The sequence below is a fragment of the Idiotropiscis lumnitzeri genome, chromosome 2 (genome assembly GCF_059441095.1).
Source record: "Idiotropiscis lumnitzeri isolate Australia: NSW breed Sydney's pygmy pipehorse chromosome 2, RoL_Ilum_1.0, whole genome shotgun sequence".
In the NCBI taxonomy this organism is placed as follows: domain Eukaryota; kingdom Metazoa; phylum Chordata; class Actinopteri; order Syngnathiformes; family Syngnathidae; genus Idiotropiscis; species Idiotropiscis lumnitzeri.
The window spans coordinates 11,592,440-11,736,618 of record NC_142392.1 but is presented as its reverse complement, the minus strand read 5'-3'; the positions used below and the strand labels follow the sequence as shown (position 1 = coordinate 11,736,618).

The window sequence follows — 144,179 nt, the reverse complement described above, 5'->3', positions numbered from 1 at the left end:
CGCTTAGCTTCCAGAAACGTCTGTGACTATGTCAGGAATTAAATCGGGCATCAGCCGCAACGTGCTTCCTTTTTAAATGCTCGTTTATCACTGTTGTGCGGCTAACGGGAGGCTTACATCGTAGGACGTAATTTTGTGAAATGTCCCCATGGTCCGGTCCAAGTTGGGGTCGCACGCATTGCTCCGTGTGCGGCAGGCACAAGTCAAGGTAGCACGGTAGAAACAATATAAGACAAAGTCACCGCCTGAGGTTTGACTTGACCAAACCAAATGTGTGCTTGTCTTTTTGTGTCCTCCAGACGTCAGTGAAAACAATCTCTGTTCTGTGAAAGAGGAGCCAGACTTGACTCACATCAAAAAGGAGGAGGAGGAGATCAACAAGTCACCAGTGAACATTGTCCCTATAAAGACTGAAGATGAAAACAAGGATGAGAGTCAGGACAACCGAGGGGCGGAGCCTCCAAGCAGCAGCTCAAGTCATCACGTGACAACAGAAGGTGATGAAGACCACTGGGGGCCATCACAAGCACAAAATGAGGACACATTATCAGGCGCTCGTGACGATGATGATGACAATGAGCAAACTAAAGGTGAAAGGGCATGTCACACTGACTCATTATCTTCAAAGTTGTCTTTAAAACTGCACAAAAAAACACACAGTGGAGAAAAAACATTTTCCTGCTCAGTTTGTGGCAAGAGTTTCTCTCAAAAGTCGCATTTAACAAACCACACAAGAACACACAGTGGAGAAAAACATTTTTCCTGCTTGGTTTGTGGAAGATACTTCTCTAGAAAGTCTAATTTACAAATTCACACAAAAACACACTGTGGTGAAAAACCTTTTTCATGCTCAGTTTGTGGCAAAAGGTTCTCTGATATGTCAAGTTTGACAAGCCACACAAGAAAGCACACTGGAGAAAACCCTTTTTCTTGCTCAGTTTGAGGTAAAAGCTTCTCTCAAAACTCAACGTTAACAAGGCACGCAAGAACACACAGTGGAGAAAAACCTTTTTTCCTGCTCGGTTTGCGGTAAATCTTTCTCTGTAAAGTCAAATTTACGAATCCACACAAGAACGCACAGTGGCGACAAGACATTCAGTTGCAGCGTTTGTGCTAAAAAATTCGATCTGAAGCTTAAAAAAAGGAGAAAAAAAAACTGAAGGAACCGACTCTTTGCGGTAAGATGTGATTTGGAATAAAATATGATAAATTGAAATTTGCAAAGCTTTTTTATTGACACTAAGCCAATGTGATCATTGCCAGAAGAACCTTTGTGTCTGAGTGATGATGATTTTTTTTGTTTTTATATCAAACATGTCATGTCTTTATCCACACCGCTTATCCGGTACAGGGTCGCAGGAGGGTGCGGGAGCCTATCTCAGCTGACTCCGGGCGAAAGGCGCACTACACCCTGAACTGGTCACCAGGCAGTCACAGGGCAGACATAGACAGTGAGAACTGAGTGGGAACTGAACCCACGCTGCCTGCACACAGATCGGGCAAGTGTACCACTACACCATCAGTGGCTTTATCTCAAACATTATAAATAAAATTAATTGCCTTTGCCTGGATCAACATTTGTTAAGATTATGCTTTTCAGTTGTCTTTTTAATCATACCTAATGGAAAAGGTGTGAGAAGAAACGGTGCTTATGAAATCGGTGCCTTCCACAATCATCAATAATATCACTTGTTCCACTTGCTCAACTGGCCATTATGCTGTGAAAAGGTGAAAAACTGAACTAGAAGTTGAACTTTAAATAGAACAAAAAAGATAAATGCAAGTAGTCTAAGTTTCTCTCAAAGATTTTGGAATGTCAAAAAGGCCACGATTCAGACTGATGTCCAGATTTTCTTTTTTTATTTCTCTTCCTTTGATGGCTTTAGGAAATCACGTGACACAGTGAAAACTACAAATACATACACGCCGAATGAGTCCTTGAGGCCAATGCAAACAATGTACATTAATAAACAAAGTAAAAATGAAGAAAGGCACAAATATCGTGTGCGCCTCCTGAACACAGTGTATTTATCGCTCTGCTGTTGCACGGTCCGTTCCTGCTTTCGTTAATCTTCCCGCTTCTTTTTTTTCGTCACCACGGAGGAGTGGATCTGCATTACGCAGTTCGTTGCTGCGCGTCTGAATTGCAAAAGTGAATCACCGTAATTTAATGAATACTGAAACGAATAATTAAATATTTAAGTACCTAAAAAAATACAGAAATATTTTTTAACACTCTAACATTTACATAATAAAACAGCGACATATTTCAATTAAAAAATCACAACCACATACTGAGTTAATTAAATTCATAATAAACATAACATTTAATAAATATTGAACGAATTTTGAAAGATAAAAAATAATGAATGAAATTTTAAGTATTAATTAATGCAATAAATAAATAAAATAATTGCACACATATTTAAATGAACAAATATGTTGACAAATATTCAAGATTTAAATAAAATAATTAAAAAATATTGAAATAATTTTTATGTATTAAAACATTTTTATAAATATTGCAGTATTACATAAGCAAGCTTAAATAATTCCATGAAAATCGAATCAAATACTGATAGAGGTAAAGAATAGTAAAAGAAAAAAATACTTAAATGGTGACGTGCAAATAAATGAAAAACAACACAAATCCCTAATGAAAAATACAATTTATCAACATTTGACAAACAACAATGTGAAATGTTGATCTGAGAGATTTCTTTCTTGCATATTCATATTCTTAAAGAACCTTAATTATTTTTTTCTTTTACTTTTTTAGTTACTTAAGAGCTCAATCCACGTGAAATATCCCTTTGGGAGATAAAAAAAATATCTCATGCAAAAAATAAAGAGCGACTAATTGTTTTTGAGGACAATCAAGGCACCATAGCACTGGCGAAAAAGCCTGTAAAAAGGCAAAGATGCAAATATGTTGACATTAAGAAACACTTTATCACGTCAGCTCCGGCACCCTCCCGCGACCCAGTACAGGAAAAGCGGTGTGGATAATGACATGGCATGACATTTGGAATACTGTCCAACCGACAACATGGTGGCAGATGTTTCAACAAAACCAGAAACAAAAGTTAAGTTTAATTAATCTGTCAAGTTCATGTTTGGGAACTAAAATGTTTGTTCATTTGCATCCGGTTTAAATCTTAAGTTCTTCCGATGTTTAGAAGAAGATAACAATGATTTGCATCGCAAATGGTGACATCTGTCGGTGAGTTGATGACAGTGCCCCACACGGCCAGCAGCCAATCATATCACAGCGGGGTGTGTCCTGTTCTTCCGCTTTCGTGCCGAACAGACTGTCGTTTTCAAGCAGGGGATCCATTCAGCGCTACTTTAAAAAACGACGCGATCTTTCATTCGTCTCCTCTAACAAATAGAAGCACAGAGATCAAGTGCGGATTTGTTGAGATTGTCAGGGGAGGGATTTCACTGGTCACCACACCATAGAGTCATGGTTTCAAATCAAATATCTCTGAACAGCTTACAAGCAAACAATGAAACAAAGAAATAAAATTATCACAAAACATGTATCTCTCATGCCATTCATATCCTCATAAGAAATAAAAACAACACAAGAACAGTACTGATGCATTCTGGGAGCCTCAGCCAATCAGATGGCTGGCTAGAGAAATGTGAGTCGTGTGCTTTGGGTAGTGTGTTTTTATTTATATTTTTGCAGTCTGTAGTCTAAACCTGTGATGTATCTTGCTTGCAATAACATGAATGATAAGACAGACTACAACATCGTGTACAGCTGCCCTTTTGTCCCGCTTTCTCCTGCAGCATCAGCCAAAGAACGTATTCACATAATGTTTATGTCACAGTCAATTTGAAGCATAGATGTCTCAGACTTTGGCCAGCAGTGTGTGCTAAAATGCCCTCTGAAACACCTCAAGGGGAACAAGCCCGATGGTCGAGCGAGTTGCTCAGTCCATATAATAGGCGAGTCGCATTACAAGGCGCGTCATATGTTTTGGGGAAGATTTAAGACTTTAAAGTGCGCCTGATGGTCGCGAAAATACGATAACCACGATGAAACTATCTCTAAATGCAAAAAGAAATACTTGTAAACATATTTCGCTTGAAGGATTCCTATTCTATCAATCACATTATGTTGCGATGACCCCCATCAATATGTTGGGGTCCCATAACAGGTGTTCCATCAGACGCACACAATAGCCTGTGTGTGCTAACTTCAGCTTGCTTCCAGAAACATCTGTGACTATGTCAGGAGTGAAATCGGCATCAGCCGCAACGTGCTTCCTTTTCAGATGCTCGTTTATCACAGCTGTGCTGGTAGAAAAGGGAGGTTTACATCGTAGGACGTAATTTTGTGAAATACCCCCATGGTCCGGTCCAAATCGGGGTCGCACGCATTGCTCCATATGCGGTAGGCACAAGTCAAGGTCGCACGGTAGAAACAATATAAGACAAAGTCGCCGCATGAGCTTTGACTTGACCAAACAAAATGTGTGTTTGTCTTTGTGTCCTTCAGACGTCAGTGAAAACGATCTCCGTTCTGTGAAAGAGGAGCCATACTTGACTCACATCAAAAAGGAGAAGGAGGAGGAGGAGATCAACAAGTCACCAGTGAATGTTGTCCCTATAAAGACTGAAGATAAAAACATGGGTGAGGGTGAGGACAAGAGAGGGGCGGAGCCTCCAAGCAGCAGTTCAAGTCATCATGTGACAACAGAAGGTGATGAAGACCACTGGGGGCCATCACAAGCACATAATGAGGACACATTATCGGACGCTCATGACGATGATGATGATGATGATGATGATGATGATGGGCAAGCCGAGGGTGAAAGGGCATGTCACACTGACTCATTAACTTCAAAGTTGTCTTTAAAACCGCACACAAGAACACACAGTGGAGAAAAACCTTTTTTCTGCTCAGTTTGTGGGAAAAGCTTCTCTGGAAAGTTTAATTTAATAAAACACACAACAACACATAGTGGAGAAAAACCCTTTTCCTGCTCAGTTTGTGGCAAAGAATTCTCTCAAAAGGTACATTTAACAAGTCACACAAGAACACACAGTGGAGAAAAACCTTTTTTCTGCTCAGTTTGTGGAAAGAGTTTCTCTCGTAAGTCGCATTTGACAAGCCACACAAGAACACACAGTGGTGAAAAACCTTTTTCCTGCTCAGTTTGCGGCAAAAGCTTCTCTCAAAATGCAACGTTAACAAAACACACAAGAACGCACACTGGAGAAAAACCCTTTTCGTGCTCAGTTTGGAGGAAAAGTTTCTCTCAAAAGTCACGATTAACAGAACACACAAGAATACACGCTGCAAAAAAACCCTTTTCCTGCTCAGTTTGTGGAAAGAGTTTATTTCGTAAGTCGCATTTAACAAGCCACATAAGAACACACAGTGAAGAAAAACCTTTTTTCTGCTCAGTTTGTAGGAAAGGTTTCTCTCAAAAGTCACGATTAACAGAACATACAAGAATACACTCTGCAGAAAAACCCTTTTCCTGCTCAGTTTGTGGAAAGAGTTTCTATCGTAAGTCGCATATAACAAGCCACACAAGAACACACAGTGGTGAAAAACCCTTTTCCTGCTCAGTTTGTGGCAAAAGCTTCTCTCAAAATGCAACGTTAACAAAACACACAAGAACGCACACTGGAGAAAAACCCTTTTCGTGCTCAGTTTGTGGTAAAAGCTTCTCCCAAAATTCTCATTTAACAAGGCACGCAAGAACACACAGCGGAGAAAACCCTTTTTTCTGCTCAGTTTGGAGGAAAAGTTTCTCTCAAAAGTCACGATTAACAGAACACACAAGAATACACGCTGCAAAAAACCCTTTTCCTGCTCAGTTTGTGGAAAGAGTTTCGCATTTAACGAGCCACACAACAACACACACTGGAGACAAGCCATTCAGTTGCAGCGTTTGTGATAAAAAATTATTTTCTAAAAAGGGTGCTGAGAGACACAATTGTGCTGGTGAGAATTGCAGCGATCCTTGAAGCTTAAAAAAAGACAACAAAAAACTGAAGGAACTGACTCTTTGTGGTAAGATGTAAATGTGATTTTGAATAAAATATTATAAATTTAATTTTGCAAAGCTCTTTTATTGACACTAAGCCAATGTGATCAGCGCCAGAAGAACCAACGTGTCTGAGTGATAATTATTTTTTTTTGTTTTCATATCAAACATTATCAATGAAATTAATTACCTTTGCCTAGAACAGGGGTCTCAATCTCGCGGCATGATAGTTTGCGGCCCCCGCCTTATTATGAAAGTTTAATGTTCGTGCGGCCCGCGAATTTGATATGACTGGCACGTTACAGTGTTTTGTGCGGAGCTGAACGAACCTACCAATCACGGTGGAATATATGGCTCTCGAGGGTGGGACATCGGCCGGGCTTGACGTAAGCAGAGAGTTACAGCAGCGAGTTCATTCGTGTGCTGGGATGAGACTGTGACTGGTGATGTTGAAGATGTGCGGACGGATTATAGCAGGTTATGGATGTAGAAATGGACTATAAAGTGAAACTGTATCACTCAAACAGATAGTTGTCAGGATATGATTATACGTCTATGCGGGGTCTAATGATCCGCTCGCGACGTAGTTAATTCTCTGTGGGTTAATGCTGCACTTTCATCAATGGGATCCTCATCAAAAGGATATGCCATGTTCGTAATAGTAGTGAAAAGTGATAAACAATATTTTTTTTTATTCAAGACGACGGAACTACGGCAAAATTGGCCGGCTGTTTGATTGAATAAGGAAATGATTTCTCGTCTGTGCCTGTGAAAGCTGGCGGAGACGGATTCGGTGTCAATCATGAAACTTGGTCCCGACCAGTTTAGTGAGTCCCAGGGGCAGTTATCTGTTATTAAGATAGTTATCGTTTTCTCTCTCTGTAAAAGTAGTCAAAATAAATAACAACAACGGTCCGTAAGCAGTCGCCTTTTTGCGCTCGCCATCCCGGTCCTTACCATAGAAACACCATGGCCTTCATGGGGAGCGTATCTATGTTCCCCGCTTTGTATGGGACCGGGGAATATAGGACCCTTTTTCTAAATATAAGTCCGATGTTCCCTGCTTTTCCCCAAAAGGGTCCTATGTTCCCCGCTTTCCGCCAAAAGCCTTGAAATTGTGTTGTATTTCATAATTAATCCTTACCTCCCGGCTAATCCTCATCTCCTCCTCCCACCCTCCCCCTCTGTCTCGCCACGAAATAATCAAAAAGCCAGTGCGTGCAGTTATGCACGGATACATGACATGACATGACAATCCTGCAGCCGTGATCCCGTTCCATGCGCACTTTGCAGGTCTGTTTTAGTGGCCAGTCTTTTATTATTCTATTAGGTTTTATAATTATAAATAGTTTAAAGACGATCAGACATTTATGTCTAAAAGCCGGTCTAAGGAACACGCATGTCCCCAGACATTTGACTCATTATTATTATTATTTATTACTGATTAATGTTCTTATTAATTCCTTATTTATTTTTAAATCTTATTTTGTGTTAAAAAATAAAAATAAAGACATTTGAGAAGATTAGATTTTTTTAAATTTTTTTTCTTGCGGATAACCTGATGCGGCCCAGCCTCAGCCAGAGTCTGCTCTAGTGGCCCCCAGGTAAATTTAGTTTGAGACCCCTGGTTTAGACCTTTCCATAATATCTGGCACCACAGTGGTGATACTTGAAGTTAATGTCAGTTAAGTGGAGCGGGTGCGCTGTTTTTATGAAAAAAATACTCACTTAATGCAAGGGTAGGTTCTTTGTAGAGGGGATTACAGAGTTACATTTGGGACAAATTTTACTTAACAGAAACTGTCCTCACTTGAAGCCGAGGCCAGACCTGCTGCATGATGGTCACCGGCTGAATGGGGACACCTCAGGTGAGATTGGCCGTGCCATGCATCAGATATTTCTGGCCCGTTGGGGTCGATGTTGCTGTATCTTTCAGGTGGGGAAGGGGGAGACAGGCCTGGTCTATGTGGCCAGGGCGAGGCGTGAATGGAGTGAGACTTCCGGCAGTGACCCATCCAATAATGTCGTCACTACACAGCTGTTCTAGTGGGCCGTCCTCAAGGGCGTGTCCCTTGCGGTTGCAGACATCATGCGAACAGTCCATCAATGAAAAACTGCTAATCAGTCTAAGTAGAATGCATTTGTTACACAATTTTACACAACATCAGAAAAGGAAAATATGGGATTGGATTAAGGAGCGCTACTAAAAATTGTTGTACTTGCAGGTTTAGGAGGCCAAGAGAGATAAAAAAGGGGGAGCAGCTAAGGCAGCAGCCGATGCATGCGGCTCCCATTGCACCTGCTCCTTCCAATTTTGCGGCTCCTAGGCAAGGTTCGGGTGACGCGGCGCCACAGCAGACTGGCTGTCCATAGCAAGGCGGTCAACGAGGTCGGGACTGCGGTAACAGAGATAGGGTGGTTATAGACGGGGGTTGTGAGTGGGGTGTGCTCTTGCTGCGGGGTCACTGGGTGATGAGCTGTCCATACCGAGCCACTTTCTGGAATGTGCCATCCTCGGGTCCGGTGCCATGCCTGTCGCACAGAGCTCCACCAGCACAGGGGGCGCCACCGTTGCCCACTCCCAACGCACTCTTGACACCAACCCGCTGGTACCGCATTTCATGACAGGGGGCCGCGGAGCTTCAGCGTTCGAGGACTGGCAGGTCCCTGCATTCCGGGGACGGTGGATGAACAAGTTTTCGATGGTGCTTGATACTGAGGCGAGATATTCCACGCGCTGTGAGCTCCTTCCACACCTCCCAGTGAGCAACAACTCTATCCTCCTTGAGGACTCTCGAGATTGACTGAGTCACTGCCATTGACTGAACAAACACTGGAATTCGAGTGGCATTTCCGGATGGGACTGAACTTGACTGTGCATATCCTTCGTAGGGAGCATATGTGGTGCTCTCCTCCATTCCAGTGGCTGAACTGAAATATCTGAGGGCAGATCGGAAACCTGGTTCTCTTATCTCCCGCATTGGGTATACCCTGTTCCTGCTCTGGTCTGAGTGGTGTAGCAACCTCCACCCATTCAATTCACCAATTGACACATTACATTGTACATGTGATCACACACATGATTTGGTTTATTAAAAATGCATTCATCCAAATTTAGTCATGAGTACATCTTGCATTAGAATTATATATTTATGTCTACCGGCGTTGCCTCGCATGCGTGCCTTGTCCCTGAATACTCCGCGTCACTATCAGGATATCATACTTCAGCACCCACTACAAATTCTTTGGTTTTGGGAACATCACTAAATTTCAAAATTTCCAGAGAAGGGTCACTCGGAAGAGGTAGTTCTGTGTTTGTGTCTCTGTTAGAGGAGTTGTGGTCCCAGGGCCCGACTGATTTGGGGCTCGGCTCCGCGATTGTTTTGACTGTCTCTACACCCTTCCCCAGTTGACAGAATCAGTGTGGGCATGGCCTCAAGGTGGAGGGAGGCATTCGGGAGACAATAGGAGGTGAAGACTGCAGTGGTCTTTGGAGCTGTCTATGTCTTGGAGAGCACCTATTCTTCCCCTAAAAAAAAGGTTTAATTTGGTATCTGCGTTATTATAGTTTTAGGATTTTTTATTTTTTATTTTATTTTTATATTTCATTTGGGTTGCTTTAAAGATTTGACAAAAAACGGTCAAAATTGGATCGTTGGCTCGGGGCTTAATTGGTAATCTCTAAACACAGTTAGATATTTGAACTCAGTGAACTAAATTTTATTTGATTCAGGAATGATTCTCCCATGTTGCGAAGCCAAATTCTAATATTGTGCTATATTAGCTGGATATCATTAGGACATTATTGTGAACCAACACTGCTGGATTGTGGTGATTATCAGCAAAACTAAATTTATACGTTAGAGAATTGTTTCTGGGGGCAATGCCTGTGAGGATGAAACGGTCTAGATTATATTCGAAGAAAGCTTTTACAACAGTCTGGGAATTGAAATAGATATAATATTTGGTGGGTTTACGTTATATTATTCAAGTGACTGATACAAGCTTCTCAAATAAATTGAAAAAGTTGATCGAATACAATTAATTATGGTATTATTGCGATTATTTAGTGAAGAAATTTAATCGCGGGACGGCACTAGTTTATTTGTTACTTTTTGTTGTCTAATATAACTTTGATTGGGATCGACCCCACTAGGGGGTGGGGTCGACAGGGGGTCATTTTATATTTTTCATAGTATATTTTCTGCTGCATGCATTTTTTGGAAGGATTGTATAACGATTGCTGGCATTTTAAACACTTACGGGACAGAAGGTCAATTATTTAATTTAGCAGGACGCTTTTAGTATATTTGCTTCTACTCTATCAGACTGTTTTTCAGACAGACGGAGTGGAGACAAAAATTGTGATGTTACAATACCACTGCAACCAGACGGTCATGTACGAGGAACGGGAGGACAGCTCGGATAGGTTGACAGACGCACAGGGGATATTGTTTTATAAAATTTGTGACCAAGACCCCAAGGTTGGTATATGTGCGAAATTATTCAATCTCACAATTGATTTGGAGAATTCAAGGGTTTGATAATGAGGTGGCCAAGCAAAATTTTACGTGTTTGAAATTGAATGGAACAGGACAGACAATTGGACAAATACCGTGGGATTGGTGTGAAACGAATGTGTCTCTTCCAGCAGGACCCCCGCTTTCCCGTGCAGACGTCTGGTTGTGGTGTGGTGGGAAATTTCTATACGACAGGCAGCCGACCAATGCCTCTGGCAGGTGTGCCCTGGTGACTTTAATTATGCCGGTGAGTGCAACACCTGTAGATTTGGACCAGTTAAAGTGGGATCAATTCAATCAAGTCGTCCCGATGTCCGGTGTGGATAGACAAAAAAGAGGCCTGAGAGATTGGTTACGATAAGCGTGCCAAGAGGGGTCCCGGAAAAATACAAATTAGCAGACCAAATTGCATCAGGGTTTGAAAGCATTTGACCCCAAACAAAAATGTGGATTGCATAAATTATATTCATTACAACGCTCAGAGATTGAGTAATTTTACTACAGAAGCTTTAGAGGCGGCACATGAACAATTGTCAAAAACTTCATTAATGACGTTTCAAAATAGGATTGCTTTAGATATGTTATTGGCTGAAAAACAAGGAGTGTGCGGGACATTTCGGGATCAATGTTGTAGTTTCACACCAAACAACACGGCACCGGATGGGCGTCTCACCAAGGCATTGGAAGGTTTGCAAACTTTGAACAAAAAGATGAAAGAACATTCAGGTGTAGATTCGGAAATGAGGTCAGGATGGTTGAATGTCTTTGGTAAATGGAAAGGTCTGATTAGCTCTATATTAATCTCAGTGGCAGTATTTACAGCTATTATGGTGCTTTGCGGATGTTGTTGTATACATTGTATCTGTCAGGCTGCGGGGTCGTCGCGGTAGCGGGCAGGACCCAAAGAGGCAGGGAAGCCAAGGCAAGGTAACTTGGAGGGAGTTTATTAAATGAACAGGCAGGCGAACGAGGAAACTGGACAAACCAGAACGAGGCGGGGTGCGAAAATAACGAAGGATGAACAGAAAGTGACTAGACTGAAACAGTGACGGGGAGCAAGGACAGTGACCAGTTCCAAATGAGCATGAACATGAACGAGGACGTGATGAATGAGCAATCGGAGCAACGCGAATAGAGGGTGTAGCTGGAGCAATGCACCGACGCTGAGCTGTCGGCACGGGGTGGTTAAATAGTCCATTGATTCGGGGAGCAGATGGGAGTCAGGTGTGCGCGGCTAACGGGGAACAGGTCCGTGGCTGGTGGGGACGGAGTGCTGGGGGGAAACGCCCCTACTCAGCTGACAAAATAAACAGAATGAAGACATGGCAGGGAGGTGAAGAAAAACAATAACAAAAAACACTGACATGACCAACACGGGTCATGACAGTACCCCCCCTCAAGGGACGGATTCCAGACGTCCCAAACAAGGCAAAAAAAGAAAAAGCGAAAACAAAGTCCAAGACGAGGGTGGGCGGAAGGGGTCGGGAGGCGGGACCACAACCCCTGTTCGAGGCCGGTCTGGGGGATGTCCGGGAGGCCAGACCAGCGAGTCTTTTCGTGGCCCTTCAGGCGGCCGTGCGGGTGGCCAGATCAATACGTCCCACTGTGGCCATTGAGGGGGACGTCCGGGAGGACCTGAACGCCACATGGAGTCCGCTGACGAGGCTGAGACGAGAAGCGGCGGCGGGACGCCGGATGCAGCAGAGGCAGGATCTCGGGGCGGCGGTGGGCTGGCGGGTGCAGCCGAGACAGGAACCCGGAGTGGCGGCGGTCCGTCGGGCTGATCGTGGAACGCCCCCAAGAAAGGAACTTGGAGCGGCGGCTGATCGTCGAGCGCCGCCGAGACAGGGGTGGTTAAATAGTCTATTGATTAGGGGAGCAGATGGGAGTCAGGTGTGCGCGGCTAATGGGGAACAGGTGCGTGGCTGGTGGGTACGGAGTGCTGGGGGGAAACGCCCCTACTCAGCTGACAAAATAAACAGAATGAAGACATGGCAGGGAGGTGAAGGAAAAACAATGACAAAAAACACTGACATGACCAACGCGGGTCATGACAGTATCAGATCTCCTACAGTTATAAGCCTTGAACGCACCTTGGGCCCGCTGCCACTGGGTGGCAAGTACATGATGATCCCCGTGTCGGGCCCACAGCCAGTTCCTCTGGCAGCCAGCAGGTCCATGGGGTTCAGCGGAGTCAGTGGTAATGGCCTCAGTTGTCTGAGGCCATGAGAGGGAATACAATTTTTATATATCATTCTACATTTTTATTTTTTACTGTTTTGATTATTTTTCTATTCTTATTTTTGTGGGGGTGACGGCCTCAGTTCGCTGAGGCCATGTGAGGGATTAAAGGATTTTATACAATTGACTACAAGTTTATTCAGTTTAGTGCAATAAAGATATGTACTGATTGTGCTTTAATTCAATGTACAATAAAAGGTCAGGGCAGGCTGTGTGAAGTGCATAGGTGGCAGATGTTTTGTGCAGGACGAGCCGCACGTCGGAGAACTGGGTGAGCTGACGCGGAAAAGTTCCAGACATCAAGGACATCCAGGTGCTGTTGTGTGAGATGGTCAGACGGTCGACCGTGAGAGTGGAATAACAGATCGAGTGGCTCATGGGCAGTTGAGCGCATGAACAACTGCCTTGGCGCGCGCACATGGGAAGAGCTGACCCGCCATCATGCGGGGTGAAGATATCCAATAAGAGAAAGCTCAAGTTAGTTGCAGATGACACATAGCAAATAGGAGACTAGTCTTTGATGTCTTTGCTTTGTTTTGTTGAAATGTATAAATGATCCTGGGCAACTCGGGCGGGGCGTCGTCCTCTGTTAGGTACAGGGACGCGCAGAGCTGTAATGGTAGGAACCGAGACCCAGGCTTTGTATTAGATCTCCTGTTAGAAATAAATCCGCTCCCGTGTGAAGTTGCCGGCTTCCTGGTCATTTCTTTCTCTCAAAAACGAGTGCGCATAATTGTTGTATGAATGAAGGTCGTGTTTGGTTAACCATTAATGGAGTCAGATAATTAATTCGAACCATTTAAATATTTCATGATAAACGCAGAAAAAATATATTTTTGTTTGAAGATTCCACAGTTCCTGTCAAATAAATTTTCATCTTCCTGTGTGCATCAGTATCTTCCCAGCACTTCTCCCACTGAGATCACTCTGCAGACTGACCCAAAAGACAATTTATTTTCCAGACTATCTCATTGATCTTCCCTTACTGCTGAAAATTCCACAACAATCTGGGGTCAGACGTGGGATAGCTGAAGATCCGCCGGTGAAATTCAGGGACGCTCGCGTGTGGCCACCCGGGTCCAATTCAGACAGCAGCAGCAACGAACTGCGTGATGCGAATCATCTCCTCAGTGGTGACAAATGAACGCTGACTCCAGTCGCCATCAAGTTGCCAACTCCTGACATACCAAAACCTTTGAGAGAAACTGAGCCGATTTGCGTTTCTTTCTGGTTCCTTTTATAGTTCAACTTCTAGTTCAGTTTTTCACCTTTTCACGCAGCGTAATGAAGGCCAGTTGAGCAAGTGGAACAAGTGATTTTATTGATTGTGGAAGGCACCGATTTCATAAGCACCGTTTCTTCTCACACCTTTTCCATTATATAGGATTAAAAAGACAGCTGAAAAGTATAATATTAACAAATGTTGTTCCAGGCAAAGGCAATTAATTTCATTTACATGTTCGATGTAAACACACACACAAACAAACTCATCATCACTCAGACTTAATGGTTCTTCTGGCAGTGATCACATTGGCTTAATGTCAATAAAAAAGCTTTGCAAAATTCAAAACATCATATTTTATTCAAAATCACATTTACATCTTACCACAAAGAGACAGTTCCTTCAGTTTTTTGTCTTTTTTGTTAGCTTCAAGGATCGCTGCTAATCTCGCCATCACAATCGTGTGTCTCAGCATGCTGTTTAGTGGCAGATTTTTTTAGCACAAACGCTGCAACTGAATGGCTTTTCTCCAGTGTGTGTTCTTGGGTGGCTTCTTAAATACGACTTTTGAGAGAAGCTTTTGCCACAAACTGAACAGGAAAAAGATTTTTCTCCACTGTGTGTTCTTGTGTGGCTTGTTAAATGTGACTTTCGGGAGAAGCTTTTACCACAGACTGAGCAAGAAAAAGGTTTTTCTGCAGTGTGTGTTCTTGTATGTTCTTTTAATCGTGACTTTAGAGAAAAGCTTTTCCCACAAACTGAGCAAGAAAAAGGGTTTTCTCCAGTGTGTGTTCTTGTGTGTTCTGTTAAATTTCCCTTTTCAGAGAACCATTTTCCACAAACCGAGCAAGAAAACGTTTTTTCTCCACTGTGTGTTCTTGTGTGTGGTTTTAAGGACAGCTTTGAAGTTAATGAGTCAGTGTGACATGCCCTTTCACCTTTGGCTTGCCCATCATCATCATCATCATCATCATCGTCATGAGCGTCTGATAATGTGTCCTCATTATGTGCTTGTGATGGCCCCCGGTGGTCTTCGTCACCTTCTGTTGTCACGTGACGACTTGAACTGCTGCTTGTAGGCTCCGCCCATCTGTTGTCCTCACTCTCATCCTTGTTTTCATCTTCAGTCTTTATAGGGACAACGTTCACTGGTGACTTGTTGATCTCCTCCTCCTCCTCCTCCTTTTTGATGTGAGTCAAGTCTGGCTCCTCTTTCACAGAACGGAGATCGTTTTCACTGACGTCTGCAGGACACAAAAAGACAAACAATAAGACCAATACGTACTTGATTTTTTAAAAAAATAATTAATATTCTGTGTTTTATTCACTAAAATTTATCAACCGCCATTGAGGTTTCGTTGCAGTGTGCACATTTTTCAGAGTGAGGCAGAATTCCTTCCGTAAGGAATTGCTCGAACAAGATATAAAAAAACTGAAAATGTAAAATGTTAAATAATCAGTTCAAATTTTATTTAAAAAAAAAGGAAAAAAATGGAGTTCACCCCCCACTATTGGTTATTCTTTGGTTTTTATTTTCTGCACTGATTTCATTTGGCATAAACAAATGTTCGGCAAACCGACAAGTAAAAGGTGAAGGATTGTATTACGAATACTGGCATTATTTTAAACACATGCGGGACAGAATGTCGTTTATTAAAGTTAGCAGGTTCATATTTACTAAATATTTTAAACATGGATGAAACAAGAAGCATTTATCAAATGAAACTAGAAGCACGGGTCACAAGAATGACTGGGATTGTAGTCCTGATGTTTACTGATTTCTTATATTTTTCTCATATGCTAAATTTATAGTACTTAGTTGAAATGTGTGAACTTTATTGAAATTCTCAGTAGTGAGAACAAATTTGCACACATAGCATTTCCTTGAGCTGCCCTCACACTGACAGCACTTCATGGACAAAGACGACAAAGCACATTCTCCACTTTGGCTGTAGAGATGCAAACATACCAAATTGGGCACTGCAGGACTCACACAGACGCTATCGCAAAAAACACATTCCGAAAGACAGAACAATTGGAGATCAGAGCACATGCACATAAGCATACACACACAAACATATACATACACCTGCTCATACACGCGAACATATACACACATACACTTGCACATACACACGCACACACGCACACCAACAAGATTACAGAGGAATGCCAGCGAGGAGAGAGACGGAGAGACTGCCCGCCGGAGAAGGCCAGACTTGGCGTGGCAGTCTTGGCGACCAGACGGGAATCAACTATCCACACGATGACTAACCTGGGGAGGACCTTCCCTTGGACGTGGACCCGTGTCGTGGGAGGGAGTGAGCACGACCGATTCAACCTCCATGACCCTTGACATAAAAAACTCCTATAACGACTGAAGCTGGGCTGAAAGATGGGGCGCATTTTTCGACTGTGCTCGCCCGAGTGCAGTTTTCTCGTGAGATTAAGAAAAAGCCGCCCAGATGTCTTTGAAGTATTTCCTTAACTCCAGAAATTGAAGAAACTAAATATCGGAACTCTAATCAGTTGTTGAGTCTTTATTTGACCCTTTTCTTCTTGAGTACAAAAAACGAACACGCATTGGAGTAAGTTTGGCGTTCAAAGGTTGATTTACGAACTACTTCTCATTTCCACTGTGACACAACTCCAACAAAGGCAACATTTAAAAATGAAATGACAATAACAGTGAACGCATTTCCCCAAACAACTTAATGTTGTGATGCATATGTTTAACGACAGAAAGTCGTTCTTGACAAAGCAAATGAGAGTAAAGGATTTTATAAGCTTGACTACAAGTGACATGTATTCAGTTTAATGCAATAAAGATATATACTGATTGGGCTTTAAATCAATGCATGAGAAAAGGTCAGGCCAGGCTGTGTGAAATGCATGGGTGGCAGATATTTTGTGCAGGATGAGCCGCACGTCGGAGAACTGAGTGTGCAGATGCGAAGGGTCCCGGACTTCGATCAAGGCCACCCGTCTGTTGTTGTGTGAGATGGTCACACGGTCGACCGTGAGAGCAGAATAACAGATCCAGTGGTTCATCGGCAGTGGAGCGCACAAACAACTGCCATGGCGCGCACCGTGGGAAGAGCCGACACGTCACCTTGCGGGCAGAAGACGTCCACTAAGAGAAAGCTAAAGTTAACTGCAGATGACACATAGCCAATAGGGGAAGAGTAGGAAGTCTTGGCTTTGTTTGCTGTAATGTATAAATGATCCTGGGCAACTTAGGGGGGGTTGTCTTTTTTTCCTGTTGGTTGCTGTAACCGGGCCTCTCAGACTTTGTATTAGATCTCCTGTTAAGAATAAATCCACTCCCGTGTGAAGTTGCCGGCATCCTGGTCATCTTTCTCTCAAAACGAGCGCGCATAATTGTTGGAAGAATGGAGGTTGTGTTTGGTTAACCATTAATGGAGTCAGATAATTAATTCGAACTATTTTGGTAAACTTTTGGTACATTTAAAGTTAAAAACTCCAACAATTTATGGTGACCCCGACGTGATCGGAGGGAGAGGACTACAAAAGAAATCCACAGACTTCGAATAAGAGAACCACAGGGTCTGGGACCCAGGGTCAGGGACCCGTATCCACACCAAGTGACGACTTGTTGAACGGAAAGGAAATTCCGATTTAGACCTGTTTTCCTCTGGTGGTACCACATCTAAAAGGTAAGCAGAATGCCTGTTACTACATGTCTGAATTCTGCACAATTGGGGAAAAATAAATGTAACAGAGGAAAACGGGGATAATTGGGAAATTAAATATTAAAAGTGTGGATTGTGACACGGTGTAAAATCTGGGATTTACGTGTCACGGTGATACGGTGTAAAATCTGGGATTTACGTATCACGGTAATAAGGTGTAAAATCTGGGATTTACTTATTACTAAATTTGTGGTTCTGATACGGTGTAAAATCTGGGATTTACGTATCGCGAAGTCGTAATAAGGTGTAAAATCTGGGATTTACTTATTACAAGAATAGTCTGAGACTATATGTGGTATTGATACGGTGTAAAATCTGGGATTTACGTATCGCAAAGTCGTAATAAGGTGTAAAATCTGGGATTTACTTATTACAAAAATAGTCTGAGACTATATGTGGTATTGATACGGTGTAAAATCTGGGATTTACGTATCGCAATTTGTGTGCAAGTGTAAGCAGTGTGATTGGTGTGATATAATTTGGACTGTTTTGTTTGATATTTGGCTGGGACGCACGGGAGTGGATTGTTCAGGAGGAGTGGAGATAAGTGTGATATGGGGCGGCTCGGTTGCGATGAACCGTATGAAAGTGATGGTGTGAGGCAAGAAATTGATGGACATTATGTGAAGTTGGAGACGCAATTAAAGAGTGGAATTGAGGAGAAAAAAGATAAACAAACAAAAAGAAAGAGCAAAAGAGAGGTATCGGAAGGTGTTGTTGAAATTACAAATGGATGACCACATGGGATATGATTAAGTTGGCTAAGCAGGTGCAAAAGAAAGAGAGGAAAATGTTGAATGACATCAAACAATTGAAAAGGGGCAAAAGATAAAGCTAAATGGATTCGGAAAGGTAAAATGGAAAAAGAATTGGCAATGGTGGAGGAGGACAGACTTAGTGTGCATCAATTGGCGACAGTGGCGACAGCATTGGCAAACATAAAATTGGAAGAAAAGGTTGAGAAGGTTGTGAAAGTGGATAAGAAGGAGAGGCACGTGAGAAAAAGGAGATGTTGAATGTTGTGGAGGGTTGTGCAAGTGACAAGATTGGTAAAGGGTGATATTGAACTGGTCGTTGAACCTTTGGCGTATATTTGTAGTCAATCATGTATGTCAGGGGTTTCCAGGCAAAAAGAAAATGGCAAAAGTTATTCCAGTTTTGTTATATTATTGATTGAGCTCACTTTGCTTGTTGGTGCTCGGCTCGGCTGGTTAGCACGTGGCTGCGGCCATCCAGAGTGGAGTTGTTTTAGGAATACTGTTCGGAATATTACAGTTTGAAAACTGACAAGTTTAAAACTACTTATTTTGAGACTATTGTCATTGATATGGGCCTACTATTATTTTACTAGTTTTCTAAATCTGGTCACGTAAAATGTTCCTGTTCTATTGGCAGATAATATTATTTATTTTACTTTTGATTTTTCCGAGTTAATATTTTTTCCCTTATGAATTCCAGACAAATAGGAGGGGAAAACACTGAGGCCCTGAGTGGCCCGCGGCCCCTATGTTTGTTTCCATACAACCCATCCCTTCACAGCCCAGTTTGTCTCTTTTCATGACACTCAGATCCTCACTGTGTGTGTGGGGGGGTGTGTGTGTCTGTGTTCCCTTTGGCTGATAAACATAGCTGGTTGTTTGGTCTACGATAGTTTTGTTTACTTTCTTTGCTGCCTACTCTCTGTAGGTTATTGTTAATTTGATTCAACTTGCGATGTGGCATGAAGAAATATTTTTAAGGATCCATTGGCATAAATAAAGAGGAATTTGTGTTCCCCATAAGAAAATATGAGCCTTGATAGGAGATTGGTTTACCAAATATAAAGTTGGATTAAAAAGTTCTGTAGATGATTTATTAACTGATGTGAATTAAATGTGACAAAGGTGGAAGACAGATGTTTTATGACTGTACGACGCGAACTCTGACATGACAACTTTTAAGGGACATGACAGCATTTCCATAAATGCCAGACTGCTAACATCCACATCTATGAGGTGTTTGACGTCACAGGTGCAGGATCGTCAGCCACGTCCAGGAGAAACAACATCACGGGGACTGAATGGTAAAATCAAGAGAACCACAGTTGTAAACTTCGGCATACGCTGGCTGAATTGAGGCAAAATTAAGGATCTGCCAGCACAAATCTTAGTGTAATCAAGGCGGACGCGCCAAGGGAGGGGTCTCGGTGTGGAATTGGAAAGTGGAAATTATCTTTTTGGGTAAGGAATTAGATACCTAGAGGGGAATGAAAGTGTGAAAGAAAAAGTGTTTGTATGTCTATGTGGTTTGAGTGAATGTTTAAGGGACGGGCGGCCTCAGGAAAGAAACCTGATTAAGTGCACCGACAAGCCCTTACAGCACGTAGGGTGCAATGGGCGGACAGGCCTGATCAACCTGAATCCCTATTGCACTCCCGAGTATTGATTTCCAAATTATTATTGGTGACAGATTGGAGTAATTAAATTCAAGCATCAAGTGAATGGTTAATTGACGTTATTACACAAAATGTATGCAAAACTGAAAGTTTCAGAATGGAGGTAATTTGGCCCTTCTCACTGGCAATTGCTACTCCTCCAGCTCTCTCCACAGGTTTGAAGTGACATGTGACCTGTGTGTCCAGAAGGCCGGAGAACGCTTCAAATAGCGCCTCATCACGCCCAGGTTCTCCTCAACAAAGAGGGAGAATAAGATAGTTGTTGATTTAGCCTGCTTTTGTGCCCAGCAGGTTTTATGATTCACATCGGGTGCACGACTAGATAACACACACCCAGTCCAGGATAGGGCAAAATTTTGTTGGATTGTTTAGACGTTTCCATGTAATATGGCACCACAGCAGTGAAACTTGAAGTTAATGTCAGTTAAGTGGGGCAGTTGCGCTGTTTTCATGAAAAATTACTCACTTAATGCAAGTGTAGGTCCTCCGTAGGGGGATGCGAGAGTTACATTCGGGACAAAATTTACTTGTCAGGAACTGTCCTCACTTGAGGCCGAGGCCAGACTTACAGACCAGCATGATGGTCATCGGCTGAATGGGGACACCTCAGGTGAGATTGGCCGTGCCGTGCATCAGAGTATTTCTGGCCCCGTTGGGGCCGATGGTGCTGTGTCTTTCAGATGGGGAGGGGAGGAGACAGGCCTGGTCTATGTGGCCAGGACGAGACGTGAATGGAGTGAGCCTTCCGGAAGTGACCCGTCCAATAATGTCGTCATTACACAGCTGTTCCAGTGGGCCGTCCTCATGGGCGTGCCCCTTCCGGGTGCAGACATCATGCGAAACAGTCCATCAATGAAAAAATGCTAAATCGGTCTAAGTAGAGCACATTTTGTACATAATTTTGCACAACATCAGAAAAGGAAAATATGGGAGTGGATTAAGGAGCGTTACTAAAAATTGTTGTACTTGCAGGTTAAGGAGGCCAAGAGAGATAAAAAAAACAAAAAAAGGGGGAGCAGCAAAGGCAGCAGCCAATGGCTCCCATTGGACCTGCTCCTTCCACTTCTGCTGCTCGTAGGCAAGGTTCGGGTGACGCGGCGCCACAGCAGACCGGCTGTCCATAGCAGGGCGGTCAACGAGGTCGGGATTGCGGTAACAGAGGTAGGGGTGGTTATAGACAGGGGTTGTGAGTGGGGTGTGCTCGTGCTGCGGGGTGTGGGGTCACTGGGTGATGGGCTGTCCATGCTGAGCCACTTTCTGGAATGTGCCATCCTCTGGTCCGGTGCCATATCTGTCGCAAGGAGCGCTCCACCAGCGCAGGGGGCGCCACCGTTACCCACTCCCAACGCACTATTGACACCAACCCGCTGGTACCCCATTCCATGACAGGGGGCCACGGAGCTTCAGCGTTCGAGGACTGGCAGGTCCCTGCATTCCGGGGACGGTGGATGGACAAGTTTTCGATGGTGCTGGATATTAGGGCGAGCTATGAGCTCCTTCCGCATCTCCCAGTGAGCCTTGTGGACTCTCGAGATTGCCTGAGTCACTGCCCTAGACTGAACGAACACTGGAATTCGAGTGGCATTTCTGGATGGGACTGAACTTGACTGTGCACATCCTTCGGAGGGAGCATATGTCGTGCTCTCTTCCTTCCCAGTGGCTGAACTAAACTGAAACATCTGAGGGCAGCTCTGAAACCTGGTTCTTCATCCTCCCGCGGTGGGTATGCCCTGTTCCTGCTCTGGTCTGAGTGGTGTAGCAACCTCCACCCATTCAATTCACCAATTGACATTACATTGTACATGTGGTCACACATGGTTTGGTTTATCAAAATGCATTCATCTAAATTTAGGCAGGAGTAGATCTTCCATTAGGATTATATATTTGTTATGTCTACCGGCGTTGCCTCGTACGCCTGCCTTGTCCCTGAGCAGCGGAAATGGTATGAATTGTTTACTTTCACCGAGCCACAAATCACATTGAATATCGATGCACATCATCATACAAAAGATCTAGGCCCCATAGTTGTTGAATACTCCGCGTCACTATCAGAATATCATATTTTAACACCCACTACAAATTCTTCGGTTTTGGCAACATCCAAAATTTCACAAGACGGGTCACTCGGAAGAGGTAATTCGGTGTGTGTATTGTTTTTACTGTCTCTACACCCTCCCCAGTTGACAGAAGCAGTGTGGGCACGGCCTGGAGGTGGATTGAAGCATTCGGGAGACAATGGGAGGTGAAGACTGCAGCGGTCTTGGAGCTGTCTATGTCTGGGAGAGCACCTATTCTTCCCGTTAAAAGAAAAAAAAAGGTTTAATTTGGTATCTGCGTTATTACAGTTTAAATGGTTACTATTTCATTTGGGTTGCTTTAAATATTTGTCAGGAAACAGTCAAGGTTGGAGCGTTGGCTCGAGGCTTAATTTGTGATCTCTAGACACAGTTAGATATTTGAACTCAGTGAACTAAATTTTATTTAATTCAGGAATGATTTGCCCATGTTGCGAAGCCAGATTCTAGTGTTGTGCCATATTAGCTGGATATCATTAGGACATTAGTGCGAACCAACACTGCTTGTGGTGATTATCAGCAAAACTAAATTTATACGTTGGAGAATTGTTTCTGGGGCCAATGCCTGTGAGGATGACACGGTCTAGATTATATTCGAAGAAAGCTATTGCAACAGTCTGGGAATTGAAATAGATATAATATTTGGTGGGTTTACGTTAATTAAAATATATTATTCAAGTGACTGATACAAGCTTCACAAACAAATTGAAAAAGGTGATTGAATACAATTAATTAGGGTATTATTGCGATTATTTAGCATGCATTTTTTGAAGGATTGTATAACGATTGCTGGCATTATTGTAAACACTTACGGGACAGAAGGTCAAATATTTAATTTAGCAGGTTCATATTTACTAAATATGTTAAACAGTAATTAAACAGAAAGCATTTATCAAATGAAAGTACGGTGCAGTTAGATACAAAAGGTTGTAAGTGGTTCTATTACACACAACTTCAACCCGCACCGGAGTTCTTTCCCCGATATGGTGAGCCTGAAGGTTGACCGCCCGGATGGGCAGGTCAAGAGAGGGGGAGATACTGACCAATTGAAACACATACAAATCAAACATAAAAATGGACACGGCTGTCCTTTTTTTTTTATTGTTTCTGAATGAGAGGCTTGCTTTCTACGCTTTTAGTATGTTTGCTTCTAATCTATGAGACTGTTTTTTAGACAGACGGAGGGGAGACAAAAATTGTGATGTTACAGTACCACTGCAACCAGACGGTCATGTACGAGGAACGGGAGGACAGCTCGGATAGGTTGACAGACGCACAGGTGATATTGTTTTATAAAATTTGTGACCAAGACCCCGAGGTTGGTATATATGCGAAATTATTCAATCACACAATTGATTTAGAGAATTTAAGTGATTGATAATAAGGTGGCCAAGCAAAATTTTACGTGTTTGAAGTTGAATGGAGCAGGACACACAATTGGACAAATACCGTGGGATTGGTGTGAAACGAATGTGTCTCTTCCAGCAGGACCCCCGCTTTCCCGTGCAGACGTCTGGTTGTGTTATGGTGGAAAATTTCTATACGACAGGCTGCCGACCAATGCCTCTGGCAGGTGTGCCCTGGTGACTTTAATTATGCCGGTGAGTGTGACACCTGTAGATTTGGACCAGTTAAATTGGGATCAATTAGAGGCGGTACATAAACAATTGTCAAAAACCTTATTAATAATGTTTCAAAATAGGATTGCTTTAGATAGGTTATTGGCGGAAAAACAAGGAGTGTGCGGGATATTTCGGGATCAATGTTGTAGTTTCATCCCAAACAACACGGCACCGGATGGGCGTCTCACCAAGGCATTGGAAGGTTTGCAAACTTTGAACAAAAAGATGAAAGAACATTCAGGTGTAGATTCGGAAATGAGGTCAGGATGGTTGAATGTCTTTGGTAAATGGAAAGGTCTGATTAGCTCTATATTAATCGTAGTGGCAGTATTTACAGCTATTATGGTGCTTTGCGGATGTTGTTGTATACCTTGTATCAGATCTCTTACAGTTAAAACCCTCGAGCGCACCTTGGGCCCGGTGCCACCGAGTGGCAAGTACATGATCCCCCTGTCGGACCCAAACCCTCTGGCAAACAGAAGGTCCATGGGGTCCAGCGGAGTAAGTGGTAATGGCCTCAGTTGTCTGAGGCCATGAGAGGGATTAAAATTTTATATATCATTCCACATCTTTTATTTTTTACTGTTATTATTTTTCTCTTATTATTTTGGCGGGGGTGATGGCCTCAGTTCGCTGAGGCCATGAGAGGGATTAAAGGATTTTATAAGCTTGACTACAAGTGACATGTATTCAGTTTAATGCAATAAAGATATATACTGATTGGGCTTTAAATCAATGCATGAGAAAAGGTCAGGCCAGGCTGTGTGAAATGCATGGGTGGCAGATATTTTGTGCAGGATGAGCCGCACGTCGGAGAACTGAGTGTGCAGATGCGAAGGGTCCCGGACTTCGATCAAGGCCACCCGTCTGTTGTTGTGTGAGATGGTCACACGGTCGACCGTGAGAGCAGAATAACAGATCCAGTGGTTCATCGGCAGTGGAGCGCACAAACAACTGCCATGGCGCGCACCGTGGGAAGAGCCGACACGTCACCTTGCGGGCAGAAGACGTCCACTAAGAGAAAGCTAAAGTTAACTGCAGATGACACATAGCCAATAGGGGAAGAGTAGGAAGTCTTGGCTTTGTTTGCTGTAATGTATAAATGATCCTGGGCAACTTAGGGGGGGTTGTCTTTTTTTCCTGTTGGTTGCTGTAACCGGGCCTCTCAGACTTTGTATTAGATCTCCTGTTAAGAATAAATCCACTCCCGTGTGAAGTTGCCGGCATCCTGGTCATCTTTCTCTCAAAACGAGCGCGCATAATTGTTGGAAGAATGGAGGTTGTGTTTGGTTAACCATTAATGGAGTCAGATAATTAATTCGAACTATTTTGGTAAACTTTTGGTACATTTAAAGTTAAAAACTCCAACAAGAGTAAAACGTGTATAAACCTGCTTTAAGTGGCACAACACGAGGCTGCTTGCTAACTTCGCCCAGCAGTTGAAGATGTTGCTCGTTCTCTTCTTTTATTCCACAAAGTTCCTCTTTGTACTTGGGTGTCGTTCTTTCACACATATTCAAACGCCAATCCCAAAAAATCCGCACTTGATCTCTGCTTGGCGATGAGTCATGTGCCTCTTTTCGTTAGCGGCTAGCTAGCTAACAAGCTAAGCTAACTACGCCGAAAAGCATCAACGCGTGAAGATGAGGTTATCGGGACACAAAGACTTAATGAATTATGTCGTAGTCCTTTAGAGTAGCACTGGAAATCCTGCGAGAAAATTACAGTCAGTTCCACACTAAATCAGAAGAATTTAGCGGTGGTTGTTTTTATTTCGGTGTGGACGGATCGGTGGATGTGGTCGAGGCCCTTCGGAAGCTGCGCGCTTGCTAATGACGTCATGCTTTAAGCACTTATTTTTTAAATATATTTCTTTACCTCTGCGTTTGTTTTTTACCCCTGGCTGTTCTATTTTAATATATATTTTATATATTTTAATTCGGTTGATAAAAAAAAACAACTAAATTAACGCCACATTGGCGAGTCATCTCTCGCGTCACTTCCGCCTCTGTCCCGAGAAGCCGCTGCTGCTCCAGCAGTGGGACGTTCAAGTTTCTCCGACCGAACTTGCAACAATGCTGTGGTTCAATCGGGCTGCAAGATTGTATGAATATAATGTCTGCATATATTAGCAGTGCTTCTCAATTATTTCACGCCCGCCCCTACCAAGAAGAAAAAAAGATTCGCGCCCCCCACCACCATTTTTTTCTGTCTTTGTATATTGATGTTAGATTGTCAATAAAATATCCCTTAACTAAGCTAAATTGATAAGAAATACAATTTTGAGAACGATTATCGTAAGCATCTCGAAACTCAGTACTCTGTTGTCCAAATATTGATGAGATGATAAATATTTACTAATATTTGTTTATGTGAAAAAAACTTTATTAACATTAACAAACCAAACACAGTTATTAATACGTACAAAATATAGAAAAGACAAAAAGAAGAGCCAGGGCGATTTTAAACAAAACATCTATATAAATTACAAAGCAACAGCTTTAGTATGTATACGCGACATTTTTATTTTTTTTTAATTTATGGTTACTATGTGGCAGTCGGAATGAACACACACAAATATCAAGCTGCACAATATGTATCAGCAGCCATGTCTGATGTGTCAAATTGGCTAGAACGTTCTCACTTACATCTTAATGTATCAAAGACTGTCTGTATGTTCTTTTCAATTCGGAGGTGTGCTGATACAAATCCTCACGTATATGTGCAAGGAACGAAAATTGAGGTTGTACAAGAGTTTAAATATCTAGGAATCATGTTGGACTCGCAGTTACAGATTAGGCAACAAATAGAAAGATTAATGAATCACATGAAACTTAATCTCTCTAACTTTAGATATATTAGGAATAATTTAACTCTCGATTCATCCAAACTATTTTTAAATGCCATCATAATGTCACATATGACTTATTGTCTAACTAGTTGGGCAATGGCATGTAAAACCACACTTAAGCCTGTTGAAATTGCATACAAACAGTCCTTGAAAATCTTGGATAAAAACCCGAACACATACCACCACTGTCAATTTCTGAAGAAATATGAACTCCTGAGCTGGGAAAACATACAAAAATATTCTGATTGTATTCTTGTGTATAAAATTCTCAATGGTTTGGCTCCACCTCCACTAAATACATATGTGCAGAGTCTAGAGGTGACTGTACAGTTCCATTCAGAAAAAGTACCTTTGGCCAGTCACTGTTCTCATACAGAGCATCTCACACCTGGAACACAATACCAAATGCCGTACGAGACTTACCCACTCTCACTTCCTTTGGTAAACACCTAAAAACCTGGCTTCTAGAGAATCAAGTCTGTAATCATATTTCTTCTCAGTTTACATACAGTTACATACATACATACATCTAATCTCGTTGCACACTCGAGTACAATGACAATAAAGGGATTTCTATTCTATTCTATTACCATTGAGTAGGAAACCCTCTGTTTGTAATTTATGTTTGTGAATATGTGTACTGGCCTCACAGAACCTTTCTGCTAACCAGTTAGTTAAACACCTCCACACAATCAGTCACTGACGCCAGGAGGTTTAGACCTTCTCTTTATATGGCAGGTGTGAAACTGAAACAAACACATCACAGCAATAAATAAAATGGCGGCACAGTCAGCAATGCAAATAGTTCACATCCTAATTTGCGATTTACAAACTCTACGAATTAACATCAATCAATGGTTAAATATTTGGAAAACACTTACAGGGAATGCCGTTTTATGGACTTAAGCATCAGACACAACCTAACTGCTACTTGGCTTCGTGTATAACAGACTTTGTGTGAGCAGGGAGCGCTTGTTCTCGCGCTGACTTTTGACACTCTCTTAAAGGGACAGTGCACCACCAAACTGGGACTGAAAGGGGGATGGCATGCAACAGTCTCTTCACTATAAACAATTGAAAAAATAATAACGGCCAAAACACTCCCCGTCTGGTATCTTAAGGATACCACATAACTTAAGTACCACCCGAACATAGCAAGACCATCTCTGAAATTGGTCGAAAATAGTTTCTAACAGTCTCTTGGGAAGCAACTTCAACTTCAGCCTTCCGGATGATCCCATCTTCACTGGGAACAGTCTTTATTATTACGCCCATTGGCCACTCATGTCTTCTTGTTTGTTTATCCTTGAGAAGAATAACATCTTCTTCCTTAATGTTGGTTGTTTTGTGATGCCATTTCTGCCTAGACTGGAGGCAGCTCAAAAGAGATAATAGAATTCCGCTTTCTTAATTATTCATGACGTCATAACCACGCCTACAGAATCCCGCTTTGCTCAAACTAGTCCCCGCCTACAGAATCCCGCTTCTGTCAAAAACTTCCGTATTCCTCGGCCCCTCAATGAATAAATACCCAATTTCCCCACCTGCGTGAAGTTGGCCCCCCATTTGTTGCAAAAATAGGGGGAAATAGTTTGTTTCGTTTGTGCTGCGTTTGTGCCCGTTTGTGCTGTTAAAATTTTCGTTTGTGCTGCTTCGGTTCGAAAGATATTACACTTTGTTTTATTTCGAGTGTGACGTCACCCAGCCCCCCATTTTCATCCAAATAAGTCGGTAATGGTGTCATTCGTTTGTGCTACGTTTGTGCCCGTTTGTGCTGTTAAAATTTTCGTTTGTGCTGCTCCGGTTCGAAAGGTATTACACGTTTTAATTTCGAGTGGTGACGTCACCCAGCCCCCCATTTTCATCCGATTGACTCGGGAATGGTGCCATTCGTTTGTGCTACGTTTGTGCTGTTAAAATTTTCGTTTGTGCTGCTCCGGTTCGAAAGATATTACACGTTTTAATTTCGGGTGTGACGTCACCCAGCCCCCCATTTTCATCCGATTGACTCGGGAATGGTGTCATTCGTTTGTGCTACGTTTGTGCCCGTTTGTGCTGTTAAAATTTTCGTCTGTGCTGCTCCGGTTCGAAAGATATTACACGTTTTAATTTCGGGTGTGACGTCACCCAGCCCCCCATTTTCATCCGATTGACTCGGGAATGGTGTCATTCGTTTGTGCTACGTTTGTGCCCGTTTGTGCTGTTAAAATTTTCGTTTGTGCTGCTCCGGTTCGAAAGATATTACACTTTGTTTTATTTCGAGCGTGACGTCACCCAGCCCCCCATTTTCATCCGATTGACTCGGGAATGGTGTCATTCGTTTGTGCTACGTTTGTGCCCGTTTGTGCTGTTAAAATTTTCGTCTGTGCTGCTCCGGTTCGAAAGATATTACACGTTTTAATTTCGGGTGTGACGTCACCCAGCCCCCCATTTTCATCCGATTGACTCGGGAATGGTGCCATTCGTTTGTGCTACGTTTGTGCCCGTTTGTGCTGTTAAAATTTTCGTCTGTGCTGCTCCGGTTCGAAAGATATTACGCGTTTTAATTTCGGGTGTGACGTCACCCAGCCCCCCATTTGCATCCAAATGAGTCGGGAATGGTGCCGTTCGTTTGTGCTGCGTTTGTGCTGTTAAAAGTTTCGTTTGTGCTGCTTCCGTTCCAGAGATATTACACTTTTTTATTTCGAGTGGTGACGTCACGACCACGAGCGCAGGTGCTGTGGCGTCAGTCTACCTTCGTTTTGGATGCCGTCGAATTAGGTTGGTATCGTGCTACTGCGATCAGTGACGCATATAAATCACTCGTATTTGTTATTAATTCCAGGTTATATACGGTCTGGAGAAAGTACCCTTCAAAGCTGAGACAACTCGAGCTGTTTGCTGATGAAGAGTGGCCCATTATACCTGTTGAGAAGCGCAGAAGTCCATTAAAGTTACCATAATGTGTCCAGTGATTGTCTCAAAACGTTTTGCATCAAATAGTTTGAAAATAAGGACGGGTATCGTCATCTTTGTCGACGTCTGTTTCATGAGTTGGATTTCTTAATGCCTTGTTGATCTCCTGAAATAAACCTGAAATTTTACCAATCGTTTTTGCTGTAAAAACGTCCGCTTTTTGGTTGAAATAGTCTATTTCGTTTGTGCTGTTTTGTGTCGTAAGAACTTGTATTCGTGCGGCTACTTTTTCAATTAGAAATTATTTTTAAGTCATCGAGAATTTATCCAGCCGCTCCTCCAAACAGGCATAACTGTCGACCTTGCACGTTAAGGTTGCTGAAATACTGCATCACTGCAGAGAGAGATTCAGGTTTATGTCACACATGAGAACATTTGTGTATTATTTAAACTTGCAGAAAAGGATGGTTTTCGGCATTGCTACTCAAGTCCAGCCTACTGGGGCACGTGCGCAAAATACAACAGCAATACAACAACATTCACTTGACTGGTATTCGTCTACTCTTTTTGGTCCGTTTTCAAACCAACCAGCTAACTTTTTTCAAGGTTTATTTCATTGTAAGTATAACTTGTACAAACTGATTTAACTATAGAATAAAATGCATCAGATAGTCAAATAACAGTGCAAAACGATTGAAAATGTTTAACTCTTGCTAGCTAGTTAGCTGTTATTCCCATTTGACACTCGTAATTTGGCAAATACACTGATGAGGGTAAAAACTAAAAAAAAAAGCTAAGTATGTTTTAATGATACATTTATATGCATTGTTCTGTGCACTGATATCAGCATTAAAACTGGGAAAAAAGCTAAATACGTTTTGATGATAGATTATAATTATATATATATATATATATATATATATATATATATATATATATATATATATATATATATATATATATATATATATATATATACATATATAGTTTTGGTCGAGACCAGTTCCATTTATATTTGAGAGGATAATATGACTCCCAGGGAAAAAAATTTCAAGCAATAAATCCAGGTTATATTTGTGTCCTTATACTAGATGCCTAAACAACCAGCAGTCGACAAGGACTCAATTTGTGCAGTTCTCTGCTCATCAAAAGAGGCCATAATACAAAATGGCAACATAGCCACACCAAATCAATCTGTGTGGACGGATTTGAGTGAAGAGCTGGGAAAAAAGGTGACTGCAAAGGCTCTGTACACCTTTGTTAAATCGAACAGACACAACGTCTGGGCAGCTTTGGGCTTCAGTCAACTTGAAACAGAAGCTGAAACGAGTGACACTGGCTCTGAATTAGATCCCCTTTTTCCTAAACGATCAGTTCAGCTTCAAATGCCTTTTGATACATGGAAGGAATTTATTCCAGAAAAGGCTACATACAAAGACAAGTATTGCCAAACCCAAAAGAGAAGCTATACAATTTTGAAGCCTGGCACCTGGAGCCACATTATAAATGAGGAAATCTGGAAAGCCGTAAAAATTCCTTGTACATTTGTTTTTAAAAGAGCCAAGGTCTATCCATTAGCCACAAATAATTATATTGAAATTAGAGGAGACTGCAAGGAATGTCATGGCCATCTTGACATCAATTGCGACAGAGAGCCTGAACTCAACAGTCCAATGATGCTCAACTGTTACATCAAGAACATTGATGACTCCCAGCACACTGGCAGCTCAAAGCGATTCCTGTCTGGGCAGTTGCGTGTGAAGATAGCCAAGGAACTTGTTGAGGGCAGGATGGAACCACATGTATGGCGGGCATCGCAGGCAACAACACTAATGGACTTCGGAGATCCTGAGCCAAGCCACCTCCCACATTTGGCCACCCTGCGCAAGGCAAAACAAGAGAGAAATGACTTGGCATTAGGAGATAAAAATCCAATTTTGTCGTTGCAGCTGTTAAAGTACAGTACACCTCACAGTGGGAGCATCAAAGACATTGGACTTGACAAATTCTTCTGTCATTACTGGAGTCAAACACAAATGCATGTGTACAAGACATTGTCAAAAAAAACCTCATCCAACTGTATGCTTTGATGCTACTGGCTCAGTAGTTAAGAAACTGGTGAGACCGAATGGCTCGTCCGGCCACATCTTCCTTTATCAGGGTGTTCTGATGGGAAATAACAGCTGTAGTGTCCCAGTGGTGCAGATGTTATCAGAGAAGCATGATGTTGGCGTTATCACAGGGTGGCTAAAAGAATGGATCCATGCAAGTGCACCGGTCCCAAAAGAAGCTGTAAGTGATTTCTCTCTCTCTGATCAAAGCTTTTACCCCACATCCCGATTTGAAGAGCTACATTAATGAGTGCTTTAATGTCTTGCTTGGGAATCAGCATGCAAACCTGCCGCCATGCTTTGTCAGGGTAGATGTTGCACATTGCATCAAAATGATCTGCCAATGGGACTGCCTGAAAAATAAAAGACATCGTGTTAAAGAGTTTTATGTGAGATCATTAGCACAACTACTCAAGTCACAATGTGTGGAACATTCAACAGAACTTCTACGTGCCATCACTATTGTGGCACTGAGTGAGTCCGAAGGTAATGACAGTTCTGCAACCCCTCTCCCATCAGAAAAGTGGAAGAAATACCTAAAAACACAAATTGCACAAGAAGACTGTATCAGCATGCCAGACACAGAGGTTCAGGCACAGGAACCCGTCGAGGCGCATCAACAGATCCACACTAATGCTCGACCGTGGGTGACTGAATTATGCGAGGAGAGCAGGTCACTTGCCATGGCTGAGGGAGACAGAGATAACATCCACTTCCTCCCTGAGATTATTCCCCACATCATCAGACTGGGAAGTTACTTACCACTCTGGACAGGAGTAATGAATGGTCCCTCTCTTCCGAAGCACCACCATCACTGCAAGTTCGGCAGCTGTTGAAGCAGAGTTTAAAAACATAAAAAATGGGCTTTTCAAGCATGAAAGCCTTCCCATTCGTGTCGACCGGTTTGTTGCTCGTCATCTTGCCTTCATTGACGGAAACATGCGGATTTCTGCTGCAAAACAAAAAAGAGAAAAGGCTGATGTAGGTGATGCTACGACTGTCTTACGACCTGACGATGTCTCTACTACCCAGAGCGGGGGAAAAAAATTTAAAAAAGGATGCTGACCTTGGTGATGAATCTGATGCTGCTGCAAACAATCTTCAAATTACCGAAGTTGAGAACTGGAGAGGCTTAGAAGTTCCACCCAAAAAAGGAAGATGAGTTCATATCTCTCTCCTTGTCCTGAGTGGCTGCATGTGGATTCATCCGTGGAACGTAAATAAGTCAAGGTGCAATTGTTGAAAAATGGAAACCAACAACAGCCTGTTAAACTTTCCAAATTGAAAGTCGCTGTGCTCAACATTTGTGCATTTGATGCCGTGTTTGAGTGTCTTTCTTGCTCTTATTGTGACAGCTTTTCATTTGAAAAGGCTGTAAGCAGCAAGACCTGTGACAATCCATTCCTCCACTTGGTAAAAACCATCGCAACACGAGGTGTGACACAACACGTGTATTCCAAGAGGGCAGAACTCCTGAAAGAAATATTCAAGCCTGTCCACCTAACCTCTGGTGCTCTCCAAATAGATGCACAATGCCACATCTCGACAGTGATTGAGAGAGCTATGAGGAATCTTCCAAGTGTATACTTGAAAAAACAATGTTCCTCACCGTACTGCAGCCTAAGCACTCAAGTAATAAGGGAAGTTCCGCTTGTGTGTACCAACATTGCTGTCCTGCAGACTTGTGGCATGACTCATCTTCAGACTGCTGCTGAAGAAGGACTGAGCCTTCCTGACTCTACTTGCCTCCGACCAATCCAAAATGCATCTCAGTGTCCATCTACATTTAAAAAGCAAGACAACAGTACAGGAAAGGCTCTGTGTTCGGCAAATGTTTCCCACAGCTACAGTCTGGGAGAATGTTTGTGGATTGACACCGACCTCGGTACGAGTTGGACAGAAGTTGCCCTGCTTGAAATTCCCTCCAGTCTGGTGCTGCAAGAGAATATGTTTACTTTGAGAGCAGTCATAGGATTTCAAAGAGGCTTGACCCAGGATTCTCTTGGACATTATGTGGCATACTGCAGGAGGGCTGCTTTTGCCTGGGAGATGTACAATGACCTGGAAAGTGGAGTGAAAGCAGCATCAGAAAGGACAAAGATCTTCCCACATGCTTTGTTCTTCACAAAGCAGTGATTGCTTAATTGTTGCAATGTAAATAGTTTGGTGTTTTGTTTGTTGCTGTTTGTTTTTACATATAAAGCTTTCTCTGCAGGCTCTCATCAATTACACATGTACTGTTTTTATATTAATTCAGTTGTTCTCAAATGAGGGAATGCTACATCGAGGGGTGTGTTTATGTTGTTTTTATTTCAAAATAGATCAACGGATATGTTTCGGCCTCACGTCTGCTATAATTTAAGAAATAATCACATAGCTTTAATGACTACTGATGAAATAAACACGTGAGCAGCAGAACAACATATTAAAAGAAATAAGATCGAATTTAAAGTAATGGACAGCAGTGAAAACAGGAAGATTTTAAGATTATTGCATGCTAGCAAAAAAAAGCTACAACAGTGAGTGTGACATGTTTACCTGAAGTTCGTCCGGCAACAGTTGCTTTCCAGGATCATGAAGAATGTAAAATGCGCAGAAACATACAAAACATCGATTCATTAACAACAAATACGAGTGATTGAAGTGATTAACTGAACGCGGTAGCACGATACCTAGCTCCTTGTTCGACAGCATCCAAAACAAATTAGACTGACGCCGGAGCGTTAGTGTTTGTGACGTCACCGCGTGAATTACAACGTAGAATATCTATCGAACCGAAGCAGCACAAACAAAACTTTTAACAGCACAAACGAGCACAAACGCAGCACAAACGAATGGCACCATTCCCGACTCATTTGGATGAAAGTGGGGGGCTGGGTGACGTCACCACTCGAAATAAAAAAGTGTCATATCTCTGGAACCAAAGCAGCACAAACGAGCACAGATGCACTATTAACTATTTCACCCTATTTTTGCAAGAAATGGAGCGCCAACTTCACGCTGATGGACTCGGCGCGCGCCGTTGACCAGCACGGTGTGATAAACTGGATCGTGCTAGTCTAAAGAGTTATATCAATGGAATTAGGCCTTAACTCATTGAGAAACTGGGTTTCTCGGGAAACTGTGTTTCCCCTGCGGATAGCACGGTAGTGTAAATTAAGGGTTCTGCGGTCCCTCTAAAACCGAATCGTGTTATTCAAGGAGTTATATAAATGCTATTAGGTCGTAACTCGTTTAGAAACATGTTTTCTCGGTGCGTAAAACTGTCTCGTGTCCGAGATCTTACATAGTGGAAACAAAGGATGGACAAAGAGTGAGGGGGAACTGGAGGAGTCTTCTGAAGGTTCCCGAGGACTAGTGATGGGTCCAGCGACACTGAGGCGACGATGCGTGCGCCGAGCTTCCAGGGAAAACCCGTGTCGGTGAGCGTACTGCTTTAAGAAAGTCACGTGACCACTACCGGAACCGTGTCGACACAGCGGTCGCACACCAAACTGTGTTTATAAGGAAGCGCATCTGTCAACAGGATGCACGCTCAAAACAAGCATAGAGTTATTGGCGCGTTACTCTGCGTTAAATATCCGCAAAATGGAAGACATCACTGGTAAACTCAAGTTTTCTGCCTTGTGCGCACTCAGAGGTGCAGCGCTATATGTCAGCAGGACACGTTGCTCGTACGGAAGACCCGCTCTTATACTGGAAGTCCATGGAGGCAACGTTCCCTCATCTATTTCTATTAGCCACACAGGCGTTGTGCACACCGGCCTCTTCAGTGCCTTGTGGGAGGATCTTCTCAAAGGCGGGGGAAATTGCCTAAAAAAAAAAGATATAAATAGACTGAATAACAAAACGCTGGAGAAACTATTTTTTTTAATAAAAATCTTTAATTACAATGAGTCCATTGTCATTCACAACACTTTTACTTCGGCATTTAGACAGATGTTCACTTAATTTATCAACTGCGTCTCGAATATCAACGATTTTTTTTATGAAAGTATGTCTATGTAAAAATAATGTGAATGCAAATGCCTAATCAATGGAATTGGATAAAATTAGTTTGACAGATCAGAGTCTGATGACCCGGTCAATTTTTTCCTGCAAGTCCACCAGGTGTCAGTATTCAGCAACACAGTGTCAACACAGTGTCAATACAGTGTGTCACTGTGTCGAAACGATACAGGATGCCTCATTTACCCATCACTACCGAGGACTGCAAGAAATCTTCTGATAAGGCTGAGGCTGCAAAGCAGGCGGATACATCGAAGGAGCACAGACCTCAACCACCAGCAATTTCTGGGATTACTGAACCTCTTCGAAGATCAACAAGAGTTAGACGACAACCGGACAGGCTGATTGAAAATGTTTAATGTTGTGTTATTGTTGCCAAAATGGTTGTAGAGCTGCTTGTTGTCATAAAAAAATGGGTAGATATTGATCAGAAGTGAAAATAATTGATAATAAAACAAAATTGTTTAACGTTTGAAAGGGAGATGTAATGATAGCAGTTATATCATTAGTCACTAGTTGGCAGTATTGCCTGACGTGTGTTTGGTTACCAGACGAACAAGTGTGTCTGCACATAGACGAGAATGCAAGTCAGTAAATAAAGAGACACAAGCTTGCAGCATCACTGTACCTGCGTGACTTCTTAAGATAGAAGACAAAACTTTACAGTAACCATTGAAAAAACGGATAGTCACCATAATTTTCTTTTTTTTAAAAAAACGTATCGTAAACATACTAAAGCTGTTGCTTTATGTTATTTACAAAGAATTTTTGTTTAAAATCCCCCTGGCTCTTCTTTTTGTCTTTTCTATATTATGTATGAATTAATAACTGTGTTTGGTTGTTAATGTTAATAAAGGTTTACACAAATAAAATTGACTTGACTTGACTTGACTTTTTTTTTTTTTTACAAAAATCGTATGAGTAAATATTTATCATCTCATCAATATTTGCACAACAGAGTACTGAGTTTCGAGATCCTCACAATAATAATTCTCAAAATTATATTTATTAGCAATTTAGCTTAGTTAAGGGATATTTTATTGACAATCTAACATCAATCTACAAAGACAGAAAACAAATTGGTGGTGGGGAGGCGCGAATCATTTACTTCTTGGTAGGGGCGGGCGTGAAATAATTGAGAAGCACTACTAGTATATGCAGACATTATATTCATACAATCTTGCAGCCCGAGTGAACCACAGCATTGTTGCAAGTTCGGTAGGAGAAACTTGAACGTCCCACTGCTGTTCCAGCAGCGGCTGCTCGGGGCATAGGCGGAAGTGACGTAGAAGCTGACTCGCCAATGGGGTGTTAATTTAGTTTTTTTTTTTTATCAACCGAATTAAAATATTATATAAAATATATATTAAAATAGAACAGCCAGGGTTAAAAAACAAACGCAGAGGCAAAGAAATATATTTGAAAAATACGTGCTTAAAGCATGACGTCATTAGAAAGCGCGCAGCTTCCGAAGGACCTCGACCACAAGCACCGACCCGTCCACACCGAAATAAAAACAAACACCGCTAAATTCTTCTGATTTAGTGTGGAACTGGCTGTAATTTTCTCACAGGATTTCCAGTGCTACTCTAAAGGACTACGACATAATTCATTAAGTCTTTGTGTCCGATAACCTCATCTTCGCGCGTTGATGCTTTTCGGTGTAGTTAGCTTAGCTTGTTAGCTAGCTAGCCGCTAACGACTCATCGCCAAGCAGAGATCAAGTGCAGATTTTTTGGACTTATCATTTGAAAATGTGTGAAAGAACGACACCCAAGTACAAAGAGGAACTTTGTGGAATAAAAGAAGAGAACGAGCAACATCTTCAACTGCTGGACGAAGTTTGCAACCAGCCTCGTGTTGTGCCACTCAAAGCAGGTTTGTACACGTTTTACTCTCATTTGCTTTGTAAAGAACGACATTGCATGCATCACAACATTAAGTTGTTTGGGGAATTGCGTTCAATGTTATTGCCGTTTTAGTTTTAAATATTGCTTGTCGGTTTGCTCAACATTTGTTTATGCCAAATAAAATCAGTGCAGAAAATAAATGCCAAAGAATAACCAATAGTGGGGGGTGAACTCCATGTTTTCCCAGTATAAAATTTGAACTGATTATTTTACATTTTAAATTTTCTGGTTTTTATATCTTGTTTAAGCAATTCCTTACGGAAGGAATTCTGCCTAACTTACAAAATGTGCACACTGCGGCGAAAACATCAATGGCGGTTGATCAATTTTAGTGGATAAAACACAAAATATGAAGTTTTTTTTTTTTAAATCAAGTACGTATTGGTCTTATTTATTTATGAACTTTGTACTGGCTTGGTCGGGTGAGAGTCAATGAACCTCGGGTGGCCCTGCACAGTTTTGTGCACGTGTGCATAGTTTCACCTCATCCAAACATTTAAAATACATTGAATGCATCCATCCAAGGTTGCACGGATCTCATCGGTGATCAAGCGCATGCTGCATCTTTGGCTTACTATGAGCTTAAAAAGGGATACCGTCACAACCCCCTTTTCTACCAACAAGCCCAGGAACATTTAGTTCCTGATAATAAAAGTTCCTGTGGCCCAGGTGGTTTGCATCTCGTCTGCAACTCATAGTTCTTGATAATGTATGCAAATGAAAATGATGACGGAACAATGGGAGGTGTTGTGTTACTTTGTTACTCATTACTGACACCCCATGGCTGTTAAGCATCATTGCAGTTACAAAATAATTCAGTGAACTCTAATAATATTATGGTGTATCTTAGTCTAATTTTAATACATATTGGATAACTTTAAAATATACGTTATTCAAATATGTCAACATGAAAGTGTTGTTGCTTAATTTATGTGTAGGGATTTTGATTCTTCACACGTAATTTTGTTTTAAAATTTATTTAGAAACAGAAATTTTATTTTTTAAAAAATCAAAAGGGGAATGTTGGAACGTACTAGCAGGCTAAATGTCATTTTGGGAAAAAACAAAAAAAACAAAAAAACAAACATAAATCATGCAATAAATAGCGACTATGATGCCAGGGCCCCTTTAATTCTTTGAGGCATACAGATTAGAATGGAAGCAAAAAGTACCCACGATGAAACTATCTCTAAATGCAAAATGAAAAATTTGTAAACATATTTCACTTGAAGGATTTCTATTCTATTAATGACATAATGTTGCGATGGCCCCCATCAATGTTAGGGTCCCACAACAGGTGTTCCATCAGACGCACACAATAGCCTGTGTGTGCTAACTTCAGCTCGCTTCCAGAAACGTCTGTGACTCTGTCAGGAATTTAATCGGGCATCAGCCGCAACGTGCTTCCTTTTTAAATGCTCGTTTATCACTGCTGTGCTGCTCGGAAAGGGAGGTTTACATCGTAGGACGTAATTTTGTGAAATGCCCCCATGGTCTGGTCCAAATCGGGGTCACACGCATTGCATGCATCACAACATTAATGCGGCAGGTACAAGTCAAGGTAGCACGGTAGAAACAATATAAGACAAAGTCGACGCACGAGGTTTGACTTGACCAAACCAAAAGTATGTTTGTCTTTTTGTGTCCGACAGAGGTCAGTGAAAACTATCTCCGTTTTGTGAAAGAGGAGCCAGACTTGACTCACATCAAAAAGGAGGAGGAGGAGGAGGAGATCTACAAGTCACCAGTGAACGTTGTCCCTATAAAGACTGAAGATGTAATCAAGGATGAGAGTGAGGACAAGAGAGGGGCGGAGCCTCCAAGCAGCAGTTCAAGTCATCATGTGACAACAGAAGGTGATGAAGACCACTGGGGGCCATCACAAGTACATAATGAGGACACATTATCAGACGCTCATGACGATGATGATGATGATGATGGGCAAGCCAAAGGTGAAAGGGCATGTCACACTGACTCATTAACTTCAAAGCTGTCTTTAAAACCGCACGCAAGAACACACAGTGGAGAAAAACAGTTTTCTTGCTCGGTTTGTTGCAAAAGCTTCCTGCATAAGTCAATGTTAACAATCCACACAAGAACACACAGTGGAGATAAACCTTTTTCATGCTCAGTTTGTGGAAAATGCTACTCCCAAAAGGGAAATTTAACAGAACACACAAGAACACACACTGGAGAAAAACCTTTTTCCTGCTCAGTTTGTGGCAAAAGCTTCTCTGGAAAGTCTAATTTAAGAAAACACACAACAACACATAGTGGAGAAAAACCTTTTTCCTGCTCAGTTTGTGGCAAAAGCTTCTCTGGAAAGTCTAATTTAAGAAAACACACAACAACACATAGTGGAGAAAAACCTTTTTCTTGCTCAGTTTGTGGTAAAAGCTTTTCTCTAAAGTCACGATTAACAGAACATACAAAAACACACACTGCAGAACCTCTTTCTTGCTTAGTTTGTGGTAAAAGCTTCTCCCAAAAGCCTCATTTAACAAGCCACACAAGAACACACAGTGGGGAAAAATCTTTTTACTGCTCAGTTTGTGGCAGAAGCTTCTCTCATAAGTCAACTTTAACAAAACATAGAAGAACTCACAGTGGAGAAAAACCGTTTTCCTGCTCAGTTTGTGGAAAATGCTTCTCTGCAAAGTCAACGTTAACAAGCCACACAAGAACTCACAGTGGAGAAAAACCTTTTTCCTGCTCAGTTTGTGGAAAATGCTTCTCTGAAAAGTCTACTTTAATTAAACACATAACAACACATAGTGGTGGCAAGCCATTCAGTTGCAGCGTTTGTGCTAAAAAATTCGCCACTAAACAGCATGCTGCGAGACACGATTGTGATGGCGAGAATATAGGGCTGGGCGATATGACCTAAAATCAATATCGCGATAAATTGGGCAATTTTATCTTGATAACGATAAATGCACGATAAATTGCCCCTGAGGACCAAAATCAAAATAAATGCAGGAAATGCATATTAACTGATTTTTTTATTGGCCAACTAGTTCACATTACTTTCAATGAAAAATAAAAGTACAAAAATCATTTGTATAAACATTCCAAATAGCTTGCTTTGCATGATTTGATCAATGTCACAAAGAACAGGGGAAAAAGGGTACCTCTCACAAAATCTTTTTCTGCAAATATATTGTGCCGAGATGCTGTAATGCCATTTGCAAAGGCCTAGATTTGTGTAAAGGTATGTTGAAAACAATATAAATAATGCCATGTGCAAAGGAGCTCGTCGCCTGTAAATAAAATGCTAAATAAAATGAAAAAAATGTCAATGTAATGCCAATGCCAAATAAACGCGTGTGGTTCATCAGGAAAATGTGCCGTCTCGAGTACGCTGGTGCGCAGTCGCCACTTGTCATCTATGTAATGCACATTCAGGCTCAAACCGGGATCCATGTTGCGACTCGACCACAAGTCTGATGTGGATGCAAAATGCTTGACATGTGTCCGCTCCCGTCCCGATGTTGTCCATATCGGGAAGTACGGTTTGCGACAAATATTTTCGTACCTCTCGTCGGCTACTTTCATGAGGCGTTTAAATCCTGTGCGCTCCACTGTAACTAGAGGAGCTCTATCTTTCGCTATGTGCTCGGCTATCGCGTCCACCTCTGAGACATTTTCTCATACGGTGTCGCCTCCGTTATGGGCTGTTGTCACTTGTCCAAACTTGCTCCTCACTTTGAACTTTTAGCACAAGCTCCAAGTCAACAGCATGGTTGTGTTGTGGGTGGTGAAAAAGAAAAGGTTGGACGCGCTGTTTCTGGTGCTTATGACGCACTTTGTAGTTCATGTTTTTTTGCTTAAACATCGTCTTCATGGAACCCTAAACATTTCCGAACGACAGATGTCGAATTTCTTTTCGGGACAAGCGCGACAGGAACAATTTCAACGAACATTACGTCGTCTTCAGCCGTGTCAGCTGCTTCTAGATTTAAATCGACAGCTACGACCGCGTCGTCAGTTTTCTTTCTTGTTCAGCTGGGTGGAGTCACGTGACTACAATCGCTCAAGCCGTTTTACAGGGGCATGAACATAGCTGCAGACTAAAAGGACTTCTTTTTTTTTTAAACACCGAATTAACCGACATGGGCAAAATGATTTTATGAAATTTCGATCACGGTAAATTTTCGGTTTATTGCCCAGCCCTACGAGAATAGCAGTGATCCTTGAAGCTTAAAAAGACAAAAAAAAAACCTGAAGGAACTGACTCTTCGTGGTAAGATGTAAATGTGATTTAGAAAATATGATATATTGAATTTTCAAAACTCTTTTATTGACACAAGGCCAATGTGATGAGTGCATTGTGTCTGAGTGATGATGATTTTTTTTGTGTTTACATCAAACATTTAAATGAAATTAATTGCCTTTGACTGGAACAACATTTGTTAACGTTATGCTTTTCAGTTGTCTTTTAAATCGTACCTAATGGAAAAGGTGTGAGAAGAAACGGTGCTTATGAAATCGGTTCCTTCCACAATCATCAATAAAATCACTTGTTCCACTTGCTCAACTGGCCTTCATTACGCCGTGTGAAAAGGTGAAAAACTGAACTAGAAGTTGAACTGTAAAAAGAACCAGAAAGAGAAACGCAAATCGTCTCAGTTTCTCTCAAAGGTTTTGGAATGTCAGGAGTTGGCAACTTGATGGTGACTGGAGTCAACGTTTATTTGTCACCACGGACGAGATGATTCGCATCACGCAGTTCGTTGCTGCTGCTGTCTTAATTGAACCCCGGAGGTTACCTGCCAGCATCCCTGAATTTCACCGGCGGATATTCAGCTATCCCATGTCTGACCCCAGATTGTTGTGGAATTTTCAGCAGTAAGGGAAGATCAATGAGATAGTCTGGAAAATAAATTGTCTTTTGAGTCAGTCTGCAGAGTAATCTCAGTGGGAGAAGTGCTGGGAAGATACTGATGCACACAGGAAGATGAAGATTTATTTGACAGGAACTGTGTAATCTTAAAACAAAAAGATACTTTTTCTGCGTTGAGCCTACTTATCAGTCAAGGTCGTGTTGTTTTGGCTTCACAAAGAATCCTCTCGTACAAGAAGCGAAAGGCACTTTCTTCAAAAGCAGGTGGCCACAATAAATAACAAAAACCTTACTTGCTAAATAATTTTCCATAATATTAAGATTGAACAAAATAGTGACACAAATATTGAAAAAGTAAATACAGTCACGATTAATCATTGAATACTAAATTATTACTAAAACAGTTCAATGAATCTTGAAATAAATAATGAATCACCGTAGTTTAATGAATACTGAAACGAATAATGAAATATTTAAGTTAGTTAAGTTATAAACACTGAAACCATTTTTTAAGACTCTAACATTTAGAGAATAAAACAGTGATGTATTTTAATTTAAAATTCACAACCACGTCGCTGGCGAAAAACCCTGTAAAAAGGCAAATATGTTGACATAAAGTTTCACTTTATCATGTCAACTGTTAATAATAGAGAAATACATTTGGAATACTGTCCAACCAACACTATGGTGTCAGATGTGAAAACAAAACCAGCAACAAAAGTAAAATTCAATACATCTCTCAAGTTCATATTTGGGAATTAAAACGTTTGTTCATGTGCATCTTGGGTTTTTCTCTATGTTTAGAAGAAGATAACAATGATTTGCATCGCAAATGGCGACATCTGTCGGTGAGTTGGTGACAGTGCTCCACACAGCCAGCAGCCAATCATATCACAGCGGGGTGTGTCCTGTTCTTCCGCTTTCGTGACGAACAGACTGCCATTTTCTCGAAGGAAAAAAACGACGCCATCTTTCATTCGTCTCGTCGAACAAAGAGAAGCTCACGCTCGCCAAGCAAAGACCAAGTGCGGATTTGTTGAGATTGGCGTTTGAAAATGTGTGAAAGAACGACACCCGAGTACAAAGAGGAACTTTGTGAAATAAAAGAAGAGAACGAGCAACATCTTCAACTTCTGGGCGAAGGTTGCAAGCAGCCTCGTGTTGTGCTACTCAAAGCAGGTTTGTACACGTCTTACTCTCATTTGCTTTGTAATGAACGACTTTCTATCGTTAAAAATATGCGTCACAACATTAAGTTGTTTGGGGAAATGCGTTCAAGGTTATTGCCGTTTTATTTTTAAATGTTGCCATTTACTTGCTAGTTTGCTGAACATTTGTTTATGCCAAATGAAATCAGTGCAGAAAATAAATGCCAAAGAAAAAACAATAGTGGGGGGTAAACTCCGTGTTTTTCCCCCTGATTATTTAACATTTTACATATTCCGGTTTTTAAATGGTGTGAAAGAAATTAAGTTTGTCATGTCATTATGTTTCAAAACTATGCTGACAGATGAAGTGTATTTTTATATCCACTGTTGGAGTTGAGCCACTGAGAAAATGAGAAACATTTAGTAAATGAATCTTCAAAGCCAAACTTACTCCAATGCGTGTTCGTTTTTTGTACTCAAGAAGAAAAGGGCCAAATAAAGACTCAACAACAGCTGATTAGGGTTGCGATATTTTAGTTTCTTCGATTTCTGGAGTTCAGGGAATAGTACAAAGACAGATATCTGGGCGGCTTTTTCTTAATCTGACGAGAAACTGACGAGAACAATCGAAAAATGGCGCGCTGATCTCAGCCCAGCCTCACATTTTATAGGAGGTTTTCTTTGTCAAGGGTCATGTAGGTTGAATCGGTCGTCCTTGCTCCTTCCCCCGTTCCACGTCCAAGGCTGACCTTCTCAGGCAGGCGGCAGTCTCTCCGTCTCTCCTGCTCACATTCCCCTGTAATCTCGTCAGTGTGCAGATTGTGTGGTGTATCTTTTCCCAGATCAAATTGTTATGTTTTTGGTGTGACGTCCTTCAACTTGATATGTTTGTATCTTCTATGGCCTATGTGGAGAATGTGTTTTGTCGTATTTGTCCATGAAGTGCTATCTGGTTTGTCATCAGTTTGACCTGAGCAGACTGAATCTGTTTGTTCTGAATGAGAGTGTGGGTCATGAAAATACTGTGTGCAAGTTTGAGGTCTTACATTTAAACTAAGTCATATAAATTTAGCATATGAATGCATCAGTAAACACCATGACTACAATCCCAGTCAATCTTATCGATGCACTGTACTTCTACTTTCATTTGATAAATGCTTTTTGTTTCATCAATGTTGAACATATTCAGTAAATATGAACCTGCTAAATTAAATAATTGACCTTCTGTCCCGTAAGTGTTTAAAATAATGCCAGCAATCGTAATACAATACCTTCAATATTCATGTCCGGTGTGGCCATTCCCTATAAGAAGGGAAGGCCGGAGAGAGGGGACACCTTTCCCTTTTTGCATTTTGGGGAGACTTCTTTTGACATCAGCATGTGACGAGAATAAAATCTCTTTCCAACCAAAATGGCTGTGTCAGAGAATTTTTTTCCATCACCAATTCTGTCATGCTCCGCGACCTGTCCGGAGGGAAGCAGAGCCAGACCCACACATCAACAACAAAATATACCACATTTTTGGCATTTTGCTCCATTGAGGGTCTCAGGGTGCTGGGGCGCAGGCGTTCAACAGCCGGCCGGCTGAACTTTCGGTCAGATGCTTTTACTCACAATGGGTGTTGTGCGCCTGTGTCCAAGCGGTCGGGGCTTTTGGGGTCGTTAAAGAGAGTTTGTGCGTGTGGGTCTGCTGGCTGATTGGTCATGGAAAATGTCCCTGTGTTAGTTTCAATTATCGTTTAAACAAGAGGCCTCTATAATGATTAAGACATTAAAAGATGTCAAAGTAACCACACTATGAAAGAACATTAGAAAAAGTATAAAAAAAATAAATAAATAAATGAAAAAAAAATTATGATAGGAACTAAATAAATGGGGACCAATGTGGGAGAAATCTGCAGAAGATAAAGAAAAGAAAGGTCTAGTGGTTAAAGAGATGAGAAATAAGAAGTGTAAAACTATACCTCTAGACAACATAGTCGTGAATAAGCTCAGTTTGAGCACAGACCCTGGCCAGGGTGTAAATTTTAGCAGGAAAATTATGAGCTGGAAGTAGAAATAATGAAGAGAAGCGCGCTTCCACGTATCGTATTGGGCACTTTGTGGCATGGAACACAGTAAGGATCGAGGCGTACCGTTGTGTGGAGCCCCTGGAGCTGAGCCGACGGTTTCGCTGGTACGGAGCAAGAGTAATGCATTAAGTCTGGTCGTGGACCCGGGGTCTGACTGATGTTGTGCTCTGCTCCACAGCTTCTGCAATTTGTTTTTGCTATATCTGCAAATGTTTTTATATTATTTTGAAAGAAATTAAGTTTGTCATGTCATCATGTTTCAAAACTATGCTTACAGGTTAATAGAAGGTCACAAAAACATGGACCTCTTAAACAGGAAAACGTGAGTTCAGTGGTAACAGAGTTGTCTATGCTGGCAGTTTAGCAGGAAGCCACAAAAACCGATGCACGTCTTTAACCGTGTTTGACAGAAAACCGTTTAGCTCGCATTTAAAAGAATTGTGACCCAAACATGTCTTGTAAGCTGAAACCATTCGAACAACAGGAAGAGTGTGGACGGACGGGTGTGATCAAGTCAAAGTGTTCATGTTTTTCCATTCTTTATGAGTTGACATACAAATTGCTTTGCTGTGCTTCAATAAAACGCCGCAAAGGAGCGGGAAAGCTTTTCTCTTTGGTGGACTGCTCCTCGCAAGTGACAAAGACAATCTTGGCTGGGTGATTCATTTATGAAGGCTTGTCTCGTTTTTGGCAATAACTCTGACATATCTTGTTCAAGCAATTCCTTATGGAAGGAATTCTGCCTGACTCTAAAAAATGAGCACACTGCAGCGAAAACATTAATGGCGGTTAATCAATTTTAGTGGATAAAACACAAAATATTAAGTTTTTAAAAAAAAAATCAAGTACGTATTGGTCTTATTTATGAACTTTGTACTGGCTTGGTCGTGTGAGAGTCAATGAACCTCGGGTGGCCCTGCATTGTTTTGTGCACATGTGCATCGTTTCACCTCATCCAAACATTTAAAATACATTTAATGCATCCATCCAGGGTTGCACGGATCTCATCAGTGAACAAGCGCATGGTTCAAGGAATGCATCTGCATCTTTGGCTGACTATGGGCTTAAAAAGGGAGAACGTCACAACCCCCTTTTCTCCCAACAAGCCCAGGAGCATTTAGTTCTATCTCTTAATGCAAAAAGAAATACTTTTATTTTACTTGAAGGATTCCTATTCTATCAATGACATTATGTTGCGATGGCCCCCAGTGGTCTGCATCAATATGTTAGGGTCCCACAACAGGTGTTCCATCAGACGCACACAAAAGCCTGTGTGTGCTAACTTCAGCTCGCTTCCAGAAACGTCTGTGACCATGTCAGGAATTAAATCGGGCATCAGCCGCAACGTGCTTCCATTTTAAATGCTCGTTTATCACTGTTGTGCTGCTAAAAGGAGGTTTACATCGTAGGACGTAACTTTGTGAAATGCCCCCATGGTCCGGTCCAAGTTGGGGTCGCACGCATTAATCCGTGTGCAGCAGGCTCAAGTCAAGGTAGCACTGTAGAAAATAGGACAAAGTCGCCGCATGAGCTTTGACTTGACCAAACAAAATGTGTGTTTGTCTTTGTGTCCTACAGACGTCAGACAAAACGATCTCCGTTCTGTGAAAGAGGAGCCAGACTGGACTCATCAAAAAGGAGGAGGAAGAGGAGGAGATCAACAAGTCACCACTGAACGTTGTCCATATAAAGACTGAAGATGAAAAAAAGGATGAGAATGAGGACAACAGAGGAGCGGAGCCGACAAGCAGCAGCTCAAGTCATCACATGACAACAGAAGGTGATGAAGACCACTGGGGGCCATCACAAGCACAAAATGAGGACACATTATCAGACGCTCATGTCGATGATGATACTAATGATGATGATGATGGGCAAGCCAAAGGTGAAAGGGCACGTCACACTGACTCATTCACTTCAAAGCTGTCTTTAAAAGGGCACAGAAAAACACACAGTGGTGAAAAACCTTTTTCTTGCTCAGTTTGTGGAAAATGCTTCTCCCAAAAGGGACATTTAACAGAACACACAAGAACACACACTGGAGAAAAACCTTTTTCCTGCTCGGTTTGTGGCAAAAGCTTCTCTCGAAAGTCTCATTTAGTAAGGCACACAAGAATGCACAGTGGAGAAAAACCTTTTTCTTGCTCAATTTGTGGCAAGAGGTTCTCTCGAAAGTTTGATTTAACAATCCACACAAGAATGCACAGTGGAGAAAAAACTTTTTCTTGCTCAGTTTGTGGCAAAAGCTTCTATCAAAAGTCTGATTTAACAATCCACGCAAGAACACACAGTGGCGAAAAACCCTTTTCCTGCTCAGTTTGTGGCAAAAGCTTCTCTCGGAAGTCTAATTTAGGAAGGCACACAAGAACGCACAGTGAAGAAAAACCTTTTTCCTGCTCGGTTTGTGGCAAAAGCTTCTCTCTGAAGTCTAATTTAGTAATTCACACAAGAACACACACGGGAGAAAAACCATTTTCCTGCTTGGTTTGTGGTAAAAGCTTTTCTCGAAAATCAAATTTAACAAGTCACACAAGAACGCACAGTGAAGAAAAACATTTTTCCTGCTCAGTTTGTGGCAAAAGCTTCTCTCGAAAGTTTGATTTAACAATCCACACAAGAATGCACAGTGGAGAAAAACCTTTTTCCTCCTCAGTTTGTGGAAAGAGTTTCTATCGTAAGTCGCATTTACGACGCCACACAAGAACACACAGTGGAGACCAGCCATTCAGTTGCAGCGTTTGTGCTAAAAAATTCTTTTCTAAAAACGGTGCTGAAAGACACGATTGTGCTGGTGAGAATTGCAGCGATCCTTGAAGCTTAAAAAAAGAAAACAAAAAACTGAAGGAACTGACTCTTTGTGGTAAGATGTAAATTTTGATTTTCTATAAAATATGATGAAATTGAATTTTGCAAAACTCTTTTATATACATTAAGCCAATGTGATCTGTGTCAGAAGAAGCAATGTGTCTGAGTGATGATGATTTTTTTTGTGTTTACATCAAACATTTAAATGAAATTAATTGCCTTTGACTGGAACAACATTTGTTAACGTTATGCTTTTCAGTTGTCTTTTTAATCGTACCTAATGGAAAAGGTGTGAGAAGAAACGGTGCTTATGAAATTGCTGCCTTCCACAATCATCAATAAAAACACTTGTTCCACTTGCTCAACTGGCCTTCATTACGCTGTGTGAAAAGGTGAAAAACTGAACTAGAAGTTGAACTATAAAAAGAGCCAGAAGGAGAAACGCAAATAGTCTCAGTTTCTCTCAAAGGTTTTGGAATGTCAGGAGTTGGCAACTTGATGGCGACTGGAGTCAGCGCTGGTTTTCTCGCTGTGTTTGGCTGGCTCGTATATGTATGGTCCATTGAACAAAACTCCAACTCTTCAAATATCCCCTCACATAGATTTAATAATTACGGTTTCTGAATAAATTCCTGACTGGCTAAATACACTTTCTAGGTTGAGCTCTATCAAGCGTTTGGGGTTTGTTGCTAAGCCGAATCTCACTTCGGAAAAAAAACTATAAATTTGTCAAATATACCAAATATATTTTTTCATGCTGTATTATATTTTTTATACATTGGATTATTTACATAGTGAAATAGGAAAATATTAAAATGTAAAATTGGAAACCACATACAGACTTAATTAAATTAATAACAAATGAAGAAACATTTTATGAATATTGAACTAATTGAGAAGAGTCCTGATCTTGAAATAAATATTAAATTATAAAAAATACAAAAAAATTAATTCAATTACCCGACCCCGGATGAGCGGCACAAAATGCCTGGAGGGATGGAATAATTTAAATTGCATCCAAATTCAAAAGAACAAATATGTTAAGAAATATTCAAGTGTGAAATAAAAAGGTTTAAATTGTTGATAATTTTACATATTAAAATAATTGAATAAATATTGTATTATTACATATACAAGCTTAAATATAAATTGAAATAAATGAAAAAAAAAGTCTTGTATTTTTAAATGGCCTAATTTAGATCTGGGAAGTAATTCTCTTTATGAAACTATGAAGGGACTGGAGCTCACAGAAGTGACCAGTCTTGGTTCTGAAGTTCCGATGTAACCAGATACTGCCCTGAGAGAAAATGGGCCTGAGCATTGTTTATGGTGGGGGCAATTCTCTTGCGAGGTCAGTGACCTTCCAGGGTATGGAAGTAATTTAAGGTGCCTTCAGTGAAGTCCTACTTTGTCCAACTTGAATGAATCCACATCAAAATACCATCATTTATGACACCACGGCTGGACAAATAATATCCAGAAACACACTCACGCACCACTTAGTGAGTGTTGGACGATATAGCTTCTCTTGAAATGTCCGACTTGAAAATGTCCTTGCAAGTGTATCTGCAATTAAATTCACAGGACCTTTTCAAACTTGTCTTTATCTTCGGGTTCATCATAAACAAAGGTGTTGAATACAGTGAACCCCCGCTACTTCGCGGTTCACCTTTCGCGGGTTCAGTGCTTCGCGGGTCTAAAAATAATTCGGGGGCATTTTAGTTTCGCCGAGCGGCACGACGGGGCGCTGGAGCGGTTAGACGGCCGGCGTGCGCCGAAGAAGAGCGTGGGCGAAGAGGAGAGTGGACGAAGAAGAGCACCTTCCCCGGGCACGGGCGGTGTCAAGCGGCCCCTAAGTTTAACCGAATGGAAGCTCCGCAGGAGGAGGGCGGGCGTGTGTCACAGTTATGCCAAATAGGAGCAGCTTCCGCCCGGGGCACGGGCGGGGCGCGAGGCTGTCAGTTATGAATGAATGAATAAATAAACAAATAAATGATGAATGCCACCTTTCATTTCACTGTCATGATCCGTGCCTGTCATGCCGCGTGTGTTTTTGTTTTTTCAACTGTGTGGGCGTTCCTCCAGCGATCGTCTCGCGCCATGCCGAAAGCTGCTGCGAGACGCGCTGATTACACTGATTTTCAGTTTTCGCGGGTGGTCTCGGTCCCCATAAACCGCGATAACCGAGGGTTCACTGTATAACATATTTGATTCAAAATCACATTTACATCTTACCACAAAGAGTCAATTCCTTCAGTTTTTTTGTTGTCTTTTTTTAAGCTTCAAGGATCGCTGCAATTCTCACCAGCAAAATTGTGACTCTCAGCACCATTTTTAGAAAAGAATTTTTTAGCACAAACGCTGCAACTGAATGGCTTGTCTCCAGTGTGTGTGGCTCGTTAAATGCGACTTACGATAGAAACTCTTTCCACAAACTGAGCAGGAAAAGGGTTTTTCGCCACCGTGCGTTCTTGCGTGCCTTGTCTAAGTTGATTTTTGAGTGAAACTTTTCCTACAAATTGAGCAGGAAAAAGGTTTTTCTCCACTGTGCGTTCTTGTGTGGATTGTTATATCAAACCTTCGAGAGAAGCTTTTGCCACAAACTGAGCAAGAAAAAGGTTTTTCTCCACTGTGCGTTCTTGTGTGCCTTACTAAAGGAGACTTTCGAGAGAAGCATTTTCCACAAACAGAGCATGAAAAAGTTTTTTCTCCACTGTGTGTTCTTGTGTGCCGTTTTAAAGACAACTTTGAAGTTGATGATTTCCCACACTGAGAACATACCCAATTATCAGTGTGACATGCCCTTTCACCTTTGCCATGCCCATCATCATCATTAGTATCATCATCGTCATGAACGTCTGATAATGTGTCCTCATTATGTGCTTGTGATGGTCCCCAGTGGTCTTCATCACCTTCTGTTGTCACGTGACTACTTGAACTGCTGCTTGTAGGCTCCGCCCCTCTGTTGTCCTCACTCTCATCCTTGTTTTCATCTTCAGTCTTTATAGGGACAAAGTTCAGTGGTGACTTGTTGATCTCCTCCTCCTCCTCCTCCTCCTTTTTTATGTGAGTCAAGTCTGGCTCCTCTTTCACGGAACGGAGATTGTATTCACTGACGTCTGCAGGACACAATAAGACAAATTTGGTTTGGTCAAGTCAAAGCTCAGGCGGCGACTTTGTCTTATATTGTTTCTGCCGTGCTACCTTGACTTGTGCCTGCCGCATACGGAGCAATGCGTGCGACCCCTATTTAGAATTAGAATTGGAAATCCCTTTATTGTCATTGTACTCAAGTGTGCAACGAGATTAGAGAGCTCCCCTCTCCAGTGCAATACAACAATAATACAGACAATTATATAAATTGGATATATAAGAGAGTGCAATGGAAAATAATACTGAATAGGGTATAAAAAACACATCACGATGCTGTTCTACAAGGTAAGGGTGGTCTCGTGTGTGTGTGTGTGAGAGTTCAGAATAGAGATGGCTGTCTGAAAGTAACTGTTTCTCAGTCTATTGGTCCTCGATTTGATGCATCTGTAGCGCCTGTCAGAGGGCATCAGGTCGAACAGGTGTGAGTTTGGGTGGGTATTGTCTTTGACGATGTTGAGAGCCCTTCTGAGGCACCGGGCGGTGTAGATGTCCGACAGTGAGGGGAGAAGGCAGCCAATAATCCTTTGCGCTGTTTTGACTGTCCTCTGGAGCCTCACTCTGTCCGCCTCAGTGCAGCCGCTGTACCAGGTGGAGACACAGTAGGTCAGCAGGCTTTCGATGGACAAGTGGTCGAAGGTCAGCAACAGCTTCTTGTCCAGGTTGAATTTCCTGAGGACTCTCAGGAAGTGCAGACGTTGGCGGACCTTCTTTACCACTGCTGTGGTGTTGTGTGTCCAGGAGAGGTCATCGGAGCTCTGTACTCCCAGGAACTTGAACGTGTGGACCCTCTCCACACATTCGCCTCTGATGTAGAGGACGTGTGGCACAGTCTAATTCCTCCTAAAGTCGATGACAATCTCCTTTGTTTTTGAAATGTTAAGTTGCAGTCTGTTGTCCTCACACCAAGCCGTTAGTCTCTGGACCTCCTCCCCGTAGGCTGCCTCGTCACCTTTCGAGATCAGACCGACCACTGTCATGTCGTCGGCAAATTTGACGATGGTATTATTACCGTGGGCCGGGCTGCATTCATAGGTGTAGAGGGCATATAGGAGAGGACTCAGCACGCATCCTTGAGGGGAACCGGTGCTCAGCGTTCGGGTGGAGGCCATGTAGGGGCCGAGCAACACAGTCTGGGGTCTATTGGTCAGAAAGTCCTTAATCCAGATGCGTGTGAGGGCAGGGAGGCCGAGAGTGTCCAGTTTGGCGACGAGGATGTCTGGTATGATCCTGATGAATGCCGAGCTGTAGTCCACAAAGAGCATCCTGGCATAGCTCTGCTGTTGTTCCAGGTGGCCCAGCACACATGCAGAGCAGTGTCGATGGCGTCCTCAGTGGATCTGTTAGCCCGGTATGCAAACTGGTAGGGGTCCAGAGTGGGAGGAAGGCAGTCCTTGATGTGCTGGAGAACCAGCCTCTCGAAGCACTTCATGACGACTGGCGTGAGAGCAACAGGGCGGTCGTCATTCTGGTGGATTGTGGGTGACTTTTTGGGGCTAGGAATAATGGTGGAAGTTTTCAAGCAGGAGGGGATGACTGCATGAGCCAGGGAGCGGTTGAAGATCCTGCAAAAAACATGTGATAGTTGGCGGGCACATGCTCTGAGGAATTTGCCTGGTATTCCGTCGGGTCCAGTAGCTTTCCTGGGGTTAATAGCCAGGAGCGCACACCTCACATCGTGTTCCTCTATGGTGAGTGAGGGGGAGTTGAGGCATGGAGTGCGGGAGTGTGACGGTTGGAGTGAGTCAAAGCGAGCAAAGAAGGGGTATAGCTCCTCCGCCAGCAACGTACTCAGGTCTACAGACGTTATGCTACTGGCTCGGCAGTTGGTGATGCTCCGTAGACCCTGTCACACCTCCCGTGGTCTGTTGCTGGCAAGGTGGGACTCCAGCCTCCCTTGTAGTCTGTTTTGGCTCGCTTAATGCCTTTTTTCAGGTCAGCACAGGCCACACTGTACATGTCTCTGTCACCTGACCTGAAGGCAGTGTCACGGGCCGTGAGGAGTGATCGAACCTGGCTGGACATCCAGGGTTTCGTGTTCGGGAAAGTCCGAAGGGTCCTGTTTAGAAACTTCTCTGACAGTTCCGAAATATGAACTTGACAAACGTCTTCAACTTAACTTTTATTGCCGATTTTGTTCAAACATCTGCCACCATGTTGTCGGTTGGACAGTATTTCACACAGATTATCCTGTACCGCAGGCGTGGGCAAACTACGGCCCCGGGGGCCACATGCGGCGTTTTGATCAGGCTCGCTGAACTTGAAAAAAAATTAAATGAATAAACCTTGTTCATGTTTTATTTTCAAAATACTGTGTTTTTTCAAAGACATATATATTGTTGGAATGCTTTTTTTTCACTTTCATTTAAAATTAAATGTATTTTTTTTTCTCAGATGAGGTGAGGGTACCAAAACACTTTATCCATCTGCTCCTGGTCCGGCCCGTCTGTCAAATTTTTAGAACCCATTGTGGCCCGCCAATCAAAATGTTTTCCCATCCCTGCTGTAAAGGATCACAGGAGCCTATCCCAGCTGTCTATGGGCGAAGGGCGCACAACTCCCTGAACTGGTCGCCAGCCAGGAACAAGGCAGACATAGACACTGTCACTGAGTGAGAACCTGAGAGTAAAACGTGTACAAACCTGCTTCGTGTTGTAGCACAACACGAGGCTGCTTGCAAACTTCGTCCAGCAGTTGAAGATGTTGCTCGTTCTCTTCTTTTATTCCACAAAGTTCCTCTTTGTACTTGGGTGTCATTTTTGCACACATTTTCAAACGCCAATCTCAACAAATCCGCACTTGGTCTTTGCTTGGCGATAACTCGTGAGCTTATCTTTGTTCGACGAGACGAATGAAAGTTGGCGTCGTTTTTCAAAGTCTCACTGAAAGGATTTCCTTCGAGAAAACCGCTCTCTGTTCGGCACTAAAGCGGAAGAACAGGACACACCCCGCTGTGATATGATTGGCTGCTGGCTTTGTGGAGCACATTCACCAACTCACCGACAGATGTCACCATTTGCGATGCAAATCATTGTTATCTTCTTCTAAACATAGAGAAAAACGTAAGATGCACATGAACATTTTAGTTCCCAAATATGAACTTGAGAGATGGATTGAATTTTACTTTTGTTGCTGGTTTTGTTAAAACATCTGCCACCATGTCGTCGGTTGGACAGTATTCCAAATGTATTTCCCTATTATTAACAGTTGACATGATAAAGTGATACTTTATGTCAACATGTTTGCACCTTTGCCTTTTTACAGGGTTACAGCGTCGTTGTTGCGAATTTTAAATTAAAATACGTCACTGTTTTATTATCTAAATGTTAGAGTGTTAAAAATGATTTCAGTGCTGATATAAGTCCTGAAATATTTCATTATTCGTTTCAGTATTCAATAAACTACGGTGATTCATTAATTATTTCAAGATTCATTGAACTGTTTTAGGAATAATTTAGTATTCAATGTTTAATTGTTACTGCAGTTACTTTTTAAATATTTGTGTCACTATTTTGTTCAATTCTTATGTGATGGAAAATTATTTAGCAAGTCAGGTTTTTGTTATTTATTGTGGCCACCTGCTTTTGAAGAAAGTGCCTTTCGCTTCTTGTACTAGAGAATTCTTTGTGAAGCCAAAACAACACGGCCTTGACTGATAAGTAGGCTCAACGCAGAAAAAGTATCTTTTTGTTTTAAGATTCCACAGTTCCTGCCAAATAAATCTTCATCTTCCTGTGTGCATCAGTATCTTCCCACGCAACCATTGAGATCACTCAGCAGACTGACCCAAAAGACAATTTATTTTCCAGACTATCTCATTGATCTTCCCTTACTGCTAAAAATTCCACAACAATCTGGGGCCAGACGTGGGATAGCTGAAGATCCGCCGGTGAAATTCAGGGACACTGGCGTGTGGCCACCCAGGTCCAATTCAGACAGCAGCAGAATCATCATCTCCGTGGTGACAAATGCTGACTCCAGTCGCCATCAGATTGCTGAGTCCTGACTTACCAAAACCTTTGAGCGAAACGGAGACTACTTGCGTTTCTCTTTCTGGTTCTTTTTATAGTTCAACTTCTAGTTCAGTTTTTCACCTTTTCACACTGCGTAATGAAGGCCAGTTGAGCAAGTGGAACAAGTGATTTTATTGATTGTGGAAGGCACCGATTTCATAAGCACCGTTTCTTCTCACACCTTTTCCATTAAGTACGATTAAAAAGACAACTGAAAAGCATAATGTTAAAAAATTTTGTTCTAGGCAAAGGGAATTCATTTTATTGACATGTTTGATGTAAACAAAAAAAATCATCATCACTCAGACACGTTGGTTCTTCTGGCAATGATCACATTGGCTTAGTGTCAATAAAAGAGCTTTGCAAAATTCAATTAATCATATTTCATTCAAAATCACATTTACATCTTACCACAAAGAGTCGGTTCCTTCCGTTTTTTTAAGCTTCAAGCATCGCTGCTTTTATCACCAACACAATTATGTCTCTCAGCAATATGTTTAGTGGAGAATTTTTTAGCACAAACGCTGCAACTGAATGGCTTGTCTCGACTGTGTGTTCTTGTATGGCATCGTAAATACGACTTTTGAGAGAACCTCTTGCCACAAACTGAGCATGAAAAAGGTTTTTCTCCACTGTGTGTTCTTGTGTGTTCTGTTAAATGTGCCTTTTGAGAGAAGCATTTTCCACAAACTGAGCAAGAAAAAGGTTTTTCTCCACTGTGTGTTCTTGTGTGTTCTGTTAAACTTGACTTTTGAGAGAAGCATTTTCCACAAACTGAGCAAGAAAAACGTTTTTCTCCACTGTGTGTTCTTGTGTGTTCTCTTAAATTTCCCTTTTCAGAGAATCCTTTGCCACAAACTGAGCATGAAAAAGGCTTCTCTCCACTATGTGTTCTTCTATGTTTTGTTAAAGTTGATTTTAGAGAGAAGCATTTTCCACAAACTGAGCAGGAAAAAGGTTTTTCTCCACTGTGCATTCTTGTGTGGATTGTTAAATCAAACTTTTGATAGAAGCTTTTGCCACAAACTGAGCAAGAAAAAGATTTTTCTCCACTGTGCGTTCCTGTGTGCCTGACTAAATGAGACTTTCGCGAGAAGCTTTTGCCACAAACTGAGCATGAAAAAGGCTTCTCTCCACAGTGTGTTCTTGCGTGCCTTGTTAATTGTGCCTTTTGACAGAAGCTTTTGCCACAAACTGAGCAAGAAAAAGGTTTATCTCCACTGTGCATTCTTGTGTGGATTGTTAAATGAAACTTTTGACAGAAGCTTTTGCCACAAACTGAGCAAGAAAAAGGTTTTTCTCCACTGTGCGTTCTTGTGTGCCTTACTAAATGAGACTTTCGAGAGAAGCTTTTGCCACAAACCGAGCAGGAAAAAGGTTTTTCACCACTGTGTGTTTTTCTGTGCCCTTTTAAAGACAGCTTTAAAGTGAATGAGTCAGTGTGACATGCCCTTTCACCTTTAGCTTGCCCATCATCATCATCATCATCGTCATGAGCGTCTGATAATGTGTCCTCATTATGTGCTTGTGATGGTCCCCAGTGGTCTTCATCACCTTCTGTTGTCACGTGATGACTTGATCTGCTGCTTGTAGGCTCCGCCCATCTGTTGTCCTCACTCTCATCCTTGTTTTCATCTTCAGTCTTTATAGGGAGAACGTTCACTGGTGACTTGTTGATCTCCTCCTCCTCCTCCTCCTTTTTGATGTGAGTCAAGTCTGGCTCCTCTTTCACAGAACGGAGATCGTTTTCACAGACGTCTGCAGGACACAAAAAGACAAATTTGGTTTGGTCAAGTCAAAGGTCAGGCGGTGACTTTGTCTTATATTGTTTCTACCGTGCTACCTTGACTTGTGCCTGCCGCATACGGAGCAATGCGTGGACCCCAACTTGGACCGGACCATGGGGGCATTTCACAAAATTACGTCCTACGATGTAAACCTCCTTTTAGCAGCACAACAGTGATAAACGAGCATTTAAAAAGGAAGCACGTTGCGGCTGATGCCCGATTTCATTCCTGACATCGTCACAGACGTTTCTGGAATATGAATTCAAATTCAACTAAGATACACCATAATATTTTTTTAGAATTCACTGAATTATTTTGGAACTGCAATGATGCTTAACAGCCATAGGGTGTCAGTAATGAGTAACAAAGGAACACAAGACCTCCCACTGATACATCATCATTGTCATGTGGATAAACCACCTGAGCCACAGGAACTTTATTACCAGGAACTAAATGTTCCTGGACTTGTAGGTAGAAAAGGGGGTTGTGAGTTTCAGCCTTTTTGAGACCATAGTAAGACAAAGATGCAGCTGCATTCCTTGCAGCATGCGCTTGTTCACTGATGCGAACCGTGCAACCCTGGATGGATGCATTCAATGTATTTTAAATGTTTGGATGGGGTGAAACTACGCACAAAACAGTGCAGGGCCACCCGAGGTTCATTGACTCACCCGACCAAGCCAGTAAAAAGTTCATAAATAAATAAGACCAATCCGTACTTGATTTAAAAAAAAAAAACTTAATATTTTGTGTTTTATTCACTAAAATTGATCAACCGCCATGGACGTTTTCGCAGCAATGTGCACATTTTTAGAGTCAGGCGGAATTCCTTCCGTAAGGAATTGCTTGAACAAAATATAAAAACCAGAAAATTGTATTTTGTTATTTTAAATGTAAATTTTATACTGGGAAAAACATGGAGTTCACCCCCCACTATTGGTTATTCTTTGCCATATATTTTCTGCACTGATTACATTTGACATAAACAATTGCTCAGCAGACCTGCAAGTAAAAGGCAATATTTAAAAATAAAACGGCAATAACCTTGAACGATTTCCCCAAACAACTTAATGTTGTGATGCATATTTCTAATGAAAGAAAGTCGTTCTATACAAAGCAAATGAGAGTAAAACGTGTACAAACCTGCTTTGAGTGGCACAACACGAGGCTGGTTGCAAACTTCGTCCAGCAGTTGATGATGTTGCTCGTTCTCTTCTTTTATTCCACAAAGTTCCTCTTTGTACTTGGATGTCGTTCTTTCACACATTTTCAAATGATAATTCCAAAAAATCCGCACTCGATCTCTGCTTGGCGATGAGTCATGTGCCTCTTTTCGTTAGCGGCTAGCTAGCTAACAAGCTAAGCTAACTACACCGAAAAGCATCAACGCGCAAAGATGAGGTTATTGGGACACAAAGACATAATGAATTATGTCGTAGTCCTTTAGAGTAGCACTGGACATTCTGTGAGAAAATTACAGTCAGTTCCACACTAAATCAGAAGAATTTAGCGGTGGGTGTTTTTGTTCCGGTGTGGACGGGTCGGTGGATGTGGTCGAGGTCCTTTTTTTTTTTTTTATTTTTTTTTTTTATTTTCTTTATTGCAAACTGTAGAAAATACAACAATTAGACAAATGTAACAGTCATTATAGTAAATCGAACAATTGAACAAGAAAACGATCATGAATATAGTGGAAAAGAATAATATAACTATTAAGTAAAAATACAGATAGATTAACGGAGAAATAGAAACAAATAAAATAAATAAAGATATTAGGTAACAACTTGCTTGGGGCTGAAATAATAGGACTATATAAACACCTTCAAGTTTTTGCAGATCTCTATTGTTTTATGAGCCTTTTGTTTAAGAGAATATTTGATGGAATGGATGTACTGTTGAAAATCGTTGTAAAAAACAATAAAGCATGGTTTCTTTCCACGAAATTTACAGGAGTGAATATGGTATTTTACCATTATAATCAAAAGATTTATCAAATAATATACATCTCTTTCGTCCATGTTATCTTCAAAGAAACCAAACAATACATTTTTCCAAGCAATTCTTATATCACTTTCAATATTATTATGTATAAAATCACATAATTTCTGCCATAACAAATGAACATAAGGGCAATACCAAAATAAGTGAATAACAGATTCAGGGCATTTGTTACAAAAGCTACAGTCCGTGTTAATACCGATCTTAAATAGTTTGTTTATATACATTTTGGATGGGTAGAATTTATGTATCAATTTAAAAGATATTTCTTTAATTTTGTTTGTGATTAGATATTTGCTTGATTGGAGCCAGACTTTTTTCCACGGTATATCATTAACAAACATATTCCAGTGTGGAATAACATAGGGTAATGTTGTAACGTCTTTCTGGAGCATGTTCCTTATGAGCCTATTGTTATTAATGGAGCCGCTAAGTAAAGACACCTTCCCCACGGTTATGGTAGTTGGGGAGAGATAATCTGTTTTGTAATAATCCAAACGCTTCTGACCTTTGAAAAGCATGCAAACACCAGTGGGGATGGCTCCAAAGACTTTGGCAAAATCACCAGGTGTCACAGGGATACGATATTTCCTAAGAAATTCCTCATATGTAAACAGAAGTCCTTCATTATTAAACAGCTGATCGACCCAGATGATTTTGTTTTGGAACCAGTACTCCAGAAAGAGTGACTTATGCTTATAAAGAATATCCTTGTTATTCCAGATCAAATATTTATGGGGTGAAAAATTGTGTTTGTAGATAAGTGACCAAGAAAGAAATGCCTGGCGGTGAAAAGCTGACAACTTAACAGGGATTTTATCAATGTTATAATTGCTGACAAGAAATAAATCAATACCACCCAGCTTTGATAACATATGGAGAGGAATAAGATTCCATATTGAGTCGGGGTTTTGATACATTTGCTTGATCCAATTGATCTTAAAAGTATTATTCAGTGTAAGAAAATCCAAAAAGTTAAGGCCACCAGTTTCATAAGAATTCATAACGACAGTCTTTTTTAGATAATGATGTCTGTTTTTCCAAATAAAGTTATATAGTATTCTGTCAATGTCTTTAAGGATCTCCTTATTGACATGTAATGCCATAGCCGCATATATAAGACGAGAGAGTCCTTCTGACTTGGCAAGCAAGATCCTACCTCTCAACGACAGATCACGAAGAAGCCATTGGTTTAATTTGTTATGGGTACTTTTAATAATTGGAGAGAAATTTGTAGCGCATCTCATTTTTTGATCTTTTGTTATCAAGATACCTAAATATCTCACTTTATTTCTTATGGGAATGTTATACAGCTCAGAATTATCACAGTTTTTAATAGCAATAAGTTCACATTTTTTAATGTTCAGGCATAAACCGGAGGCCCTTGAGAATTCCCCGATGGTTTTGATAGCAATAGGAATTTGGTTTTCATTTTTCAAAAAAAGTGTTGAATCGTCTGCTAGTTGTGTCAGTATTAATTCTTTGCCGAGGAGAGAAATGCCTTCAACAGCACTACTTTGGATATGATAAGCCATCATTTGTGTCACGATTAAAAACAGATATGGGGAGGCAGGACAGCCCTGCCGTATACCTCTAGAGATTTTAAATCGAGGGGACGTGCCACCTGATAGTTTAATGGAGCTATTACTGTTTTCATAGCTGAGCAAAAATAATTACCAAAGCCGAATTTAATTAATGAATGAATTATGAACTGATGTTCAACTGTATCGAAGGCTTTATAAAAGTCAAGAAATAAAATAAAGCCATTAAGGTCCAAAATATCAGAGTAATCTAGTATGTCCATAACTAGTCTAATGTTGTTTGTTATGTGTCGTTTGGGCATAAATCCTGACTGAGTCTCATCAATAAGAAAGTTCAAAATTATTTTCAGTCTTCTGGCAAATATCAGAGCAAAGATTTTGTAATCATTATTAAGCAACGAAATAGGGCGCCAATTATCAATCAGAGTATTATCTTTGTTTGGTTTGGGAATTGGCGTCGTTTTTTTCCTTCGAGAAAATGGCAGTCTGTTCGTCACGAAAGCGGAAGAACAGGACACACCCCGCTGTGATATGATTGGCTGCTGGCTTTGTGGAGCACTGTCACCAACTCACCGACAGATGTCGCCATTTGCGATGCAAATCATCGTTATCTTCTTCTAAACATAGAGAAAAACCTAAGATGCACATGAACAAACATTTTAGTTCCCAAATATGAACTTGAGAGATGTATTGAATTTTACTTTTGTTGCTGGTTTTGTTTTCACATCTGACACCATGTTGTTGGTTGGATAGTATTCCAAATGTATTTTCCTGTTATTAACAGTTGACATGATAAAGTGATACTTTATGTCAACATATTTGCCTTTTTACAGGGTTTTTCACCAGGTTGTGATGTGATTGCGAATTTTAAATGAAAATATGTCACTCTTTTATTACTTAACTGTTATTGTGTTTGAAAATGATTTCGGTATTTATTTAAAGTACTGTAATATTTCATTATTCGTTTCAGTATTTATTAAACTACAATAATTCACTATTAATTTCAAGATTCATTGATCTGTTTTAGGAATAATTTAGTATTCAATGTTTAATAGTTACAGTATTTACTTTTTAAATTTTTGTTTCACCATTTTGTTCAATCTTAATCTTATGGAAAATTATTTTGCAAGCACCAACACAAGGTTTTTAAAGATAACGATAAAGATGTCCTTCAATAGTCCCACAATGGGGAAATTTGCAGTGTTACAGCAGCAAAGATATAGATCACACCGAGGCGGTGGTGCAATGTGGCCGTTAATGTATAACATTTGCAGCAGACATTCAGAAAAAGCAAACCTATGCGAATATACACAGTATATACGTAAATACACAAATCCCCATGTGTATATACACACTTACATCCCACAACATTTACAAGTGTAAGGAAACACTCCGAATGTCTGTCTATGGTACAGAGGGAAAATTAATAAAATGCTGCAATGATAAAAAATACTGCTGTCATAACCCGTGTCGGTCATGTCAGTGTTTTTGTTATTATTTTCTTCACCTTCCTGCCATGTGCTCATTCTGTTTATTTAGTCAGCTGAGTGGGGCGTTCCCTCCAGCACTCGTTCCCCACCAGCCACGCACCTGTTCCCCGTTACCCTCACACACCTGATGCCCATCTGCTCCCCTAATTACTGGACTATTTGAACACCTCACTCCGCCAACTCATTGGCGGTGCATTGCTCCGTTACGGACTGTCACGACCGCTCTCTGATCTCGTTCATGCACTTGACCTCGCCCCCGCTCTCGCCCCCGCTCTCGCCCCCACTCTCGCCCCCACTCTCGCCCCCACTCTCGCCCCCACTCTCGCCCCCACTTTCGCCCCCCCACGCACCCTGCCCCGTTGTCTGTCATTATTTTGGTCCCCTAATAAATTGCTTAAGTTACACCTTCTCCAGCTTCCTCACATTCTGGGTCCACCTCCTCCTCGCCGACCGGCGACCCTGACAACTGCAATGATAAGACGACTGCAATAAATGAAGGATTGTATTATGATTGCTGGCATTATTTTAAACACTGACAGGACAGAAGGTCAATTATTTAATTTAGCAGGTTCATATTTACGGAATATGTTAAACATTGATGAAACAAAAGGCATTTATCAGATGAAAGTAGAAGCACGGGTCACAAGAATAACTGGGATTGTAGTCCTGTTTTCTGATTTATTATATTTTTCTCATATGCTAAATTTATAGTACTTAGTTTAAATGTGTGAACTTTATTGAAATTTTGGGTAGTGAGAACAAATTTGCACACATAGCATTTCCATGACTTGCATTCACATTCACAGCACTTCGTGGTCAAATACGACGAAGCACATTCTCCACATTGGCTGTAGAGATGCAAACATACCAAATTGGGCACTGGAGGACTCACGCAGACGCTATAAAAAAAACACATTCTGAAAGACGGAACAATTGGAGATCAGAGCACATGCACATTCGCATGCATAAACACAGACACACCCTTACACCTGCACATACACGTATACCTGCATATACATGTGCCCAAACACACGCACACATGCACACCGACAAGATTCCAGAACAATGCCAGCTGGAGAGACGGAGAGACTGCCCGCCGGAGAAGGCCAGCCTTGGCGTGCCAGTCTTGGGGACCAGACAGGAATCAACTATCCAGACGATGACTAACCTGGGGAGGACCTTGCCTTGGACGTGGACCCGTGCCGTGGGAGGGAGCGAGGACGACCGATTCAACCGATTCAACCTACATTACTCTTGACATAAAAAACTCCTATAAAAACTGAAGCTGGGCTGAAAGATGGTGCACATTTTTTGACTGTGCTCGCCCGAGTGCAGTTTCTCGTGAGATTAAGAAAAAGCCACCCAGATATCTGTCTTTGTACTATTTCCTGAACTCCAGAAATGGAAGAAACTAAATATCGGAACTCTAATCAGTTGTTGAGTCTTTATTTGACCCTTTTCCTCTTGAGTACAAAAACCGAACACGCATTGGCGTAAGTTTGGCTTTTAAAAGTTGATTTACTAAATACTTCTCATTTCCACGGTGACTCAACTCCAACAATACTAAAGCTGTTGCTTTATGTTATTCATATAGAATTTTTGTTTAAAATCCCCCTGGCTCTTCTTTTTGTCTTTTCTATATTATGTACGTATTAATAACTGTTTGTTAATGTTAATAAAGTTTTTGGCAAAAAACGTATTAGTAAATATTTATCATGTCACTGATGGTGTAGTGGTACACTCGCCTGAGTTGTGTGCAGGCAACGTGGGTTCAGTTCCCTCTCAGTGACGGTGTCTATGTCTGCCCTGTGACTGGCTGGCGACCAGTTCAGGGTGTAGTGCGCCTTTCGCCGGTAGTCAGCTGGGATAGGCTCCAGCACTCTCCCGCGACCCTGTTCAGGATAAGCCGTGAGGATAATGACATGACATGACAAATATTTGTCATCTCATCAATATTTGCACAACAGAGTACTGAGCTTCGAGATCCTCACGATAATAGTTCTCGAAATTAAATTTCTTATCAATGTAGGTTAGTTAAGGGATATTTTATTGACAATCTAATCTCAATATACAAAGACAGAAAAAAATTGGCGGTGGGGGGGGCGCGAATCTTTTTCTTCTTGGTAGGGGCGGGCGTGAAATAATTGAGAGGCACTGCTAGTATATGCCGACATTATATTCATACAATCTTGCAGCCCGAGTGAACCACAGCATTGTTGCTTCGTTCGTTAGGAGAAACGTAAACGTCCCACTGCAGATCCAGCAGCGGCTTCTCCGGGCATAGGGGGAAGTGACGTCGGAGCTGACTCGCTTATGTGGCGTTATTTTAATTATTTTGTTACATTTTTTTTATCAACCGAATTAAAATATTACATAGAATATATATTAAAAGAGAACAGCCAGGTGTAAAAACAAACACAGAGGCAAAGAAAGATATTTGAAAAATACGTGCTTAAAGCATGACGTCATTAGCAAGCGCGCAGCTTCCGAAGGACCTCGACCACATCCACCGACCCGTCCACACCGGAACAAAAACACCCACCGCTAAATTCTTCTGATTTAGTGTGGAACTGACTGTAATTTTCTCAAAGGATGTCCAGTGCTACTCTAAAGGACTACGACATAATTCATTAAGTATTTGTGTCCCGATAACCTCATCTTCGCGCGCTGATGCTTTTCGGCGTAGTTAGCTTAGCTTGTTAGCTAGCTAGCCGCTAACGAAAAGAGGCACATGACTCATCGCCAAGCAGAGATCAAGTGCGGATTTTTTGGAATTATCATTTGAAAATGTGTGAAAGAACGACACCCAAGTACAAAGAGGAACTTTGTGGAATAAAAGAAGAGAACGAGCAACATCATCAACTGCTGGACGAAGTTTGCAACCAGCCTCGTGTTGTGCCACTCAAAGCAGGTTTGTCCACGTGTTACTCTCATTTGCTTTGTAAAGAACGACTTTCTTTCATTAGAAATATGCATCACAACATTAAGTTGTTTGGGGAAATGCGTTCAAGGTTATTGCCGTTTTATTTTTAAATATTGCCTTTTACTTGCAGGTCTGCTGAGCAATTGTTTATGTCAAATGTAATCAGTGCAGAAAATATATGCCAAAGAATAACCAATAGTGGGGGGTGAACTCCATGTTTTTCCCAGTATAAAATTTACATTTGAAATAACAAAATAACATTTTCTGGTTTTTATATTTTGTTCAAGCAATTCCTTACGGAAGGAATTCCGCCTGACTCTAAAAATGTGCACACTGCCGCGAAAACGTCAATAGCGGTTGATCAATTTTAGTGAATAAAACACAAAATATTATTATTTTTTTTTTTTTTTAAATCAAGCATGGATTGGTCTTATTTATTTATGAACTTTTTACTGGCTTGGTCGGGTGAGAGTCAATGAACCTCGGGTGGCCCTGCACTGTTTTGTGCACGTGTGCATAGTTTCACCCCATCCAAACATTTAAAATACATTGAATGCATCCATCCAGGGTTGCACGGATCTCATCAGTGAACAAGCGCATGCTGCAAGGAATGCATCTGCATCTTTGGCTTACTATGGGCTTAAAAAGGGAGTACGCCACAACCCCCTTTTCTACCAACAAGGCCAGGAACATTTAGTTCCTGGTCATAAAGTTCCTGTGGCCCAGGTGGTTTGCATCACCCCCACAACTCATAGTTCCTGGTAATTTATCCAAATGACAATCATGATGTATCAGTGGGAGGTCTTGTGTTACTTTGTTACTCATTACTGACACCCTAATAGCTGTTAAGCATCATTGCAGTTCCAAAATAATTCAGTAAACTCTTAAAATATTATGGTGCATCTTAGTTGAATTCGAATACATATTCCAAAAACGTCTGTGACTATGTCAGGAATGAAATCGGGCATCAGCCGCAACGTGCTTCCTTTTTAAATGCTCGTTTATCACAGTTGTGCTGCTAAAGGGAGGTTTACATCGTAGGACGTAATTTTGTGAAATGCCCCCATGGTCCGGTCCAAGTTGGGGTCCACGCATTGCTCCGTATGCGGCAGGCACAAGTCAAGGTAGCACGGTAGAAACAATATAAGACAAAGTCGCTGCATGAGGTTTGACTTGACCAAACCAAATTTGTCTTTCTGTGTCCTGCAGACGTCAGTGAAAACGATCTCCTTTATGTAAAAGAGGAGCCAGACTTGACTCACATCAAAAAGGAGGAGGAGGAGGAGGAGGAGATCAACAAGTCACCAGTGAACGTTCTCCCTATAAAGACTGAAGATGAAAACAAGGATGAGAGTGAGGACAAGAGAGGGGCGGAGCCTCCAAGCAGCAGTTCAAGTCATTACGTGACAACAGAAGGTGATGAAGACCACTGGGGACCATCACAAGTACATAATGAGGACACATTATCAGACGCTCATGACGATGATGATGCTCATGACGATGATGATGGGCAAGCCAAAGGTGAAAGGGCATGTCACACTGACTCATTCTCTTCAAAGTTGTCTTTAAAAGGGCACAGAAAAACACACAGTGGTGAAAAACCTTTTTCCTGCTCGGTTTTTGGCAAAAACTTCTCTCGAAAGTCTCATTTAGTAAGACACACAAAAACGCGCAGTGGAGAAAAACCTTTTTCTTGCTCAGTTTGTGGCAAAAGCTTCTATCAAAAGTTTGATTTAAGAATCCACACAAGAATGCACAGTGGAGAAAAACCTTTTTCTTGCTCAGTTTGTGGCAAAAGCTTCTCTCAAAAGTCTCATTTAGTAAGGCACGCAAGAACACACAGTGGAGAGAAGCCTTTCTCATGCTCAGTTTGTGACAAAAGCTTCTCTCAAAAGTCTCATTTAGTAAGGCACGCAAGAACACACAGTGGAGAGAAGCCTTTTTCATGCTCAGTTTGTGGCAAAGGATTCTCTGACAAGGGAAATTTAACAAAACACACAAGAACACACAGTGGAGAAAAACCTTTTTCTTGCTCAGTTTGTGGAAAATGCTTCTCTCAAAAGTCAAGTTTAACAGAACACACAATAACACACAGTGGAGAAAAATCTTTTTCTTGCTCAGTTTGTGGAAAATGCTTCTCTCAAAAGTCAAGTTTAACAAAACACACAAAAACACACAGTGGAGAAAAACCTTTTTCCTGCTCAGTTTGTGGTAGATGCTTCTCTGTAAAGTCAAATTTAACTTGCCACACAAGAACACACACTGGAGAAAAACCTTTTTCTTGCTCAGTGTGTGGCAGGAGTTTCTCTCTAAAGTCGCATTTACGAAGCCACACAAGAACGCACAGTGGAGAAAAACCTTTTTCCTGCTCAGTTTGTGCCAGGAGTTTCTCTCTAAAGTCGCATTTACGAAGCCACACAAGAACGCACGGTGGAGAAAAACCCTTTTCCTGCTCAGTTTGTGGCAAAAGCTTTTCTTTTAAGTGGAATTTAAAAACACATACACGATTACACACTGGAGAAAAACCTTTTTCCTGCTCAGTTTGTGGCAAAAGCTTCTCTGTAAAGTCAAATTTAACAACCCACACAAGAACACACAGTGCAGAAAAACCTTTTTCCTGCTCAGTTTGTGGCAAAAGCTTCTCTGTAAAGTCAAGTTCACAAAGCCACACAAGAACACACAGTGGAGACATGCCATTTAGTTGCAGCGTTTGTGCTAAAAAATTCTTCACTCAACGTCTTGCTGAGAGACACGATTGTGCTGGTGAGAATTGCAGCGATCCTTGAAGCTTAAAAAAAAGACAACAAAAAACTGAAGCAACTGACTGTGGTAAGATGTAAATGTGATTTTGAATAAAATATGAAAAATTTAATTTTGCAAAGCTCTTTTATCGACATTAAGCCAATGGGATCAGCGCCAGAATAACTATTGTGTCTGAGTGGTGATGATTTTTTTTTGTGTTTACATCAAACATGTCAATAAAATTAATTGCCTTTGCCTGGAATAACATTTGTTAACGTTATGCTTTTCAGTTGTCTTTTTAATCGTATTTAATGGAAAAGGTGTGAGAAGAAACGGTGCTTATGAAATCGTTGCCTTCCACAATCATCAATAAAATCACTTGTTCCACTTGCTCAACTGGCCTTCATTACGCTGTGTGAAAAGGTGAAAAACAGAACTCGAAGTTGAACTATAAAAAGAACCAGACAGAGAAACGCAAATAGTCTCAGTTTCTCTCAAAGGTTTTGGAATGTCAGGAGTTGGCAACTTGATGGCGACTGGAGTCAGCGCTGGTTTTCTCGCTGTGTTTGGCTGGCTCGTATATGTATGGTCCATTGAACAAAACTCAAACTCTTCAAATATCCCCTCACATTTAATATTATGCTTTCTGAATAAATTTCTGCAAAATACACTTAATGGGTTGAGCTCTATCAAGTGTTTGGGGTTTGTTGCTAAGCAGAATCTCACTTTGGAAAAAACTATCATTTTGTCAAATATACCAAATATTTTTTTTCATGCTGTATTATATTTTTTATACATTGGATTATTTATATAGTGAAATAGGAAAATATTAAAATGTAAAATTGGAAACCACCTACAGCCTTAATTCAATTAACAAATATAGAAACATTTTATAAATAATGAACTAATTGAGAAGAGTCCTGATCTTGAAATAAATATTGAATTATAAAAAATACTAAAAAATTAATTCAATAACCCGACCCTGGATGAGCGGCAGAAAATGGCTGGATGGATGGAATAATTTAAATTGCACACATTTTCAAAAGAACAAATATGTTCAGAAATATTCAAGTGTGAAATAAAAAGGTTCAAATTGTTGATAATTTTACATACTAAAACAATTGAATAAATGTTGTATTATTACATAAGAAAGCTTAAATATACATTGAAATAAATAAAAAAAAAGTTGTGTATTTTTAAATGGCCGAATTTAGATATGGGAAGTAATTCTCTTTATGAAACTATGAAGGGACTGGAGCTCACAGAAGTGACCAGTCTTGGTTCTGAAGTTCCGATGTAACCAGATACTGCCCTGAGAGAAAATAGGCCTGAGCATTGTTTATGGTGGGGGCAATTCTCTCGCCAGGTCAGTGACCTTCCAGGGTATGGAAGTAATTTAAGGTGCCTTCAGTGAAGTCCTACTTGAATGAATCCACATCAAAATACCATCATTTATGACACCACGGCTGGACAAATAATATCCAGAAACACACTTACGCACCACTGAGTGAGTGTTGGACGATATAGCTTCTCTTGAAAGGTCCGACTTGAAAATGTCTTTGCAAGTGTATCTACAAGGCGCCGCGTTCAGGACCCAGTCTCCCCAGGAGGCCTGGGTTCGAATCTCGAATTTCCCCATTGTGGGACTAATAAAGGGAATATTATTATTATTATTAATTAAATCCACAGGACCTTTTCAAACTTGTCTTTATCTTCGGGTTCATTGAATACCTCGATGGCCTCGGCTCCGGCATTGGTTCGCAAAAGGGCTATTTTTCTTTCGTCCGCTCTGTTTCCGACTCCCACGTCGGCAAGGTAGAGCAGGAATTGTTGCTTGAAAGCCCGCCAACTCGCGTCCACATTTCCCTTCATTTTTAGCGCTTCTGGTGGCCTTACGGAGTCCATCTCGCGTCAGTCCTTTTCTTGACCCGCGACCTGGTACCATGTAATGTTCTGTCTTCTAAGAAGTCACGCAGGTAACGTAATGCTGCAAGCTTGTGTGTCTTTATTTACTGACTTGCATTCTCGTCTATGTGCAGTCACACTTGTTCGTCTGGTAACCATTAATTGCACTCAATCACCTTTTTAAACTTGTTTGTGAAGCTTGTATCAGGCACTTGAATAAGATATTGTAATTAACGTAGACCCACCAAATTTTATATCTATATCTATTTCAATTCCCAGACTGTTGTAAAAGCTTTCTTTGTATATAATCTAGACAGTGGCATCCTCACAGGCATTGCCCCCAGAAACAATTTTACAACGTATACATTTCGTTGTGCCGATAATCACCACAATCCAGAAGTGTTGGTTCGCAATAATGTCCTAATGATATCCAGCTAATATGGCACAATGTTAGAATTTGGCTTTGCAAGATGGGCAAATTATTCCTGAATTGTCATGACCCGTGTCGGGCATGTCAGTGTGTTTGTTGTTATTTTCTTCCCTCCTTCGTGCCATGTGCTTTTCTGTTATTGTTTTGTCAGCTGTGTAGGGGCGTTTCCCTCTCAGCCATCTCGTCCTCACCAGCCACGCACCTGTTCCCTGTCAACCATCACGCACCTGATTCCCATCTGCTCCCCTGATTACTCGGACTATTTAAGCTTCCCAGACCAACTACTGAGCGTCGGGTCATTGCCACACTTTCCGGACTTCCACGACCACGTTTGTTCCTGTCAAGCTCATGCTCTTGTTCACGTCCTCGTTCCCGTTACGTCCCTCAGCGTTTTGCCCCGGCTTCTGTTCCTCGTCCTCCTTTTCTGTTAGTCACGTTTTGGTTGCCCTTGATACCTAGCACCCTGCCACGTTGTTTGTTTCATTTAATAAATTCCCTTCACGTTACCCACCTCTCGGCCTCCTCGCCTTTTGGGTCCACCTCCTCCTCGCTGAAAGGCGAGCCCCCCGACATGAATTAAAGAAAATTTAGTTCACTGAGTTCAAATATCTAACTGTCTCGAGATTATAAATTAAGCCCTGAGCTAACGCTCCAATTTTTACAGTTTTTTGGCAAATCTTTAAAGCAAACCAAATGAAATAGTAACCATTTATGATAAATAAAAATCCCAAACCTAGAATTACGCAGATACCAAATTAAACCATTTTTTACGGGAAGAATAGGTGCTCTCCAAGATGTAGACAGCTCCAAGACCGCTGCAGTCTTCACCTCCTATTGTCTCCCGAATGCCTCCCTCCACCTCCAGGCTGTGCCAACTCTGATTCTGTCAACTGGGCGAGGGTGTAGAGACAGTAAAACAACTGGGGGAGCTGTGGAGCAGAGCCCAAAATCAGTCGGGCCCCGTGTCCACAACCCCTCCGGCAGAGACGCACACAGAGCTACCTCTCCCGAGTGACCCGCTTCGTGAAATTTTGAAATTTAGTCACGTTCCCAAAACCGAAGAATTTGTAGTGGGTGCTGAAGTATGATACCCTGTTAGTGACGCAGAGTATTCAACATTCGTAATAGACGTCTGAACCCAGCCAACCGCCTCGACACACCGCTTTACCATGGGGCCTAGATCTTTAGTATGAAGACGCGCATCAATAGTCAATGCGATTTGTGGCTTGGCGAAAGTAAACAATTCATACCATTTCTGCTGCTCAGGGACAAGGCACGCATGCGAGGCAACGCCGGTCGACATAACACCATATATAATCCTAATGCAAGATGAACTCCTGACTAAATTTGGATGAATGCATTTTGAGAAACCAAATCATGTGTGCGATCATATGTACAGTGTACAATGTACTGGGTCAATTGGTGAATGGGTGGAGGCATACCCACCGCGGGAGGATGGAGAACCAGGTTTCAGAGCTGCCCTCAGATGTTTCAGTTCAGCCACTGGAATGGAGGAGAGCACCACATATGCGCCGCGGCCCCCTGTCATGGAATGGGGTACCAGCGGGTTGGTGTGAAGAGTGCGTTGGGAGTGGGTAACGGTGGCGCCCCCTGCGCTGGTTGAGCTCTGGGCGACAGGAATGGCACCGGACCAGAGGATGGCACATTCCTGAAAGTGGCTCGGTATGGACTGCTCATCACCCAGTGACCCCGCAGCAAGAGCACACCCCACTCACAACCCCCGTCTATAACCACCCCTACCTCTGTTACTGCAATCCCGACCTCGTTGACCGGCCGGGTACGGACAGCCAATCTGCTGTGGTGCCGCGTCACCCGAACCTTGCCTAGGAGCAGCAGAAGCGGAAGGCGCAGGTGCAATGGGAGCTGCATGCATTAGCTGCCCCACCCCTTTTTTTCATTTTTTTTGTTTTATAATTTTTAGCCCTCTTGGCCACCTGAACCTGCAAGTACAACAATTTTTAGTAACGCTCCTTAATCCAATCCCACATTTTCCTTTTCTGATGTCGTGCAAAATGATGTAAAAAAAAATGTGTTCTCCTGAGACTGATTAGCATTTTTTCATTGATGGACTTTTTCACATGATGTCCGTAACCGGAAGGACACGCCCTGAGGACGGCCAACTGGAACAGCTGCGGAATGACGACATTATTGGATGGGTCACTGCCGGAAGTCTCACTCCATTCACGTCTCGCCCTGGCCACATAGACCAGGCCTGTCTCCTCCGCTCCCCACCTGAAAGATACAGCAACATCGGCCCCAACGGGGCCAGAAATATCTGATGCACGGCACGGCCAATCTCACCTGAGGTGTCCCCATTCAGCCGGTGACCATCATGGTGGTCAGCAGGTCTGGCCTCGGCCTCAAGTGAGGACAGTTCCTGACAAGTAAATTTTGTCCCGCATGTAACTCTGTAATCCCCTCTACGAAGAACCTACCCTTGCGTTAAGTGAGTATTTTTCATAAAAACAGCGCCACCGCCAACTTAACTGAAATTAACCTCAAGTATCACCGCTGTGGTGCCGTATATTATGGAAAAGTCTTAACAATACAACAAAATTCTGCTCTATCCTGGACTGGGTGTGTGTTATCTATTCGTGCACCCAATGTGAATAATAATAAAACCTGCGGGGCACATGAGCAAGCTAAAGCAACAACTATATCTTAATCTGTTTTCATGGACCCTAACTTAGAATATCTTAATAATGCCTTTATTAGTCCCACAATGGGGAAATTCGAGATTCAAACCCAGGCCTCCTGGGGAGACTGGGTCCTGAACGCGGCGCCTTAGACCACTCGGCCATCCTGGCAGCCACGAGATTCGAACCCAGGCCTCCTGGGGAGACTGGGTCCGGAACGCGGCGCCTTAGACCACTCGGCCATCAACATCACCCTCCTTGTTGAGGAGAACCTACGGGATGGGCATGATGAGACGCTATTTGAAGCGTTCTCCGGCCTTCTGGTCACACAGGTCACATGTCACCTCAAACCTGTGGAGAGAACTGGAGGAGTGGCACTTGCCAGTGAGAAGGGGTAAATTACCTCCCTTCTGAAAATTTCAGTTTTGCATAAATTTTGTGTAATAACGTCAATCAATCATTCACTTGACGCTTGAATTTGATTAGTCCAATCTGTCTCCAATAACAATTTGAAAATCAATACTTGGGAGTGCAATAGGGATCCAGGTTGATCAGACCTGTCCGCCCATTGCATCCTAAGTACTGTAAGGGCTTGCCGGTGCCCTCAATCAGGTTTCTTTCCTGAGGCCCGTCTTTTAAACATTCACTCAAACCACTTAGACATACAAACACTTTTTCTGTCACACTTTCATTCACCAAAAAGATACTTTCCAATTCCACACAGAGACCCCTCCCTCGGCGCTAATTTAGCCTCAATTTAGCCAGCATATGCCAAAGTTTACCACTGTGCGTTTGTGGATTTTCCCATTCAGTCTCCGTGAAATCGTTTCTCCTGTTCCTCCTGGACTCAGCTGACGATCCTGCACCTGTGACGTCAAACAGCTCATAGATGCGGATGTTAGTCTGGTATTTCTGGAATGCTGTCTTGTCCCTTAAAAGTTGTCATGTCAGGGCTGGTGTCGCAAAGTCATAAACATCTGTTGTCCACCTTTGTTACATTTGATACACATCAGTTAATAAATCAGCTGCCGAACTATTTAATCACACTTTATGCTTGGCAAACCTCTCATCAATTGCTAGACATCTCCTGTTCTAAAGATTTTCTTTAAACACGTACGCTGTTGCAACGGCCGCTCTGCGTTTATTAACGATGCCACGTGACACGATTGGCGGGAAAGTACTGTGGTTTGGCAGTAGGGTTGTTATTGAGGTTGAGTGTGACTGAAAGAGGAGTAGCAACCACAAACTGTCCCAACCACAAACCAAAGTAGGACATTTATATAATGCTTATATAAGAAAGGGAGGTACAGGGGAGGAGCAGAGCACTATAAAAAGGAGAGGCACAGACTGCCACGTCGGAGATGGACAAGAGAAACCAGCAGAAGAGACACTTCTCCATACAGAAGAAGCTGGCTGCAAAAAGACTTGAAGAAGAAAACGAGTCTCAAGAAGAGGAACAAAGTGAGTATGAGCGAATGCAAGTTCCTGCTCGAGACGCCAGAGAAGGATCCGATCCGTTGAAAGAGGATCCTTACGGACGTGAAGAGACTATTGCTTTCGAAATATCACAGCTCTCAGTTTCAGCTGACCAAAGAGGGGCTGATTTTTTACTGCACGAGATTCAGACTGAAAAACACCACGGTGAAGGCCCGGCTGGGTACCCTGAGTCGGCTGGTGACTCTGACCAGGTTCCCGGAGCCTTCCATGGAACTGCAGGAGCTCCTGGAGCTCAGGAAACTGGAAAACCACTACAGTTGTGCCGGATTACGCGAAATACTACCACGATCAGGACAGCAACAACAACGAGAAGGAGTACCAGGCGTCTCCGGAGCCTCCGGCGGAGGAGGACGAGGCATTGGTGCTTTACGAGGACCGGTACACGACTGGAGAGAACGCGCAGTGATACTGGACACGGTCTACTGCTCCGACGACATAAGCGAGGACTTCAAGGAGGCGTGCGCACAGTCGACCTACGCCGATTACATGAAATTGGTGACGCAGGTAACCATCCACACCTTCAACGCCATCGTGATCACGATCGAGACGATAAGCAGCCTTTTCGAGTGGCTGGAGACGCATTCTCAGCTATGGCTCGTATCAAGCGAACTGTCAGAAGGCAACGTCCTTCACTATCACGTGCTCATGTCGACGTCAAAACGTTCGGACAACATCAAACGCACTTTCAACCAGCGCTTCCACAATGCTGGATGCTTCAAAAGCCAGAAGGTGAGATCGCTGCCTGCACTCCTCCGATACATCTCAAAACAGCGCATGTCTGCATGGACCAACAGTGCTATACTGCTCGAGGCCTCGACCATCGCCACGCACAGCCTGCTGGTGCGCTGGCAGTCGGAGGAGAACATCAAGAATCCGATGACCAAAGACATCATGCACATTATGCACAATTACAATGCATTGACCTTACAGGAGATGTTGGAGAAAGCTCCGGACATCATGGAAAATCACCTGCATCGCTCGAACCTGCAGACAGTGATCCACAACTGCAGGATGTATTACCTGACGACCAAAAGGAAACTGAACCTGCTCCAGAACCTGTCGACGGGCACGCCGACTCCAGCACGCATCCACCAGTACCTGAGGTTCCAAGAAATAACACAGACGAATTTGACAACGACTTCAAGTTATGGGCACTGCAGCTCCATCCGAAAAAGAACACGCTGGTGCTGCATGGGCCAAGCAATACAGGAAACATAAAATGTTTCAATTAAAACCTATACCAAAACCCTAATCCTTTTGTGTCATGGTCCATCTTATCCTGTCATGTTTTTGTTTTGTGTTTGCCCAGCTGGAGTGGGGGCGTTTCCTTCCAGCGCTTGTTCCTGTTCATGTCGTCATGGCTGGAAAGATGCGCCCACCAGCCACGCACCTGTCACTCGTCAAGTCATTGATTACTGCACTATTTAAACACTCCATGCTGACTAATCAGCGGCGGAATATTCATCTTGCTCATGCCCCAAGTTGTGAATTCTAGACACCTTGTTATTGCATTCCGTGTACCATGTTCCCGTTCATTGTTTGTGTTTCCGTTTTCATTTATTGATCTTCTCGGTTGAGATCAATTGGTTGCCCTTGCCCTTCTGCGGTAAGCCATTTTTGTTCCTTGCCTTTTGCAAGCCTTTTTCGTTCCCGTCGTTATTCCCCTGGTGTCAGTTTTTCCACCAGCGTCTTTCGTTGCACTTTGTCGGTATTGCGTATGATTATATATCTTATATATATTGTCCGCACCCCAGCCACGCCTCCCCATCTCCAACCCTCACAAACAGCTACCGTCCATCGGCCACTCGACCCCCATCTTTCCAACCTCATATCTGCAACTCCCCCTGCTCATCCAACTGCTCCCACCACTTTCCCCACACTCTTCACCCTGCTTGCTTTGACTTTTTTCTTTCAATTTCCCAATCAACTCAGAGTTCCCAATGGTCACATTTTGTACATCCGCAAGACACATGCTCAATAAAGCCTTTGTGTTTCGGTTTCATATACTTTTTATCTCAAGTAATTTCATCGCCAATCCTCTCCTTAATTGCTAATCATCCCCTGAAATTTTTATACCAATCATAATTTTACACTCCCACCATTTCCCCATTTTTAATCAACTACGACTCAAGCAGTGTGGAACTCTCATCGGAGCAAGGTCCATCCTATCACAGATTTTCCGTGTTTTGGATTCTTCTCTCTGTACTACCAAAATATCCACAACTTCATTATTTATTCACTCCAACCAATCAGGCAGTTTTATCTTATCACCGTTAGGTTTCCCCCTGTTCTGCTTCAGGGTTGCATTCACTCACACTTGAACTTTCACACGATATATTGTAAGCACCACACGTTACTTTAAGCATGTTTTGTTGTGAGTGTGGGACGCAAACCCCACTCTCTCCTTTTTATCATCACTCACCAGACATTAACACTCTACACCCCCTAACATTAAACCGATTGAGCATCATAAGACATAGACCCGGGAGTCATAAACATGAGACACAACAACCCAGTAGAACACAGCACAGCAAGGGCCACAAATTGCCACGGGACACACACAACGTATAGGCAGTTAGACAATGACACAACAACGTCACAATTAACACACAGACAACAGCACAAACACAGAACAGAGCAAGTGAACCACATTGGAACACCGCAAAAGCAAGAAACTGTCAACAATATCGGAACACCTTAAAATCTATTCTATATTCCAGCAACCGGAACGCTCCACGCCTCGGTCAACCACGTATACCGTGACTGCGGTTGCAGTGCGACCATCAGCTCGTCAGCTGTGCACTTCCCTCCTACGTGTATGCCTCTGCAGCGACAGATAATGGCGGTCCGAAAGTTCGAATCTTTCCCAGCCTCAGGCCACTTATATACTATACTATACTAACTATACTGAGCGTCACTTTATTGGGATCGCCGTGCACACGTTCTGCTAGTCAGCTGTGCATCCCCTTCTTCGACTGCCAGAGCAGGAGTCCCCCTTTTTGACTCCGGGTGCTAATTTCTGTTGCCGGCCGACAACAGTAGCCCCCTACTTATTTCACCTGCGTACGCTTCCAATATTACTAGTAATCCATGCGCAATCTACATTCTATACAAAGCATTCCTGAAGTCCAGAAACAATATATCCAGAAACACTGACAAAATTTAACGGTCTAATAATCGGCCACGTCTTTCCACTCTACAATATAACAAATCAGGAGACTTTGAATAAACAGGCTCTCCCCTACCTTTGTTCTGATTGTCCAGGCCTGGAATATTGTAGAGTGTGAAGTACAAGCCGCAAGGACTCCCTTTTTGAGAAAATCACGTCGGGGTCACCAAAAATGTTGGAGTTGAGCCACAGAGAAAACGAGAAATATTTCGAAAATGAACCTGAAAATCCAAACTTACTCCAATGCGTGTTCGTTTTTTTTGCACTCAAGAAGAAAAGGGTCAAATAAAGACTCAACAACAACTGATTAGAGTTCCGATATTTAAGTTTCTTCGATTTCTGGAGTTCAGGAAATAGTACAAATACAGATATCTGGGCGGCTTTTTCTTAATCTGACGAGAAACTGTACTCAGACGAGCACAATCGAAAAATGTCGCGCTGATCTCAGCCCAGCCTGACATTTTATAGGAGGTTTCCTATGTCAAGGGTCATGTAGGTTGAATCGGTCGTCCTTGCTCCTTCCCCCGGCCCGTCCACGTTCCACGTCCAAGGCTGACCTTCTCAGGCAGGCGGCAGTCTCTCGGTCTCTCCTTCCCCTGTAATCTCGTCAGTGTACAGATTGTGTGGTGTAAGTTTTCACAGTTCAAATTATGTATTTTTGGTGTTCTTGATAGCGTCCCTGTGACGTCCTCCCCGGCCCAACTTTATATGTTTGTATCTTCTATGGCCTATGTGGAGAATGTGTTTTGTCGTATTTGTCCATGAAGTGCGATCTGGTTTGTCATCAGTTTGACCTGAGCAGACTGAATCTGTTTGTTCTGAATGAGAGTGTGGGTCATGAAAATACTGTGTGTGCAAGTTTGAGGTCTTACATTTAAACGAAGTCATATAAATTTAGCATATGAATGCATCAGTAAACACCATGACTACAATCCCAGTCAATCTTATCTATGCACTGCACTTCTACTTTCATTTGAAAAATGCTTTTTGTTTATCAACGTTGAACATATTCAGTAAATCTGAACCTGCTAAATTAAATAATTGAACTTTTGTCCCGTAAGTGTTTAAAATAATGCCAGCAATCGTAATATAATCCTTCACTATTAATTACATAACGCCTACAATAAAGCATAACTTTAACTCTATTGATGAAAGTAAAGTTTAATTTAGGCTATGAAGTAACTCAGTGTTGGGTCCTCTGCTGGCCAAACATAATCAACAAAAAAAAAAAAATCATAATCGTCGCATTGGTGTCATATTATAGCTGAGCGTTGTAATTTTAGGTGAGAGTTTTGAATCCAATCGGAATTCCGCTAGCTCGTGTTGCTGGGCAGGTTTCACAATACGAGGAGCGCGCATTATTCGTTCCGAGGCCTTAAGATGCAATTGTGCGAGCATTTCTTCTGTCAAAGTCAATGAGCTTTCATATTCGTTAGACGGTTGCGATAGCCAATCAGATCACGAGTTGGTTACAGTGAGCCTTTTCGCTGGCCTTATGCTGAGGGTGATGAACGCGTTTTATGATTGGATACTCACTCGTGAGGGGGCGGCGCTATGCTGAATCAACACACTCGAAAGTAGTAATTGGCGGCCGTTCGAAAATCTAAAATATATTCTTGCTTTTTTTTAAACCACAATGGCCGAAGGAGGGAAAAGTGTGGATTTAATTTCAGATCCACTTGCAAGGACATTTTCAAGTCGGACCTTTCAAGAGAAGCTATATCGTCCAACACTCACTCAGTGGTGCGTAAGTGTGTTTCTGGATATTATTTGTCCAGCCGTGGTGTCATAAATGATGATATTTTGATGGGGATTTACTCAAGTAGGACAAAGCAGGACTTCTTTGAAGGCACAGGTGTGAAATGCACTGAAGTAACTTCAAAAGTAAAAGTAAAAAAAATTTAAAAATACGATTAAGAATGTGCAAGAAAGAAAAATTTTGACAAATGTTGAAAATAATGATATTTTCCAGGAGGTATTTATTTATTTGTTGTTTATTCATTCAATTCTACTTATTTCAATATTTGAGTATTATTTTTCTTTCAATATGTCGTATATTTTGTCTTTGAAGTGTGGGTCCTTGCTGCCTTCCGGAGAGGCAGCCGAGCCAGGCTGGATTGGTGATGGAAAAGAACTGGTTCGAAAAAGATTTTATTCTCGTCACATGCTGATGTCAAAAGAAGTCTCCCCAAAAACGTGCGAGCCCCCTCTCAGACATTCCCTTCTTATAGGGAATGCCCAAATAGGACATGAATATCTAATTTTCCCTTGTTGCACATGCATTCCCATCCCGCTAGTCTTCGGGATTTCCCTCCAAAAGTCCCCCAGAGGGAGAGCAGATGCGTCTCCCCTTTGATACGACCAGTCTATGAGTGACCACCTTAAATTACTTCCATACCCTGGAAGGTCACTGACCTGGCGAGAGAATTGCCCCCACCATAAACAATGCTCAGGCCTATTTTCTCTCAGGGCAGTATCTGGTTACATCGGAACTTCAGAACCAAGACTGGTCACTTCTGTGAGCTCCAGTCCCTTCATAGTTTCATAAAGATAATTACTTCCCATATCTATATTAGGCCATTTAAAAATATACGACTTTTTTTTAATTCATTTCAATGTATATTTAAGCTTGCTTATGTAATAATACAATATTTATTCAATTATTTTAGTATGTAAAATTCTCAACAATTTAAACCTTTTTATTTCACACTTGAATATTTCTTTACATATTTGTTCTTTTGAATTTGGATGAAATTTAAATTATTCCATCCATCCAGCCATTTTCTGCCGCTCATCCCAGGTCGGGTTATTGAATTAATTTTTTAAGTATTTTTTATAATTCAATATTTATTTCAAGATCAGGACTCTTCTCAATTAGTTCAATATTTATGAAATGTTTCTATATTTATTATTAATTGAATTAAGTCTGTATGTGGTTTCCAATTTTAAATTTTAATATTTTCCTATTTCAATATATAAATAATCCAATGTATAAAAAATATAATACAGCATGAAAAAAAAAATTGGTATATTTGACAAAATGATAGTTTTTTTCCGAAGTGAGATTCTGCTTCGCAACAAACCCCAAACGATTGATAGAGCTCAACCTAGAAAGTGTATTTTGCCAGTCAAAAATTTATTCAGAAAGCGAAATATTGAATGTATGTGAGGGGATATTTGAAGAGTTTGAGTTTTGTTCAATGGACCATACATTTACGAGCCAGCCAAACACAGCGAGAAAACCAGCGCTGACTCCAGTTGCCATCAAGTTGCCAACTCCTGACATTCCAAAACCTTTGAGAGAAACTGAGACTATTTGCGTTTCTCTTTCTTGTTCTTTTTATCGTTCAACTTCTTGTTCTATTTTTCACCTTTTCACGGCGTAATGAAGGCCAGTTGAGCAAGTGGAACAAGTGATTTTATTTATGATTGTGGAAGGCACCGATATCATCAGCACCGTTTCTTCTCACACCTTTTCCATTAGGTACGATTAAAAAGACAACTGAAAAACATAATGTTAAAAAATGTTGTTCCAGGCAATGGCAATTTATTTACATGTTTGATGTAAACACCAAAACAAATCATCGTCACTCAGACACAATGGCTCTTCTGGCAATGATCACATTGGCTTAGTGTCAATAAAAGGGCTTTGCAAAATTTAATTTATCATATTTCATTCAAAATCACATTTACATCTTACCACAAAGAGTCAGTTCCTTCAGTTTTTTGTTGTATTTTTTTTAAGCTTCAAGGATCGCTGCAATTCTCACCAGCACAATTGTGACTCTCCGCACCATGTTTAGTGAAGAATTCTTTAGCACAAACGCTGCAACTGAATGGCTTGTCTCCACTGTGTGTTCTTGTGTGGCTTCGTAAATGAGACCTTCGAGAGAAACTCTTGCCACAAACTGAGCAGGAAAAAGGTTTTTCACCACTGTGTGTTCTTGTGTGGATTTGTAAATTTGACTTTGTTGAGAAGTATCTTCCACAAACTGAGCAGGAAAAAGGTTTTTCTCCAGTGTGTGTTCTTCCATGTTTTGTTAAATTTGACTTTTGAGAGAAACTCTTGCCACAAACTGAGCAGGAAAAAGGTTTTTCACCACTGTGTGCTGTTGTGTGTTTTGTGAAACTTGCCTTATGAAAGAAACTTTTGCCACAAACTGAGCAGGAAAAAGGTTTTTCTCCACTGTGCGTTCTAGTGTGTTCTGTTAAACTCTTCTTATGAGAGAAGCATTTTCCACAAATTGAGCAGGAAAAAGGTTTTTCTCCACTGTGTGTTCTTGTGTGTTCTGTTAAATGTGACTTTTGAGAGAAGCATTTTCCACAAATTGAGCAGGAAAATGGTTTTTCTCCACTGTGTGTTCTTGTGTGGCTGGTTAAATGCGACTTTTGAGAGAAACGCTTGCCACAAACTGAGCATGAAAAAGGCTCCTCTCCACTGTGTGTTCTTGTGTGAATTGTGAACGTTGACTTATGCAGGAAGCTTTTGCCACAAACCGAGCAAGAAAATGTTTTTTCTCCACTGTGTGTTTTTGTGTGCGGTTTTAAAGACAACTTTGAAGTTAATGAGTCAGTGTGACATGCCCTTTCACCTTTGGCTTGCCCATCAGCATCATCATCATCATCATCAGGAGAGTGTGATAATGTGTCCTCATTATGTGCTTGTGATGGCCCCCAGTCTTCATCACCTTCTGTTGTCACGTGATGACTTGAACTGCTGCTTGTAGGCTCCGCCCCTCTGTTGTCCTCACTGTCATCCTTGTTTTCATCTTCAGTCTTTATCGGGACAAAGTTCAGTGGTGACTTGTTAATCTCCTCCTCCTCCTCCTTTTTGATGTGAGTCCAGTCTGGTTCCTCTTTCACAGAACAGAGATCATTTTGTCTGACGTCTGCAGGACACAAAAAGACAAATTTGGTTTGGTCAAGTCAAAGGTCAGGCGGCGACTTTGTCTTATAGTTTCTACTGTGCTACCTTGACTTGTGCCCGCTGCACACGGAGCAATGCGTGCGACCCCAACTTGGACCGGACCATGGGGGCATTTCACAAAATTACGTCCGACGATGTAAACCTCCTTTTAGCAGCACAACAGTGATAAACGAGCATTTAAAAAGGAAGCACGTTGCGGCTAATGCCGATTACATTCCTGACATAGTCACAGACGTTTCTGGAAGCGAGCTGAAGTTAGCACACACAGGCTATTGTGTGCGTCTGATGGAACACCTGTTGTGGGACCCTTACATATTTAAGAGGAATCCTTCAAGCGAAATATGTTTTCAAGTATTTCATTTTGCATTTATAGATAGTTTCATCGTGGGTACTTTTTGCTTCCATTATAATCTGGATCCCTAAAAGAATTAAAGGGGCCCTGGAATCAGAGTCCCTATTTATTGTATGATTTACGTTTGGGGGTTTTTTTACCCAAAATGACATTTATCCTGCGAGTAAGTTCCGACATTACCCTTTTATTTTTATAAAATTTCTGTTTCTAAATAAATTTTAAAACAAAATTACGTTTGAAGAGTAAAAGTTCTTACACATAAGCATTAAGCAACAACGCTTTCACTCTGACTTTCATGTTGACATATTTGAATAATGACTGTATATTTTAAAGTTATCCAATATGTATTCAAATTCGACGAAGATACACCATAATATTTTAAGAGTTCACTGAATTATTTTGGAACTGCAATGATGCTTAACAGCCAGAGGGTGTCAGTAATGAGTAACAAAGTAACACAACACCTCCCATTGTTCCGTCATCATTGTCTTTTGCATACATTATCAAGAACTATGAGTTGCAGTCGAGATGCAAACCACCTGGGCCACAGGAACTTTATTACCAGGAACGAAATGTTCCTCGGCTTGTAGTTGGAAAAGGGGGTTGTGACGTTCTCCCTTTTTAAGCCCATAGTAAGCCAAAGAGCAGGTCAGTGACTTCCAGCTTGACCGGGATCCATGTTGCGACTCGACCACAAGTCGGATGTGGATGCAAAATGCTTGACATGTCTCCGCTCCCGTCCCGATGTTGTCCATATCGGAAGTGCTGTTTGCGGCAAATATTTTCGTACCTCTTGTCGGCTGCTTTCATGAGGCGTTTAAATCCTGTCCGCTCTATTGTAACTAGAGGAGCTTTATCTTTAGCTATGTGCTCGGCTATCGCGTCCACCTCTGAGACGTTCTCTCGTATGGTGTCGCCTCCGTTATGGGCTGTTGTTACTTGTCCAACCTTGCTCCTCACTTTGAACTTTTAGCACAAGCTCCAAGTCAACAGCATGGTTGTGTTGTGGGTGGTGAAAAAGAAAAGGTTGGACGCGCTGTTTCAGGTGCTTACGATGCACTTTGTAGTTCATGTTTTTTTGCTTAAACATCGTCTTCATGGAACCCATGCTCTTATTGGCATCAACTGAGGCACAACATCGATATACCCGCCAGGACATCGTGAACATTGGATATCGATGCGAAATAACCATCACAGAGGAATTTTGCTATGATCGCAAAATTCCGAACGAACTGGCGAGGCTGCCCGGCTCACCGTGGCTGGTCATCGGGGCCGGGAGGCGGCGCAGGCGACGCAGAGAGAGGAAGCAGAAGCGAGGCTGCAGGTCCGGTGTCTTGCAACGGCTGCGACGGCAGCCCCATAGGCAACCACTACCGAGTCTGCACCTCACCAACGCCAGATCCGTGGTCCACAAAATCGACGACCTGGGATTACAAATCCTGGGAAACCGCTATGTGCGCGATAGCAGTGTGATCGTCGTCACGGAAACCTGGCTGCACGCAGACGTCCCCGACGCTAGCATCCAGCTGGCCGGGCGCTCGCTACATCGCGCGGATCGGACGAGGGACACCGGTAAGAGGAGGGGCGGGGGGCTCTGTGTTTACGTGCATGAGAACTGGTGCGGCGATAGCACGATCGTCGAGAAGCACTCTTCCCCCGACATCGAGTTCATGTCCGTTAAATGCCGGCCTTATTTTCTCCCGAGGGAGCTAACGGTAGTGATTGTCACAGCTGTTTACATCCCTCCCGACGCTATCACTAGCACGGCGCTCTCGCTACTCGCGTGCGTCATCAATAAACATCAGCGGGCCCACCCTGATGGCGTTCACGTAGTAGCGGGAGACTTTAATAAGGCCAATTTAAAGACTGTACTCCCAGAGTTTCACCAGCATGTCAAGTGCCCAACGAGGGGAGACAACACTCTCGACCATGTGTACTCGAACATCAAGGACGCATACAGAGCCCTCCCACTCGCCCCTCTCGGCCAGTCAGACCACCTGTCCTTGCAGCTCGCACCTGCGTACACCCCTCTCAGGCGCAGATTCAGGCCTACCACAAAGACTGTGAAAACCTGGCGTGACGACGCCATGAGTGAATTACAGGACTGCTTTCATGACACAAACTGGGACCTCTTTGATCATCAGGACCTTGATGTCTACACGCATTGTGTACTGGACTACATCAAGTTCTGCATGGAAACTGTGTCCCAACAAAAGACTATACGGTCCTTCCCAAATGCGAAGCCCTGGATGTCCAGCAGGGTTCGCGCTCTCCTCAAGGCCCGTGACGCTGCCTTCAGGTCAGGCGACAAAGCCCAGTACAGGGTGGCTCGTGCTGACCTGAGCAAAGGCATCAAGCTAGCCAAGGCAACCTACAAGGGGAGGCTGGAGGCCCACCTTGCCAGTAACAGGCCACGGGAGGTGTGGCAGGGTCTACGGAGCATCACCAACTTCAGTGGCAGCAGCACGACCTCTGTAGACCCGAGTGCATCGCTGGCAGAGGAGCTTAACTGCTTCTTCGCTCGCTTTGACTCGCCCCAACCGTCACACCCTCGCACTTCAAGCTCCAACTCCCCCCCACTCATCGTAGAGGAACACGATGTGAGGCGCGCGCTCCTGGCGGTCAACCCCAGGAAAGCTACTGGACCCGACGGAATACCAGGCAAGGTCCTCAGAGCATGTGCCCACCAACTGTCACATGTTTTCTGCAGGATCTTCAACCGCTCCCTGGCTCAGGCAGTCATCCCCTCCTGCTTGAAAACTTCCACCATTATTCCTGTCCCCAAAAAGTCACCCGCCGTCCACCTGAATGACTACCGTCCTGTTGCTCTCACACCAGTCATTATGAAGTGCTTCGAGAGGCTGGTTCTCCAGCACATCAGGGACTGCCTTCCTCCCACTCTGGACCCCTACCAGTTTGCATACCGGGCTAACAGATCCACTGAGGACGCCATCGACACTGCTCTGCATGTTGTGCTGGGCCACCTGGAACGACAGCAGAGCTATGCAAGGATGCTCTTTGTGGACTACAGCTCGGCATTCAACACGATCATCCCAGACATCCTCGTCGCCAAACTGGACACTCTCGGCCTCCCTGCCCTCACACGCATCTGGATTAAGGACTTTCTGACCAACAGACCCCAGACTGTGTTGCTCGGCCCCTACACGTCCTCCACCCTCATGCTGAGCACCGGTTCCCCCCAAGGATGCGTGCTGAGCCCTCTCCTGTACGCCCTCTACACCTACGACTGCAGCCCGGCCCACGGCAACAACACCATCATCAAGTTTGCTGACGACACGACAGTGGTCGGTCTGATCTCGGAAGGTGACGAGACAGCCTACAGAGAGGAGGTAAAGACACTGACAACTTGGTGCAAGGACAACAGACTGCACCTTAACTCTGCTAAAACAAAGGAGATTGTTGTCGACTTCAGGAGGAACAAGACGCTGCCGCCCCCCCTCTGCATCGAAGGCGTGTGTGTGGAGAGGGTCCACACGTTCAAGTTCCTGGGAGTACAGATCTCCGATGACCTTTCTTGGAGTCACAACACCACAGCAGTGGTAAAGAAGGTCCGCCAACGTCTGCACTTCCTGAGAGTCCTCAGGAAATTCAACCTGGACAGGAAGCTGCTGCTGGCCTTCTACCACTCGTCCATCGAGAGCCTGCTGACGTACTGTGTCTCCACCTGGTACAGCGGCTGCACTGAGGCGGACAGAGTGAGGCTCCAGAGGACAGTCAAAACAGCGCAAAGGATTATTGGCTGCCCTCTCCCCCCACTGTCGGACATCTACACCGCCCGGTGCCTCAGAAGGGCTCTCAACATCGTCAATGACAATACCCACCCAAACTCACACCTGTTCGACCTGTTGCCCTCTGGCAGGCGCTACAGATGCATCAAATCAAGGACCAATAGACTGAGAAACAGTTTCTTTCCGAGAGCCATCTCCATACTGAACTCTCACACACACACGAGACCACCCTAACCTCGCAAAACAGCATTGTGATGTGTTTCTATATGCCCTATTCAGTACTGAATTCCATTGCACTGTCTTCTTTATTTATCTAATTTATATATTTGTCTGTATTATTGTTGTATTGCACTGGAGAGGGGAGCCCTCTAATCTCGTTGCACACTTGAGTACAATGACAATAAAGGGATTTCTATTTCTATTTTCTATTTCTAAAACATTTCCAAATGACAGATGTCCACTTTATTTTCGGGACAACCGCGACAGGAACAATTTCAACTAACGTTACTTCGTCCGCAGCCGTTGTCAGCCGCTTCAGGATTTGAATCGCCAGCTACGAACGCGTCTTGTTTACATTCTTGTTCAGAAGGGAGGAGTCACGTGACTACACGCGCTGTAGCCGTCTTAAAGGGGCATGAGCATTGCCGCAGACAGAAAAGACTTCTTTTTCTTTTTTTTTTTTTAGACACCGAATTTACCGACATGGGCAAAATGATGCCGGTCATTCTAATAAATTTCGGTAACGGTAAATTTTCGGTTTATCGCCCAGCCCTAGCACATAGTATTTTCATGACCCACACTCTCATTCAGAACAAACAGATTCAGTCTGCTCAGGTCAAACTGATGACACCCCAGATAGCACTTCATGGACAAATACAATAAAACACATTCTCCACATAGGCCATAGAAGATACAAACATATCAAGTTGGGGGAGGACGTCACAGGGACGCTATCAAGAACACCAAAAAACATAATTTGATCTGTGAAAACATACACCACACAATCTGTACACTGACGAGATTACAGGGGAATGTGAGCAGGAGAGACGGAGAGACTGCCGCCTGCCTGAGAGGGTCAGCCTTGGACCTGGAACGTGGGCCGGGCCGGGGGAAGGAGCAAGGACGACCGATTCAACCTACATGACCCTTGACATAAAAAGCCTCCCATAAAATGTGAGGCTGGGCTGAGATCAGCGCGCTATTTTTCGATAGTACTCGTCTTGAGTACAGTTTCTCGTCAGATGAAGACAAAGCCGCCCATATATCTGTATTTGTACTATTTCCTGAACGCCAGAAATTGAAGAAACTAAATATTGGAACTCTATTCAGTTGTTGTTGAGTCTTTATTTGACCCTATTCTTCTTGAGTACAAAAAACGATCACGCATTGGAGTAACTTTGGCATTTAAGATTCATTTACAAAATGTTTCTCATTTTCTCGGTGGCTCAACTCCAACAGTGGATATAAAAGTACACTACATCTGTCAGCATAGTTTTGAAACATGATGACGTGACAAACTTAATTTCTTTAACAACATTTAAAAACCTGAATAAGTAAAATGTTAAATAATCAGTTCAAATTTTAAACTGGGAAAAAAAACACGGAGTTGACCCCCCACTAATGGTTATTCTTTGGCATTTATTTTCTGCACTGATTTCATTTGGCAAAAACAAATGTTCAGCAAACCGGCAAGTAAAAGGCAATATTTAAAAATAAAACGGCAATAACCGTGAACGATTTCCCCCAAAAACTTAATGTTGTGATGCATATTTCTAACGATAGAAAGTCGTTCTTTCCAAAGCAAATGAGAGTAAGACGGGTACAAACCTGCTTTGTGTAGCACAACAGGAGGCTGGTTCCAACCTTCGCCCAGCAGTTGAAAATGTTGCTCGTTCTCTTCTTTTATTCCACAAAGTTCCTCTTTGTACTTGGGTGTCGTTCTAGCACACATTTTCAAATGATAATTCCAAAAAATCCGCACTTGATCTCTGCTTGGCGATGAGTCATGTGCCTCTTTTCGTTAGCGGCTAGCTAGCTAACAAGCTAAGCTAACTACGCCGAAAAGCATCAACGCGCGAAAATGAGATTATGGGGACACAAAGACTTAATTAATTATGTCGTAGTCCTTTAGAGTAGCACTGGACATTCTGTGATAAATTTACAGTCAGTTCCACACTAAATCAGAAGAATTTAGCGGTGGACGGTTTTTGTTCCGGTGTGGACGGGTCGGTGGATGTGGTCGAGGTCCTTCGGAAGCTGCGCGCTTGCTTATGACGTCATGCTTTCAGCACGTGTTTTTCAAATATATTTCTTTGCCTCTGTGTATGTTTTTATCCCTGGCTGTTATATTTCAATATATATTCTATATAATACTTTATTTCGGTTGATAAAAAAAAAAAACTAAAATAACGCCACATTGGCGCGTAAGATCTGACGTCACTTCCGCCTTTGCCTCGAGAAGCCGCTTCTGCTCCAGCAGTGAGACGTCTAAGTTTCTCCTCCCGAACTTGCAACAATGCTGTGTTTCACTCGGGCTGCGAGATTGTATGAATATAATGTCTGCAAATACTAGCAGTGCTTCTCAATTATTTCACGCCCGCCCCTCCCAAGAAGAAAAAGATTCGCGCCCCCCCCCCCACCACCAATTTTTTTTCTGTCTTTGTAGATTGATGTTAGATTGTCAATAAAATATCCCTTAACTAAGCTAAATTGATAAGAAATATAATTTTGAGAATTATTTTTTGTGAGGATCTCGAAACTCAGTACTCTGTTGTGCAAATATTGATGAGATGATAAATATTTACTAATACGTTTTTTTTTAAAATCTTTATTCACAGAAGCAAACCAAACACATTTATGAATACCGAAATCCATGCGATGCATCTAATTTGAAGTACTTAGCACCTGCCATGTCACTCAGGATTTTTTCACGCTTGGGAATCTGATAATGTTCTCTTATATGAAAAAAATCAGTGCCTACCTTCTGCCAGGGAGTTGTGGGAAGGTCAGCTACTAATACGTACATAATATAGAAAACACAAAAAGAAGAGCCAGGGGGATTTTAAACAAAAATTCTTTGTAAATAACAAAAAGCAACAGCTTTAGTATGTTTACGATACGTTTTTTAAAAATAATTTTATGGTTACTATACGTTTTTTTTAATGATTACTGTAATGTTCCGTCTTCTATCTTAAGAAGTCACGCAGGCAACGTGATGCTGCAAGCTTGTGTCTCTTAATTTACTGACTTGCATTCTCGTCTCTGTGCAGACACACTTGTTCGTCTGGTAACCAAAACACACATCGGGCAATACTGCCAACTAGTGGCCAATGATATAACTGCTATAATTACATCTCCCTTTCAAACGTTAAACAAAGCCTAAGCTTTTTTTCATTCTTATTATTTTTTATTATTATTATAATAATTTTGTTTTGTTATCAATTATTTTCACTTCTTAACAATATCTATCCATTTTTTATGACAACAAGCAGCTCTACAACAATTTTAGCAACAATCACACAACATTAAACATTTTCAATCAGCCTGTCCGGTTGTCGTCTAACTCTTGTTGATCTTCGAAGAGGTTCAGTAATCCCAGAAATTGCTGGTGGTTGAGGTCTGTGCTCCTTCGATGTATCCACCTGCTTTGCAGCCTCAGCCGTATCAGAAGATTTCTTACAGTCCTCGGGAACCTTCAGAAGACTCCTCCTGTTCCTCCTCACTCTTTGTCCATGCTTTGTTTCCACAATGTAAGATCTCGGTCCGGCTTCGCTGAGGACAGTCGCTTTTCTGTCCCAACAATGAGGTCTCTCGATCCTTAGTGCTCCTCTAAAGGACGTCGACATAATTCATTAAGTCTTTGTGTCCCGATAAACTCATCTTCGCGTGTTGATACTTTTCGGTGCAGTTAGCTTAGCTTGTTAGCTTAGCTTGTAAGCTAGCTAGCCGCTAACGAAAAGAGGCACATGACTCATCGCCAAGCAGAGATCAAGTGCGGATTTTTTGGAATTATCATTTGAAAATGAGTGAAAGAACGACACCCAAGTACAAAGAGGAACTTTGTGGAATAAAAGAAGAGAACGAGCAACATCTTCAACTGCTGGGCGAAGTTTGCAACCAGCCTCGTGTTGTGCCACTCAAAGCAGGTTTGTACACGTTTTACTCTCATTTGCTTTGTAAAGAACGACTTTCTGTCGTTAAAAATATGCATCACAATATTAAGTTGTTTGGGGAAATGCGTTCAAGGTTATTGCCGTTTTATTTTTAATTATTGCCTTTTACTTGTCGGTTTGCTAAACATTTGTTTATGCCAAATAAAATCAGTGCAGAAAATGTATGCCAAAGAATAACCAATAGTGGGGGGTGAACTCCGTGTTTTTTCCCAGTATAAAATTTGAACTGATTATTTAACATTTTCCATTTTCTGGTTTTTATATCTTGTTCAAGCAATTCCTTCCGGAAGGAATTCTGCCTGACTCTACAAAATGTGCACACTGTGGCGAAAACATCAATGACGGTCGATCAATTTTGGTGAATAAAACACAAAATATTAAGTTTTTTTTTTTTTAAAAAGTCAAGTACGTATCAGTCTTTTTCATTTATGAACTTTGTACTGGCTTGGTCGTATGAGAGTCAATGAACCTCAGGTGGCTCTGCACTGTTTTGTGCACGTGTGCATAGTTTCACTTCATCCAAACATTTAAAATACATTTAATGCATCCATCCAGGGTTGCACGGATCTCTTCAGTGAACAAGCGCATGCTGCAAGGAATGCATCTGCATCTTTGGCTTACTATGGGCTTAAAAGGGAGTATGCCACAACCCCCTTTTCTACCAACAAGGCCAGGAACATTTTGTTCCCGGTAATAAAGTTCCTGCGCCCCCTGGTCAGCTCCTTAATGGACCCACTCCAGTTCGCATACCAGCCTGGCATCAGTGTGGATGATGCCATCATCTACCTGCTCCACACTTCATTCTCCCACCTGGAGAAGGCGGGGGGCACGGTGAGGATCATGTTCTTTGATTTCTCAAGTGCTTTCAACACCATACAGCCCGCCTTATTGGGAGACAAGCTGGAGGAAGGGTCAGAGCAGACTCTTCCTACTCAGGAGGTTGAGGTCCTTTGGCGTTCGGGGAACACTCCTCAGGAACTTCTATGACTCTGTGGTTTCATCAGTCATCTTCTATGGAGTGGTCTCCTGGGCAGGAGGCATCTCGGGCCGAGACAAAAAGAGACTGGACAAACTAGTGAGGAGGGCCAGCTCTGTCCTGGGCTCAGTGGGGGGCAGGAGGATGACGGCAAAACTGTCATCAATGCTGGACAAACCAGCCCACCCACTCAATGACACTCTGAGAACACTCCACAGCTCCTTCAGTGATAGACTTTTACACCCTCGCTGTACCAAAGATAGATTTCGCCGCTCCTTCCTGCCGACTGCTGTCAGACTTTTTAACATGAACATTGGGTCAGGCCTACAAACGGGCGGGCATTAGTGCAATTGTGCAGTCCTAGGATGCAATATACACTACTACTGTACTTTCAGCCAATGGTGTACTTAAATATTGACCAATGGTGTATTTTGTTTACATTACAGTATTCTTATTACTGTACTTCTATCTCTGCAGTATTTCTACCATTGCAGGATGTTCACTATTACAGTACTTTTATCATTGCAGTACTTTTATAATTGCAGTATTCCTATCATTGCGGTACTTTTTCTATCACAGTACTTTTATCACTTTTATCATTACAGTATTTTTCTATCATTGCAGTACTTTTACCATTACAGTATACTTTATCATTGCAGTACTTTTACCATTACAGTACTTTTATCATTGCGGTACTTTTACTATCACAGTACTTTTATCACTTTTATCATTGCAGTATTTTTCTATCATTGCAGTACTTTTACTATTACAGTACTTTTACCATTACAGTATACTTTATCATTGCAGTACTTTTACCATTACAGTACTTTTACTATTACAGTACTTTTACCATTGCAGTACTTTTATCATTGCAATATTTTTATCATTGCAGTATTTCCAATCATTCAATAGTTTTTATCATTACAGTGTTTTCCCCCTCTGTATAATGGACAGGCATTAGGAGTGTTTCCTTACACTAGATACGTTTATACTGTGTATATTTGCATGCGTTTTTATGAATGTCTGCTGCGAATGTTATACATTAACGGCTACATTACGCCGCCGACTCTGTGTGATCTATATCTTTTCTGCTGTAACACCTCAAATTTCCCCATTGTGGGACTAATAAAGGACAACTTATCTTATCTTATCTTTGTACTTGGGTGTCGTTCTTTCACACATTTTCAAACGCCAATCTCAACAAATCCGCACTTGATCTCTGCTTAGCGATAACTCGTGTGCTTCTTTTTGTTAGACGAGAAGAATGAACGGCGTTGTTGTTTTTTAATGTCGTGCTGAATGGATTTCCTGGGTGAAAACTGCAGTCTGTTCAGCACAAAAGTGGAAAAATAGGACACGCCCTGCTGTGATATGATTAACTGCTGGCTGTGTGGAGCACTGTCATCAATTCATGCGCCCCCCTTAGCATCGCACCGCGCCCCGCTATTTGAGAATCACTGTATTAGTTAGTTAAAAAAAGAATAGCTAAATTATAGTTGACGTGTTCATGGGTGTTCTGAAGGTTCGCATGTTTATAGAATCATCCCTTTGAGTTGTGATTAAGAAGGGGATATTTTCCGAACTAATGTTAATTGTGATGGCTTTATGATATACACAGTTATATGGTTAATAATTGTGCATCGTTTTACATTCTGCTGTATTGTTTATACTGTTTGCCTTTGATTGGTGTGGCGCATGTCATGGACAATGTGCTTATTTTGTCGGTTGCGGGATGTCTCGCGCAATCCCGATTGATGACGTGAGAGAGTGTGCACTTGAAGAAAGGAGATTGCGCACTTGAGAAGAAAAGGGGAGTGTGCGAGTCGCGGAAGGAGTCAGTTGGAAGGACAGTAAAAACCCGGTTATCGCGGTGAATGGGGACCGAGACCACCCGCTGTTAGGATATGTCACCAATTTTGTGTATTCATAATCATGTTTTTATGCACTATTTGTATCACTAATAATTGCACACACACACACAGACACTCACATTATTGCTTCAGCACATGCACACACAGCCACTCATTGTTTTGGCACACACACACTTGCCTAAGTTAAGTTTCGTTTTCCTGAGTTTCACTTTCCATAAGTTTCGTTTTCCTCTGAATAAAAGTCCAAAGGGTTGGGCGAAGAAGTCAGTGAGAGTGCAGGAGATTGAACTGGCAAGACGTCTACTTCAGCTCCTGGCTTCTCCTCCCATCCGCGATGGAGAAAAGACAAAACCTTCCCTGGTTATTCCTCTGGTTCTCTGCATTTAATTCAGTCTAAGAAGGCGTCAGGACCTTTTTAAACCTGACACCCGTGAAAACTGAAAATCCGCGAAGTAGCGGCACACCTTCAAAAATGCTTAAAAAATATATATATATACAGTGGAACCTCGGTTCTCGAACGACTCTGAGGTCGAACTAATTGGAGTTCGAACAAAAAAAATTGAGAAATTCTTGCTTCGCAGTTCGAACAAACCTCGGAGTTCGAACGCCGGTATGACGCATGAGTGCGTATGCGAGGGTGGGATGCTGAGCGGCGTACGGGTTTAGATCGCTCTCTTGCTCTCTTCGTGACCAACTGTTGTCGCGTGCGGACGTGCTGCGTTTTGCTCTCGCGTTTTATATAGGTGTACGAAGTGTTTTAGCCCCTAATCATGCCTCCAAAGAAAGTCAGTGCAAGCAGCAAAGGAATGGTTTCGGTGTTCGAACAATTTGCTTTTCGAACAGGGTCCAGGAACGGATTATGGTCGAGAACCGAGGTTCCACTGTATATATATATATATATATATATATATATATATATATATTATTTGAAAACGGACCAAAAAGAGTAGACAAATACCAGTCGCGTGAATGTTGTTGTATTTTGTGCACGTGCCCCAGTAGGCTGGACTGGAGTAGCAATGCCGAAAACCAGCCTTTTCCGTAAGTTTGAATAATACACAAATGTTCTCATGTGTGACATAAACCTGAATCTTTCTCTGCAGTGATGCAGTATTTCAGCAACCTTAACGTGCAAGGTCAACAGTTATGCCCATTTGGAGGAGCGGCTGGGACTTAAAAATATTTTCGAATAAAAAAAGTAGCCGCACGAATACAAGTTCTTACGACACAAAACAGCACAAACGAAATCGACTATTTCATCCAAAATGCGGACGTTTTTACAGCAAAAATGATCGGTAAAATTTCAGGTTTATTTCAGATCAACAAGGCATTAAATCCAACTCATGAAACAGGCGTCGACAAAGATGACGATGCTGTCAGGTTTAAATGCCCATTTTGGGAGGGCTTACTGAAATAATTTACTAAATGTAACGGCCGAAATAAAACGCTAGCTGAATAGCCAGGAGGAACCAGACACCGTTGTTCATTTTAACCGCCGGCGGGGGAAAAGAGTGGGACAGAGAGGCCGCGAGCAGCAGCTCGCCTGCTCGCAGCCGCTCCATGCAACTCCTCTCTCTCCTCCTCTCACCGGCTCGGCTTTTATTACCTAGTTTGACTCAAGAATCACATGAAATTAGAATACAATGAAGGTCGGTTTAGCCTAAACTAAATCACCAGAATACAGGAGATTAATTAACAATGGTGGTCTGTTTTAGACTAAACTAATCAGCAGAAGACAGAAAACATCAATAACTAATCATCAGTAACTCTAGCAGGCAGAGAATCACAACTCACAGTGTAAAGGTCAATTTAACTATACACATCATCAGGATACAGTGTCTGTGTGCGTGTGTGCTAAAATAACAAGTACGTGTCTATGTGTGTGTGTTTAAACATGAATGAGTGTATAAAAACATGATTATAAATACACAAACTGATTAACTATCCTCAGCCCATCTTACAGATGCCCTTCCTTATTTTAAAACTATTTTGATGCAAAACGTTTTGAGGCAATCACTGGACACATTATGGTAACTTTCATGGACTTCTGCGCTTCTCAGTAGGTATAATGGGCCACTCTTCATCAGCAAACAGCTTGAGTTGTCTCAGCTTTGAAGGGTGCTATCTCCAGACCGTATATAACCGGGAATTAATAAATACGAGTGATTCATGTGAGTCACTGATCACGGTAGCACAATACCAACCTCCTAATTCGATGGCATCCAAAACGAAGGTAGACTGACGCCACAGCGCACCTGTGTTCGTGGTCGTGACGTCACCACTAGAAATTAAAAAGTGTAATATCTCTGGACCCGAAGCAGCACAAACGAAACTTTTAACAGCACAAACGAAACAAACTATTTCCCCCTATTTTTGCAAGAAATGGGGGGCCAACTTCACGCAGGTGGCTAGTCCCACTTCACAAACTTTCACTTCCCCTGCCAATTGTTTTAGTCATTTAACATTTTAAAATGGTGGTACGAAATAATTTGAAACACAATACCTGGTGGCCTTCCGGGTCAGCCTGGTCCGAGAGGGAATCGTCTCCGGGCAGGTGGCCAAAGCAGGAGTTCGGAGACCCGCTTCCTCAACGGGGAAGCGCTGATGTCAGATTCTGTGGCGTCCGAGAGTCCCACGACGGTCACATCCGTCCGGACGAGATTCACGGTTTTCGGGCACCAGATAAATGTCAGGTTTAAATGTCCTGACGCCTTTTGGGAGAGCTTATTGAAATGGCCAAGGAGAGAAAGGAACCAAGCAAGGTTGTTTGTTTTTACCGGTCGCAAGCGGGAGAGAGACCAGGAGCAGACAGGCGACTCGCTCAGTTCAGCTCTGCGCACCCTCTCGACTCTCTTCCGTTCCGCCTCCTCTTTTATTAGAGCTTGAAGGAGAGTCATAACGAAACTGAAACTAGCACATCATGGCTTACAATGAAAGCAAGGAAATAAAAACTTAACTCATCACGAAAGTTTAGATTAGACAACAAAACCTATCTCTGAGGCAAAAATGTAAGTGTGTGTGTGCGTGTGCAATTATTAATACAATTAGTGGATAAAAACATGTTTAGAAATACACAAACTGATTACATAAGGTTACTAGAGGTGATTGTGGTCTTCAGCTTATCTTACAAATATAAAAACAACAAAAATCATCATCACTCAGACACAATGGTTCTTCTGGCACTGATCACATTGGCTTAGTGTCAATAAAAGAGCTTTGCAAAATTCAATATTTCATATTTTATTCAAAATCACATTTACATCTTACCACAAAGAGTCGGTTCCTTCAGTTTTTTGGTTTCTTTTTTTTAAGCTTCAAGGATCGCTGCAATTCTCGCCAGCACAATTGTGTCTCTCAGCACTCTGTTTAGTGGAGAATTTTTTAGCACAAACGCTGCAACTGAATGGTTTGTCTCCACTGTGCGTTCTTGTGTGGCTTTTTAACTGTGACTTTCGAGAGAAACGCTTGCCACAAACTGGGCATGAAAAAGTTTTTTCTCCACAGTGGGTTCTTGTGTGCCATGTTAAATGAGAATTTTGGGAGAAGCTTTTACCACAAACTGAGCATGAAAAAGGTTTTTCACCACTGTGTGTTCTTGTGTGGCCTGTGAAATGCGACTTTCGAGAGAAACTCTTGCCACAAATTGAGCAAGCAAAAGGTTTTTCACCACTGTGTGTTTTTGTGTGATATGTTAAAAGTGACTTTACATGAAAGCTTTTGCCACAAACTGAGCAGGAAAAGGGTTTTTCTCCACTGTGTATTCTTCTGTTTTGTTAAATTTGCCTTTTGAGAGAAACTCTTGCCACAAACTGAGCAGGAAAAAGGTTTTTCACCACTGTGTGTTTTTGTGTGATATGTTAAAAGTGACTTTACATGAAAGCTTTTACCACAAACTGAGCAGACAAAAGGTTTTTCACCACTGTGTATTCTTCTGTTTTGTTAAATTTGCCTTTTGAGAGAAACTCTTGCCACAAACTGAGCAGGAAAAAGGTTTTTCACCACTGTGTGTTCTTCTATGTTTTGTTAAAGTTGACTGATCAAAGAAGCTTCTGCCACAAACTGAGCAGGAAAATGTTTCTCCACTGTGTGTTTTTTTGTGCCCTTTTAAAGACAACTTTGAAGATAATGAGTCAGTGTGACATGCCCTTTCACCTTTGGCTTGCCCATCATCATCATCATCATAATCATCATCGTCATGAGCGTCTGATAATGTGTCCTCATCATGTGCTTGTGATGGCCCCCAGTGGTCTTCATCACCTTCTGTTGTCACGTGATGACTTGAACTGCTGCTTGGAGGCTCCGCCCCTCTTTTGTCCTCACTCTCATCCTTGTTTTCAACTTCAGTCTTTATAGAGACAACGTTCACTGGTGACTTGTTGATCTCCTCTTCCTCCTCCTCCTTTTTGATGTGAGTCAAATCTGGCTCCCCTTTCACAGAACAGAGATCATTTTGTCTGACGTCTGCAGGACACAAAAAGACAAATTTGGTTTGGTCAAGTCAAAGGTCAGGCGGCAACTTTGTCTTATATTGTTTCTACCATGCTACCTTGACTTGTGCCTGCCGCACACGGAGCAATGCGTGCGACCCCGATTTGGACCGGACCATGGGGGCATTTCACAAAATTACGTCATACGATGTAAAACTCCCTTTTCTACCAGCACAACAGTGATAAACGAGCATTTAAAAAGGAAGCATGTTGCGGCTGATGCCCAATTTCATTCCTGACATAGTCACAGACGTATCTGGAAGCGAACTGAAGTTAGCACACACAGGCTATTGTGTGCGTCTGATCGAACACCTGTTGTGGGACCCTAACATATTAATGGGGGCCACTGGGGGCCATCGCAACATAATGTCATTGATAGAATAGGAATCGTTCAAGTGAAATATGTTTACAAGTATTTGTTTTTGCATTTAGAGATAGTTTGATCGTGGGTACTTTTTGCTTCCATTATAATCTGGATCTATAAAAGAATTAAAGGGGCCCTGGCAACATTGTTGCTATTTATTGCATGATTTACGTTTGTTTTTGTTTTTTTTCCTCAAAATGACTTTTAGCCTGCTGGTACGTTCCAACATTCCCCTTTTTACTTTTTTTTTTTTTTTAATAAAATTTCTGTTTCTAAATAAAATTTAAAACAAAATTACATTTGAAGAGACAAAATTCCTACACATAAATAAAGCAACAACACTTTCACTTTGACTTTCATGTTGACATATTTGAATAATGACTGTATATTTTAAACTTATCCAATATGTATTAAAATTAGACTAAGACACACCATAATATTGGAGTTCACTGAATTATTTTGTAACTGCAATGACGTATAACAGCCATAGGGTGTAAGTAATGAGTAACAAAGTAACACATCATTGTCATTTGGATAAATTACCAGGAACTTTGAGTTGTGGGGGAGATGCAAACCACCTGGGCCACAGGAACTTTATTACCAGGAACTAAATGTTCCTGGACTTGTTGGTAGAAAAGGGGGTTTTGACGTTCTCCCTTTTTAAGCCCATAGTAAGCCAAAGATGCAGATGCATTCCTTGCAGCATGCGCTTGATCACCGATGAGATCCGTGCAACCTTGGATGGATGCATTCAATGTATTTTAATGGTTTGGATGGGGTGAAACTACGCACACGTGCACAAAACTGTGCAGATCCACCGGAGGTTCATTGACTCTCACCTGACCAAGCCAGTACAAAGTTCATAAATAAGACCAATAAGTACTTGATTTATTAAAAAAAAACTTAATCCTTTGTGCTTTATCCACTAAAATTCATCAACCGCCATTGATCTTTTTGCCGCAGTGTGCAGTTTTTAGAGTCAGGCAGAATTCCTTCCGTAAGGAATTGCTTGAACAAGATATGTCAGAGTTATTGCCAAAAACGAGACAAGCCTGTACAAGTGAATCACCCAGCCAAGATTGTCTTTGTCACTTGCGAGGAGCAGTCCGGCAAAGAGAAAAGCTTTCCCGCTCCTGTGCCGCGTTTTATTGAAGCACAGCAAAGCATTTTGAATATGCAAACTCATAAAGAATGGAAAAACATGAACACTTTGACTTTATCACACCCGTCCACACTCTTCCTGTTGTTCGAACGGTTTCAGCTTACAAGACATGTTTGGGTCACACTTCTGTTCAATGCGAGCTAAACGGTTTCCTGTCAAACACGGTTCAAGACGTGCATCTGTTTTTGTGGCTTCTTGTTCATCTGCCAGCATAGACACAACTCTTTTACCACTGAACTCACGTTTTCCTGTTTAAGAGGTCCATGTTTTTGTGACCTTCTATTAACCCGTAAGCATAGTTTTGAAACATGATGACATGACAAACTTAATTTCTTTCACAATAATATAAAAACTTGCGCAGATATAGCAAAAACAAATTGGGAGAAGCTGTGGAGCAGAGCACAACATCAGTCAGACCCCGGGTCCACCATAGTGTCGAAATTCGGAAAATGTTGCATAACAGAGGAATTCGTAATGGGTGCTGAAACACCACACCCTGCTAGTGACGGAGTATTCTACAACTGAAATTAACTCTGCCAAAAGTCTTCACCAATGGGCCGAAATCTTGAGTATGATGATGCGCACCGATAGTTAATGTGATTTGTGGCTCAGCGATCATAGACAATTCATAGCGTTTCCTCTGCTCTGGGGCAAGTCACACATGCAAGGCAGCACCGGTAGACATCACAAATACATAATCCTAATGCAAGATGCACTTCTGACCCTCGAAATTGGGTGAATGCATCCTGACAAACCAAATAATCATAACTCAGTGTTCAATGCAAAGGACCAATTGGTGGTTTGAAGGGGTGGAGGCGGCTACACTACGCAGACCAGAGCAGGAACAGGACGGACCAGCAGCGGGAGGATGGAGACCCTGGTCTCAGAGCTGCCCAGTCTACTGGAACGGAGGACAACATATGCTTCCCCCGGCGGATGTGCACAGTCAAATTCAGTCCCACTCGAATTCCAGTGTTTGTTTCACAGGTGCGGGTTCGGTCCATGGCAGTGACTCGGCCAATCTCAAGAGTCCCACAAGCGTGACAGTGTTGTTGCTCACTGGGATATGCAGAAGGAGCTTGCAAAGCGTGGAATATCTTGTTCCACCATCTAAAACTGTTGTCCATCAAACGTCATCAGAATGCTAAGACTTGCCGGTCCTTGAATGCTGAGGCTCCGCGGGCACCCCTATCGTGGAATGTGGTCCCAATCGGGTTGAGGCGTCAACTGTGCATTTGGAAGCCATAGAAGCTGTTAGAATAATCTTAAAAGGTTATTATACATTTGCCGTGATGCTGCTTATTTTAATATGTAGTGCATATAACATGTTGCAGTTTAATATAGTGAACTATGCTGAGTGTTTGCAGTGTGAGGGGTGATACAGGGAGACACCTCTACTGCAGAGAGGTGTCTGCAATTGGCGGGGCGGTGGCACTTCTTCAGAAGTGAGGATGAAGTAAACAACATCGTGAAGAGCCCTGATAAGTTGGCATCGAAGTCTGAAGCAAGCAACTGGGTCCTGATAAAAGATGTTGACGTCAAAGTCAGCTGCGACTCATGGCGACACGCCAATGATAAACCGGACTAAACCAGCTTTTGAGAAGACGAACTGTACCACCCTTGAGTGTAATCTGATTTCTTGAGTGTAATCTGATTCCCCGATGTTATAAAAGGGAATGTGTGAAAAGCATCGAGGAACAGGGGGGAGATAAAGACAAAGACAAATAAACTTTGTTAACCTTTCTGTCTCCACAAGAGCTGTTTGTCCTCTCCTTTTAGCTTACGAACACTATATGTCAAATTGGCGAACCTGACAGAAGCGTTGTCGGAGGGGGTAGCGTGGCGCCCCCGTGCTAGTGGCGCTCTTTGTGTCAGGCATGGCGCTGGACCACAGGCTGACACATTTCAGGAAGTGGCTCGGTTTGGACCGCTCATCACCCAGTGACCCCACACCCCACATCAAAAGCACGTCCCACTCACAACCCATCTCTATAACCACCCCTACTTCTGTTACGTGACCTTGTTGACCAGCCGGTGCGGACAACAAGCCTGCTATGGCACTGCGTCACCAGAACCTGGCCCAGGAGCAACGGAAACGGAAAGAGCAGACGCAATGGGAGCTGCATGCGTCGGCTACTGCATTAGCTGCTTCTCCCCGGTTTTATTTAATTTTTTCCCTCCCCCCATATTCTTTTTTCCTTTCCCGGTGAATTAGCACTCTTGGCCCCCTGAACCCGCAAGTGTAACAATTCTTTTTCTACATCCAATACAATATTTTCTTTCATCGATGCAAAAACGGGGGTTCCACTCATACTGATTCGCAGTTTCTCATTGACGGACTGTTTCGCATGATGTCAGTAACTGGGAGGCGCACGCCCTCGAGGACGGCCACCCGGCACAGCTGTGTGGTGGTGACACTATTGGACGGGTCACTGGCGGAAGCTTCAATCCATTCGCGTCTCGCCCCGTCTCCCAGAGAGCTCACTAACTTAATCCCTCATCATATTTTACAAATGCCAATTGGTTTTGTCTTCTGTTTATGATTCATATTCAATCCCCATGAACACGTCAATTATAATTAAGCTATTCTTTTTTAACTAACTAATATAACCCCGTTTTCCTTAACCAATGAGTCAGTATAATTTGAAGTGGATTATCCGCAGACTAAAAATTTCTTATTTAATTTATATTAATTAACTGTAAATCAAAAGTCCCCCATAACATGATAATTCACATTCCTGTCATTTCCATCTCAAAATGTCGTTCCATTAATTGAATTACCGTAGTACATCGGTCGCAAAACTGAAGTATGGAACATTAGATGGGTTTTTTTTTGTTTTGCATGACCTTTAACCTTGCATGTTCTGTTTCAACAAAATTGTATCTCTTATCAGTTTCCCTGTTTCATGAGTTGCTGCCGGGGGCAAAAAGGAGGAGTTCAGAGAGGAATTTCACCCTCAGGGGCAATCCCAAACTTTTGTTTCCAGGACATTGTAACACTCTGGGCTGGTTTATTGTTCTTCTTATTGCAATTTTACTGCATTCAGTCTTCCTCGAGACTGAATACGTTCTCGTGTTTGCCAAATAGTTAATCCTAGTTTCTCACTTTAGCTTTTCACAGTCAATATATGAACTTTTTCAACTGCACAATCACTTCATTGAGGTCTAATTATCAATTGTTTACCATAGTCAGACTTTTGCCGTCAAATTAGACCTGTTCCTGAACCATATCTTAACGTTTTCATCACTCAGGGCTTTTCCGTGTTGACAAATCACATTCCACGGAACATGCATTCATCCTTTTATGATCTTAGATTTCTCTATTTAAATCACCGCTTCTTGCAATGAAGATTAATTTCACCCCAATGATTATGTAGCCTTATGTAACCTCTTTCTCATTCTAATTTTGCTTTAGTTATGATCCAAATTTTTAAATATATTTTTTTATGCTGCATCTTTCAATGCACACTAGGTTAGTTGAACTGATAAAACGGAATATTAATGCAATCACATGTGGGTTTTAGAAGGGGCAAATTTTTTCTACAAAGGAGGGACTGGCACTGGTTTATAACTATCACCCCTTTTCTCCTGCGTGGGGGCTGCCTGACTTCCTGGTCCCACAGTAGATGGAGGTGAGACCACAGCGCTCTGCTTGCATTCTTCCTGCTGGGCCCAATCTTCAACTCTTTCACCTCTGCATGATCATTGTTGACATGTCATATTAAAAATCCTTACATGCAAAAAAACAATTATGAGAACAAAATACTGCACCTATCTCCCCCCTTTGACACATGCCCCACATGTGTGAACACAAATAACAATAAAAACAAACGAAGCAGCAACCCCCCTAATTAGGCCGAACTTCCACGTACTTTCATCTCATCTCTTCACAAACCCCTGCGTACATCCTGTGCCAATACAGGGCGGACCGCAGCCAGGTTTTTGATTTTGCGTGGCCTTGACCAGAACACGATTAATCACAGGGTACGTATCTGAACAGCGGAGTCGAACCGGCCCAGACTTAATGCATTACTATTGCTACGTACCAGCGAAACCGTCGGGCCCTCCACACAACGGTACGCCTCGATCCTTACTGTGTTCCATGCCACAAAGTGCCCAATACGATTCGTGGAAGTGCGCTTCTCTTCATTATTTCTATTTTTAGCTCATAATTTTCCTGCTAAAATTTACACCCTGCCCAGGGTCTGTGCTCAAACTGAGCTTATTCACGACTATGTTGTCTATAGCAATAGTTTTACACTTCTTATTTCTCATTTCTTTAACCACTCGACCTTTCTTTTCTTTATCTTCTGCACATTTCTCCCGCACTAGTCCCCATTTACTTAGTTCCTATCATCATTTCCTTCATTTATTTATTTATTATACTTTATGTTGGCTGTACTGAATTTACACCAACTGACCGGTACAAGATCGAAGGCTCAACTTCGGATATGCTGCCATGGATATTACGGCCCTGGATGAGGACCCACTCCACTGAAGTCATCTTCCTGCAGCACTTCATTCAATTGACTCTTATATTATCTCATCTATTATTGCATAGCATCATTGTATGTGCCAAATGTTGCCCAGTTGGCATCCATTGCAGCCTGGTCATCCTGGAAGGGGGATTCCCCCATCTGTGGTCCCTTCTCAAGGTTTCTCACTTTTCCCCTAATGAGGTTTTGTGAGTTTTTCCTTGCCCTCCTGGGGGTTAAGATCGGGGATGTCGATTGTGGCTATGTAAAGCCCTTTGAGACTGTCTGTGATTAAGGGCTATACAAATAAAATTGACTTGACTTGACTATGTTCTTTCATAGTGCGGTTACTTTGACATCTTTTAAAGTCTTAATCATTATAGAGGCCTCTTGTTTAAACAATAATTGAAACTAACACAGGGACATTTTCCATGACCAACCAGCCAGCAGACCCACACGCACAAGCTTTCTTTCACGACCCCAAAAGCCCCGACCGCTTGGACACAGGCGCACAACACCCATTGTGAGTAAAAGCATCTCACCTAAAGTTCAGCCGGTCGGCTGTTGAACGCCTGCGCCCCAGCACCCTGAGACCCTCAATAGAGCAAAATGCCAAAAATGTGGTATATATTGTTGTTGATGTGTGGGTCTGTCTCAGCTTCCCTCCGGACAGGTCGCCGAGCATGGCAGAATTGGTGATGGAAAAAAATTCTCTGACACAGCCATTTTGGCGAGAAAGAGATTTTATTCTCGTCACATGCTGATGTCAAAAGAAGTCTCCCCAAAAAGAAAAAAGGGAAAGGTGTCCCCTCTCTCCGGCCTTCCCTTCTTCTAGGGAATGGCCACACCGGACATGAATAATGAAGGTTTGTATTACGATTGCTGGCATTATTTTAAACACTTACGGGACAGAAGGTCAATTATTTAATTTAGCAGGTTCATATTTACTGAATATGTTAAACATTGATTAAACAAAAAGCATTTTTCAAATGAAAGTAGAAGTACAGTGCATCGATAAGATTGACTGGGATTGTTGTCATGGTGTTTACTGATGCATTCATATGCTAAATTTATATGACTTAGTTTAAATGTAAGACCTCAAAATTACACACATAGTATTTTCATGACCCACACTCTCATTCCGAACAAACAGATTCAGCTCAGGTCAAACTGATGACAAACCAGATAGCACTTCATGGACAAATACAACAAAACACATTCTCCACATAGGCCATAGAAGATACAAACATATCAAGTTGGGCCGGGGAGGACGTCACAGGGACGCTATCAAGAACACCAAAAACACATAATTTGATCTGTGAAAACATACACCACACAATCTGTACACTGACGAGATTACAGGGGAATGTGAGCAGGAGAGACCGAGAGACTGCCGCCTGCCTGAGAAGGTCAGCCTTGGACGTGGAACGGGGGAAGGAGCAAGGACGACAGATTCAACCTACATGACCCTTGACAAAGAAAACTTATAAAATGTGAGGCTGGGCTGAGATCAGCGCGCCATTTTTCGATTGTACGCGTCTGAGTACAGTTTCTCGTCAGATTAAGAAAAAACCGCCCAGATATCTGTATTTGTACGATTCCCTGAACTCCAGAAATCGAAGAAACTAAAATATCGCAACTGTAATCAGTTGTTGTCGAGTCTTTATTTGGCCCTTTTCTTCTCGAGTACAAAAAACGAACACGCATTGGAGTAAGTTTGGCTTTGAAGATTCATTTACTAAATGTTTCTCATTTTCTCTGTGGCTCAACTCCAACAGTGGATATAAAAATACACTACATCTGTCAGCATAGTTTTGAGACATGACAAACTTAATTTCTTTCACAACGTATAAAAACTGGAATATGTAAAATGTTAAATAATCAATTCAAATTTTAAACTGGGAAAAAAAACACGGAGTTTACCCCCCACTAATGGTTATTCTTTGGCATCCATTTTCTGCACTGATTTCATTTGGCATAAACAAATGTTCAGCAAACCGGCAAGTAAAAGGCAATATTTAAAAATAAAACGGCAATAACCTTGAACGATTTCCCCAAACAACCTAATGTTGTGATGCATATTTTTAACGATAGAAAGTCGTTCTTTACAAAGCAAATGAGAGTAAGACGGGTACAAACCTGCTTTGAGTGGCACAACACGAGGCTGGTTGCAACCTTCGCCCAGAAGTTGAAGATGTTGCTCGTTCTCTTCTTTTATTCCACAAAGTTCCTCTTTGTACTTGGGTGTCGTTCTTTCACACATTTTCAAACGCCAATCTCAACAAATCCGCACTTGATCTCTGCTTGGCGATAACTCGTGAGCTTCTCTTTGTTCGACGAGACGAATGAAAGATGGCGTCGTCTTTTCAGAGTCGCACTGAAAGCATTTCCTCCGAGAAAATGGCAGTCTGTTCCGCACGAAAACGGAAGAACAGGACACACCCCGCTGTGATTTGATTGGCTGCTGGCTTTGTGGAGCACTGTCACCAACTCACCGACAGATGTCACCATTTGCGATGCAAATCATCGTTATCTTCTTCTCAACATAGAGAAAAACCCAAGATGCACATGAAGAAACATTTTAGTTCCCAAATATGAACTTGAGAGATGTATTGAATTTTACTTTTGTTGCTGGTTTTATTTATACATCTGACACCATGTTGTTGGTTGGATAGTATTCCAAATGTATTTCCCTATTATTAACAGTTGACATGATAAAGTGATACTTTATGTCAACATATCTGCCTTTTTACAGGGTTTTTCACCAGGTTGTGATGTGATTGCGAATTTTAAATTAAAATATGTCACTCTTTTATTACTTAACTGTTATTGTGTTTGAAAATGATTTCGGTATTTATTTAAAGTACTGTAATATTTCATTATTCGTTTCAGTATTTATTAAACTACAATAATTCACTATTAATTTCAAGATTCATTGATCTGTTTTAGGAATAATTTAGTATTCAATGTTTAATAGTTACAGTATTTACTTTTTAAATTTTTGTTTCACCATTTTGTTCAATCTTAATCTTATGGAAAATTATTTTGCAAGCACCAACACAAGGTTTTTAAAGATAACGATAAAGATGTCCTTCAATAGTCCCACAATGGGGAAATTTGCAGTGTTACAGCAGCAAAGATATAGATCACACAGAGGTGGTGGTGCAATGTGGCCGTTAATGTATAACATTAGCAGCAGACATTCAGAAAAAGCAAACCTATGCGAATATAAACAGTATATACGTAAATACACAAATCCCCATGTGTATATACACACTTACATCCCACAACATTTACAAGTGTAAGGAAACACTCCGAATGTCTGCCTATGGTACAGAGGGAAAATTAATAAAGTGCTGCAATGATAAAAAAATACTGCTGTCATAACCCGTGTTGGTCATGTCAGTGTTTTTGTTATTATTTTCTTCACCTTCCTGCCAAGTGCTCATTCTGTTTATTTAGTCAGCTGAGTGGGGCGTTCCCTCCAGCCACGCACCTGTTCCCCGGTACCCTCACACACCTGATGCCCATCTGCTCCCCTAATTACTGGACTATTTGAACACCTCACTCCGACAACTCATTGGCGGTGCATTGCTCCGTTACGGACTGTCACGACCGCGCTCTGATCTCGGTCATGCGCACTGCTAGTATATGCAGACATATTCATACTATCTTGCAGCCCGATTGATCGATTGCAAGTTCGGTAGGAGAAGTGTAAACGTCCCACTGCTGTTGCAGCAGCGGCTTTTCGGGGCATAGGCGGAAGTGACGCGAGAGATGACTCGTCAATGTGGCGTTAATTTAGTTATTTTGTTAAAAGAAATTCACATCCGAATAATAATATTATATAAAATATATATTAAAATAGAACAGCCTGGGGTAAAACCAAACACAGAGGCAAAGAAATATATTTGAAAAATACGCGCTTAAAGCATGACGTCATAAGCAAGCGCGCAGCTTCCGAAGGACCTCGACCACATCCACCGACCCTCCACACCGGAACAAAAACACCCACCGCTAAATTCTTCTGATTTAGTGTGGAACTGACTGTAATTTTCTCAAAAGATGTCCAGTGCTACTCTAAAGGACTACGACATAATTCATTAAGTCTTTATGTCCCGAAAACCTCATCTTCGCGCGTTGATGCTTTTCGGCGTAGTTAGCTTAGCTTGTTAGCTAGCTAGCCGCTAACGAAAAGAGGCACATGACTCATCGCCAAGCAGAGATCAAGTGCGGATTTTTTGGAATTATCATTTGAAAATGTGTGAAAGAACGACACCCAAGTACAAAGAGGAACTTTGTGGAATAAAAGAAGAGAACGAGCAACATCAACTGCTGGTCGAAGTTTGCAATCAGCCTCGTGTTGTGCCACTCAAAGCAGGTTTGTACACGTTTTACTCTCATTTGCTTTGTAAAGAACGACTTTCTATCGTTAAAAATATGCATCACAACATTAAGTTGTTTGGGGAAATGCGTCCAAGGTTATTTCCGCTTTATTTTTAAATATTGCCTTTTACTTGTCGGTTTGCTGAACATTTTTTTATGCCAAATAAAATCAGTGCAGAAAATAAATGCCAAAGAATAACCAATAAAGGGGGGGGGGGGTGAACTCCATGTTTTTTTTTTCTAATAAAATTTGAACTGATTATTTAACATTTTACATTTTCTGGTATTTATATTTTGTTCAAGCAATTCCTTACGGAAGGAATTCTGCCTGACTCTAAAAAATGTGCACACTGCGGCGAAAACATTAATGGCGGTTGATCAAATTTAGTGGATACAACACAAAATATTACGTTTTTTTTTTTTTTTTAAATCAAGTACGTATTGGTCTTATTTATTTATTAACTTTGTACTGCCTCGGTCAATGAACCTCCGGTGGCTCTGCATTGTTTTGTGCACATGTGCATAGTTTCACCTCATCCAAACATTTAAAATACATTGAATGCATCCATCCAAGGTTGCACGGATCTCATCAGTGAACAAGCGCATGCTGCAAGGAATGCATCTGCATCTTTGGCTTACTATGGGCTTAAAAAGGGAGAACGTCACAACCCCCTTTTCTACCAACAAGTCCAGGAACATTTAGTTCCTGGTAATAAAGTTCCTGTGGCCCAGGTGGTTTGCATCTCCCCCACAACTCGTAGTTCCTGGTAATTTATCCAAATGACAATGATGATGTATCAGTGGGAGGTGTTACTTTGTTACTCATTACTGACACCCCTTGGCTGTTATGCATCATTGCAGGTACAAAATAATTCAGTGAACTCTTAAAATATTATGGTGTATCTTAGTCTAATTTGAATACATATTGGATAACTTTAAAATATACAGTCATTATTCAAATATGTCAACATGAAAGTCAGAGTGAAAGTGTTGTTGCTTAATGCTTATGTGAAGGGATTTTGTCTCTTCAAACGTAATTTTGTTTTAAAATTTATTTCAAACAGAAATTTTATAAAAATAAAAAGGGTAATGTCGGAACTTACTCGCAGGATAAATATCATTTTGGGTAAAAAAAAACCTAACGTAAATCATACAATAAATAGCGACTCTGATTCCAGGGCCCCTTTAATTCTTTTAGGGATCCAGATTATAATGGAAGCAAAAAGTACCCACGATGAAACTATCTCTAAATGCAAAATGAAATACTTGAAAACATATTTCACTTGAAGGATTCCTATTCTATCAATGACATTATGTTGCGATGGCCCCCAGTGGTCTGCATCAATATGTTAAGGTACCACAACAGGTGTTCCATCAGACGCACACAATAGCCTGTGTGTGCTAACTTCAGCTCGCTTCCAGAAACGTCTGTGACTTTGTCCAGAATGAAATCGGGCATCAGCCGCAACGTGCTTCCTTTTGAAATGCTCTTTTATCACTGTTGTGCTGCGAGGAAAGGGAGGTTTACATCGTAGGACGTAATTTTGTGAAATGCCCCCATGGTCCGGTCCAAGTTGGGGTCGCACGCATTGCTCCGTATGCGGCAGGCACAAGTCAAGGTAGCACGGTAGAAACAATATAAGACAAAGTCGCCGCCTGAGCTTTGACTTGAACAAACCAAATTTGTCTTTTTGTGTCCTGCAGACGTCTGTGAAAACGATCTCCGTTCTGTGAAAGAGGAGCCAGACTTGACTCACATCAAAAAGGAGGAGGAGGAGATCAACAAGTCACCAGTGAACGTTGTCCCTATAAAGACTGAAGATGAAAACAAGGATGAGAGTGAGGACAAGAGAGGGGCGGAGCCTACAAGCAGCAGTTCAAGTCATCACGTGACAACAGAAGGTGATGAAGACCACCGGGGGCCATCACAAGCACATAATGAGGACACATTATCAGACGCTCATGACGACGATGATGATGATACTAATGATGATGATGATGATGATGATGATGATGATGGGCAAGCCAAAGGTGAAAGGGCATGTCACACTGACTCATTCACTTCAAAGCTGTCTTTAAAAGGGCACAGAATAACACACAGTGTTGAAAAATCTTTTTCGTGCTCAGTTTGTGGAAAAAGCTTCTCTCAAAAGTCGCATTTAACAAGCCACGCAAGAAAGCACAGTGGAGAAAAACCTTTTTCCTGCTCAGTTTGTGGCAAGAGTTTCTCTCGAAGGTCTCATTTAATAATTCACTCAAGAACACACACTGGAGAAATCCCTTTTTCCTGCTCAGTTTGTGGGAAATGCTTCTCTGAAAAGTCACATTTACGACGCCACACACAGTGGAGAAAAGCCATTCAGTTGCAGCGTTTGTGCTAAAAAATTCTTTTCTAAAACGGGTGCTGAGAGACACAATTGTGCTGGTGAGAAAAGCAGCGATCCTTGAAGCTTAAAAAAAAGAAAACAAAAAACTGAAGGAACTGACTCTTTGTGGTAAGATGTAAATTTTGATTTTGAATAAAATATGATATATTGAATTTTGCAAAGCTTTTTTATTGACATTAAGCCAATGTGATCTGTGCCAGAAGAACCAACGTGTCTGAGTGATAATTAGTTTTTGTGTTTACATCAAACATGTAAAAAAAATGTATTGCCTTTGCCTGGAATAACATTTTTTAACATTATGTTTTTCAGTTGTCTTTTTAATCGTACCTAATGGAAAAGGTGTGAGAAGGAACTGTGCTTATGAAATCGGTGCCTTCCACAATCATCAATAAAATCACTTGTTCCACTTGCTCAACTGGCCTTCATTACGCTGTGTGAAAAGGTGAAAAACTGATCGATAAGTTGAACTATAAAAAGAACAAGAAAGAGAAACGCAAATCATCTCAGTTTCTCTCAAAGGTTTTGGTATGTCAGGAGTTGGCAACTTGATGGCGACTGGAGTCAGCGCTGGTTTTCTCGCTGTGTTTGGCTGGCTCGTATATGAATGGTCCATTGAACAAAACTCAAACTCTTCAAATATCCCCTCACATACATTTAATATTTCACTTTCTGAATAAATTTCTGACTGCCCAAATACACTTTCTAGGTTGAGCTCTATCAAGCGTTTGGGGTTTGTTGCTAAGCAGAATCTCACTTTGGAAAAAAACTATCATTTTGTCAAATATACCAAATATTTTTGTTCATGCTTTATTATATTTTTTATAGATTGGATTATTTATATAGTGAAATAGGAAAATATTAAAATGTAAAATTGGAAACCACATACAGACTTAGTTCAATTAATAACAAATATAGAAACATTTTATAAATATTGAACTCATTGAGAAGAGTCCCGATCTTGAAATAAATATTGAATTATGAAAAATACTAAAAAAATAATTCAATAACCCTACCCTGGATGAGCGGCAGAAAATGGCTGGTTGGATGGAATAATTTAAATTGCATACATATTCAAATGAACAAATTTGTTCAGAAGTATTCAAGAGTGAAATAAAAAGGTTTAAATTAATATTGGTATAATTCCACATTAAAATAATTGAATAAATATTGTAGTATTACATCAGCAAGCTTAAATATACATTGAAATAAATAAAAAAAAAAAGTCATGTATTTTTAAATGGCCTACTATAGATATGGGAAGTTCAAAGAAGTGACCAGTCTTGGTTCTGAAGTTCCGATGTAACCAGATACTGCCCTGAGAGAAAATAGGCCTGAGCATTGTTTATGGTGGGGGCAATTCTCTCGCCAGGTCAGTGACCTTCCAGGGTATGGAAGTAATTTAAGGTGGTCACGAGTAGACTGGTCGTATCAACGGGGAGACGCATCTGCTCTCCCTCTGGGGGACTTTTGGAGGGAAATCCCAAAGATTAGCGTGATGGGAATGCATATGTAACAAAGGAAAATTAGATATTCATGTCCTATTTGGGCATTCCCTAAAAGAAGGGAATGTCTGAGAGGGGGCTTGCACGTTTTTGGGGAGACTTCTTTTGACATCAGCATGTAACGAGAATAAAATCTTTTTCGAAACCAGTTCTTTTCCATCACCAATCCAGCCTTGCTCGGCTGCCTCTCCGTTAGGCAGCAAGGACGCACACTTCAAAGACAAAATATACTACATATTGAAAGAAAAATAATACTCAAATATTGAAATAAGTATAGAATTGAATGAATAAACAAAAAAGAAATAAATACCTCCTGGAAAATATCATAATTTTCAACATTTGTCAACATTTTTCTTTCTTGCACATTCGTAAACAACCGTAATTTTTTTTTTTACTTTTACTTTTTAAGTTACTTCAGTGCATTTCACACCTGTGCCTTCAGTGAAGTCCTACTTCGTCCTACTTGAATAAATCCCCATCAAAATACCGTCATTTATGACACCACGGCTGGACAAATAATATCCAGAAAAACACTTACACACTGAAGGAGTCTATTACTATTGATTACTGGCATTATTTTGAACACATGCGGGACAGAATGTCGATTATTAAAGTTAGCAGGTTCATATTTACTGAACATTTTAAACATTGATGAAACAAAAAGCATTTATCAAATTGAATTAGAAGCACGGGTCACAAGAATGACTGCGATTGTAGGCCTGATGTTTACTGATTATATTATTCTTAAATGCTAAATTTATCGTACTTAGTTGAAATGTGTGAACTTTATTGAAATTCTCAGTAGTGAGAATAGATTTGCGCACATAGCATTTCCATGAGCTGCTCTCACATTCACAGCACTTGATGGACAAATACGACGAAGCACATTCTCCACATTGGCTGTAGAGATGCAAACATACCAAACTAGGCACTGGAGGACTCACACAGACGCTATCAAAAGAAAAACACATTCCGAAAGACATAACAACTGGAGATCGGAGCACATGCACATACGCATGCACACACACATACACTTGCACATACACACGCACACATGCACACCGACAAGATTACAGAAGAATGCCAGCGGAAAGAGAGACGGAGGGACGGCCCGCCGGAGAAGTCCAACCTTGGCCTGCCAGTCTACGGGACCATATGCTATATGACTTAGTTTAAATGTAAGACCTCAAAATTGCACACATAGTATTTTCATGACCCACACTCTCATTCAGAACAAACAGATTCAGTCTGCTCAGGTCAAACTGATGACAAACCAGTAAAGGATTTTGTACGATTGACTACAAGTTACATGTATTCAGTTTAATGCAATAAAGATATGTGCTGATTGTGCTTTGATTCAATGTGCGGTGGAAGGACAGGGCAGGCTGTATGAAAGGCGTAGGTGGTAGATTTTTTTTTGTAAAGGACGAGCCGCACTTCTGATAACGAGGGGGGGGGTGTCGTCCTCTGTTGGGTACAGGGACGCGCAGAGCTGTAATGGTAAGAACCGAGCCCCAGGCTTTGTATTAGATCTCCTGTTAAGAATAAATCCGCTCCCGTGTGAAGTTGCCGGCTTCCTGGTCATCTTTCTCTCAAAACGAGCGTGCATAATTATTGGATGAATGTAGGTCGTGTTTGGTGAACCATTAATGGAGTCAGATAATTAATTTGAACTATTTTGGTAAACTTTTGGTACATTTAAAGTTAGAAATCCCAACAATTTTTGGTGACCCCGACGTGATGAGAGGGAAAGGACTGCAAAAGAAATCCACAGACTTCGAATAAGAGAACCACAGGGTCTCAGGGACCCATATCCACACCAAGTGACGACTTGTTGAACGGAAAGGAAATCCCGACTTAGACCTGTTTTCCTCTGGTGGTACCACATCTAAAAGGTAAGCAGAATACCTGTTACTACATGTCTGAATTCTGCACAATTGGGGAAAAATAAATGTAACAGAGGAAAACGGGGATAATTGGGACATTAAATATTAAAAGTGTGGATTGTCACACGGTGTAAAATCAGGGATTTACGTATCGCGGTAATAAGGTGTCAAATCTGGGATTTACTTATTACAAAAATAGTCTGGGACTATATGTGGTATTGATACGTTTTAAAATCTGGGATTTACGTATCTCAATTTGTGTGCAAGTGTAAGCAGTGTGATTGGTGTGATATAATTTGGACTGTTTTGTTTGATATTTGGCTTGGATGCATGGGAGTGGATTGTTCAGGAGGAGTGGAGATAGGTGTGATATGGGGCTCGGTTCCGATGAAGTGTATGAAAGCGATGGTGTGTGGCAAGAAATGGATGGACATTATGTGAAGTTGGAGACGCAATTAATGAGTGCAATTGAGGAGAAAAAGAGAGGTATCGGAAGGTGTTTTTTTTTTTTAATTACAAAAGGATGACCACATGGGATATGATTCAGTTGGCTAAGCAGGTGCTCAAGAAAGACGAGGAAAATGTTGAATGACATCAAACAATCGAAAGAGGCAAAAGATAAAGCTAAATGGATTCGGAAAGGTAAAATGGAATAAGAATTGGCAATGGCGGAGGAGGACAGACGTAGTGTGCATCAATTGGCGACAGTGGCAACAACATTGGCAAACATAAAATTGGAAGAAAAGGTTGAGAAAGTTGTGAAAGTGGACAAGAAGGAGAGGCACGTGAGAAAAAGAAGATGTTGAATGTTGTGGAGGGTTGTGCAAGTGACAAGATTGGTAAAGGGTGATATTGAACTGGTTGTTGAACCTTTTGGCGTATATTTGTAGCCAATCATGTATGTCAGGGGTTTCCAGGCAAAAAGAAAAGGGCAAAAGTTATTCCAGTTTAGAAAAATGGGGATAAACATGATTTGTTTTTTTCAAAACTACAGGCCAATGGCTGTGATGTATGATATTCGAGAAATTCTTTAAAATTAGGTCAAACTGTCAGAAAGACTCGGGGGGGAACCAAAGTTTCACAGACAAATCTATAGAGCGATACAATATTTAGAAGTACACACTCCACATTGAGGGTACGTATGGAATTAACGGAACTGTATTAGATGAGAAAATTTTGCAAGTGTTTTTGTTTACCTTAAAAGGCTTTTGATACCTTGGATTATAGTGTGCTCCTTGAAAACTGAGCAAATGTGGTTGCGGAGGAGTTGCATTCAAAGGGATTTTCAAGTACGTAATTTAGAAAATAGGGAGCAGGGATAAATAATATTTTTATGTTTAATTTTGGGGGAATATATTACAGGTGCTGAAGGGCTTGAAACAAGAATTTAAAAGAATAAAAATCAGGTTGGATTAAAATAAATTATCTAATAAATGAGTGTAATTAGAATTATTAAATCAAAAAAATTTCATGTTATTCAGTAACAGTAGGAGAGACATGAGTGTTCAAATTAACATAAGAGAAAGAGTAAGAGAAACTGCTTCTGGGTGTCATTCTTAATTAGAATTTGTGTTGGAAACCACATCTATCAAACACCAAGTAAAAATTATCAAAAAACAATAGCCCTGTATGCAGAGTAAAAGATGCACTGGATAAGAAAGCACTATATATATATCGATTGTTAATATAACGTTCTGAGTGTTCTGTATATGACCTATTGCATTGACGTATGAGGAAGGCCTGCAAAACATATTGTCAGTCAATTTTTACTTTACAAGAATGAGCCATAAAATAATGAATTGAAAACCATAGAGAGAACCAACAAATCCACTATTTATTCAATTAATTAATAAGATTTTGTGAATTGGCAGATAACATTATTTATTTTACTTTTGATTTTTCTGAGTTAATATTTTTTCCCTTAATAATTCCAGACAAATAGGAGGGGAAAACACTGAAGTCCGGAGTGGCTCGCGGTCCCTATGTTTGTTTCCATACAACCCACCCCTTCACAGCCCAGTTTGTCTCTTTTCCTGACACTAATCTCCTCGTTTCACTGTGTGTGTGTGTGGGGGTGTGTGTGTCTGTGTTCCCTTTGGCTGATAAACATAGCTGGTAGTTTGGTCTACTAGAGTTTTGTTTACTTTCTTTTCTGCTTACTCTCTGAAGGTCATTGTAAATTTATTTCTTCCTATTATGTTGCATGAAGATTTTTTTTTAAGGATCCATTGGCATAAACAAAGGTCAGTGAAGGAATTTGTGTTCCCGATAAGAAAATATGAGCCTTGATGGGGTCAAAGTGACGTCATACTGCAGGTTCCTTGCAAGATTGATGTGCCACCCGCTGTTAGGGACTTTTTAGTGACACAAGCACTGGCCACTTATATTACTCCTGATAAGACCTGTTAAATTTGTAGAATTAATTAGTCCTATAGAAAACAAACGTCTTTACTAGGAGGCGTTCATCGAAACATCAACTCAAAGCATTAAGACCCTTTTCAATCCCCTTGCCCCTAACTCTCTCTCTCTCTCTCGTTTTCCCTCAATCTTTGTGTGTGCGGGTGAGTTGGGATTTTTAAATTTTTTGGACATAAAGAATATACAACTTAATTGATATAGCGCATTTTACTTTCCATATCAGGTAATGAAGAAATTAATAGATAAGATGAATATAAATTAGCAGGTAATTAGAACACCAACACTAAAAACATACAAGAGACACCTGAAGAACAGTGACAATCTTATTAAAATAAAAAATTTTGAGTTAAAGGGATTATGGTTTTGGGATAGGTTTTAGGTGAAATATTCTATGAACATGTTGAAAGAAAATCCTTGGAACAGGAAATATCTAGCAATTGGAGATTGGTTTACCAAATATAAAGTTGGATTAAATAGTCCTGTAGATGATCTATTAACTGATGTGTATTAAATGTGACAGAGGTGGAAGACAGATGTTTTATGACTGTACGACGCGAACCCTGACATGACAACTTTTAAGGGACATGACTGCATTCCATAAATACCAGACTGCTAACTTCCGCATCTATGAGCTGTTTGACGTCGCAGGTGCATTATCGTCAGCCACGTCCAGGAGGAACAGGAGAAAGAGAAACGACATCACGGGGACTGAACGGGAAAATAAAGAGACCCACAGTTGTAAATTTTGGCATACGCTGGCTAAATTGAGGCAAAATTAAGGAGCTGCCAGCACAAATCTCAGTGTAATCAAGAAGGACACGCCGAGGGAGGGGTCTCTGTGTGGAATTGGAAAGTATCTTTTTGGTGAATGGAAGTGTGAAAGAAAAAGTGTTTGTATGCAGATGTGGTTTGAGTGAATGTTTAAGGGACGGGCCACAGGAAAGAAACCTGATTGAGGGCACCGGCAAGCCCTAACGGCACGCAGGATGCAATGGGCGGACAGGCCTGATCAACCTGAATTCCCATTGCACTCCCAAGTACTTATTTTCAAATTTTTGGAGAAAGATTGGAGTAATTAAATTCAAGCATCAAGTGAATGATTGATTGACGTTATTACACAAAATTTATGCAAAACTGAAATTTTCAGAAGGGAGGTAATTTACCCCTTCACTGGCAAGTGCCACTCGTCCAGTTCTGTCCACAGGTTTGAGGTGACATGTGACCTGTATGACCAGAAGGCTGGAGAACGCTTCAAATAGCGTCACATCACGCCCATCCTGGAGGTTCTCCTCAACAAGGAGGGTGATATAATATATTCTAATTTAGGGCCCACAAAACAGATTATTAAGATATAGTTGTTACTTTAACCTGCCCATATGCTCCGCAGTTTTAATATTCACATTGGGTGCACGAATAGATAACACACACCCAGTACAGGATAGGGAAATTTCGTTGTATTGTTTAGACCAGGGGTCTCAATCTCGCGGCCCACGGGCCATTTGCGCCCCGCGGGATGATAGTTTGCGGCCCCCGCCTTATTATGAAAGTTTAATGTTCGTGCGGCCCGCGAATTTGATATGACTGGCACTTTACAGTGTTTTGTGCGAAGCTGAACGAACCTACCAATCACGGTGGAGTATATGGCTCTCGAGGGTGGGCTTGACGTAAGCAGAGAGTTACAGCAGCGAGTTCATTCGTGTGCTGGGATGAGACTGTGACTGTTGATGTTGAAGATCTGCGTACGGATTATAGTGTCAGGAGTCGCCTTGCGGCGATGAGGAGGTGGACCCAAGAAGCGAGGAAGCAGGGGTAGGTGAAGCTTTAAGGAGATTTATTGTGGAGCTTGGTGGGGACGAACAACGGGGCGTGGGCAAAGAAACAACACAGGCAACTGAACGAGACTAACTGGACGATGACAAGGACCAAACACGAGACGGGAACGAGCCAGGCGGACAGGGAACGAAGACAAGTGCAACAACGGGAGCGACGCGCAAGTCGTGAGAGTCCGAGGTGACGTGGCAACAGGAGGCAAACAGGGTAATGACCCGACACTGCGTTGTCGGTCTGGAAGGTTTAAATAGTCCGGGTACTTAGGGGAGCAGATGGGAAGCAGGTGCGTGATGATGACTAGGAACAGGTGCGTGATGATGACTAGGAACAGGTGCGTAGCTGGTGAGAACGAAAACAATAACAAAGGCACATGGCAGGGAGGTGATGAAAACAATAACAAAAGGCACATGGCAGGAAGGAGGGAAGAAAATAACAAAAACACTGACGTGGCAGACACGGGTCATGACAAGGCCTCTATAATGATTAAGACATTCAAAGATGTCAAAGTAACCGCACTTTGAAAGAACATTAGAAAAAGTATGAAAAAATAAATAAATAAATGAAAAAAAAACGATAGGAACTAAGTAAATGGGGACTAGTGTGGGAGAAATGTGCAGAAGATAAAGAAAAGAAAGGTCTAGTCAGGGTTCGCGGTTAACTTTAAAAACTGCTTGCCCATAGGGCAAGTGCCACTAAAATTTGACTTGCCCGAGTGGCCAAATTACTTGCCCGACTTGGGCAAGTGACAATTTTTTTTCTCTAAGAATAAAATGTTTATGGTTGTAAAATGTGCGCCACAAATGTAAATAAACATATAATCTGAGAAGCATAAATTAATCTTGTTTTCATCATCAACCATGAAACCCTGCTCACAACAGCAAATGTATCATCCTGTGCAGTTATTGAAAATATTAATTGTAGTTTTAATAATTAACAAATCTGCATGTTAATAATTAACAAATTTGCATGTTAAATTGGGAAAATGATATTACAGCAATCCAGATTATCAATTTTAAATCCAGGGGAGCCTATTAATTGAGTAATCACATGAGTAAATTATGAGTGTGGGAAATTTGTGTATTCCTTTAAGACCAGTGCCTGTGGTGCTGCCTCCATAAGTTTCATAGCATAAACAGAACACATGTCAGGTCACATCATGGAGCTAATGAATTAACAGCCAATAATCAAATATTACTCCCTTTCTTACTCACAAGTGAATTGTCTACTTAAAAATATTCGAGCTATTTTAGTCATGTCAGAATCCGAAATGTTCAGATTTGAACGAACTCGTCGCCACTTGTAAACATGCGCAGAAGGTAAGAAAACTTCCGACTGTCAATTTTCGGACGAAATATCGTTGGTTTTTGTTGTGTTTTTCAAACTTCAAATGAGGATGCAACTACAGAGAGTTCCAATACTGCGGGATTTATTGACGTCCACTTTAACTCGACATTCACTGAACTAACTGATCCCCGTAGCGCCCGCCCATTGCCCCCGATAAGGCCAATGGACCAAACCAGAACATAAGGGGGTGTCTGGGTTAAACCATCACCATACAGTGCACACAAACGGATCACACCGCAGTTTTCGTCGAAATTAAAGACATTTTGCTGCTTTAAAAAATGCTTGCCCGGTCGGGCAAGTTGCCCATAATTTTACCTTGCCCGTGGCCAAATTTCACTTGCCCGGGCAATCGGGAAGCGGTTAACCGCGAACCCTTTGTCGGTTTGCCGAACATTTGTTTATGCCAAATGAAATCAGTGCAGAAAATAAATGCCAAAGAATAACCAATAGTGGGGGGTAAACTCCATGTTTTCCCAGTATAAAATTTGAACTGATTATTTAACACATTCTCTGGTTTTTATATCTTGTTCAAGCAATTCCTTACGGAAGGAATTCTGCCCGACTCTAAAAAATGTACACACTGCGGCGAAACATCAATGGCAATTGATCAATTTTAGTGAATAAAACTAAGAATATAATTTTTTTTTTTTAAATATCAAGTGCGTATTGGTCTTATTTATTTATGAACTTTGTACTGGCTTGGTTGGGTGAGAGTCAATGAACCTCGGGTGGCCCTGCACTGTTTTGTGCACGTGTGCATCGTTTCACCCCATCCAAACATTTAAAATACATTGAATGCATCCATCCAAGGTTGCTCGGATCTCATCAGTGAACAAGCGCATGTTGCAAGGAATGCATCTGCATCTTTGGCTTACAATGGGCTTAAAAAGGGAGAACGTCACAACCCCCTTTTCTACCAACAAGGCCAGGAACATTTATTTCCCGGTCATAAAGTTCCTGTGGCCCAGGTGGTTTGCATCACCCCTGCAACTCATAGTTCCTGGTAATTTATGCAAATGACAATGTTGTGTTACTTTGTTACTCATTACTGACACCCTATGGCTGTTAAGCATCGTTGCAGTTCCAAAATGATTCAGTGAACTCTTAAAATATTATGGTGTATCTTAGTTGAATTAGAATACATATTGGATAACTTTAAAATATACAGTCATTATTCAATGACCCCCAGTGATCTGCATCAATATGTTTGGGTCCCACAACAGGTGTTCCATCAGACGCACACAATAGCCTGTGTGTGCTAACTTCAGCTCGCTTCCAGAAACGTCTGTGACTATGTCAGGAATTAAATCGGGCATCAGCCGCAACGTGCTTCCTTTTTAAATGCTCGTTTATCACTGTTGTGCTGCAAAAAAGGAGGTTTACATCGTCAAACGTAATTTTGTGAAATGTCCCCATGGTCCGGTCCAAGTTGGGGTCGCACGCATTGCTCCGTGTGCGGCAGGCATAAGTCAAGGTAGCACGGTAGAAACAATATAAGACAAAGTCGGCGCATGAGGTTTGACTTGACCAAACCAAATTTGTGTTTGTCTTTTTGTGTCCTGCAGACGTCTGTGAAAACGATCTCCGTTCTGTGAAAGAGGAGCCAGACTTGACTCATATCAAAAAGGAGGAGGAGGAGGAGGAGGAGATCAACAAGTCACCAGTGAACGGTGTCCCTATCAAGACTGAAGATGAAAACAAGGATGAGAGTGAGGACAACAGAGGGGCGGAGCCTCCAAGCAGCAGTTCAAATCACCACGTGACAAAAGGTGATGAAGACCACTGGGGGCCATCACAAGCACAAAATGAGGACACATTATCAGGCGCTCGTGACGATGATGATGATAATGAGCAAACTAAAGGTGAAAGGGCATGTCACACTGACTCATTATCTTCAAAGTTGTCTTTAAAACTGCACAAAAAAACACACAGTGGAGAAAAAACATTTTCCTGCTCAGTTTGTGGCAATAGTTTCTCTCAAAAGTCAAGTTTAAAAACGCACACAAGAACACACACTGGAGAAAAACCTTTTTCTTGCTCAGTTTGTGGCAAGAGTTTCTCTCAAAAGTCGCATTTAACAAACCACACAAGAACACACAGTGGAGAAAAAACATTTTCCTGCTCAGTTTGTGGCAAGAGTTTCTCTCAAAAGTCAGGTTTAAAAACGCACACAAGAACACACACTGGAGAAAAACCTTTTTCTTGCTCAGTTTGTGGCAAGAGTTTCTCTCAAAAGTCGCATTTAACAAACCACACAAGAACACACAGTGGAGAAAAAACATTTTCCTGCTCAGTTTGTGGCAAGAGTTTCTCTCAAAAGTCAGGTTTAAAAACGCACACAAGAACACACACTGGAGAAAACCCTTTTTCCTGCTCAGTTTGTGGCAAGAGTTGCTCTCGAAAGTCTCATTTGATAAATCACACAAGAACACACACTGGAGAAAAACCTTTTTCCTGCTCAGTTTGTGGCAAAAGCTTCTCTCAAAAGTCAAGTTTAACAGAACACACAAGAACACACAGTGGAGAAAAACCTTTTTCCTGCTCAGTTTGTGGCAAGAGTTTCTCTTAAAAGTCAAATTTAACAAAACATAGAAGAACACACACTGGAGAAAAACCTCTTTCCTGCTCAGTTTGTGGAAGATACTTCTCTAGAAAGTCAAATTTACAAATTCACACAAAAACACACTGTGGTGAAAAACCTTTTTCATGCTCAGTTTGTGGCAAAAGCTTCTCTGATATGTCAAGTTTGACAAGCCACACAAGAAAGCACACTGGAGAAAACAATTTTTCTTGCTCAGTTTGTGGTAAAAGCTTCTCTCAAAACTCAACGTTAACAAGCCACGCAAGAACACACAGTGGAGAAAAACCTTTTTCCTGCTCGGTTTGCGGTAAATCTTTCTCTGTAAAGTCAAATTTACGAATCCACACAAGAACGCACAGTGGAGACAAGACATTCAGTTGCAGCGTTTGTGCTAAAAAATTCGCCACTAAACAGAGTGCTCAGAAACACGATTGTGCTGGTGAGAATTGCAGCGATCTGAAGCTTAAAAAAAGGACAAAAAAACTGAAGGAACCGACTCTTTGTGGTTTTGTGATTTTGAATAAAATATAATAAATTGAAATTTGCAAAGCTTTTTTATTGACACAAAGCCAATGTGATCATTGCCAGAAGAACCATTGTGTCTGAGTGATGATAATTTTTTTTGTTTTTATACTACACCCTGAACTGGTCACCAGCCAGTCACAGGGCAGACATAGACAGTGAGAACTGAGTGGGAACTGAACCCACGCTGCCTGCACACAGATCGGGCAAGTGTACCACTACACCATCAGTGGCTTTATATCAAACATAAATAAAATTAATTGCCTTTGCCTGGATCAACATTTGTTAAGATTATGCTTTTCAGTTGTCTTTTTAATCATACCTAATGGAAAAGGTGTGAGAAGAAACTGTGCTTATGAAATCGGTGCCTTCCACCATCATCAATAAAATCACTTGTTCCACTTGCTCAACTGGCCTTCATTACGCTGTGAAAAGGTGAAAAACTGAACTAGAAGTTGAACTTTAAATAGAACAAGAAAGATAAATGCAAGTAGTCTAAGTTTCTCTCAAAGATTTTGGAATGTCAAGAGTGTAGCTACACCGGTCCAGCGAAAAGGCCACGATTCAGACTGATGTCCAGATTTTCTTTTTTTATTTCTCTTCCTTTGATGGCTTTAGGAAATCACGTGACACAGTGAAAACTACAAATACATACACGCCGAATGAGTCCTTGAGGCCAATGCAAACAATGTACATTAATAAACAAAGTAAAAATGAAGAAAGGCACAAATATCGTGTGCGCCTCCTGAACACAGTGTTTTTATCGCTCTGCTGTTGCACGGTCCGTTCCTGCTTTCGTAAATCTTCCCGCTTCTTTTTTTTCGTCACCACGGAGGAGAGGATCCGCATTACGCAGTTCGTTGCTGCGCGTCTGAATTGCAAAAGTGAATCACCGTAATTTAATGAATACTGAAACAAATAATTAAATATTTAAGTACCTAAATAAATACCGAAATATTTTTTAACACTCTAACATTTACATAATAAAACAGCGACATATTTCAATTTAAAATTCACAACCACATACTGAGTTAATTAAATTCATAATAAATATAGAAACATTTAATAAATATTGAACGAATTTTGAAAGATAAAAAATAATGAATGAAATTTTAAGTATTAATTATTGCAATAAATAAATAAAATAATTGCACTCATATTTAAATGAACAAATATGTTGACAAATATTCAAGATTTAAATAAAAATAATTAAAAAATATTTAAATAATTTTTATGTATTAAATAAATTGAATAAATATTGTAGTATTACATAAGAAAGCTTAAATAATTCCATAAAAATCGAATTAAATACTGATAGAGGTAAAGAATAGTAAAAGAAAAAAATACTTAAATAGTGACGTGCAAATAAATGAAAAACAACAGACAAATCCCGAATGAAAAATACAATTTATCAACATTTGACAAACGACAATGTGAAATGTTGATCTGAGAAATTTCTTTCTTGCGTATTCATATTCTTAAAGAACCTTAATTATTTTTTTCTTTTACTTTTTTAGTTACTTAAGAGCTCAATCCATGTGAAATATCCCATTGGGAGATAAAAAAATATCTCATGCAAAAAATAAAGAGCGACTAATTGTTTTTGAGGACAATCAAGGCACCATAGCACTGGCGAAAAAGCCTGTAAAAAGGCAAAGGTGCAAATATGTTGACATTAAGAAAAACTTTATCACGTCAGCTCCGGCACCCTCCCGCGACCCAGTACAGGAAAAGCGGTGTGGATAATGACATGGCATGACATTTGGAATACTGTCCAACCGACAACATGGTGGCAGATTTTTCAACAAAACCAGCAACAAAAGTTAAGTTTAATTCATCTGTCAAGTTCATGTTTGGGAACTAAAATGTTTGTTCATTTGCATACGGTTTAAATCTTAAGTTTTTCCGATGTTTAGAAGAATATAACAATGATTTGCATCGCAAATGGTGACATCTGTCGGTGAGTTGATGACAGTGCCCCACACGGCCAGCAGCCAATCATATCACAGCGGGGTGTGTCCTGTTCTTCCGCTTTCGTGCCGAACAGACTGCCGTTTTCAAGCAGGGGATCCATTCAGCGCTACTTTAAAAAACGATGCAATCTTTCATTCGTCTCGTCTAACAAATAGATGCACAGAGATCAAGTGCGGATTTGTTGAGATTGTTAGGGGAGGGATTTCACTGGTCACCGAACCATAGAGTCATGGTTTCAAATCAAAACCAAAAATATCTCTGAACAGCTTACAAGCAAACAATGAAACAAAGAAATAAAATTATCACAAAACATGTATCTCTCATGCCATTAATATCCCCATAAGAAATAAAAACAACACAAAAACAGTACTGATGCATTCCGGGAGCCTCAGCCAATCAGATGGCTGGTTAGAGAAATGTGAGTCGTGTGCTTTGGGCAGTGTGTTTTCATCTATTTTTTTGCAGTCTGTTGTCTAAACCTGTGATGTATCTTGCTTGCAATAACATGAATGATAAGACAGACTACAACATCGTGGACAGCTGCCATTTTGTCCAGCTTTCTCCTGCACTATCAGCCAAAGAACGTATTCACATAATGTTTATGTCACAGTCAATTTGAAGCATAGATGTCTCAGATTTTGGCCGGCAGGGTGTGCTAACATGCACTCTGAAATACCTCAAGGGGAACATGCCCGATGGTCGAGCGAGTTGCTCAGTCCATATAATAGAGTCGCATTACAAGGCGCGTCATATGTTTTGGGGAAGATTTAAGACTTTAAAGTGCGCCTGATGGTCACGAAAATACGATAACCACGATGAAACTATCTCTAAATGCAAAAAGAAATACTTGTAAACATATTTCACTTGAAGGATTCCTATTCTATCAATGACATTATGTTGCGATGGCCCCCAGTGGCCCCCATTAATAAGTTAGGGTCCCACAACAGGTGTTCCATCAGACGCACACAATAGCCTGTGTGTGCTAACTTCAGCTCGCTTCCAGAAACGTCTGTGACTATGTCAGGAATGAAATCGGCATTAGCCGCAACGTGCTTCCTTTTTAAATGCTCGTTTATCACTGTTGTGCTGCTAGGAAAGGGAGGTTTACATCGTAGGACGTAATTTTGTGAAATGCCCCCATGGTCCGGTCCAAATCGGGGTCGCACACATTGCACCGTGTGCGGCAGGAACAAGTCAAGGTAGCACGGTGGAAACAATATAAGACAAAGTTGCCGCATGAGCTTTGACTTGACCAAACAAAATGTGTGTTTGTCTTTTTGTGTCCTGCAGACGTCTGTGAAAACGATCTCCGTTCTGTGAAAGAGGAGCCAGACTTGACTCACATCAAAAAGGAGGAGGAGGAGGAGGAGATCAACAAGTCACCAGTGAACATTCTCCCTATAAAGACTGAAGATGAGAATGAGGACAAAAGAGGGGCGGAGCCTACAAGCAGCAGCTCAAGTCATCACGTGACAAAAGAAGTTGATGTCGACCACTGGGGGCCATCACAAGCACATAATAAGGACACATCATCAGACGCTCATGACGATGATGATGATGGGCAAGCTAAAGGTGAAAGGGCATGTCACACTGACTCATTCACTTCAAAGCTGTTTTTAAAAGGGCACAGAAAAACACACAGTGGTGAAAAACCTTTTTCTTGCTCAGTTTGTGGGAAATGCTTCTCTCAAAAGTCTAATTTAGTAAGGCACACAAGAACGCACAGTGGAGAAAAACCTTTTTCTTGCTCAGTGTGTGGCAAAAGCTTCTCTCAAAAGTTTCATTTAACAATCCACACAAGAATGCACAGTGGAGAAAAACCTTTTTCTTGCTCAGTTTGTGGCAAGAGTTTCTCTCAAAAGGGCCATTTAACAACCCACACAAGAACACACAGTGGAGAAAAACCCTTTTCCTGCTCAGTTTGTGGAAAATGCTTCCCTTAAAAGGCAAGGTTAATAGAACACACAAGAACACACAGTGGTGAAAAACCTTTTTCTTGCTCAGTTTGTGGTAAAAGCTTCTCCCAAAATTCTCATTTAACAAGGCACGCAAGAACACACAGTGGAGAAAAACCTTTTTCTGCTCAGTTTGGAGGAAAAGTTTCTCTCAAAAGTCACGATTAACAGAACACACAAGAATACACACTGCAAAAAACCCTTTTCCTGCTCAGTTTGTGGAAAGAGTTTCTATCGTAAGTCGCATTTAACGAGCCACACAAGAACACACACTGGAGACAAGCCATTCAGTTGCAGCGTTTGTGCTAAAAAATTCTTTTCTAAAAAGGGTGCTGAGAGACACAATTGTGCTGTTGAGAATTCCAGCGATCCTTGAAGCTTAAAAAAAGACAACAAAAAACTGAAGGAACTGACTCTTTGTGGTAAGATGTAAATGTGATTTTGAATAAAATATTATAAATTTAATTTTGCAAAGCTCTTTTATTGACACTAAGCCAATGTGATCAGTGCCAGAAGAACCAACTTGTCTGAGTGATAATTAGTTTTTTTTGTTTCCCATAATTACCTTTGCCTAGAACAACATTTGTTAACATTATGCTTTTCAGTTGTCTTTTTAATCGTAGTTAATGGAAAAGGTGTGAGAAGAAACTGTGCTTATGAAATCGGTGCCTTCCACAATCATCAATAAAATCACTTGTTCCACTTGCTCAAGTTGCCTTCATTATCCATCCATCCATCCATTATCCGCCGCTTATCCGGGGTCGGGTCGCGGTGCAGCAGGGAAGCCCAGACTTCCCGCTCCCCAGCCACATCTTCCAGCTCTGCCGGAGGGATGCCCAGGCGTTCCCAGGCCAGCCGGAGACGTAGTCTCTCCAGCGTGTCCTGGGTCGTCCTCTGGGCCTCCTGCCGGTGTGACATGCCCGGAACACCTCACCAGGGAGGCACCCAGGAGGCATCCTAAACAGATGCCCGAGCCACCTCATCTGGCTCCTCTCTACGTGGTGGGGGAGCGGCTCGACACTGAGTCCCTCCCGGATGGGCCGAGCTTCTCACCCTATCTCTAAGGGAGAGCCCAGACACCCTGCGGAGGTAACTCATTACGGCCGCCTTTATCCGAGATCTTGTTCTTTCGATCGCGACCCACAGTTCGTGACCATAGGTGAGGGTAGGAACGAAGATCGACCGGTAAATCGAGAGCTTCGCCTTTTGGCTCAGCTCCCTCTTCACCACGACAGACCGATACAGCGTCCATCTTTTTTTCATTATTCTTTCGTTTTATTTTTATGTTTTCTTGTAAGTCGACTATTTTTTGTGTATTAAGCTGACCAGCGAATTCATATTTTGTTATCCATGAGTTTAAATGTTTTACTTTTCCTGGACATTGGCTTTCTATAAATTTCCAGTCCTTACACATCAATTGTTGTTTCGGATCCTTTTTGTTAGCTTTTTTTTACTGTTTGTTTTCCCCATGTTGGAAGACAGCGGTTCACCTAGGGTGACTAAACTGTCCTCCAGTCCCTGAACAGGGTGACAATTGCTCTGTCTTCTACCACAAGTGGCGCGGAATTCTTTGCCTCTGCTTCCCAGACAGTTGTCAGTTAATTTTCCTGTTCCAAAATGAGGTTGCAAGCCTCCATGCACACTCTTACATTCACACTATATTTTTTCCTTTTTTTTTTCTCTTTTCTAACGCGCGTGGAGGATACACCCTGTTATCCTCTATCAGTTTTATCGACTATCTCTGTCTCTTCACGTAACATTGACTAGTATTCTTACGGTTTTACACAGTTTTAAAGACTTACTCTGTCTAGGCGTAGTGGAGTCCGCCCTCCAATATCCACGGAATTTAACTACTTATTTGCAGAGGAGTCCGCCCTCCTGTTATTGCGGAATTTAACTACGTACCTTCACATGCACACATTTATCACACTCATTCATCACATTCGGACTTACCAAAGATGAGCTGAACGTCTCTCTCCGCAGCCTCCCTTCAACTTTCAGCCTTCCAGCAGCAGAGCCGAGGACCAGGTGCAAAAAAAAAAGAGAAACAAAAAAAAAGAAATCCTGGAAAAAAAGAAAAAAGAAATCCTCGTTGTGGCCACGATTGTCCCCGGTCGTCGGCTTCGCCCCTGGACGCCTCCAGTATGTTGGGTTCACGGCGCCGAAGGACCAATTGTATGTCAGGTTCGCCAATTTGACATATCGTGTTCGTAAGCTAAAAGGAGAGGACAAACAGCTCTTGTGGAGACAGAAAGGTTAACAAAGTTTATTTGACAACTTTATCTCCCCCCTGTTCCTCGATGCTTTTCACACATTCCCTTTTATAACATCGGGGAATCAGATTACACTTCAAGAAATCAGATTACACTCAAGGGTGGTACAGTTCGTCTTCTCAAAAGCTGGTTTAGTCCGGTTTATCATGAGCGTGCCGCCATGGGTCGCAGCTGACTTTGACGTCAACATCTTTTATCAGGACGCACGATGTTGCTTGCTTCAGACTTCGATGCCAACTTATCAGGGCTCCTCACGATGTTGTTTACTTCATCCTCACTTCTGAAGAAGTGCCACCGCCCCGCCAATTGCAGACACCTCTCTGCAGTAGAGGTGTCTCCCTGTATCACCCCTCACACTGCAAACACTCAGCATAGTTCACTCTATTAAACTGTTGTTATATGCGCTACATATTAAAATAAGCTGCATCACGGCAAATGTATAATAACCTCTTAATATTATTCTAACAGCATCACAGCGGAGGCTGCACCGATCCGCCTGTCGATCTCCCGCTCCATCCTCCCCTCACTCGTGAACAAGACCCCAAGATACTTAAACTCCTCCACTTGGGGCAGGATTTCCTCCCCGACCTGGAGAAAGAAGAAAGATTTTATTCTCGTTACATGCTGATGTCAAAAGAAGTCTCCCCAAAAACGTGTGCGTGTGTGCGCTCCGTGCACGTGCGAGCCCCCTCTCAGACATTCCCTTCTTTTGGGGAATGCCCAAATAGGACATGAATATCTAATTTTCCCTTGTTGCATATGCATTCCCATCCCGCTAGTCTTCGGGATTTCCCTCCAAAAGACCCCCAGAGGGAGAGCAGATGCGTCTCCCCTTTGATACGACCAGTCTACTAGTGACCACCTTCAATTACTCTCATACCCTGGAAGGTCACTGACCTGGCGAGAGAATTCGTCCAACACTCACTCAGTGGTGCGAAAGTGTGTTTCTGTATATTATTTGTCCAGCCGTGGTGTCATAAATGATGGTATTTTGATGTGGATTCATTCAAGTAGGACAAAGTAGGACTTCACTGAAGGCACCTTAAATTACTCTCATAGCCTGGAAGGTCACTGACCTGGCGAGAGAATTGCCCCCACCATAAACAATGCTCAGGCCTATTTTCTCTCAGGGCAGTATCTGGTTACATCGGAACTTCAGAACCAAGACTGGTCACTTCTGTGAGCTCCAGTCCCTTCATAGTTTCATAAAGAGAATTACTTCCCATAACTATATTAGGCCATTTAAAAATACACGACTTTTTTTTTCATTTATTTCAATTTATATTTAAGCTTTCTTATGTAATACTACAATATTTATTTTAATGTTAAATTATATCAATATTAATTTAAACCTTTTTATTTCACACTTGAATATTTCTTAACATATTTATTCATTTGAATATGTATGCAATTTAAATTATTCCATCCATCCAGCCATTTTCTGCCGCTCATCCGGGGTCGGGTTATTGAATTAATTTTTTTAGTATTTTTTATATTTCAATATTTATTTCAATATTAGGACTCTTCTCAATGAGCTCAATATTTATAAAATGTTTCCATATTTCTTATTAATTAAATTAGGTCTGTATGTGGTTGCCAATTTTAATATTTCCCTATTTCATTATATAAATAATCCAACGTATAAAAAATATAATATAGCATGAAAAAAAAATTGGTATATTTGACAAATGATTTAAGTTTTTCCGAAGTGAGATTCTGCTTAGCAACAAACCCCAAACACTTGATAGAGCTCAACCTAGAAAGTGGTTTTAGCTCGTCAGAAATTTATTCAGAAAGCGAAATATTAAATGTATGTGAGGGGATATTTGAAGAGTTCGAGTTTTGTTCAATGGACCATACATATACAAGCCAGCCAAACACAGCGAGAAAACCAGCGCTGACTCCAGGCGCCATCAGGTTGCCAACTCCTGACAAAACCTTTAAGAGAAACTGAGACTATTTGCGTTTCTCTGTCTGGTTCTTTTTATAGTTCAACTTCGAGTTCTGTTTTTCACCTTTTCACGGCGTAATGAAGGCCAGTTGAGCAAGTGGAACAAGTGATTTTATTGATGATTGTGGAAGGCACCGATTTCATAAGCACAGTTTCTTCTCACACTTTTTCCATTAGGTACAATTAAAAAGACAACTGAAAAGCATAATGTTAACAAATGCTGTTCCAGGCAAAGGCAATTAATTTTATTTACATGTTTGATGTAAACACACAAAAAAAAACTCATCACTCAGACACATTGGTTATTCTGGCACTGATCACATTGGCTTTGTGTCAATAAAAGAGCTTTGCAAAATTCAATTTCATCATATTTTATTGAAAATCACATTTACATCTTACCACAAAGAGTCGGTTCTTTCATTTTTAAAATTTTTTTTAATCTTCAAGGATTCTCACCAGCACAATTGTGTCTCTCAGCATGCTGTTTAGTGGAGAATCTTTTAGCACAAACGCTGAAACTGAATGGCTTGTCTCCCCTGTGCGTTCTTGTGTGGATTCGTAAATGTGACTTTCGAGAGAAACTCTTGCCACAAACTGAGCATGAAAAAGTTTTTTCTCCAGTGAGTTTTCTGTTAAATTTCCTTTTTGAGAGAAGCATTTTCCACAAATTGAGCATGAAAAAGGTTTATCTCCACTGTGCTTTCTTGTGTGGTTTGTTCAATGCAACTTTTGAGAGAAGCTCTTGGCACAAACTGAGCAGGAAAAAGGGTTTTCTCCACTGTGCTTTCTTGTGTGGCTTGTTAAACCTCCCTTTTGAGAGAAGCATTTTCCACAAACCGAGCAGGAAAATGTTTTTTCTCCACTGTGTGTTCTTGTGTGGCATGTTAAATGCGACTTTCGAGAGAAACTCTTGCCACAAATTGAGGAAGAAAAAGGTTTATCTCCACTGTGTGTTCTTGTGTGCCTTACTAAATGAGTCTTTTGAGAGAAGCATTTGCCAAAAACGGAGCAAGAAAATGGTTTTTCTCCACTGTGTGTTCTTGTGTGGCTTGTTAAATTTGCCTTATGAGAGAAGCATTTTCCACAAACTGTGCAGGAAAAAGATTTTTCACCACTGTGTGTTCTTGTGTGACGTGTTAAATTTGACTTTCTAGAGAAGCTTTTTCCACAAACTGAGCAAGAAAAAGGTTTTTCTCCACTGTGCGTTCTTGTGTGATATGTTAAACCTGCCTTTTGAGAGAAGCATTTTCCACAGAGCAGGAAAAACATGTTTCTCCACTGTGCTTTCTTGTGTGGCTTGTTAAACCTCCCTTTTGAGAGAAGCATTTTCCACAAACCGAGCAGGAAAATGGTTTTTCTCCACTGTGTGTTCTTGTGTGGCATGTTAAATGCGACTTTCGAGAGAAACTCTTGCCACAAATTGAGAAAGAAAAAGGTTTATCTCCACTGTGTGTTCTTGTGTGCCTTACTAAATGAGTCTTTCGAGAGAAGCATTTGCCACAAACTGAGCAAGAAATTTTTTTTTCTCCACTGTGTGTTCTTGTGTGGCTTGTTAAATTTGCCTTATGAGAGAAGCATTTTCCACAAACTGAGCAGGAAAAAGATTTTTCACCACTGTGTGTTCTTGTGTGACGTGTTAAATTTGACTTTCTAGAGAAGCTTTTTCCACAAACTGAGCAAGAAAAAGGTTTTTCTCCACTGTGTGTTCTTGCGTGTTCTGTTAAATTTGCCTTTTGAGAGAAGCATTTTCCACAAACAGAGCAGGAAAAAGATGTTTCACCACTGTGTGTTCTTGTGCGGCATGTTAAATGCGACTTTCGAGAGAAACTCTTGCCACAAACTGAGCAGGAAAAAGGTTTATCTCCACTGTGTGTTCTCGTGTGCCTTACTAAATGAGTCTTTCGAGAGAAGCATTTGCCACAAACCGAGCAAGAAAATGGTTTTTCTCCACTGTGTGTTCTTGTGTGGCTTGTTAAATTTGCCTTATGAGAGAAGCATTTTCCACAAACTGAGCAGGAAAAAGATTTTTCACCACTGTGTGTTCTTGTGTGACGTGTTAAATTTGACTTTCTAGAGAAGCTTTTTCCACAAACTGAGCAAGAGAAAGGTTTTTCTCCATTGTCGTTCTTGTGTGCCTTACTAAAGACTTTCGAGAGAAGCATTTCCCACAAACTGAGCAAGAAAAAGGTTTTTCACCACTGTGTGTTCTTGTGTGCGGTTTTAAAGACAGCTTTGCAGTGAATGAATCAGTGTGTCATGCCCTTTCACCTTTAGTTTGCTCATTATCATCATCATCATCATGAGCATCTGATAATGTGTCCTCATAATGTGCTTGTGATGGGCCCCAGTAGTCTTCATCACCTTCACTTGTCACGTGATGACTTGAGCTGCTGCTTGTAGGCTCCGCCCCTCTGTTGTCCTCACTCTCATCCTTGTTTTCATCTTCAGTTTTTATAGGGACAACGTTCAGTGGTGACTTGTTGATCTCCTCCTCCTCCTCCTCCTCTTTGATGTGAGTCAAGTCTGGCTCCTCTTTCACAGAACAGAGATCATTTTGTCTGATGTCTGCAGGACACAAAAAGACATTTGGTTCGGTCAAGTCAAACCTCATGCGGCGACTTTGTCTTATATTGTTTCTACCGTGCTAAATTGACTTGTGCCTGCCGAACACGGAGCAATGCGTGGTGCGACCCCGATTTGGACCGGTCCATGAGGGCATTTCACAAAACTACGTCCTAAGATGTAAACCTCCCTTTCCGAGCTGCACAACAGTGATAAACGAGCATTTAAAAAGGAAGCACGTTGCGGCTGATGCCCGATTTAATTCCTGACATAGTTACAGACGTTTCTGGAAGCGAGCTGAAGTTAGCACACACAGGCTATTGTGTGCGTCTGATGGAACACCTGTTGTGGGACCCTAACATATTAATGGGGGCCACTGGGGGCCATCGCAACATCATGTCATCGATAAAATAGGAATCCCTCAAGTAAAATATGCTTACAAGTATTTCATTTTGCATTTAGAGATAGAACTAAATGTTCCCGGGTTTGTTGGTAGAAAAGGGGGTTGTGACGTTCTCCCTTTTTAAGCCCATAGTAAGCCAAAGATGCAGGTGCATTCCTTGCGGCATGCGCTTGTTCACTGATGAGATCCGTGCAACCTTGGCTGGATGCATTAAATGTATTTTAAATGTTTGGATGAGGTGAAACTACGCACCTATGCACAAAACAGAGCAGGGCACAGGTAACAGAAGAATTCGGAATGGGTGCTGAAACACCACACCCTGCTAGTGACATGGAGTATTCTACATCTGAAATTAACTCTGCCAAAAGTCTTCACCAATGAGCCGAAATCTTTAGTATGATGATGCGCACCGATAGTTAATGTGATTTGTGGCTCAGCGAACAGAGACAATTCATAGCGTTTCCTCTGCTCTGGGGCAAGGCACACATGCGAGGCAGCACCGGTAGACATCACAAATACATAATCCTAATGCAAGATGCGCTTCTGACTCTCGAAATTGGGTGAATGTATCCTGACAAACCAAATCATCAGAACTCAGTGTTCAATGCAAAGGACCAATTGGTGGTTTGAATGGGTGGAGGCGGCTTCACCGCGCAGACCAGAGCAGGAACAGGACGTACCAGCTGCGGGAGGATGGAGACCCTGGTCTCAGAGCTAACCAGTCGACTGGAACGGAGGACAAAATATGCTTCCCCCAGCGGATGTGCACAGTCAAATTCAGTCCCTTCTGGCAATTCAGTCCCACTCGAATTCCAGTGTTTGTTTCAGTGCAGGTTCGGACCATGGCAGTGACTCGGCCAATCTCAAGAGTTCTACAAGCGTGACAGTGTTGTTGCTCACTGGGATATGGAGAAGAACCTTGCAAAGCGTGGAATTTCTTGTTCCACCATCAAAAACTGTTGTCCATCAATCGTCACCGGAATGCCAAGACCTGCCGGTCCTTGAATGCTGAGGCTCCGCGGGCACCCCTATCGTGGAATGGGGTCCCAATCGGGTTGAGGCGTCAACTGTGCGTTTGGAAGCCATAGTGTCAGGGTCGCCTTTTGGCGAGGAGGAAGGTGGACCCAAAAGGCGAGGAGGCAGGGAATGGATGTCGTTCAGGGGGTTTATTAAAGGGGTTCAACAAAGGAAGACAACCGGGACGGGAGCAAAATAACTACAGAACCAACGTGACGAACAGACGAGGGGGGCGAGGAACAAAACAGAGGCAAAAGGCTGAGGAAGGCAAACGAGAACGAGGAGGGGAACAAAAGCAAGAGCATGAACATGAACGTGAGCGAAACGTGGTCGTGGCAGTCCGTAACTTGCGGCAATGACCCGACACTGAGTAGTGGGTCTGGGAGGCTTAAATAGTCCGAGTAATCAGGGGAGCAGATGGGAAACAGGTGCGTGATGAGGGTAACAGGGAACAGGTGCGTGGCTTGGTGAGGGCGAGGTGCTGAGGGGAAACGCCCCTACTCGGCTGATCAAACATAAACAAGGTGCACATGGCAGGGAGGTGAGAAAATAACAACACAAACAATAACCAAAACCGCATGCACACGAAAACAATAACAAAAACCCTGTCATGCCCGACGCGGATCATGACAGTACCCCCCCCCCCTCAAGGGACGGATTCCAGACGTCCTCAAAAAGAAAAAAAAAAACAAAAAGAACACCATGTCCAAAAACGAGGGTGGGCGGAAGGGGTCGGGAGGTGGGTCAGCGACCCGTGATCGAGGCCGGTCTGGCGGCTGCCCGGGAGGCCAGACCAGCGGGTCCTTCCGTGGCCATTCAGGCGGCCGTCCGGGTGGCCGAACCCGCAAGTCCAGTCGTGGCCATTCGGGCGGACGTCCCGGGCGACCCGAACGCCACATGGAGTCCGCTGAAGGGGCTGGGACGAGAAGCGGCGGTGGGGCCCCGGGAGCAGCAGGGGCAGGAACTTGGAGGGGTGACGAACCAGGTGCAGCCGAGACCGGAACGTGGAGGGGCGACGAGTCGTCGAGTGTCGCCGACGCAGGAACGTGGAGCGGCGGATGGTTGCCGAGTCCCGCCGAGTCAGGAACGTGGAGCGGCGGATGGTTGCCGAGTCCCGCCGAGTCAGGAACGTGGAGCGGCGGCTGGTCGTCGAATCCCGCCGAGTCAGGAACGTGGAGCGGCGGCTGGTCGTCGAATCCCGCCGAGTCAGGAACGTGGAGCGGCGGCTGGTCGTCGAATCCCGCCGAGTCAGGAACGTGGAGCGGCGGCTGGTCGTCGAATCCCGCCGAGTCAGGAACGTGGAGCGGCGGCTGGTCGTCGAATCCCGCCGAGTCAGGAACGTGGAGCGGCGGCTGGTCGTCGAATCCCGCCGAGTCAGGAACGTGGAGCGGCGGCTGGTCGTCGAATCCCGCCGAGACAGGAACGTGGAGCGGCGGCTGGTCGTCGAGCGTCGCCGAGACAGGGACGTGGAGCGGCGGCTGGTCGACGAACCCCGCCGAGTCAGGAACGTGGAGCGGGGGCTGGTCGTCGAACCCCGCCGACACAGGAACGTGGAGCGGCAGCTGGGCGTCGAACCCTGCAGAGACAACAACGTGGAGCGGCGGTGGGTCGTCGTCCACCGCCGAGGCAGGAACCAGGAGCGACCGTGGGTCGTCGAGCGCTGCCAGGACCAAGGCGAGCAGTGGTGACGGGTCGTCGGATGCTGCCGAGGCCAGAGCGGGGCGCGATGGTGGGTCGTCGTGCGTCGCCGAGGGTGAGGCGTGACGCGGCGGCGGACCGTCGTCCATCGCGGGCACCGGAACCGGGATCGGCGGCTGGTCGTCGAACCCTGCCGAGACAAGAAGGTGGAGCGGCGGTGGGTCGTCGTCCACCGCCGAGACAGGAACCAGGAGCGGCGGTGGGTCGTCGTCCACCGCCGAGGCAGGAACCAGGAGCGACCGTGGGTCGTCGAGCGCTGCCGGGACCAAGGCGAGCAGTGGTGACGGGTCGTTGGATGCTGCCGAGGCCAGAGCGGGGCGCGATGGTGGGTCGTCGTGCGTCGCAGAGGCTGAGGCGTGACGCGGCGGCGGACAGTCGTCCATCGCGGGCACCGGAACCGGGATCGGCGGCTGGTCGTCGAACCCTGCCGAGACAGGTACCAGGAGCGGCGGTGGGTCGTCGTCCACCGCCGAGACAGGAACGTGGAGCGGGGGCTGGTCGTCGAACCCCGCCGACACAGGAACGTGGAGCGGCAGCTGGGCGTCGAACCCTGCAGAGACAACAACGTGGAGCGGCGGTGGGTCGTCGTCCACCGCCGAGGCAGGAACCAGGAGCGACCGTGGGTCGTCGAGCGCTGCCGGGACCAAGGCGAGCAGTGGTGACGGGTCGTTGGATGCTGCCGAGGCCAGAGCGGGGCGCGATGGTGGGTCGTCGTGCGTCGCAGAGGCTGAGGCGTGACGCGGCGGCGGACAGTCGTCCATCGCGGGCACCGGAACCGGGATCGGCGGCTGGTCGTCGAACCCTGCCGAGACAGGTACCAGGAGCGGCGGTGGGTCGTCGTCCACCGCCGAGACAGGAACGTGGAGCGGGGGCTGGTCGTCGAACCCCGCCGACACAGGAACGTGGAGCGGCAGCTGGGCGTCGAACCCTGCAGAGACAACAACGTGGAGCGGCGGTGGGTCGTCGTCCACCGCCGAGGCAGGAACCAGGAGCGACCGTGGGTCGTCGAGCGCTGCCGGGACCAAGGCGAGCAGTGGTGACGGGTCGTTGGATGCTGCCGAGGCCAGAGCGGGGCGCGATGGTGGGTCGTCGTGCGTCGCCGAGGCTGAGGCGTGAAGCGGCGGCGGACCGTCGTCCATCGCGGGCACCGGAACCGGGATCGGCGGCTGGTCGTCGAACCCTGCCGAGACAGGAACGTGGAGCGGCGGTGGGTCGTCGTCCACCGCCGAGACAGGAACGTGGAGCGGGGGCTGGTCGTCGAACCCCGCCGACACAGGAACGTGGAGCGGCAGCTGGGCGTCGAACCCTGCAGAGACAACAACGTGGAGCGGCGGTGGGTCGTCGTCCACCGCCGAGGCAGGAACCAGGAGCGACCGTGGGTCGTCGAGCGCTGCCGGGACCAAGGCGAGCAGTGGTGACGGGTCGTTGGATGCTGCCGAGGCCAGAGCGGGGCGCGATGGTGGGTCGTCGTGCGTCGCAGAGGCTGAGGCGTGACGCGGCGGCGGACAGTCGTCCATCGCGGGCACCGGAACCGGGATCGGCGGCTGGTCGTCGAACCCTGCCGAGACAGGTACCAGGAGCGGCGGTGGGTCGTCGTCCACCGCCGAGACAGGAACGTGGAGCGGGGGCTGGTCGTCGAACCCCGCCGACACAGGAACGTGGAGCGGCAGCTGGGCGTCGAACCCTGCAGAGACAACAACGTGGAGCGGCGGTGGGTCGTCGTCCACCGCCGAGGCAGGAACCAGGAGCGACCGTGGGTCGTCGAGCGCTGCCGGGACCAAGGCGAGCAGTGGTGACGGGTCGTTGGATGCTGCCGAGGCCAGAGCGGGGCGCGATGGTGGGTCGTCGTGCGTCGCCGAGGCTGAGGCGTGAAGCGGCGGCGGACCGTCGTCCATCGCGGGCACCGGAACCGGGATCGGCGGCTGGTCGTCGAACCCTGCCGAGACAGGAACGTGGAGCGGCGGTGGGTCGTCGTCCACCGCCGAGACAGGAACGTGGAGCGGGGGCTGGTCGTCGAACCCCGCCGACACAGGAACGTGGAGCGGCAGCTGGGCGTCGAACCCTGCAGAGACAACAACGTGGAGCGGCGGTGGGTCGTCGTCCACCGCCGAGGCAGGAACCAGGAGCGACTGTGGGTCGTCGAGCGCTGCCGAGACAAGAACGTGGAGCGGCGGTGGGTCGTCGTCCACCGCCGAGACAGGAACCAGGAGCGACCGTGGGTCGTCGAGCGCTGCCGGGACCAAGGCGAGCAGTGGCGACGGGTCGTCGGATGCTGCAGAGGCCAGAGCGGGGCGCGATGGTGGGTCGTCGTGCGTCGCCGAGGCTGAGGCGTGACGCGGCGGCGGACCGTCGTCCATCGCGGGCACCGGAACCGGGAGCGGCGGCGCTTCGTCAGGCGCCGCTGAGGCAGATACGGCAGGCGGCTGCTCGTCGTCCACCACGGATGCAGGGACCGGGAGTGACGGCTGCGGGCCGTGTTCTGCCGAAACGTGAGCTTGGGGCGGAAGCAAGGCGTGCTCCGCTCGAACGAGAACTTGGGACGGACGCCGGACGGGCTCTGCGTGAACGTGAACTTGGGGCGGGAGCGCGGCGTGATCGGCCTGAACGTGAACTTGGGTCGGGAGCAGGATGTGCTCCGCCTGAACGTGAACCTGGGACGGACGCACAACGTGCTCCGCCTGAACGTGAACCTGGGACGGACGCACAACGTGCTCCGCCTGAACTTGAACTGGGGACGGACGCACGACGTGCTCCGCTGGATCGGGAGCTGGGGTCGCAAGCAAGGCGCCGGGACGGGATTCGGCCGCCGATGGGGAGCCGGTACGGGGCTCAGCGGCCGGCGGGGAGCCGGGACACGGCTCGGCGGCCGGCGGGGAGCCGGGACAGGGCTCGGCGGCCGGCGGGGAGCCGGGACTGGGCTCGGCGGCCGGCGGGGAGCCGGGACTGGGCTCGGCGGCCGGCGGGGAGCCGGGACTGGGCTCGGCAGCCGGCGGGGAGCCGGGACTGGGCTCGGCAGCCGGCGGGGAGCCGGGACTGGGCTCGGCAGCCGGCGGGGAGCCGGGACTGGGCTCGGCAGCCGGCGGGGAGCCGGGACTGGGCTCGGCAGCCGGCGGGGAGCCGGGACTGGGCTCGGCAGCCGGCGGGGAGCCGGGACTGGGCTCGGCAGCCGGCGGGGAGCCGGGACTGGGCTCGGCAGCCGGCGGGGAGCCGGGACTGGGCTCGGCAGCCGGCGGGGAGCCGGGACTGGGCTCGGCAGCCGGCGGGGAGCCGGGACAGGGCTCGGCAGCCGGCGGGGAGCCGGGACAGGGCTCGGCAGCCGGCGGGGAGCCGGGACAGGGCTCGGCAGCCGGCGGGGAGCCGGGACAGGGCTCGGCAGCCGGCGGGGATCCGGAACGGGCCTCGGCCGCCGGCGGGGATCCGGAACGGGGCTCGGCCACTTCCGGGGAGCCGGAACGGGGCTCAGCAGCTGGCGAGAAACCGGAACGGGACTCAGCCGCTGGCGGGGAGCCAGAACGGAGCTCAGCAGCTGGCGAGGAGCCAGAACGGAGCTCAGCAGCGGGCGAGGAGCCGGAACGGGGCTCAGCAGCGGGCGAGGAGCCGGAACGGGGCTCAACCGTTGGCGAGGAGCCGGAGCGGGGCTCTTGAGGCTGCGGCTGATGTGGAGGCGGCGTGGGTTGCGGCAGCTGGTGTGGAGGCGGCATGGTCTGTGCAGCTGACGTAGGGGCTGCATGGGTCACTGCTGCTGGCGTGGAGGCGACGTGGGTTGCTGCAGCTGGCGTGGAGGCGACGTGGGTTGCTGCAGCTGGCGTGGAGGCGACGTGGGTCGCAGCAGCTGGCGTGGAGGCGACGGCGGGCCGAGCGCAGCAGTCGGTCCGGGCACAGCCGAACCGGGGGCCCTGATCCCTATCAGCCTGCCGCCATAGGGAATCAGGGGAACGAGAGGCACGAGGGACCGAGGTTACCGGGGCTGGTGAACGTGAGGTAGGAGATGCCAGGGGGACGTGATCAGGGGCCGAAACCGATGGTGAACGAGGTGTGCGACGTGACCGTGACTTGCGAGATTTTGGACGTGAAGCGCGCGAGGTGGAGTGGGAGACGGTCTCGAAAAACTCAAATGGTTCGGGGGGAGGAAGGTAACGGCTCAAAAATAACTCTGCGTTGCGCTGAGCGACTAAGAGAGCGGAAATATATTCGAAATCATAGTCGTGATCTGGATCGACAAAAATGTGAGGGGCAAGGTGCTCAAAATCATACTCGTAACCGGACTTACTTGAATCGTGAGGGGGTGAAAAGGCTTGGTGCTCAAAATCGTCTTCGTAATCAGAATCAATAATAAGGTGAGGGGGTATGACAGGCGGGTAGTCGTCGTCGTTACCGTGACACATGGGGGAAGAAACAAACGAGGCACGGGGCTGGTCGGCAGGCTGATGAGGGTGGTTGTCCGAGCGGCGGCGGCTGTGTCCTTCTTTGGTCGGGTCATTCTGTCAGGGTCGCCTTTTGGCGAGGAGGAAGGTGGACCCAAAAGGCGAGGAGGCAGGGAATGGATGTCGTTCAGGGGGTTTATTAAAGGGGTTCAACAAAGGAAGACAACCGGGACGGGAGCAAAATAACTACAGAACCAACGTGACGAACAGACGAGGGGGGCGAGGAACAAAACCGAGGCAAAAGGCTGAGGAAGGCAAACGAGAACGAGGAGGGGAACAAAAGCAAGAGCATGAACATGAACGTGAGCGAAACGTGGTCGTGCCAGTCCGTAACTTGCGGCAATGACCCGACACTGAGTAGTGGGTCTGGGAGGCTTAAATAGTCAGAGTAATCAGGGGAGCAGATGGGAAACAGGTGCGTGATGAGGGTAACAGGGAACAGGTGCGTGGCTTGGTGAGGGCGAGGTGCTGAGGGGAAACGCCCGTACTCGGCTGATCAAACATAAACAAGGTGCACATGGCAGGGAGGTGAGAAAATAACAACACAAACAGTAACCAAAACCGCATGCACACGAAAACAATAACAAAAACCCTGTCATGCCCGACGCGGATCATGACACATAGAAGCGTTGTCGGAGGAGGGGGTAGCGGTGGTGCCCCCGTGCTAGTGGAGCTCTTTGTGACAGGCATGGCGCTGGACCACAGGATGGCACATTTCAGGAAGTGGCTCGGTTTGGACCGCTCATCACCCAGTGACCCCACAGCAAGAGCACGTCCCACTCACAACCCATGTCTATAACCACCCCTACTTCTGTTACGTGACCTTGTTGACCGGCAGGTGCGGACAACAAGCCTGCTGTGGGCACTGCGTCACCAGAACCTGGCCCAGGAGCAGCGGAAACTGAAAGAGCAGACGCAATGGGAGCTGCATGCGTCGGCTGCTGCATTAGCTGCTTCCCCCCGCTTTTATTTTATTTTTTTTCCCCCCATATTCTTTTTTCCTTTCCCAGTGAATTAGCACTCTTGGCCCTCTGAACTCACGAGTGTAACAATTCTTTTTCTACATCCAATACAATATTTTCTTTTATCGATGCAAAAAACGGGGGTTCTACTCATACTGATTAGCAGTTTCTAATTGACGGACTGTTCCGCATGATGTCAGTAACTGGGAGGCGCACGCCCTCGAGGACGGCCACCCGGCACAGCTGAGTGGTGGTGACACTTCAATCCATTCGCGTCTCGCCCCGTCTCCCATAAGAGCTCACCAACTTAATCCCTCATCATATTTTACAAATGCCAATGCCAATTGGTTTTGTCTTCTGTTTATGATTCATATTCAATCCCCATGAACATGTCAACTATAATTTAGCTATTTAACTAGCTAATATAACCCTGTTTTCCTCAACCAATGAGTCAGTATTCTTTGAAGTGGATTATCCGCAGACTAAAAATTTCTAATTTAATTTATATCAATTAACTGTAAATCAAAAGTCCCCTCATAACATGATAATTCATGACATTCCTGTCATTTCCATCTCAAAATGTCGTTCCATTAATTGAATTACCGTCGTACATCCGTCGCCAAACTGAAGTATGGAACATTAGATGGGTTTTTTTTTGTTTTACATGACATGTTCTGTTTCAACAAAATTGTATCTTTTATCAGTTTCCCTGTTTCATGAGTTGCTGCCGGGGGCAAAAAGGAGGAGTTCAGAGAGGAATTTCACCCTCAGGGGCAATCCCAAACTTTTGTTTGCAGGACATTGTAACACTCTGGGCTGGTTTATTGTTCTTCTTATTGCAATTTTACTGCATTCAGTCTTCCTCGAGACTGAATACGTTCTAGTGTTTGCCAAATAGTTAATCCTAGTTTCTCACTTTAGCTTTTCACAGTCAAGATATGAACTTTTTAACTGCACAATCACTTCATTGAGGTCTAATTATCAATTGTTTACCGTAGTCAGACTTTTGCCATCAAAGAGACCTGTTCCTGAACCATATGTTCACGTTTTCATCACTCAGGGTTTTTCCGTGTTGACAAATCACATTCCACAGAACATGCATTCATCCTTTTATGATCTTAGATTTCTCTATTTATATGACCGCTTCTTGCAATGAAGATGAATTTCACCCCAATGATTGTGTAGCCAATTATCTTTCTCATTCTAATTTTGCTTTAGTTATTATCCAAATTTTTGAACATTTTTTATGCTGCATCTTTCAATGCACACTAGGACGCACACGCGTTAGTTGAACTGATAAAACGGAATATTAATGCAATAACATTTGGGTTATAGAAGGGGCAATTCTTTCTACAAAGGCGGGACTGGCACTGGTTTTTCACTATCACCCCTTATCTCCTGCGTGGGGGCTGCCTGACTTCCTGGTCCCACAGTAGATGGTAGCCAGGTTTTTGATTTTGTGTGGCCTTTACCAGAACACGAGTAATCACAGGGTACGTATCTGAACAGCGGAGTTGAACCGGCCCAGACTTAATGCATTACTCTTGCTACGTACCAGCGAAACTGTCGGCTCAGCCCCAGGCCCTCCACACAACGGTACGCCTCGATCCTTACTGTGTTCCATGCCACAAAGTGCCCAATACGATACGTGGAAGCGCGCTTCTCTTCATTATTTCTATTTTCAGCTCATAATTTTCCTGCTAAAATTTACACCCTGGCCAGGGTCTGTGCTCAAACTGAGCTTATTCACGACTATGTTGTCTAGAGGTATAGTTTTACACTTATT

The 144,179-nt window shown here is 42.9% G+C and overlaps 1 protein-coding gene and 1 long non-coding RNA gene across 2 annotated transcripts; both read right to left on the bottom strand.

Annotated features, from left to right (window-relative positions):
* Positions 1-31,977: 31,977 nt before the first annotated feature.
* Positions 31,978-33,839, bottom strand: LOC148341696 (uncharacterized). Its single transcript, XR_015842068.1, has 3 exons — positions 33,577-33,839; positions 32,762-33,475; positions 31,978-32,644 (listed from the first exon to the last, which is right to left on the bottom strand). It is a non-coding gene; the product is annotated as an uncharacterized LOC148341696 (long non-coding RNA).
* A 47,691-nt stretch (positions 33,840-81,530) lies between these two features.
* On the bottom strand, positions 81,531-141,487 carry LOC148341695 (uncharacterized). The gene is made up of 3 exons (XM_088287925.1): positions 141,409-141,487; positions 140,372-140,443; positions 81,531-82,471 (listed from the first exon to the last, which is right to left on the bottom strand). Exons 1-3 carry the CDS (start codon positions 141,485-141,487, stop codon positions 81,531-81,533), a joined length of 1,092 nt encoding a protein of 363 aa, XP_088144051.1.
* Positions 141,488-144,179: the final 2,692 nt, after the last annotated feature.

Bases quoted from the DNA above. Each gene is read 5' to 3' on its own strand.
- LOC148341695 (XM_088287925.1), bottom strand. From the start codon at position 141,487: ATGACCCGACCAAAGAAGGACACAGCCGCCGCCGCTCGGACAACCACC. The intron at 140,444-141,408 runs GTTTGTTTCTTC...GCTCCCCGGAAG, and splicing joins GCCGACCAGCCCCGTGCCTC to TGGCCGAGCCCCGTTCCGGA. The intron at 82,472-140,371 runs GTCCCGGCTCCC...TGACAACAGAAG, and splicing joins CCCGCCGGCTGCCGAGCCCT to GTGATGAAGACTGGGGGCCA.